General features: G+C 38.9%; 1 protein-coding gene and 1 long non-coding RNA gene across 5 annotated transcripts in view; one reads left to right on the top strand and one right to left on the bottom strand.

Annotated features, from left to right (window-relative positions):
- The first annotated feature begins 13,871 nt into the window (after nt 1-13,871).
- Itgb8 (integrin subunit beta 8) lies at nt 13,872-106,691 on the top strand. Of its 4 annotated transcripts, XM_048437583.3 has the most exons (14): nt 14,214-15,001; nt 50,235-50,320; nt 56,789-56,963; nt 68,452-68,698; nt 70,112-70,277; nt 70,679-70,837; nt 79,392-79,487; nt 87,702-87,791; nt 91,242-91,376; nt 93,612-94,014; nt 96,441-96,666; nt 97,725-97,831; nt 101,198-101,361; nt 101,453-106,691. In XM_048437583.3, the coding sequence occupies exons 1-14, from the start codon at nt 14,875-14,877 to the stop codon at nt 101,573-101,575; spliced, it is 2,304 nt and encodes a 767-aa protein (XP_048293540.1). In that variant the 5' UTR covers nt 14,214-14,874; the 3' UTR covers nt 101,576-106,691. The 4 variants fall into 4 exon arrangements, with proteins under 4 accessions (XP_085554186.1, XP_085554184.1, XP_085554183.1 ...); XM_085698060.2 differs by lacking the exons at nt 14,214-15,001; nt 56,789-56,963 and adding an exon at nt 13,872-14,179; XM_085698058.2 differs by lacking the exons at nt 56,789-56,963; nt 68,452-68,698 and adding an exon at nt 34,374-34,528 and having other exon boundaries at nt 14,211-15,001.
- Nucleotides 106,692-142,541: 35,850 nt separating this feature from the next.
- The window catches only part of LOC146892534 (uncharacterized), an 11,996-nt gene continuing 10,358 nt past the window's right edge, over nt 142,542-144,179 (bottom strand). The window contains exon 3 of the long non-coding RNA XR_015004379.2: nt 142,542-142,853. This is a non-coding gene — a long non-coding RNA (uncharacterized LOC146892534). The remainder of the gene's footprint in view (nt 142,854-144,179) is intronic.

The following is a 144,179-nucleotide window of genomic DNA, read 5'->3' on the forward strand; positions in this document are numbered from 1 at the left end:
GCTTGGGCTATGATTACTATGACTAAACACTATGAACAAAAGCAAATTGGGAAGGAAAGGATTTATTTGGCTTACACTTCCATATCCATACTCCATCACTGAAAGAAGTAAGGACAGGAACTCAAGATGAGCAAGAACCTGGAAACAGAAGTTGACGCAAAGGTCAGGTAGGGGTGCTGTTTACAGGCTTGCTTGTTTAAGATTAGCCAGCACCATAAGTAAAGCAAAAGTTTGTAGCATAAACAATAAAAACACAGACAGATATAGGGGTTCAACCTGAAGATCAGAAAAACAAAGTAGTCAAGTCACTAGAGAGCTCTTATCTCCATGAAATCTTCAAACTGGAAGAGAGCCAGTTCCTGTCTCATCCAGCTTTAAATTCCTCTCTAAGGCTGGGATTAAAGACATGCACCACCACCATGCAACCTCTAGTATGACTGCTGGGATGAAAGGTGTGTGCCACCACTGCCTGGCCTGTATGGCTGACTAGTGTGGCTCTTTGTGTTCTGGTCTTCAAGTAAGCTTGTATTTGTATTAATTAAAATACAAATGAAATATCACTACAAAGGTTATGAACATGCAATAATTCTCCTAAGATTTCTATATCAACACATATTATTTTAAATCAAAACAACTTAATAAGTTAAATGTGAAAGGCATACCAATAGGAGTTCAGACTTTGTAGAAATCATATTACAAATAAAGGCAGGCATGGCTGGGGATGTAGTACAGTGGCAAAACATCTCTCTCTCTCTCTCTCTCTCTCTCTCTCTCTCTCTCTCTCTCTCACACACACACACACACACACACACACACACACACACACACACCACACACAATTTTTGACCAGCAAGTGAAACAAAAAAGAGAAAGGGGAAAAACATGTGTGGCTAAGCATGATGCTTACAAAAAGGCAAGTGAAAGCAGCAGCAGAAACCCAGGATCCACGTCTGAGGAGGGCTGGGTGCATGAAATGAAATGGGAATGGAGCAGGGGAATTTCATAGAAAAGGGCATTGGGAATATGATTTGGGGCTAGAATGGCCAAGGTTTCAATGCTAATGCTAAATGTCCCTTTCATGGCCTGAGAAAGAGACAGGAATCTGATGTCAAATGAATTGCAGAAGAAGCAGAAGTGATTCAGATTTGTGTTTCAGAAGGAAAACTTTTAAGCACTGTGGAGAAGAGATGGCTGAAAATTCCCGAGAAGACTGACAAAGTCTTGCCTTAAGGGACTTCCTAAGACGTGCTACTAAACTGTATAGGAAAATAGTACAAAGAGATCACTTCTCTATGAGTTACATTAATTATGAATTAATAATATTTGGAGGCATCTAAAGGAATGACCAATCAAGAGAAATTGATGAAGAAAACAAGACATACTTCTGATAGCCTTTGATCTTTCTTATGAAGGAGAATGAAAATGCAAGCCAGACTTATCATAGATGATTCAGTTGTGATCATCTTCTGCAAAGAGCTAAGTACAAGGATTGGTCCTGAGAGCCACCGGTAGTTTGACAGCCTCTGCATACTCCGGCCCTCTCTACTGACGTTCATGACCATGTCTTCCCTGGCACCAATCTCTGAAACAATACATTCCTCATTTAGTGTGAATCCCTTGTCACTGCAAAGGGTGCCATGGGAAGTTTACATTTTAGATGATTCCTGCCCCCATGGAGCACCCTTAGGCTTTCCACCAAATGTCTCCATCACATTCTATTATAAATGAATTTATAAAAGCAAACATCCTGCAATTTAATGTACACTACACTTACAAAGATTTTTTTTTCCCTCAAAGGAGACCAAACTTAAGATTTTTCTCTAATGCTCAAGAGAAAAATGCACACCACTTATGAAGTTAGAGCTTGGGAAGTTAGAGCTGTGCTTGATCTAAGGGGCTCAATACTAGGTCAAACAAGCTTCCAATATTCTAGCAACTCAGACATTTGGAAAACAGAAAAAGCACAGACTTAACCACGGAGAGGGAGTAATGGTACTTAGGAGTACTTACATTGGAAGTAATAAATTTGGTACAGGCTGCAAAGAATGCTATTTCCCAGGAAACAGTAGGAAGCTCATAGTGAATTCAGGGAATGATAGACAGCACAGACTAACAAGCAAGGGAGCAGTGGTGTTTGGGATGGCTGATCACACAAATCCCAAGAGGTAGGCTAATGGATCTGACTTCAAAAGTCCTATCAATTTTTTTTACTGCAATTATTGGATTGTGCTTTGACTAATTTAAGTAAAGGGAAAAGCTGACTATGATTACATTTTTAAAAAGAGTCCTTTCTTTTTAAAACAGTTGGTGGCACCTGGAAGATCTTCCCTATAGGAGGACAGCTGACTGAAGACTAAGAGATACGGTTATCCAGCATCCACCTATAAAATGGAAAAACAAAACACAGATGTATCTGAAAACCTGTTCATCTCTTTGGCTACTGTAGCAAATAGAGGGTTCTAGTAACCCAAACACTTGTTTTCATCTTTTTGTTGTAATTGTGTTGTTTCATGCTGAAACACATGTATCTATAAATGAATACCTTATATTTTTGAATCTTTAGAAGTTTCACTACATATATATGGGGCTAGTGGTTCAAATATTTTGAAAATTTTATTAGATGTCACTGACTGCACAAAGATATAATTTAAAATTCTACCATTAGTTTTTTAAAATTTTAATCCTCAAATTTGAAGTCATTGGACATTTATTTGTTGCATAAAAGTCTCATCTCACATCTAGATTAAATATCATCTATCCTATTTACCAATTTAGCAACTGAGTCATCTTTTTCCCAAATCTGACTTAAATATATCTGAGAAGAAAGATTCGCTCTCACTAATGCTTCCATTTTCCATAGGGCCTATCACGTTACAGATAGTAAATGTTCAGTAGATACTCATATGTTTACTAAACGAATGCTGAAATTGAATATCCTGTGCCTAATTCACCAAGAATTTCCTCAGTATGTTAAAAGGTCACATTCTTCAAGGTGAAACATGAAGTAATATTGAAATTAGAGAAGGGGGCTGATGTTGGCCAAATGCCAAGCCTAAACATTCCATGTGAATCCAATTAGAATAATTGAAATTTTGTGATGCTTTCTCTCTCCAGAGGCTATGTGATCATGAGAAAATACTAAAAGAGAAACCTCTGGTTCAGGGCTCACTGACTTATTGAAGCTCAGAAGAGCCTGTTGCTGTGAAGTTACGCTGACTCCATCCAAATTCCATCGTGGCTCAGGAAGTGAACTACGTCAATGTGAAATGCCATCTTTATAGTAGCTGCAGATACTTCGTTTGGAAGACCCAGCCATGGCATTTAAAATACTACACATTTGAAACAATAGCATGTAATACTTATCAAACATTCATTTAGTTTCCTAAGTGCATACAAGTTTAAACACCTTATATTTGAATTAAAGGGTAACGTTATGAACACATGTGCCTTCAGGAACATAAGTGAATCTGTCCATCCTGTAGTTGTATATCATACTGGACAGGGACTGACTGAGGATTTCAGAATGACTTTCTCTGACAAAGGAGGCATGAAACTAGATTGTCATTGAAGATGTTTGGGTTTCAGGTTTCTATAGAGAGAAAAGTTTCCTGTGTCTGTGACTGTGAGTGAAGAAGTAAATGGACACCAGAAGAGAAAAGTTAAGCATTCAGCTAATCAATGACATTTGACACTGCTTTTTTTTTTTCACAAAAATATAAGTCTGGTAATAATTTTTACATATTTACATGCTATGAAATTAAAAACTTCTTAAAACCCTCTGAGTTTGATACATGATAAATTCTTTGTTCATGATTGCTCTTAATTTTAACCGTTGTCTTACTGAGTAGCTTCACATGTGGAATGTGGGTGAATACATGTGGGTGTGATTGTGTGTTCATGAACTATATTTTAGGTTCACACATAGAAAGAATGTCCATATACTCCTGCTCCCACACGTACACTGCCTCCCTGTCTACCACATGATGCCTGAAGCCCACAGTTTAAACTGAGATTTACTCTTGCTGCTCTACATCCTGTGGGTTGTGACGAGTGGGCCACGGCACTTATCCACCACTGTACAGGTGATGTAGAGCTCACTTCCACTGAAAGAAAAACTCTTTGCTGTTGCTGTCCATCCTTCTACACCAAACGGCCTCTGCCAGCCGCTGGTCGTCACACTGCCTCTGTAGATTTTCCTTCTGCAGAATGCCATGCAGTTGGAATCACACATCAGAGAGCTTTTGCAGACTGATTTCTTTCACATATCAAATACACTTAAGTTTCTTCATGTCTTTTGTGGTTTAATAATATACTTTGTTTTAATGTTGATAAGTATTCCATTGTCAGGATATAGTATACTTTACATCTATTAAGTGATTAGAAGACAACTTTTTAAAAGTGTATTGAATTTATTGTTAGACAACTCCATGAAAGTCAAGAGCTGACTGCTCTAACCCTCTGATCTTGTGTTTCCCTCTTGTCGTCTTTTCTACAAGTCATGTTTTGTTTGTTTCCATCTGTTTTTTTCTTTTCTTTTTGTCTTTTCTTTTCTTTGATTGAGACCGCCCCCCCCCCCTTTAACCAGTATCATCTGTGTGACCGTTGGTTTGGAATTATCCACTGGAGTCCTGTGGGATCTTCAATAGGTTCACAACTAAAGACAATGACTGTCCCCCAATCATCCAGAAAGGAGGGGTAGTACCCATGAGTCCCTCCCCAATACATGATTGATTGCTGATAGCTCAGGCTTGTGTAGGCGTACTGCAAGCAGCCACATATGTTATGAGCTCATTACTACACTGAGTGTATTATATCTAGAAGATAGCATTTCACAGCCTTTGAAGGAAATCCTGAATGCTTCCAAGTTTGGGAAATTATAATTAAAGGAGATGAAAATATCCATGTGCTGGTTCTTTGTAGACAAAGCTTTTACCTTATTTGGATAAATAGTAATGAATATAATTACTGCTTCATAAAAATGAACCAGTTTATATTTGGTTTATAAAAAAAATGCCAGATTGTCTTTAAGAAGTAGTCATGGAACTTTGGAATCTCAACAGCAATGAATGGTAGCAGCTCCTGCTGCTTCACATCCCCACCGGAATTTGGTGCTGTAAGGGTTAGGTATATTAGTCACCGTAATAGAAATGTCACAATGTATCATTTTCATTTGCAATTCTCGTAGTTATTGTAATGTCATCATTGAAAAAATGAATAAAATGAGGAATAGGGAAAATAAATGACCTGGCCATAACTTAAAGCTATTAAGAACAGGTTCAAATTAGACTTTTTATAGTCCAAGTTTCTTGTAATTATTTTTTCATGTGGTTGTTTTATAGATAGACAAGAATAAAATTAAAATTTTCATATTTAGGACATCAAAGGTTAGTCTCAATTAGACTCATCACTGAAGTTATTTTTGTTCCCTCTTGAGACAAGGAAATACCAGAGAGCAGTGGAGAAATGAGGGAGATGGCTACTGGTATGCATGAGTACTACAGTTTATTTTCAGGGGGGTTAGGGGAAATGCACTCAGTGTTATACTCAGTGTTGCTCAAACTGCTGTGATGTATGTTCCTTCTACTGTTTTGGAATTGCCCGAGAGACCCCTTTTCCTGGTTCAGGAAGAACATATAAAGACTGAAAGTTTTCAGAAACTTATATAGCAAATTAATGTTACAGTGACTTCCATTATTCTAATAATTTATCTTATTTTATTAACATTAACCTATGCTAGATTGAAAATTATTTTTGAAAACTATTCCAAAAATACTGTAGAACACAAGGTCTCAAATGATTCCAATCACGGAATGGGTAACTGGAGTATTTATACCTTGCTCCTCATCTGATCAGTTGCAGTTAAGGCAATATCTACTCACTGGCAATTCAAGCTATTCTGTTAGCCAGATCAGACAAGAGCCAACCTGACAGCACCTGCTATAGGCTTGAGTAAATACAGAATTTCCCAAAGTTTTGAGATTAATTCACATTTCTAGAATCCCCATAAAGATGAATTGGAGGCTAAGTAAGCATCAGTTTTCAGCATGCTAAAAATGAATAAGAGAAAGCTGGAATTACACTATGCACAGGTAAAATATTTTAAAACAACTTATATTTTAAATAGAGGAAGAAATGGCAAGAAATTCCTCTTTCCTTCTCCACTCCCAGTGTTCCAGGGCAATGACATATGATAGAAATTCTGAATCTTCAGCAAGCGGCCTACAGATGATGGTGTGATTACATACTGTGAAGTGCGGTGGTCTGAATGAAAATACCTCATATACTCATAGGGAGTGGCACTGTTAGGAGCTGTGGCCTTGCTGAGGAAAGTGTGTCACTGGGGGTGGGTTTTTGAGGTTTCAGATGCTCAACTCAGGATCAATGCCTCACTTTTTCTTCCTGCTGGCTTGAAATCCAGATGTCGAACTCTCAGCTGCCTCTTCAGCACCATGTCTTCCTGAATGCCATCATGCTCCACACGATGATGACCATGAACTAAACCTCTAAACTGTAACTAAGCCTACTTAAATGTTCTCCTTTATAAAAGTTTTCCTAGTCAAGGTGGCTTTTCATAGCAATAGAAACCCTAAGACACTAGGCCAATGTCTCCTTTGTTCTGTGGCCTTACTAATCGCTGGTCTCCCAGGCTAATGCTAATTCTGTGAGCTCCCAACTTTCTCAATTAAAAAAATAATAATGTATAACATTCACAATATGATTATATTACTTAAAGCCAAAAGTCATCACTGATACATGGTGGTCCAATAGATTAGAGCTCAGATTCACGCATGCCCAAGAATTCTCTTCAGGAAATGAAGCTGTTCTCTTTGCCTGTTTGGGTCTCAGCTTCTACATTTATACAAGAACAGCTGAGCAGTGTGCACTGTATGATGGTTCTGGAATAAAGAGATTTTCAAAATCGAAAGCATGTTGACCTACTCAAGTTTCTGGGAATTTCTCTAGAAATGGTTTATCTTTTAACTCAATGTTTTTCAAGCTTGATCATAGAATCCTGTTTCAAAAAATATTAGCAGATCATAGCATCAGTCAACCATCATCTGCCTTTGTAAGAGACACTGTTTCCATTCTATGCATTCATTTTGTTTATTATATCTTACAGACTTTGTTTCTAAGTATTGATGAAAACTTTGAGAACTTTCTCTTAAGCCATTATCAAGGGTCTACAGTTGTCATGAGCATATAAAAAACACTCTAAGAGCTTACTTGGACAGTTACTGGGCTGTTTACAAGGCCTACTAATTCAAAGTCTCCTGGAACAAAGAAAGAATCAGTGTTTGTCAATACTCAGTGATGATTATGTATCAGTCAGTCTTCAGTCCACCAAAGAGTCTAGAGAGTAGTACTTTCCAGTGGTGTATGTGCTTCATGAGAAGCAGCAGCTAGACATTGTCATCATAACAAGGTCCAATTTTCAGATCACTTTTCATCTCTTAGCTGTAGATGAGGGAAACTTCGAGACAATTTGTGAGCATGCACTGAAAAGCTACCAAGTAGCTCTAACTCAAATTGCAAAGACATAATACTGAAGTGTTAATATGGCTATAGATGCAAGTATGAGGTCAATCAGTTTTGAGTTGGCATCCTCAATAAAAGCCTCTCAGATGTGCCTGTCACTCCTACTACCCACGCAGGTTATTCTTTCTCACCATAAACTGCATTTGCCAAGAAACTAATGATAAAGGAGTAGGGTAGGAGCTTACGTCATCTAATTTTATGACTTATTAACTAATGATTCAAAGGGTGGAATGAAGAGTTAGAATGCTATTTTAGACTATCTGAATTTCATTTGCTCTCATTACCACAAGTGATGAAAAAATAGCTGTCAGAAATTCCAAAGTGAGAATGAGGGACATGATAGAAAACAGGAATTAGTAATCGTTTTGAACAGTTTTCTCTGTTACAATTCTTCAGGTAACATAATGGAGATAATACTTATTTCTTTATAGTATCATGTCCATTTTTTACAAGAGATTATAAGTTGCATGGCCAGTGTGACATTTATTGAATACAAGTAAACTTTGCTCCTAAGTCACTTGTTAACTATATTAGAAGAAAACCAAAGATGAGCTGCAGAATTTCAGGAATAGCTAATTATATGTTCATAGCCAAAGATGTTCAGATAATGTCCTCACAAATAACCTGTAGGCTCACAGTCTAATAGTTAGCATATTATCTTATTCTTCTTTAGCAACAAGACTTACAGCCTCTTCCCAGCTGGGAAGTGGAGGCAAGCAATGCTGTGCTTATATTCAGTAACTCTGTAAAAACTGTCATTGTGGAGTTTGGGGTGTATAAAACGGGTGGAGCCTGTGTAATGTACATACTTGTGTGGTGGTTGTGAATTGACAACTCGACACAACCTAGATTCAACTGAAAAGGGAGCCATAGTGAGGAATTGTCTAGATTGGGTGTGCCTATGGCTGTGCCTATGAGGAATTTTCTTAATAGTTCATTGATGTGGGAAAACACACCCTGGATGTGGGCAGCACCAGATCATGTGCTAGCCTGGGCTGAATGAAAACAGGGTGCACTGAATACTTAATCCTGTCCTGGATTTCTTCAAGGGTCTGTCATCTTGAGTCCTATTGAAATAAAAGACTGTCACCTGGAATTGAGAGCTTAACAGACACTTTCTTAAGGGGATTTGTGAGAATATTTTTATCACAGCTACAGAAAAGAGTTGAGACAACTTGTTAGTGTGGGTGTATGTACATGTACCTTGGTGTGTGCATGCCTGTGGACAGCGGATGGAGGTTGACATTGGATGCTTTTCTTAATTTCTTTAAAAAAAAAGAGAGAAAGAACGAAGGAAAGAAAGAAGGAAAGAAAGAAAGAAAGAAAGAAAGAAAGAAAGAAAGAAAGAAAGAAAGAAAAAAAACCAAGTTCTCTCATTGAATCTGGAACTTATTGATTTAGTTAAAATGGATGGCCAATGAACTCTGGGGATCTGACTGCCCGCCCCTCCTGAGGCTGCGGGGAATCCAAACTCAGGACCTCACATTGTGTGACATGGATTTTACCTACTATACATTCTACCCCAAACCCTGGCATTTATGGCCATGGATTTCATGGCCAAAAATGGTTTTCTTTTGAATGACTTTCAAACTTTCCCAAACATGTTTCATTGTTTTCATTTTTCCACACAGTTGATTTGAGTTCATATTTAAAGTATATCAACACCTAACAAGATGAAGCTATATACCTCAGCAATTTCACAGCGTTAAATTCCCTCTTATTGTATAAGTTTCTGGCACATTTAATACTGTAACTGCTGTTACTGTTATTCCATTGGGACACTTTAAGAACTAACCACGCCCATCCCAGCCACTTTTGGACCCTACCCACGCTGCCATCGTCTCTCTCTCTCTCTCTCTCTCTCTCTCTCTCTCTCTCTCTCTCGCCCATCCCAGCCACTTTTGGACCCTACCCACGCTGCCATCGTCTCTCTCTCTCTCTCTCTCTCTCTCTCTCTCTCTCTCTCTCGCCCATCCCAGCCACTTTTGGACCCTCCCCCCGCCGCCATTCTCTCTCTCTCTCTCTCTCTCTCTCTCTCTCTCTCTCTCGTGTGTGTGTATGTGTGTGTGTGTGGGTGCGTGTGCGCGTGTGTGTATGTGTGTGTGTGTCTTTGTTTTATGTTTTTCTATATCTCCCTTTTTTAAGTAATAAATGTCTAGCTTTATGTATAGCCTTATGTCCATTTACTCTGCTGTTCACCGCATCCAGCCGCCTCCCCCCCCCCCCGCATGGCCCTTCCACTTGCAGCTGCTCTGCAAGCTGCCTGGGACATTATATCATCATATTCTTTTAAAAAGAACAATATTTTGGTGCCGCGGACTCGAGAGATTCACCCGCCAAAGGTCAAAGTTCCAGTTTCACCTTTCGTCTGGGACCCTGACCACCAACTTCCGGGATTGAATCGGACCGAGGACTTCTCAACCCCGCCAACTGCCTGGACCACATTCCTACAAACAACACCGGGTTCTAATTGTAAGTTTCCTCACTCCAGCCAGCTTATCTGAGCCTTTTTAACCCGGGGTTGACCGGTCCTCCCAGTTTCTGGACTCAGGGGGTACTTCTCCACCCCGTCGCTGGCATCCATTACGGCTTGTGTCCTCTGTTAAACCCGTGCATTCCCGCACCTGGGGACCTGGGGTTTCCAGGCTTCTTCCTCTTTATTTCAGCCTTTTCTTCCTTCCAACCTTTCTCTCCGACGTAATTGGCTGATCTGGTTCAGCCTATACCCCCCACATGTGGATGAAGGACGCTCTCCCAACATGGGTGGTCGATTATTTGCATCTCACCTAAACGGGGAGCCGTTCCCCATAGGCTCGAGATGCCACGGTTTTTTGCGGGTTTTTCACCGTCTTGACCTGGGAAAGCAAGTCGTACCAGCCTAAATATGCCTTAAATTGCCTTAAATTGCGGGTTTTTCACAATTCAGACTCTGCATAACAATTCCCACGGTCTTTCCATTCAAGCCACAACACGTGGCCGCCGCCATGTTCATTGGGATCAGGTGACTTTATCACTAGATTCACTGAGAGCCAGATCACGCGACCAAGCTTTCTCATTCTTATGTATGTCCTGCCTTTCCTCTCCCTCTCTTCGGTGTTCTCATTAACTCTGATTACAGGTGTTTTGCATAGTGACATGCTTTCTGATAGGGTCCATCAGAAACATACACTTTGCCTAATTCCTGTTCTCTGTGTATAATGATTGTTCATTTCATCTCGTTTCAGACTACAAAATCATAAACTGGTATGGACTTTTAAGCTGTTTTTTTTTTTACCATTGTCAGTTCTGCCACTAATCTTAATGTTACAAACAGTTTTTTTTCTTTCTGTCTGTCTTTTTACAAATTTGGATCTTACTTATTAAGAGTCAATACAGTCAAACTCAAACCCAATCTTCCAGACAGATTCTATACTACAACTATACCTAATAATCAGCCCTCAACTGCTCAGAGATCTGGGGAATGCGATATTTAAATGTTTAATTATTTAAAAAACTTTTCATAACCAAAAGAGACAGGTTGGCTCCTAACAAGCACTCTGTTTCCTCCGAGAAGACAAAAGACAGACGGTCACGTCACTGACCACCGTCCATTTGCAGTTTGCTTCGACTGCCAAGCGCTGACCATTGGGCAAAAACTGCCTATCACCTAAACTAAAGACCTCCAAACGTGGACAAGATCACTGGAATCGATAGCCTAGCTGCCCAGGGTCAAGGTAGGCCTGTCTTCCTAAAGATTTCTTGGTCCACAGGGTCTTCAAAAGCCTGGCAGGCTCTACATTAAACAACAAAGGTCAAATGCAACCTTCAGCGACCAGGGAGGACCAAAGAGTAGCTCTGGGTGCCAACCAAGTAAGTTCTCTGTCATTTTTTAATCAGTAACTCAAGTAAAATCTTATCCTTCTCAAAGATCTCTGACAGTCTGATAGCTGAGAGGTTTTGCCAGGTTGTCTCCCCAAATAAAAATATTTTTCATTATAATTTCTGTTTTTACAAACCCAAGGAGTTCTTAATACAATATATATGTCTAAAACTTCTGTTTTTCTTATGAGTTCCAGGGAGCCAAATTAAAAAACCCACCGTAAACAGGTCAGATACAAACCCCTCAATTCCCTGGTCCTAAAATTTTTTTCTCAATTTAACTTTGTCCTCTGTTCTGCCAACACCCGAACCAGGTCCAAGGGACACCAGAAATTTCCATGCCACAGACACCTGTCCTGTCGGGAGCAGAGACCAATTATGCCAGGATGTGACCAACACCCAGCTTCTCTCGGATCTCCCTCACCCCCACAACCCCCAAAGACGACGCCCACAAATCAGCTGGAAGCAGTCTTGAGAATTCGCCGCCCCAATTCCTTCAACCTGTAATGTCTAACCTTCTACTTTTTATTATAAAAAGGATCTGGGAATGTTATTCCATTGGGACACTTTAAGAACTAACCACGCCCATCCCAGCCACTTTTGACCCTCCCCCCGCCGCCATCTTCTCTCGCTCTCTGGTGCATGTGTGTGGGCGCGCGCGTGGGTGCATGTGTGTATGTATGTGTGTCTTTGTTTTATGTTTGTCTATATCTCCCTTTTAAGTAATAAATGTCTAGCTTTATATATAGCCTTATGTCCATTTACTTTGCCGTTCATGGCGCCTGGCTCTGCCGCTTGCCCAGGGACCCTGTACTGCTCTGGCGGCAGCTTCTGCCTGGCTTGCAGGCCGTCCGGGACATCATATCATCATATCATCATATCATCATATCATCATTATCTTTTAAAAAGAACAAAAGTTACTATTCAGTATCATCAGTTAGATGCAAAAGCATGTGACTATCAGTAACATTACAATGCAGTTTGAACACACACGATTGGAACTAATTAATTTTCTTTGTTGGAACATTGCATTGTCTCAAGAGTTGCTGCTTTGAGTAGGTTTGTCACATAATCTCAATAAAATAAACACAGTCCCTAGCTTAGTATCTAACCATATCTTGACCATGCTAGGTTTGTGTTCTGCCCTATCTCAGTCACTTTGTAGATAGACACTTCATATACCTTTCAAATCGTCTAAGAAGAAATTTGAAAACTCAAATGAGAGTTTGAAAATAAAATGAGGCTACAGTGTGTTTCATTTGCTAAGAGAACAATAGTGGCTTAGATTTGTGTTGACAGACGTCAGTCATTGAGGTTTGGGTTTCCCTTTAGTTTCTCAAATTAACCCCTTAACAGATCTAGGACATTTTCTAGCTAGGCTCCTGGCTTTGTTGCCAGCCCAACGTGCAGTCCACACCTGAAGAAATGGGAGTTTTCGATGCTGTGGTTTATTAACCAGGTACTTTCCATTCACTGTTAACAATTAGAAAACAGAAAGAAGACATTTTCAAGAAGTGAGGAGCCTCCTACTTGTTTTCTTTACTCCAAATAGGAAGACGGAAACAATTAAATAAGGAGGGAAACCCCCTATAGTTCACCTTGATCTGGCTGGATAGCTTGAGGCCTGTAAGAGGTGGGGCTTTGTATGCCACTCTAAAGGTCAAAGTTCAAGACGCTGAAATTACTTCTGCCCCAGGGGAAACTGAGAGCCACCATCGCCCAGTATCAAACAGGAAAAGATGCTCTTTCTCATCACCTCTTTTAGCTTCTCACTTATTCCTTTGCTGCCATCTGTAACTTCCTGGTTCCCTTTACTGGGAAGGTGATGTTTAAGGTCAAATGATCCACCATGAAACGTAACCCAAAGGCCAAACAGCTAAATGACCCTGGGAAAAAGCTAAGCAGTCCCTTTCAGGGCCGAGGGTCCACAAAAAGGAACTGTGAATCATCTCTGCCACTAGAGTAGGTCTTGTCTAATTCTCCAAGGGGTGGGAGATCCCTAATTGATTTGGGATCAGACACAAAGCGAGCTCTTAAGGCTGAGGGGAACGTGGGCAGTGCACCTCCAAGAGCAGAGTACTAGATGCGGGGAGAGGCCCCTGAACTCCGCTTTGTATGCAGCAGCTGCAGGCCAGTGAGTGCTGCTGAACAAATAAGTATGCAGCGCGAGAATGAAACGTTGGGGTTCACAGCTGCCAATCGGACTGAGCAAAGTCTCTCACTGCACCATTATGCCAGCGTTGGGGTTTAGAATTCAGGGCAATGAAGGAAAAGAGGACTCGGCGTGCTAATCCTGTTGTGCCGCTACGCACCAGGAATTCCTTAGAATGATGGGAATGGCAGTTATCAGATTCGAGGGGGAGAAAAAGAGCTGGAGTGAGCAAAACAAAGAGCGAGTGTGGGCCGCAGTGACTTCATGCCTCACCAATGTCCCGCCCACGCTACGGAGCTGGAGCTGTTGCTGCTGCTGCCCTGGGCCGCTGCGGCGCTTGCTGGCTACCAGAGCACTGAACACTGTAGCGTGGGGCGGTTTCCTAGCAACTCTCAGCTCTGAGCACACTCAGTCACCCGAATTCTTGGAGCCCCCCTCACGGGGGACCCACAGAACTAGAGCACCCCATCCCTGCTCATAGCCTGCCTCGCCTCCCTCTCTTTCTCTCCGGGTACAGCCCAGAGAGCATCAGCTGTTCTGGGCGGCCAGACGCCTGAGCCGCCTCAGCCTCAAAGGACAAGGGTACACAACTCCCTCCGAGCAAGGCGAAGTGGAACCTTTCCTCCCAGCCGGGTAGGCAGTGGCTCGGTGCCTGCGGGCACAGACCGGGGCTCCTAAGGCACTCGCGGAGCCATTCCCCCAGCTGCTGGCACCCGAGCCTCCTCTCCCGCCAATCGGGACGCTGACGCCCTTGGCTTGCTAAGCTTAAGTGGAGTTGGCCTCCCTGCCCACCTGTGGAAGAAGCTCGTACCAACAGATGCGCCAGCAACTCCCCCCACCCCCTTGGCCTTCTAGCCGTCCCCTCCCACTAATGCAGCATCACCCTGTGAATTACATTAGGGTGGTTTTCCCCCCAGCCTCGGGCTTTGTTTGGGTTTGATTGTGTTTGGCTCTTTGCTAAGCTGATTTATGCAGCAGAGCCCCATCCGCTGGAGAGAAACAAAAGGTCTTTTCTTTGTCCGGAGCCGACTGCGGAGCCCTTACTCGCTTCGCGCCGCGGGCCATCGGCTGTCCTAGGAGGTGCTTTTGGTTGAGACCCGCGGAGCCCGCTGTACGGAGATGGGAGGGCCGCAGGGGCCCTGAGGTGCCGAGAGCTGCTCAGGCCCGCGGACCTGTACCGCCTACTCAGAGCCCCTGGGTAGGTCAGACCGGCCTGCGGAAAGAGTCCTAGGGATTCTGGGCCCGCGGGCCCTAAGGTGCGCCCCCAAGTCGGGAGCGCGCGTCAGGAAGCGGCCAGGCTGCCGGCGCGGGGCGGGCTGCTTTGCATTATGTGCGGCTCGGCCCTTGCTTTTCTGACTGCAGCACTGCTCTGCCTGCACAACTGCCAGCGAGGTCCTGTCTTGGTTCTCCGGGCGGCCTGGCTGTTTTCACTTGTTATCGGACTGGACCAAAGTGGTAAGTTATTTTGCTTTGTTTTCGTCCCTTCTTCCAACGTCTCGGGCTGGCATTGAGAGCTTCTAGCCTGGACATCTCTGACAGGTAAGGGATGGCGGATGTTGGTCCTCCTCAGTCCTGAGTCTTAAGGAGGACAGGTGTGAGGCAAAGTCCTCCATAGACAAGCCAGGTGTCAAACATTTCCATCCTGGAGTGACTGCAATACTCCACGGTACTGGAAAATAGTTCTTGAATTAAAATTTGGGAAAGAGACGGTTGTACTTACAGAAGCCAATCTGGGGTTCCAATATTTCCTGAGACTATCACTGTATAGACTGTGTTCCCCTCTCTTCACTGGGGGCAGGAGGCAACATTCCCTAATTACATCCGAATCAAGGCTGTGGCTAAGATGATTAATAATAGGATGGAGTCTTCCATGTATTGGTCTATGAAAGAACATACAAGTTTCTTCTACCATAAAAATTCAACCTGAATGAATGAAATGCCCTTGAGAAGTATCCATTCATGCTTTAAGCCACTGGAAGGGTGGGAGAACAGTGTTCTTGATGATCTTTTGTGGCTAATTGATCCCTCCCTAAGTTCAGTCTCTGAGACTGATAGGTCACCTCTCTATAAACTTTACTGTAAAACAGATAAAGTTAACTAAGTACCTTTCCTAAGTCACAAAGGATAGTTCTCATCAAATACCGCGTTAGAAGGAGTTTGGGACTTCAGCTTGGCGGCACTGTATTCTTAGTGAGCCGTGAAACAAAATGAACAATAATAGCAATTACCAGTCTACAGGTCAAACAGTAACATAGAAGTCAAATATTTATTTTTACAAATGGAGTCACTATTGCCACACTTTAAATTTTCTTTTCACTTTTCTTGTCACTAATCCCTTAAATTTTACTAAAAACTATACTACTGAAAACAGTTTTAATGAATAGCCACAATTCTGTTGTAAAACTAAATTTTATACCTGCACTTTGAATTGATGTGCTGGCATTCTGCCGGAAGTTAATTAAAGGTAAAGCTTATGTGTAAAAGTTTATAATGGAAAAATCCAGATAACTTCTTTGAATTATTGCCTATATAGTTGAGCAACACTTGTTTTCGGTAAGATTTGCCTAGTTATCTGAAACAGGGTTAATTAGAGTCAATTTTTATCTTGTGGTTATTTTGAGATTTATTGATTTCAAAATAAGTGAAACTTAATGCAAAGGAAAGAGTCACACTCATTATCAAGTGTCTTTTGAGTGGAACATGTACTTGCCACAGCAGATTTTCCACTGGTCATAATAGCATCAGATGTCAGTAAGTAGTAAAGTCTTCTCTAACTAGAGTTGGTAAACATTCACACTAGCAAAATGACCGAAACTTGTGCCAATAGAATATATTTTGTTCCAAAGAAAGTCTTACCTTTAACATTAGCTAATAATAACTTTAAAAGTTCATTGTACTTGTAAAGATAAATCAGGTTCCTGTATAATAGCAAGATATTTCCATCCAGTGACTATTATTGATCTGAAGCAAGTATTATAAATGGGCTGCCTTGCACCTGCTGACCTGAAAAATGAATGCTTATCTGAAATCAAAACAAGGCATCCGTTTCCCAGTCTCTGTCAATATACAAGGTTTCGGATATATACTGACTTGCATAGTAGTTAAAAACATGAAAAAAATTTAAATTACAGTCAGTGCCTTTCAGCAAATTAGAGATCAGTATAAACATCTGTACTTTGTGATACATCTACAAGTCTTAAATTACAGGTCTCTATTGTACAAATTAAATGCTTAAAGCAGAATAGAAATTTAAGTATCAGTTACAAAAGAAATCTTTTCCCCATGTCCAGTAGTTTACACCAAGAAAATGTTGAGGGCAATAAAGTCATACTTAGAAGACCGAAAACTACATAAGAAGCACTTTCATCACTTTGGCTTTAATTTTTAAAGGACAATTTATACAAATGCATTAGACTTTTAGTAATGTGAGCAGAGGGAACTGAGGGTGAGTGAATACAGTAGGTGGGGCATGTTATGAATGAGACGCAAACATTTCTTACTTAGGAGATATTACTCCAGTTTCTTTTAAGTTTCCTCACAGAAACTAATGAGAATTGAAGACAGAGTTATCAACACCAACACTAAAAAGCTGGTTACTAATGGTTTTCTGCTAGATACAAAAATTAGTTAATATTTGAATAGTTATCACAGCAATACTATATTTCTACATTTGATCATTTTAAAAGATTAAAAATAATCTGTTACTCAATTACATAGCAATAGAAAAATGGCACATTTCGAAAGTCATAACTTCTTTATCAAGCGGTAACTATTATTGTGATGAGATTTCTCTTCCGTTTCTTGAGCTATCAAGTGCTTTTTCTTTTTCATTACAATCAACCAACAGAATGAGCATGGCTTTGTGAGAGCAGTGTGACTTTCCCTCAAACAGATGAACCATATCAAATATTCTCGCAATTTCCCCACCCCCAGTGTGTGTATGTGTGTGTGTGTGTGTATGTGTGTGTGTACATGCACTCATATATGCACAGATGCACAGCCATGTTTTTGCATGTGTGTGGGGTGCACATATGCATAGGTATGAATGCATGTGGGCGCGCATCCATGTGGAAGCCAGTTATTGATGTTGGAAACATCCTAAGTAGCTATCTCACCTTAGATATTGAAGCAGAACTTCTCAAACCAAGAATTCACTGATATGGCTGGTCTTGTTAGCCATCTTGTTTCTGGGGTTTTTGTCTCCGTCTTCTGAGATAGGAATTACAAGCAGGTCAACATGCCAACTGGACATTTGTATGTGGACTTCTCAGAACCTAAAAGTTTGTAATGCAAGCATGATAACCACTGATTCTTCTCATTAGTCCCTAAAATGCTTTAGCTAATTTGGAACAAAAAGCTATATATGGGAACCAAGGCTTCATTTGGAAAAAGTCCAGTCTTCTATCTCACTTCCATAAAATGTGTTCATATTAATTCTATCTTTAGGCAACAGAGATACTTTGGGGTCTATTTGAAAGTCATCTCTAATTGTCTTATGTGTAAAAACAGGTAGCTGATATGATTTCAAAAATATCCTTTCTGTTGAAAGAGTTGCCATGCTTGTTTTCACTAAAGCCTCTTCTCACCATACTGAGCCTTTGTGGGAAGGCTGTATGCATCATGTTGTGGTTCTGCTAAGCTAAGATCTGGGAGCTGCCCAGGGTTGTTGGAGGTTGTTTGTTTGTTCCTGGTCACTCAGACCTGAAATACTCACACAGAAACTATATTATTTGCAATACTGTTTGGCCAATAGCTTATGCATATTTTTAGCTAGCTCTTATATCATAAACTAACCCATCTCCATTAATCTGTATATCACCACAAGGTTGTAGTCTACCAGCAAAATTTCAGAAAGCTAGTATTCAGCAGACTTTTGCATGAAGCAGGAAATTTGAAGATCTGTTCAGTCTTGTAATGGCAAAGTCCATCAGTTGTTTTCTTCTGTGTTCTGCAGAATGTCTGGCAGACTCTTTCATGAAGCAGGAACCCTGAAGGACAGTCTCAGCTTTAGGCGAGTTCAGCAGTCACTTTTCTGTGGGTCCTGCATGTCCAGTTCATACAGCATAACATCAAGAAGTTCATGCAGGAGCAGTTTCTTGCCCAATTGGCTAGCACACTCCCTAAGGAGAATCTTCGATGCCCATCTTCCTCTTGAAGTAGTTTGGTGCTGCCAGTAACAGATGTGTCTTTGTCATGAAAAGTACTAAGTTCTTAAAACATTTTAAATGCCATATTCTGAAGGTCTTTGAAGAATAACTATCCATTTGAAATACATTTCTGTACATCTAGAAAACCTAACTAACATACTAGAAGCTTGACTATTATAGATGACTATCTATTAACCTATATTTCTTAATTATACATTAGGTTTTTTACAGAAACTATTAATTACAACACTGCTTGGCCAATGTCTCTAGTGTATTCATAGCAAGTTCTTACACCTTAAATTAACCCATTTCTATTATTTTATATTTTACCAAGAGTCTTCTGGTTTACCAGCAAGGTTCTGGTGCATCTGTCTCTTGTGGCGGCTACACGTGCTACATGGCATATCCCTGACTCCGCCTACTCTCATATATATCTTTTCCAGCCTGGCTATATTCTGTTAAGCCTTTGGCCAAAAGCAGCTTTATTCATTACCCAATAAAAGAAACACATATACGGAAGGACTTCCCACACCAGTCCAGTTGTCAAATCTGATATCTAACCCTGCTAGGCCTATCATCAATTAAGAAGGTGATGCTGTCCACCCACATGTTAGCTTTTTAGACCTATGATCTCCTGGCTCAACCTCTTTCTCAATCTCTGATTCTGAGTCTTGCTTATTCTAGGAACTTCAAAAGCAGTAGTGGCTCCAGAATTCTGTTCTTATTTTGCTTAACAATACAGGGATCCCAAGTGAATTGATTCAGCTTTGGTATTTTATATTGTGTTTCTATGATGACAGCATCCAGATGTCTATTTCCAGTCTTGACCTCTTATTGGATCTCTGGAGGAGACAGCAACAACATCCAATTTGTCTAAAGACAAATTGATTCTTACATATTCAAATTTTCTCCCCTAAACTTGCTCCTTGTTCTCTTTATTCAGTCAGTGGTGAGCCAGATTCTTGGGAGTTCAGACTAACACTTAGTAGCATTCTTTATTGTCTGTTTTTATAATGGACTTTGCCATTACAAGACAGAACAGATCTTTGCCCAGTCCATTACAAACTCTATTGCATCACTATGGTTCATACCACCGTTCCTTGCCTAGACACTGGGAGTCCAGCACATCTTTTTCTCTTCACATGCATCACACCTCTGTTGCATAAATGCATGTCAGTCAGCTCCTGTCACTCCTCCACATGCAACTCTACATAGTTTTCATCTGTCTTGAATTAAAGGCCAGGTTTTAGTTTTACACTCTGTAAGAGCTGGCCATCTATCTGTTCTTCTCAGATTTGATTCTTGAAACACTGATCCTTACTGTTTGTAGAGGCACACAGCATGGTTCTAGTCCCTTGCTCTATGCTCCTACCTGAGCAGGATTAATACTTTTTCACCCCTATCTTCTCAGTGACTAGCAAACATCACTGTATCAGAGAGAGTGCCTCTGCGATTTCTATGGACCCTGTGTAATCCTGCATCCTCCATCTTTTACTTCTGTAGTCTTAGTACCCTGTGTTATTTATGCATCAGTTTGCTTGTTGTCCTTGTCTCTGTCCAGTCCACAACTAGATTACTTCGCATGATGGGAAGCATTTTTTTTTCTCACTGCAAATGAGTCAAAGTAATAAAGCAGAAATATGCTTTCTCTAGATTGAGTCTACAGTGAGTTCTTGTTTATTTCAAGGCAAGATTTCTCTTCATGTAACAAATAGACGTACTTCAAAGTCAAGTTCTAATATATTTAATAGAAAACAGTGACCTTCTTCCAGAGAAAAAGATTATTCAACATTTGTAAAAATGGGGGAAAAAGCTGTTCTAGGTTGTACAGTTTCATGTTTAGGGAAGGGGTACTGAATCACTCCCATAGCCTGACTTCTTGTTTTGGAGAACTGAAAAACCCATAGGCTACCTTCAGTAATAGAGTCATACGGAGAATCTTAAAAGTAAGAAAAACTGGCCAGGGAGCAGAATTTTTTTTTTAGAATACATTGCCAGCTGATCATTTTTAGATGTATTCTAAATTTGAAAGATTACTTACGTGTGACTATATATGTTTTCCAAGCTAATTATATCTGGGTGTTATACAGCCATGTCTATCCCACGTGCCCCACCTGGTGGGTAAGGTAGGGCACTGCTGTGTGTGCGGAGTAATCACAGCAAGAGGACTTCAGTCTTAGAATCATAGTGTCTTCAAAATACGCGTCCTCGGCAAGTTCCCAGTTATTCCCAGGTTACCTCACTGTAGAAAGGTTTTTTATGTGTGAAAGATTAAGGAAGAGAAAACAGGTGACTTATTTGGGAACACCCTACGGTAAAGTCAGTTTCCTTGTGGTCCCTTTGCTTTCCAGGGTGTTGCTAATGGTAAGAGTTGCTGTTGGGGGAAAGAAAAAAATGAGCATCTCAGGTCCAACAAAAGGATTTACAGGGAAAAATCTATGACGTGGTCAGATTATTGACTAACTCAGACCTGATCATGTTTCACACTGCTTACAGTGTGTTAGAGCTGCTGAAGTCACATGTCATTTCGTGTGCACAGACCGTGTCATGTCGTAGATGCACAGACGGTGTGTTAGCGCTGCTGAAGTCACATGTCATATATATTGATATCATTTTTTTACTCTATGCATATTCACTAACTTGGACATTCCATTGAAAATAATGATTTTCATTAACTCTTCACATCTGGCAAGATGGGTCTCTTAGAGCCTGGCATTTCAGTGTATGTGGGCTCAAGGCACATGTGCTTACTCTCTTCAGACAGCTTCAAAGCTGAGAGAGCCAGGGTCCTGTTCTGTGAACATGGAGTAGAACAGCGGCCTGCTGCTTCATTAGACTTGCCTTACAACTGAGGAAGAAAAGTCCAAGTACGTGTGTGCATCTGAGAGAGAGAGAGATGCTCATAGAGTACACTGCTGTCACACACATACATAACCTTTTCTTATTCTGTAACATTGAATTCTTTTAATTTTTTTCTAAAGATTCGCTTAATATATTCTGCAGTTTAACTTCTTGGGGAAAGTGTGAAAGGGAAGATATGTTAGGATTTTCAATTGATAACGATAATAGGACTTTTTTTGAAAAAAACATTTTGAATGAATGAGAAGACAAGGCAAAAGATAAGAGGTTAATACCAGATAAGATAAAAATAAAATGAAGATTGATATTGAAAAAATGATTAAATGACCATGTGGATCCCACATTTCTCAACATGGAGAATTTTACCCATGATGATCTTTGAAATATGGCCCCATCTTCCTCGGTAAGTAGAGCCAGCCTGGATGGGCCTTCACTACAAGGGTTCCTGAGCAGTCTCATTCTTTATGACCTTGGTAGACATTTTCTACTCAGAATCTACCATGATTTTCATTGCCTTTGGGCTCCTCAACTGGGTGGCATACAGATCTCCTCCAGAAGACCAACAGTCCAATGCCCCTTGCTTTGTTTATGTCCCATATCCAGCCCTACCCATAACCTCCTTGACAAGATACACTGCGCCTGCTGATTCTGTAACCAGGGCACAGCACACAGTAGGTCAAATAATTCATTTGGAATGAATCACATTGAATAATGTAAGAATACTGAGCAGTTCTGAGCTAAGGCTGTCACACAACTGATTCCTATTCAGTTCCAACCCTTACATGAAGCTACATGCAATAAGAGTTTCTTCTACAAGTGGGGATGTTTGTTGTACATTCCCAGTCCACCATAGAAAGCAGTCTCTGGGCCTTTGGAGCAGATCTCTACCAACATCAAAAGCCAAGACTCTGCATTCTTGACTCTTTACTTAAATTTGCTCTTCCTAATAATTTCTCTCTTCGAATGGTGAGTAAGATGAGTACAAAAGGAGTCTCGTCTACTTGACTGTTCTGCGGCCTTTTATTAATCACGCCACTGAGCTCTAGAGTTAAAGGTAAGAATAGCCAGGTGATAGTGGCGCGCGCCTTTAATCCCAGCACTCGGGAGGTAGAGGCAGGCAGATCTCTGTGAATTTGAGGCCAGTCTGATCTACAACAGCTAGTTCCAGGACAGGCTCCAAAGCTACAGAGAAACCCTGACTTAAAAAGAAAGATAAGAATAGTTAAGATTTATGAAGGATTTTTACAGGTCAGGAGGCCCCCTATGCATGTGATGTGAAAATGTACTATCCCCTTAAGGTTTCAGCTCTCTGCACTGGGGGGAGTTACTGGATAACGTCTGAAAGTTCTTTTAGCTGATAAGTAATGGAAACAGAATTTAGAGCTGATTTTGACTCAGCACTCTGAATTACCATCATAGACTGCCATGCACAGGGTAGCAGAGTTCCTCCCTGACCTTCTGAGACCTAATTCTATCCTCTTCTGGTTACTACCCAAGCAGGCATGGAGGGTGACCGTCTGTCTGTCAGTCACTTCTAGATTATTCCTAAAATTCTTGACCTAGTACCCCCAAGCTGCTTTCCGGGCCTTCTTTCTGTGAATTACTTCTTCTGTGCCAAGCAAAAGACAAACATAACCATATGTGACTACTGCCAGAGGAACCACACAGAACTTAAGACACATAGGCTGCAGTTTCCATGCAGATAAATGACTGCCTCTTTGTATTGCAGAATGATTCTAGGGCTGGGAGGAAAAAAGATGGATCCTGGACTGGAGGTTTAAGAACAGCATACACTGCCAAGTTTCCAACCAGAAGACAAAATTCCATCTTAACTTTGCGTCACTTTGATAAAACACCTTGGAGCAATAAACTGCAAGGAGGAAAGATACAATTTGCCTTTAGGCTCCAGAGGTTCGAGTTGGGAGTTGGCTGCCTTCAACTCTTTAGATAGCTGAGGCACCCTATCATAGCTGTGGAAATCTGCAGCGGAGGAGTGTGCTTACCTCATGGTTGCCATGTTGCAGGGTGAGAGGGGAAGAGAGGACATGTGAGGGGGGTGAGAAGGAATGAAAGAATGCCCTTGAGCAGGGACAAGAACAAATCTACTTTTCTGCAAGGGTGTGTGACCTACTTCCTTCAAGTACTTCAATGGATTAGTCCATTAATAAGATTAGAATCCTCATGAGCCAATCATTACTCAGACTCTCACCTCTGAATTGTTGCATTAAGGACCAAGCCTTTAACACGTGAGTCTTAAAAGAACATTTTAAATCCAAACCACAATGAACTTCTTTGATTTAATTATTTCTTATTCTAGTTTGCAAGTACTAAATACTTGACCGTGTTATGCCTATTTGTACTCTGGCCTCGGCCTTGAAAAGTCACAGCAGACTTGGCTAATGGTTTAAATGTTATTGGAGAATGGGCAGACGAGAATAGCAGCAGAGTAAAGTGCAGAAGGGCTCCTTCCCATCACAGGGCTTTTATGTTTTCCTATGTTCAGTAAACTTCAAGATGTGAACTGAGTTCTACCCTCTTGCAAATATTATGTGTGATTCATGAATATTCTTAAATGAGTTTTACATTTTATTTCCTGTTATTAATTTAAAACATCGAAAGATCTTTTCACTCACATGAATAAGCTAAATTATCCAGCTGCATATAGTTAATATCAATAAGGAAATGAATATGTAGTAAATGCTATACTACTTTTTTTTTAACATGGAATAGAGGAACTATTTTCCACTTCAAAAATCAGCATTGATGTCACCTTATTTTGATGCTCACTGACAGGACATCAGCAGAATTTACAGCCAAACAAAACTAGTGAAAGTAAACATGGCATCCAGTGGAATTTTGTACATTCGTTAAAGTGATCCACCTTTCAACAACAGCAAGAATAGTTCTTGCTAGGAAACTATGATAAAGACAGACATATTCAAATTATCTCACTGAGTTATTTTTAAAAGCCCCCAATTAACTTAAGAATTAAAATGAAAATTTTTGAAAGAAAATTACAAAATAAATTATAATGGTCTTATCAGGTTTATTTTTTATTTTTTTTGAATTTAAAGAAGTTTTTCACTTATTTCTTGTGGGTTTATATGCATATATCTGTAGTCACCTATTCCTGGGTGGGAGTGTGCAGGTCAGAGGACCACTTGAGCAAGTTCACTCTCCGCTTCTACCATGTGGGCCCCAAGTATTGGTTCAGGTTATCAGACTTTCCTGCCCCACGTATATATTCTCAAGATAACTTTAAACAATGTTTTATTTTGAAGGGTACATTTTGATGTATTTAAACTTCTCATTTTAGAACAGGATATAAGCTTTTAAGAAGTAGCCTTTCCTTTTTTTTGTATTTAAAGTTGTAATTTTATTCTATGAAATACAAGACCACATGATTTTAATGATTTGATATTAAAAGCTTTTGCTGGACAAGTAGACATAATTCACCTTGTGCTCTATATTGAAAATTTCCACACTTCCTGAGAGGGTTGTAAAAGATTTCTTTTTTTTTTCAAAGTTTATTAAATTATGAAAGTTTTCATTTCCGCCCCTCCTCCCAACACCCTCCCACTCCCGCCTCCCCCTCCTCCTCCCTCTTCATCCCTAAGAGCAGTCAGGGCTTCCATTCTGACCTTAGCAATGGGCCACTCGTCGTTACTGTAAGTAGTTTAGAAATGTTGCCTCTTTTTACATGGTGTTTCATTATTATTTTGTTTTGCTTGGGAAATATTACTGAATTTGTAAAAGAGTCTGCTGTCATTCTAAATAAGTATTGGTGCAGTATGAGTGGTCTAGAGTGTTGACAAATACATCCCATGCCAATTATGAACTATGAGGCAGAAGTAACTGGGGAGAAGTAGGTTAAACCAAAGGTCCTAGATGAGTATAAGCCTGGGAGTGTGAGGAGAAAGGACAATAATAAAGACAGAAGGATAGGACATTGGACACAGCTCAACCTGTATAGAAGATGTACACTGGAATATTTTCATGTTTTGAATAACTCTGGACACTTTAGATTTACAGTGGTATTTCAACATATGTTGATGCATATGATCGATGTTTATGTGCCTAGTTCTAAGGTCCTTACCTTGGAATTAAATGACAAATATCTTTTCAGAAGGATCATTTTGCCTGAAATTGGAGAGGACTGTATATTCTGTATCACTCTTCAGTAACTCCGGCAGGTGTTTCTTGCAGAATGAGCAATTACCTCTATCCTATGGGGAGTGGGGTGGGGTTGAATATTTAGAGATTTTAAAGGAAAGTAATTAAAACAAAAACTCTAGTTTCTCTAAAAGAGGGTCCAAAGAATGTACCTTGCAGAGTGCCAAGCTAGGGATGCCTTTCTCAAGTGACTGCTAGAGAGAAGCCAGGAAGCTAGGTTGGCTTTGCCTAGTCATGTAAGGTATTCATTGTTTGCTGCAGGACAAAGAATAGAAGAAAGCAGTAGGATGGGCAAGGATTGCTGTAGAACTGGCTGTTCTAGTTAGAAACAAAGAAATCACTGTAGCAAACTTTATCGTTGGCAGAGAAAAGATGGAGCCAGTCTCTCTTAGTACAAGGCATAACTCCATGGCCTTTCTCTGCTATCTTTTTGTACATTTAGTTTGAATTTTTGTAATGAATTTAAATCAAGACTATAATTTGAAAAAGAAAACCCTGTAAAAATGATGACCACTCAAGGAAAGCTTCATCTGGAAGGTTAACACTAAAAACAACAAAGTAGCCCAACAAACACTCAAGATAGACTTCAGCTCCCGGAGTCCTGAGTTTGGTTTTTACAAGTCACTTCACAGGCGTGTTAGCACTTATCTTTAGTCCCAGCACTCAGAAAGCAGAGGCAGGAGTGTGTCATTGAATTCAGGGCTAGTTAGGTCTATATAGCAAGCTCAAGGTTGGCCAAGCCTAAACAGTGAGTCCTTGTCTCATAAAACGCTAGAACACCAACCAAACAAACAACAAATAGGTTCCTTTCAATGGACATTTCAATCCCAGCCAGCCCTAACGACAGTCCTGATGTAAGGTCTAATATCTATGGTCACAATACCAGACCTCTGAGTTGGTAATAGAAATATAAGGATTAAATATTGTTACCATTATTAGTTGTATATATGATGTTTTGTGAAGAACTAAGACCACACAGGATTTAGTGCCATCTGATGAAACTGCAAAGTTGTTGGAGAAGATGGAGGTTGTATATGCTTTGCTGAAATCAGGGTAGGATATCTGGAGAATAAATTCTAACATTTCCTGGCTAAGTTCCCAAATGGCAATATACCAGTTCAAGACTGGACCAGTTCAAGGCCTCCTGGAGGCCAGCACAACACTAATACCAGAGTTCACTGCTCTTTGAGACCAGATTATCTGTGACAGACTTTGTGAGACAGGGTAATGTATGAACATCATGGAAAAAGCCCACACCAGGGCTTTGGAGGGAAATTCTGCATCCCAGAGATGAGTTTGGCGTTGAAGAATAAATAGATAAGTGCTGCTGCTGACTGAACAGGGTGGGTTGTCTGGCCAGAGCTATCCCTGGACTTCACATTCTTCCTCACAGACAGACAGCTTAACTATTGTCTAGATGCCACAAACTGTTTGCCTTTTACACTAAAAATTTATAATTCTTTTAGGCATAACTTTCTTTTCAACACAATTACCCTGTGCAGAACACAGGCATCCTTGATCCTTTGTGATTACTAGGTATTTATGTGCTATGTTAAGGAACGTTTAGCAACAATTTACAGCGGATTATATAAAGCTGCTATAATCTCGAAGAGCCTATAGACCATCAGTCTGTGTGAGAATCTTTATTAAAGATTGTTATTGGCAAACAGGGAATGGAATGTCCTGAAAAAATTACAAGAAATACAGAAGTATTTCATTTTTTAGATGCCTTCCTCTAGCCAAATGTCACTCTTATACATGGCTGTCCTAGTAAGAGTCTGGGTCACAATAATTTCATCATAGATAGTGCATACTCACTTTCATAGCGCTTTGACGATGTTGATAAGTAATCCAGAATCGTGCAAATGAGTCGGGCATAGAATTCCAGGTTCCTGGATACTGCCGACAACTTTCACAGGTGATGAAGCATCAACACTGGGAGACTGGCAAGAAATCCAAAATCGAGGAGAGTTTATCAGTCATATGCAAACTCATGTCATAAGAGGCCTTTACTGAATTGTTTATCTGAATTGTTTTCATATCAAAGTAAAATGTCATAAAGTTCAAGATGTCTCTGATTGACCATGATGAAAAGATTAAATGGCTTTAGGCATTGTCAATATAAGTGTGGAAATATAGAATCAATTTTAATTGATTTTTATTGAACTCTACATTTTTCTCTGCTCCTGTCCCTGCCTCTCCCCTCCCCTTCAACACTCCCCCAAGGTCCCCATGCTCCCAATTTACTCAGTAGACCTTGTCTTTTTTTTTACTACCCTTGTAGATTAGATCTATGTATGTCTCTCTTAGGGTCCTCATTGTTGTCTAGGTTCTCTGGGATTGTGATTTGTGGGCTGGTTTTCTGTGCTTTATGTTTGAAAAAATACCTATGAGTGAGTACATTTGATAATTGTCTTTCTGGGTCTGGGTTATTTCACTCAAAATGTTGTTTTCTGCTGTGTAGTACTCCATTGTGTAAATGTACCACATTTTCTTTATCCATTCTTTGGTCGAGGGGCATTTAGGTTGTTCCCAGGTTCTGCCTAGGACAAACAAAACTGCTATGAACATAGTTGAGCACATGTCCTTGTGGCACAATGAAGCATCCTTTGGATATATACCCAAAAGTGGTATTACTGGGTCTTGAGGAAGGTCAATTCTTAATTTTTTGAGAAGTCACCACACTGTCATCGAAAGGGGCTGTAACAGCTTGCATTCCCACCAGCAATGCAGGAGTGTTCTCTTTACCCCACAACCTCTCCAGCATAAGTTGTCATCAGTGTTTTTGATCTTAGCTATTCTTACAGGTGTGTAAGATGGTATCTCAGAGTTGTTTTTATTTGCATTTCTCTGATGACTAAGGATGTTGAACATTTCCTTAAGTGTCTTTCAGCCATTTTAGATTCATCCTTTGAGAGTTCTCTGTTAGGTCTGTACTCATTTTTTAATTGAATTATTTGTTCTTTTGATGACCAATTTCTTGAATTCTTTGTATATTTTGGAGATCAGACCTCTGTCTGATGTGGGGTTAGTGAAGATCTCTTCCAATTCTGTAGGCTGTTGTTTTGTCTTGTTGTCCGTGACCTTTGCTTTACAGAAGCTTTTCAGTTTCAGGAGGTCCCATTTATTAATTGTTTCTCTCAGTGTCTGTGCTGCTGGGGTTATTTTTAGAAAGTGGTCTCCTGTGCCAATGCATTCAAGTGTACTTTCCACTTTCTCTTCTATAAGGTTTAATGTGACTGGCTTTATGCTGAGGTCTTTGATCCATTTGGACTTGAGTTTTGTGCATGGTGATAGATATGGGTCTATTTTCATTCTTCTACATGTTGATATCCAGTTATGCCAGCACCATTTGTTAAATATACTTTCTTTTTTCCATTTGATAGTTTTTGCTTCCTTGTCAAAAATCAGGAGTTTGAAGGTGTGTGGATTAATATTGGAGAATATAGAATCTTATAAACTCCAAGTTTCCATTTTGTGTGTCATTTATTTGGTAATAAAGCAGAGTCTTCCAGACCAAAAAAAGTTAAAAAAAAAAAGAAAACAGTTTTATCTGCATGAACATATGAGTCTGAATAAATGGGGAGACAATCTTGTCATAGTGAGCAGGTAACTGCTATATTGCCCACTCAAACATGCGTTTGTTGTAGTGTTACAATAAGTTTGGAACCTTTAACAGAAGCATTTGATCTGAACCCTAAAAGAGGCCAGTTGGTGTTCAAAAACGACAAGACCTGAGGTTTGAGGGGAAGGAACTGTGGGACTCAGCAATCAGAGATTAAATGTGAGGTTTTGGATATGGGGAATCATTTCATATCTCTGAACAGGCTGCTTCTGTTGTGTTATCAATCCTGGCCCAGCTCTAGCAATAGGGTGTGATTTTTCACAGGCAGCTTGTAGTTGGAAACCAGACAGTTTGCATGTGCAATCAGGCAGTAAAAAGAGCTCAGGAACTTCCTCAAGGAAGTGTGCTTTGTCCCTCGCTGTCTCCATTTGAAGTGACAGGGTCCTGTTATCTGATGCCACTGCACCCTGCCTGGTGTTTTTGTGATATGCTTGTAAACGCTCTGTTTTATATGATGCCGTAAACTTTACACAGCAAGTACTATAGCTTTAAAATACCCCCTCCCACCCCATAGCAGGTATTATTAGAAAATTCATAGATGAAGAAATGCATCAATGCCATTACTACTCCAAAATCCTCAACTGGACTCTTCTCCCTCTATACCCTAATGATATGATGGTCTTCTTTGAGCTAAATCCCTAACCACTTCATTCCAAGGATCCAGCTTTGACTATTACTAGCAGAGTTCTTATGAGGTGAAGAAGAAGTAAATTGATTCCATGTAAAAGGTGTTTTAATAAAATTCCAAGGTTGTTCATATCCTGACTCCTTTTTAAACTATTTAAGATGTATGTATATGCTTTCCCTCTTGGCAAGGGTCTCATTTAAATATTCTTTGTTAAGAGGAGAAAACCTTACAGTTATCATTTTATCTGATTCACGAACTCACAGTTAGAGCTGAGTCATAAATCATCACTTACCCAGGAAGTGTATGGGCCCTTGATCTGGCTGCTGCAGATTTCCCCTTCAGACACAGTGACAGCACTTGAATATTTAAGTGAAGACATAAGGCAACGGTATGGAGTTACAGAAGACTCCTTTCCCTCTTGATACCTTGCAGTTGAAGACAGAATACAGGGCAAATGTATTCTGATAGGAGTCAGAGCCTCAGTGTCTTTATAAATATCAAGGCTTGACTTTAGTGACTCCTCTTCACTGAGCGTTAGAGTGAGCAGCTCTGGTTAATGGAAGAAATCACAGATTTTCATTTCTCAGTACACATGTGTACAGCATGTATGTCCCAGACTATCATGAAATAAGTCATCGGAGAGCACCATGCATCCAGATTGAGTATGCTGTACCCCAAGAGCATAGTTTCTTTCACTGTGTTTAAACTGTGAAACATGTGTGTAAAATGGAAAACATGAGGATTAACTAAGCAAATGAGTAGCCTTAGTTAGGGATCTGAAAGAGCTCAAGTTCAGGGATGGCTCCTGGAGGCAAGTATTAGAATACGTGTGCTCGAAACTAGTGCGGAACACAACAGACAAGACAGGCTAAACTTCTCCAAGGTGGATATACTGAGTTCCTGGGAGGACTGAGGAAGAGGAATCAGATGGGGAAAAGCTACATGAATGGCACAGAAATAAACACAAGTCAAAGAAGTGAGGGGGGAGAGAGAAGACACGCAGGGCATTTTGATCAATGAAGAAAAGATGCCCATTTATCCCCTCACTCCTCAAATATGTACTGTTTAGAGAGTGCCTGGTCTTTCTCTAAACCCTGAGTAGATGGCAGAGAACCGAATGAACAAAATTACCAGTCCCATCAGAGATTACATTCATATGGCGAGAGAAAAATATTAGGCAAAAGAAAGGAATGGAGGGATAGAGCCCAGTGGGTAAAGTGTTCCAGTGCAAGTTTCAGCACCTGAATTCCATCCTCCAGCATCAATATAAAAGTCAAGCATGGTGGCATGCACCTGTAGCCCAGTGGTGGAAGGACAAAGACAGGCAGATCCTGAGCATCTGTCAACCAGTTGCTGAAATGGTGAGGTCTAGGTTGTGAAAGGTTATTTCGTACCAAGGTGGAGACCGACAGAGGAGGACATCAGGCATCGATCTCTTGCCTGTACCCCTGCACACAGGGATACAGGTACAGAAAAACACATACAAAGCAATCTCTCTCTCTCTCTCTCTCTCTCTCTCTCTCTTTCAAACACACACACACACACACACACACACACACACACACATTCTTTTCCTTATGAGTTCATAATTTTGATAGCAGAAAACAGAATAAACAATAAATGACTGTGTTCTGAAAAGCTCCAGTGATTCACCTACCTTGGGTGGTGAGGAAATGGAGGAGGAAACGACAGGCACACAGACACAGAAAAGCTGGGATCCGGTGAGCTTGTCTATCTGGTGGAAATGCCATCACGGTAGACGCACCATAGGCTATTTATATACAGTTGAAGGGGAGGCAGGATTATTGCATATAGCTGAACAAGAAGCAAGGTTATTACATATTACATTCAGTTTTTTTAAGAAGGAGGCCAGGTAATTAATACAGCTGGAGAAGGAGGCAGGTTTGGCTAATCTTGGTAGGTGCACTCTGTGTAGGGGGGAATAGACTTCAGGTCATAAACATTCAAGAGGGCAAAGCTATGGTGCTTTTCTGCACATCCTGACAACATTCACACTCAAACCTAAAAAAGGCTTTGCCATCTCTCTGAGCCTCACCAGGGAATCTTTACCACCCCCGTAGGGCTTAGGCATTTGTCCTCAACATGACTTGCCCACATCATACGTTCACTCAGAACTTCACTCATTCAGTGTATATGTGTTTTATATATATATATATATATATATATATATATATATATATATATATATATATATATATATATAATTTTAGTAATTATCTAAAACATTGTATGTGCAATTGTGAAAAAGTAGAGAGGGGAGGCAGCTGGAAATTTCCATCTTGAGAGCACTAGCAGGGCCCATGGTAGTGAAGAAAGGTGACATTTGAACAAGAATTGGAAAGGCGGTGAAAACTGATTTGCTGAAGGACGGGGAACAGAGGACATAGCAGGCAGTGGGAGAGATAGGTAATAACTCAGTATAGCATTCAAGAACAGGTCGCTCATTGTCACCATCCAGAACAGAAAGACTAAGGATTAAAAGAAGGGAGGCTGTGCTCAGAGAAAATATGTGGCATCACGATGTCATGTCTACTAATGACATGCTCTGATACTATGACCATAGGAGAGAGTGGCAAAATTAGGGCAGTGCCTGAAATAAGTGGTGAAAAGAACAGGCAGCCTGAGTATGCTGGCTTTGCAGAGATGGCCATTGCATATTAAATGGAAGGTATGTCTGACAGCCTGATCCATTGGTTGTAATCAAGCAGTCACAGCTTTCTAGAGATGAGATGGAAATTCAACCTGGAGTCAGTAAATGGCATTCACTACTGAAAGACCTCTGGTTATTAGGGTCAAAGAGAGTGAGGCCCTTAGGGAGAACTCTGAAAATGACAATGAGGAAGGCTCGCTGTTCATCTCCAGGTTATCCATGAGGTCTAGGAGAGGAAATCATTACCCCTCATAAGTCAGAAGTGGAAGCACAGCCCTTGGAGAAGCACTCAGTGAGCACTGGAAGAGACTGAGATACAAGCAACTCTTCTGTAATACACAAGGACTGAATGGGAGCCAGCAGGGATGTGAATGCTGGGAGGAGGAAGATGAAGTGAGGACAGATCCCACAGAGTGAGGGGTGGATGGAGGGAAACTTGACAGTTTGAGCATCATCTTACAGTGATTGGTTTAATCAAGGAAAAGTGAGATTACCCTTGAGGAACTCAAGGTAAATCACCCTGTACTTGATTCTGTGGGTACTGTGGGGAAAGGGGATGGGGGTTCAGGGCTTGCTTGCATTTGATTGCTGTAGAAGAAAAGGAAGAGGACCAAGGAAGTCTGTTCTCACTTGAGTATGTGAGGCTTACTCTACCTCCTCTCCTGCCTGGTGGTAGATGGGCTTCTTTGTGAGCCTAGAATACTCTTGAGTGCATTCTCGGCCTAGAGTCTTTTGTCAGCAGGAGGTGACTGAGCCGATTGTTTGACAGGCTTTGCTAGTGAAAGTATCAAAGGAAGTTTTTCCAATTGGACTAAGAGCAACTCCTTCCTGGAGTGTGTTTGCTAGTGTAATATATAAATTATAGACCCAGACATAATATGTAAATATCTGAATAAAAAACACAAGTAGCAGATAATATGCAGAAAAACAGCCCTGCATAGTGTACGAATTATAATACAATTATGGAAACATTCATTAGTGAAGGGGTTACCTATGCCTGAAAAGAAGACAGAGGGTACTTTGGTGACAGAGACACGAGATAAGTAACATGGGTCTAAATTGGAAGCTGAAGGACTGGCTGGATTGTACAGATGGAAGGGCACAGGCTTAGCCACGTAGGTGGGAGAAATACTGACCTAGGACCTAAGGGGAGAAGTGAGAGAAGAGGCTATAGAATTAGCAATAGAATTTAAATTTAAATTTAAAAAAATTTATTGTATAGTATCAATACTTGGGTGCTTCCAAAATATAAATATTTCAATCAAATCTTGGATGTGTCAGTGTTAAAAGGCAAGACCTTGGGAAGATGACTAACTAGGTTATAAAAGCATTGTGGTCCTCAAGAAAGAAGCCATATGTAACTATCAGAAAGGGACCACACAGCCTGTTAGTACTTCATTGCCCCAGCATCTTCCAAAACAGTTTGCAATCAATTTCGCTGCTAACAATTTACTAAGTCTAAGGTATTTCACTCTACCAAGTTAAATACGTCTTAGAAGGAAGGAATTTATATAAGATTAGAGGGGTTGTTTATTTTGACTTTTGAAATTTTTTGTTCATGAGATAGTAATATGATCACACTGTATCAAGAAGTGAAGCTGGAAGAGACAGTCTGTTGACGTTTTACACATATGTACATGTCTATACGTATGCATGTTTGTTGAGGTTAGAGGTCAGCACTGAGAATTTTCCTCAATTAGTTACCACTTTAATTTTTGAGGCAGGAGCTCTCACCGACCCTGGAGTTACCGATCCGACAAGACGTGCTGTGCAGGAAGCCTTAGGGATCCTCCTGTTTCTGCTTCCTTCCAGCGGGGTCACAGATGCACTGGAGCGTGCCTGGCCTTTTACTACGGTGCTGAGAACCCAAAGAACTGAGGTAGTCATTTTTGCATGACAAATACTTTACTGACTGACTGAGCCAGCCCAGAAACTGTAAAATGGCTCTTAAAACTGTGACACTGTAAATCCCTACTAAGGATGCCAAGTACCTGGGATACTTATAATTTGCTGCTGAAAATGGAAAATGCCACAGCCATTTGCAATGCGGATTGTTTGTATCTCACATAGTGACATTTATGCTTACCATCTGCCCTATGGCCCTACTCCTAGGCCCTTAAATAAGTGACATAGGAACACAACTGTGTACATAGAGCTGTAGATGAATGTTAATAGCACTTTTATAGTCACCTCAGATAGAGATCCCTCAAATACAATTAGCCAAAAGTGCATAAACAAACCTTAGAGCGTCCAGAAAGTAGGATTCTGTAACTCAGAAATAGAAAAAGAAGTAGCATATAGAGGCAAACATGCACACACACATACATACATGCCTGGCTTTTCATGTGGGTTCTGGGAATCTGCAGGTTTCTTTGTGGCCAATCAAAAAATCAACTGAGCATCTCCCCCATCCTTGTTTAATAACTTTTAGTGGCAAGAAGACTACAAGAAAGTTATGACAGAGTAAATGGCAGAGAGCCTAAAGCAGGATGAGATCAGAGGGAAAGGTGAGATGGAGGCTAAATGCTAAGAACTCTGAAGTTAGAGCAGAGTCCTGGGGAATGGTAGGCTCTTGGGAACTGGGTTTAAAGATTTAAACTGAAATAAATAGGAAAATAAGGATATTAACGGAAACTCATTTGGCTGAGAAGAGGAACACTTGTGGATTTTGACGATGTGTCAAGGAATCTACTTAGATGTCCGGCAGATTGTTGGAAATCCAGAAGAGAAGCTTAGGAAAGAAATTGGAAATTAAGGAAAAGCATTTGTGTCTATGTTTGAGGAGGGGAATCTGAAAGTTTTATTAGCTCATGGAGGCTCCAGGTGTGGAGCCTACTGAGAAAATAGCCAGACATAAAAAGAGAAGTTGTCAGAAGGTAGTAGAGTAATGCTCGTTGTTGAAGGCACAGGACAATTCATCATCACTGAATATCAGTTGTTAAATGTAATTAGGAAATAGCTATTTGCCTTTGAATGAACCATTCACTGAGCAGAGGAGGTATTTTGTATGGGGGAGCTTGTCCTACAGGAAGACAATAAAGACAAGATGGGGGCAGGGAAGGCAGACCACCCCATGTTCTCCACCATATAAAGGTGGGGGCAGGGAAGGCAGGCCACCCCCATGTTCTCCCCCATATAAAGGTGGGGGCAGGGAAGGCAGGCCACCCCCATGTTCTCCCCCATATAAAGGTGGGGGCAGGGAAGGCAGGCCACCCCCATGTTCTCCCCCATATAAAGGTGGGGGCAGGGAAGGCAGGCCACCCCCATGTTCTCCCCCATATAAAGGTTAAGATACAGTCACATCTTGGTGGGAAGACTTAGAAAAAAAAGTGTAGGTTTAAGAAGAAAGAATCACAAATGGCAAGTTTTAAAAAAAGCTCCAATGAAAATTAACTAGTCATGAACAAAAACCAGATGCAGGAGCAAGGTACAAGAGCAAGAACTGTGAAGGGACTGCCTAACAACTCATAACTATCACCAGCAGCTATGAAGCAGCTCCAGACACTAAGAATCAAGCTGGTGCTTGATTCCTCACATGCTGGTGTTGGCCTGTTCTGTTCACTTTCAACTCCATGCTTTAGCATCCTTGGCTTAGCGGGCAGCTTTCTGTTCCATCTTCTGGCTTGTCTTGAATGTTTCCTTTATTCAACTTCTCTTTGGTTTTAAAATATACCAATCAAATGGACCTAAGAAACCAGCGGGTGTAGCTATCTTAATATCTAACAAAATAGACTTCAAGCTAAAATCAGTCAAAAGAGACAGCAAAGGTCATTTCATATTAGTCACAGGAAAAATCCATCAAGAGGAAATTTCAATATTGAATCTAAGAACCATTCCATGTTTACTGGGCAGTGTTGTTAGAACCTAAGAGGGTTCCCACCATATCACAGTCAGCATCTTCAGGGAAGTTCTAATGGCTCTGTCTATGGTGGCAGGGCAAGGCCTGTAAGTACTTGAGCAAAGTGATGAACATACTGTCAAATTTAGAATGTATTTCTGTAATGATGACAGTGGAACCTGGCACAGTTTAGTACTTGTATGATGATGGCAATGGGGCCTAGCGCAGTCTTGTATGTATGTAATGATGAACCTGGGGCCTGCTGCAGTCTGCTATGACAGAACTGGTCCTTAGGAAGGATTGATGAGAAGTGTTGGGAGGTGGTGCTGGGACAGAATCCTGCAAGAATATAGAGAGAGCAAGAATAATATTAAAACTCTGTTGGGAAACTTTTCCAGGGAATGATGAACTCTGGGAAAACTGAATTAAAATGAAGGGAAAGTAACTTGATTATTAGGAGACATGTAAAAAATACAGAGCAAAAATTTCAAAGAATTTCAAAGCAAAGAATTACAGCAGCTCATAACTTAGCATTAATATTAACTTGTCTGAATATACCAACTCCATCATAATATGCATATATTTTAAATTGTGGCCAATGAAATTGGATAAATACTGATTTTTAAAAGTTTAAGGCAATTTAGTTATTATAGAAGAATATATGTCTACATGTCTACTTCATCTGATTGTAACTCAGGATTTCCTGTTGTATGGCCCTGTAAATAAAATGAACTTTAGAAAAGACACAAATACATCTGGAACTATCATTAGTGTTGAGTGTAGAAAAGAATTTAATATAGAGAACAGAATATAAAATATATTATTAACATTGAGTTCAAACTGCATTAGTATACTAGGAGTAGTAACAATATTAATTAATAACGAACTTCTAGACTGTTATCAATGTCCTGCCTATTTGTTAACAGCTTGAGGTGCTGATGTAGTGATCTGAATGAGAATTGTTCTTATAAGCTCACATATTTAAATTCTTGGTCCCCAGTTAGTGGAACTGTTTAGGAAGGAACTGTTTAGGAAAGGTTACTTTAATGGAATGTATCTTAGGGTTTCTATTGCTGTGAAGAGAGAGGAAAACATTTAACTGGGACTGGATCAGTTTCAGAGGGTTAGTCCACTGTCTTCATGGTGGTCTGCAGGCAGACATGATACTGGAGAAGGATTTGAGATTGCTGCATCTTCATCCATAGGAAAAAGGAGATGAGCTGTGTCACTGGGCATAGCTTGAGCGCAGGAGATCTCCACGGTGAAACACTTACTCTAACAAGTCCACAGCTCCTAATATTACCAACCCTTATGTGTCAAGCATTCAAACACATGAGTCTATGGGATCATGGACTTTTGGAATAGGTGTATCACTCAGGGTGGGCTTTCGGGCTTCAAAATCTCACACCAGGCTGACCATAGATTAACCCTTTAAAACTGTAAACAAGTTCCAAGTTAAATGCTATGAAAAGTTCCTTGGTCATCGTGTCTCTTCAGCATTAAAACTATATTTTTTCACCAATCTCAATTGATATGAAGGGCATTAGAATAATTTACCTCTTAATCTGAACTGAAGAAGGTATACAAATTAACCAAATGCCGTATAGGCTTAAAAAACACCTGAGTTGGTCACCAAGGAAGATGAAGCCAAAAATGTTTATAAAGTGCCATTAGCTTACTTTTTAAAAGCTATATCATGTAATTTCATGTTTTTCTGTATACTGCTAGGAGAAAAAATACTTTTTACTCTGCACTGGTTGTTCTCTTCACAAATATTATTCTAATTTACAATGTTAACTGTAAATTTTATTGATAGAGAGCACAGATTCTGACAGCCCTGTGCAGGCAGTGCTGTGCCGACATGCAGAGCCCTCCCACTATCTGCCAGGGCTGCTGCTGCCTTCCAGGAATATTAAAACAGGAAACTCAATGTGAATGCTCATCCAACATTATGTGCAGGTGTTGTAGCTAAAACATGAGGATTTTGTTGACTTTCAAATAAATCTTGCTTGTTATAAACTGTGTCTTTAACAGCCCCATATGCTGAGAGACCTGTGTAGCTAGATGCACGGTCTTCATCGCTTGTGTCCTATTAACTCATAGCCTGTGACGTGGGAAATAGCAAACCTCATCTGCCGACAAGCATAACCACAGCGGAGTGCAGTAACAGCTGCGGTCAGAGGAGGAATGGCGGCAGAAGACCAACCCTGGTCTCTTCCCTGGTCCAGATTTGGCTACCAGGGTAGAACTGGAAGTTAGCAAGTGAAAGGCCACTGTGAACAGCCTAATTAGTAAGCTGCTCAGAGACTCTTCGGGCAAGAGGCCGGGGAAACAGTTGAAAAGAGGATCCTACCCTCCCCTGCACTGAGCACTGGCCAGCAGACCTGATTCCTGCCTCTGCAGGAGGCTCAGGCCAAAACTTTCAAGCTAAACCTCAAAGTTACCTTGGGCATAGAAAGAAAATGAATCTTGCAAAAGGCTGAAACATTTAGGGGGTTCTTTGACATTGTGAATACTAAACACTGCTGTGGAATGTAACGTCCTTACATTTAGAGTGGAATAAAGAGAACCAACCTTAGGGCCGGTGACAGGAGAAGTGGGGATAGATTGCTTGTACTTAAGTCATGACTTGGGTTCACGGGGTTACTCAGTCACCACTTAAGGACTAACATTAATAACTTTAATACCCAGGAGCTTTCAGTGCTAGCTTTCAGTGCTACATCAGGTAAATTGTCTTTCTGTTGTTCTCAGCTACATGTGGGACAGTCTTCACCAGAAGTGCTCTGTACTCACCACTGTCCACAATGCCTGTCCCCAGGCAGACTAGCTAGATGACTTTGGGTAGGCACTTAGTTTCTCTAGACTTGAGTTTACCATCCAAAACAGAGGGACAATAGTGCTGCCCTCAAAGGATTTTTATGCTAGCAATGAGACTCAGTACAGGGCCCAACATGGGGTAATTGCGGGATGAGTCATTAATGTTTAAGTTCCCATAATTGCATCTGATGACAAATATAGATTTGAGATTTCAAGTGGCAGTATCCAGAACTATGAAATGCAGTATGAAGAAAGCCAATTTCTAACTGGGCTTCATCCACTTTGGCTTTTAATCATGTGCTTGTTAATTTTACCTAAAACTAAATTCCTAGATGAGAAAGGGAGGCATGACTACATTAGCATGAGGACCTGAGCTCAGATCCTAAGAATTCACATAAAGTCACATGTGGGAATGCGTGTCCATTATCTCGCTGTGCTGGTGGTGAGATGGGAGGCAGAGGCAGGGAAATGCCCAGAGTTCACTAGCATTTAGCCTCAGTATTAGCTGTGGTGAACAAGAGATCTTTAAACAACCATGCAGGTAGGAGTCATCATACACAGAGGCAGACAAACACAAAGGTTTACAGAAAGGAAACTGAATTCCTTACCATTTAGGTGTTGCCTTGTGGTTTCAGTCATGTGTGCACCTGCAATAGACTCCAGTCAAAGCTCCATGCAGACAAGTCATCCCTCACCACAGGGCATTTTTCTTTTGCCTCTTTAACCAAGTCATTTTTTCTGGCATGAAAAACAGTATGTTTGGCATTTTGGTTGTTGTTTGTTTTGTTTTATTTTTAAGTAGGAGAATGGAAATTCCTACGTGCTGAGAATTGAAAAGGAAAATAGGAAGAACCCCTGGACTCATTTGATCCAACATGTTAAGTTCAAAACTTGTAGGGTGGAAAGTTGGTGCATATCTGGCTTTTCTAGAAAGGGAGTGTGCCTCATAAACAGGATAGCTGGAATGTATGGAAAGGTTCCAGTGAAAACAAGACACAAAGCACATGCCTTTCCAAGTCAGACAAATACAGCCTTAACTAGAATTTACCTCAGAGGGGCCTCTGGAACCTTCCTTGAGTCCTGAGCTGTTGATGGCTTTGGAAGTTCGGGAGTTTTGGTGGAAAGGAGATGAGTGGCTTTGACCCCACCTCTCCTGAGTTCATCTCACTTTCCTACCAGGTGAGTGTCCGAAGACAAACTGACTTGTCAGAGGAACAAAAAAATCGGATCCTTTCTGAGCTACTCTTGCTGTTTGTTGAGTGACAACTTGGCCTACTCAAGAAATTTCATGGTCTACGGATAAACAGGAATAGCAATCATTAAGCAAACAAATATTTGTTTTGTGTGCTCATCTGCTTCACACATCAAAAGATATATATCAAGGTGTACATGGAATGTGACCTAAACATAATCTACTTTTAATCTGATTTCTGCATTTTACCTGGCCTTCAATCCCTGCTCCAGACCAACCCATGAAAGGAGGGGCATGTTGTAATCTGCTGGCCTGGTCTGTTACCTGGATACCCTGTTCTTTTAAGAGACAAGCTCTGCCCACTCCCAACCTCTCCCCCCACCACTTCCACTAAGGCAAGTCCATCTTCCTCCTCCTCTCCAGACCTCTCTCCCTCCCTCTCCCCTTCTCTGTCCGCCTTTTTTCAGGAGAGGCAGCTGCTACCTCTCTCTCTTCTCCCTGCCTTTTCCCCTGCTTTCCCCTTCTCCCCTTTCCCTTTTCCTTTCCCTTCCGTAACCCAGTAAATAAACTCTATACCCAAACTCTCTCTCTGCATGGCATATCTGTCTCCCTCCCCTCCCCTAGGCCTCAGGCTACACGCCAGGGGACCCACTGAAATCTCGGGTGACCCATTGCCACTGCTCCTGGGACTGGTCCCCTACTACCTCTTTATAAGTGATTTAGGAAAGGTCCTTTATCATTGACAGCTGGGTGGGGAAATAGATATTCACACATCTTCCAACTACCATCTAATTGTTTTGTTATTGTTACTTCAGAGTACTCACCACTAAAACAGCATTTAAGACCAGTGGTTTTCAATCATCCTAATGCTACAACCTTTAATACAGTTCCTCATGCTGTGGTGACCCCCCAACCATAAAATTATTTTTATTGCTACTTAATACCTATAATTTTGTTACTGAGTCATGTGTCAGCCATCAGAAATATGTGTTGAAAACTGCTAATAAAGACTGATCTTGACCTTCAGCCTCCCTGGGAAGTTCCAGATTATACCAATGACATAACTATAATTGTAATTAATTATACCAATGCCTTGTTCAATGTAAAAAGTGACTGAAGATAGAGCATAAATTACAGTCACCCAATGGGTGTACCAGTTAGAGTCTTTCAAACTGATTATTATGTATTAAAATAAATTATAATGAAAATTTCTGCTATGTGATCCTCCCCTCTGAACAGGCCTTTTGTGACCATCAATTTCAACACAAATGAAGGTTACTTGTAGCTATGTATTAGCTCTTCTTGTAAACTGGCATTCAGACTTATGCCATCCTAGCCCAATGCAACTGCCTCACTCTGCACTGCCCCAGAGAGAGCAGGATCAATGACGAGAATGCACAATGTCACTGCAACATTTGGGAACCTGCCCAGAGGTGAAATGGCCTTCGTCACTTTGCTTGTCTAATATCATCACTTGAAATATTTTCTAAATAACGAGGATGCTGAGTCTTGTCACTGAAACATAAGGTAACATACGCCCCAAAGCTCCACTCGAACACTCCTAAATAATTTCTGAGGGATTAGTCCAATGTAGAAAAGGAATAGTGATCAAAGAACACAAATGGATTTAGTGGAGTTTTCATCTGATGAGAGGAAGTTAAAAAGTGCAATTTTAGTTGAATCATCTCATCATAGAGTCAGAGTTCTTTGGAAACAAATTTAATTTTCAAAATAAATTATATTTTAAATGACTTTCAAAATAAAAGTTGTATTTTCAAAATAAATAATATCACTAAGATATGTTTGTTTTCATGAATTTGGAGATTTGGGCTTTATCCAAATGTGGACCTAGAAGCAAACACAGTTTTGCTGCCTTTTAAAATAAATACATTTGGGAAAATGAGGGATATTTTAAAATGTAAACATTCAAGAGCTATTATAAACTCTAGGAATTAAATTTCCAAATTAAGCTTAACATAGAATTCTGTTTCTTCATTACTCATTTACTGAGTGTGACCCAGGTACTAGACTCCTATACTAGGGATATAAAGAAAAGACATTTTAGGCATGCAAGAGAGCTCAGAGGGTCAGAGCACTTGCCACAGCCCGAGTCTGGTCACTGGAAAGCACGGAAAAACCATAGTAGGAGAGAACCAACTCCATGGAGTTGTCCTCACACCTCCAATGCTCACCATGACATGTGCAGCCACGTACACACAGAACACATGCGAACACAAAATACTAATATAATAAATTAATTAGTCTTTAAAAAGAAACAAAATATGTTTAAAGGGTTTAGTCATCTTCTCCAAGGGAAAGCAAACAAAATATGGGGGAAAATCTTTTCAATGTGGTGCAAACTGGGGTGTGGTTTCAGGGTTGAGGAGTCTAGTAGTGACCTTGACAATAGGCAACAGTCAAAAGTTAATTGCAGGGCCTAAAGTTTCTCAGGAGGGAATAACTGGAGACCCTTGCTTAACTAAATTCCTGACCTTGGGGAAAGGGCTTGCGGGAAGCATTTGCACTAAGGTTTCTTAGTCTTACTATAGGACCTGTTCCCAGAACCCTGAAAGGGAAGGTCATGACTTCATACTCTTTTCCCATGATACCAAACAATTCTGATAGTTTTGTATTGATTAACTGAACCCTTAAAGGCCTCAGTCTCTGCATCAGAATCATAGGCATTTCATCCTTGTGTCTGTTATGTTCAGATCCACGAAATCTCCCAAAAACCAATGAGGAGACCAAGTCCCGTATGTAAAAGTAAAAGCAAGAGCGTTTATTCTATACAAGTTTGCAAATTCGGTCTTTCCACATGTCCAATGTATCAGAATAATCAGAGAGCCCAGAGCTCAGTTAGAGTTGGGTTTCTATAGTAGTAAATATGGGGGTGAGGGATTTGTAAGGTTCAGAACCCCTGATTGGCTGACGTTTGTCTAGGGGTGTCCTGGTGATTGTGTGCTATCTATAATGGTTGGAACGTTAGACTTTTCCTTTGAATGAATGGTTTGTTCTTGAGTGGTACTCGGGTAATCTCAGTTTGTGGTTCTTCCTGCAACCAGGTATTGCTTCAGGGTAAACTGCTGAGACTCAGGATGGCAGAGTCCTACACTGGCAGGTGATAATAGTTGGAAGTAAAGGACTTCCTTTGGGTGGTCTGTTTCTATTTAGCTTATCATGGCTGGCTCCTATAGTGTCAGTAAATCGTTCCTGTTCTTGGTGTAATTAGGCGGAATTACACAGTGAATTTCCTGGTTCCCATGGTGTCAGGGATTTGTTTTTCACCCAAAGAATTAATTATTTTGTTGAAGGAGGCAACTGTTATATACACTTTTATCCTCTACTAATAGCCCACCCGCACAAGATTTCCCCGAGGGAAAGGCATTAATACTGAGGATCATTAGAAACGAAATGAAAAGGTGCTGGAAAAGTGTGGTCTGCAATGTTGAAATGCTAGAACGTTCAGACATCAATGGTAACCATGTGGTTCATGCCACATCTCCTCCTCTTGACCCACAGGCCCTCTTCCACTGCATACTACACAAAATAAACAAATACGTTAATGGAAAACAAACAAAAACTTGTACTTGAGGTTTTTTCTCTTTCCCTTACTATTTTTTTTTAAACTTTCAGATAAAAATTTGTTAGCTAAACTAGCTGTGTTAGTATAGTAGTGGGAGGGCTCCTAAAAGCAATGAATTAGGTTTATCTATTCTCATCCTCAGATGCAGCTCCGGGTGTCACATACAGACAGACAGACACAAACGCATGGGCCCTTTCACTCCTAATCTAAGACAAGTTGCCTCTTCTGGTCTGAAGATGTTGGTGGACACTTAAGACATCATATCAATGTGACAGAAAGAAACAAACAGGACGGGCAAGGGACAGAAAACTTCTTGAAAATCTTTCACGAAAGAACCATTAAGCAACTTTGGGATAATTCTCTGTCATCAGAACGATTCATTCAGTCACCATGATTGCAAGAGAGGCTGGGAAATTCCAGTTCCTCTCAAAATTCTCTAAAAATCCTGGGGATAGTAATTAAATAGGAAGAAGCAGGTCGCTTGCCTCAGGACTCAAACGGTTTATCAGGAACTGGGGTAGATCACTGTGGACGCTGGTGGCACAAACGGTTTATCAGGAACTGGGGTAGATCACTGTGGACGCTGGTGGCACAAATGGTTTATCAGGAACTGGGGTAGATCACTGTGGACGCTGGTGGCACTCCACCTAGACTTCCTTCATCAGGCTTCTCTTTGAGTCCTGTTGTTTAAGGTTCAGTAGCTGCCCTCTTCTCCGAAGAATAGCTCTCCTTCCAAGGAGCCATGTTTCAGTGTCATGGTCAAGCCATTGCAACCCTACTGTACCCTACACTGGCCTGCCTACAATCTCTGCCTCTCTAATCTGAGTTTAAAGTTAGGTCTTGCTTCAATGTGGGACAAGATTGTGATGCCATTTGTGCTCTGAGATCTACTACTGTGCCTTCCCTGACTTTCTTTCTATAAAACAAAATCATTTGCTAGGAATTGCCATATTTCTTCTCTTCAACTACTACTAAGAATTAAATATTCTCATACCACTTTCTCCTCTTCTAAAACCCCTCCACAGTTCCCAACCTCCAGAAGCAAACCAAGAAGGCAAACATGTATGCAACTTGCATTCTCAGTAAATGTATGGTGGTATGTGATTTTCTACACACACACACACACACACACACACACACACACACACACACCCCATATGCACACACCAGCCAAAGAAGCAGATGAATTCTTTAGACAACACTCTAAAGGGTTTCCCTAAAAACATACTCATCTTTGTTGCTTTGAGTTGAATGCTTATTTACCACAAGTTTGAAAGAAATTAAATAGTGTGGCTGAGGATGACACGAGGAATCTGCTAGCTGATACTATTTACTATATCTGTTAGGGACTAGTAGCTTTTGATTCTAATGAATGAACTATCAGTACATGTATATATATATGTGTGTGTGTGTGTATGTATGTATGTATGTATGTATCTGGTTTGACTGTTATCAAACTACAATGTCTACTTTACTTTTAATTAAGGAAATAGTTTAATGCAATTATTCAAGCATAGTTTGATTTGTTTAATAAATAAAAGAAGGAAAGGGGGAAAATCTACTTTCTTACAAATCTTTATATCTAGGAGAATCAAATGTTCCTAACTATCAGGGTCTGCATATAGTGCCTGTAGATCCTATTTTATAAGCCATCTAATAACAACAGATATCATGTAAATCACATCAAAATATTGTTTCACAGTTCTCACAGCAAGAAAGGAACACTGGAAGTCTTGTTCTGAGCTTCACTAAGCCTGATCATTTGATTTGGGTAAAGCTTTAAGTCTAAATACCAAAACATTTTTGTCTTCGTTGGTTGGGAAGGGTGTGTGGTGTGGTGTGCTTATTCTATCTTGTTTGGTGTTCTTGTCATCTGTTTGAGTTTCCTAACTTCTACTGACTAAATAGTCACAAAATAATTAGTAAGTGACAGCATCTAAACAGAGAGGCCTGAGCCGAGTGTCATGAACGTGTAATTTTCTGGTCTGTCCTCTGTAACTGATAGATCCTTATTATTCTATCTATGGAGAGTCACAGACATCATCTTACTTGGACCACAGTAAAAACATGAATGGAATGACTATGTTCTCAGAAAGCTTCTGTAATTTGGTCCCCAGTTGTGCCTGGCTTTTGCTCACAGTACTGGATTAGTACATGTTAAAGATTTTTAACTTCCTTGTTCTTCATAATCACTTCAAACAACTAAGCTGAGTGCATTGACTTTTCATCTACTTATATTTCTATATTAGCTACAGTTTGAATTTTTGTCTTTTAACTCGAGACTTTCGTGTTAAGGATAGACAGCAAGGTACATTTACTACAGATTTAAACACACACCATCATCCTATTTGGTAATCTAGAACTAAACACATAAATGCACCTACATATAAAAGTGTATGTGTACACATGTCACTATGGATATCTCCATATGATTAGTAATGTCAATTAGTATAACAGTATCACAGGTGCCCTATTATGTGCATACTATATTTGCATGCTTTTCCCTACAGTATCATTGTAGAAACAGGTGTCTATGGGTTAGGTACTCATTAGAGGGGGGAAATGAAGTCACAGAGGCTTTAGGCACATGTTAGTAAGTAGAAGCTGCCTGGAAATATTTTTTCTTTCCCTTTTTTTTTCTTTTTAGTTTATTTATTTATTTATTTATTTATTTATTTATTTATTTAGACAGGGTTTCTCTGTAGCTTTGGAGCCTGTTCTGGAACTAGCTCTTGTAGACCAGGCTGGCCTCGAACTCACAGAGATCTGCCTGCCTCTGCCTCCCGAGGGCTGGCATTAAAGGCATATGCCACCATGGCCCAGCTAAGAGTACTTGTTATGATCAACACAAATTATCTTCCCTAAGAATGCAAGCCTAGAATATAAAGAGTAGTGTGTGTAATGCAACAGCAGTAGACAAAAGACTGAGCAGGTAGACAGTGCAATCACTGATGGTGAAGGAACTACTCAAGCCCTCACTCTAATGAGGTGTCAGGGCAGGGCCCTGGGTTGCTAGGAAACCACCTCATTCTTGCATTAGGAATAAGAAAATCAGTGAGCCAAGCAGATGGAGAGGCTGATGACAGATGCCAGAATCTACAAACAGCACTTGTGCAATGATGTGTGTGCCTTGTAAGGGTTTCTCCTCTCACAAAAATGTGTGTGTGTCAGATAGAGAGAGAATTTATGTTATGTTAAAAGTTCTTACACTAATTGTCCATTCAGTGACAAGAACTGCCATAATTAACATGTTATTGAAATGTTAGGCATTTTTCTAACTTGTATAATTTTCAACAAAGAATACTCTCTTAAAATTCAATCTGTCAAAGCATATCTGTGAAGTGTAACCATGACACTATCCAGAAATAAAGTTTGACAAACAGTTGGAGTTGAGTTCCTCACCATCTCCCAGGTCTGCAGAACCATCAGTCCTATCTCCTCTAAATCCATTTCTGGGCTCTATCATTGTCTGTAGTTATGGAGAGTCTGAGCAATGCCAGCCCTGGAATCTGTGATGCATTGACAAGACCAAGGTCCCCATCCATCTTTACTACATCTTTAGGTTTTTGAAGTTGGAGAATAGAGGTTGGCCCTGGAAATTTTTGTTTTAATAAGAGAATGCTAAGAAAACCTTGCAGCTTTTCATGGCCACTCATTTAGATAATCTAGTACATGGGCTGGAAGATGGCTGCTACTTTAAGGCCAGTTTGGGCTATACAGTTCCAGGCAAGACAAAAAAGGAAATAAAAAAAATTGCTTTTAAATTTGCTCTGCTTCCTACATGCTGTGGAAGTAAGAGCCTATTATAAGCTTTAACCTGGGGAAACTTAGGTTCAGATTGGACAACCGTTAGAGAAAAGAATCAGAGCCCTAGGCTCTGCTTCTGTCCTCCCAGGGTTCTGCAATCTTGACTGGAAATACCAAGTTCTACCTGTTGAATCCGAGGTCCCTTCATGTCTAATCTGAAATAGATGTCCCTCCATGTTCCAGTAAGGTTAAAGCCAGCACTGGTAAAGGTCAAGTCAGGTCTGTATCTTACTTATTTCTTATTGATATAACAGTATATCTGATATTAAATAATTTATAAGAAGTTTGTTTCCCTTAGCTCTGGGGACTGGCAAATCTACCATAAAGGTGCAGACATTTTATGCCCAGTGAGAGTCCACTACCTTCACATGACAGAGATGGAAAAGGCAAAAGGAAGCAACAAAGAGAAATCTCTTTTATAAGGGCTATTTTCCCACCCACAGGGAGGAAGCTCAGTCATAGTCATGCCCTCAAGGCCCCACCTTGAGCACTGCATTGGAGATGAATGCATACACTCAGACCACAGGAGTTTGCCAGGATGCCTGATTTCTAGACCCAGTTTGGTTTTCTTTCTGGAAATAAAACTGAAAAGGTCACTCTGCCTTCTGAATATTTTAAGAGTAAGCAGGTTTTTTTTCCCTCTGCATTTTGCAGACTAAGCCAGATGGATGACTTGGAACAGGGAGTCTCCATATTTAGATGGCCAAGCTGGCTGGCTTGTAGTGAAGGGAGCCCAAAACATAAGTTATTTTTAGTTTTTGGAATTCTAGACTAAATCTGGGAAGATCAGTAAAGAATTCTTGGAATATCTCTCTCTCTCTCTCTCTCTCTCACACACACACACACACACACACACACACTGCTCTAAAGCCAAAGATGAAGGGTAGGAGGAACCACAGAGAGTAAATAATAGACCATGAAAGACAGTGTTAGGGAAGTGTGTATGAGGGGGGGTACACATCAGCCTGAGACTCCGCTATAGTTAGTGCCTCTCTACTGCAGTTGCCACCCTCGCTCTGCCCACTCCAACACCTGTGCAATGACACACTCAAGTCAGAATTGTTTCATCCTGGATTCCAGAACGTTTAGGAAACTTGAAAGAGAAAAGAAAAACTGCAGTGAAAATTTGATGGGCCATGTAACAGAGTTTTCCTGTAAACTCTTATGTGCATGAGTGATTATGTCCATTGGTATACACATTTTAATGCTGAATGCACTTTTAAGGAGAGAAATACAGATTTAAAGAAGTGAACTAAGATAAAGAGAGTACCAGAGAACACAGCTTCTATGGAGCAATGATTAAAGAGACCCACACTTGCTGCTTTCCAGTGCTCTAAAGTAGAGAGATGTTTACCACATTATAACAATTTGGTGGACTCTCCTGTGTTTGTTACACAATTTGCATATTCTCTCCACCCTGGAATATAAGTGACTTGTAGCCTTCATGCCCACCCCTTTCCCTGTGTGCCTATGAGTAAGGCAGGAGGTACGTGATTTTCAGTGCCTGGAGGCCATCGCAGAATAAAGGCTAAGCACAAGAAAAATAATGATACGGTCTCATTCTTTATTATATTAGAGTTTATGTGCCTATGTTTACAATAATGAACATTGTTATCCTTAAGAACTGAGTACATGCAGAAAGGAAGGCACAGCTGTGTATTCAGATAGGGCCCAACACAGTAATCAATGATCTTCACATGATCCAGTTTAAAAAATCACATTGAATCAGCTAAAGGGACTCTCTCACTTTAACCACTGTGTGTCTACTGGTCATGCCACGGTATATAGAACTGTATTACACAACATAATCCATATCAGCGTAATCAGACCTTCTAAAGGGACTCACTAATTTTAACCACTCTGTGTCTAACGTACTGAATCATGCCACGGTGTCTAGAACTGTATTACACAAAATAATCAATCACAATGAAATCAGTTTGTCCACTGGAACAACTTTAAAGGCCCAGCAAGATTACTTCTCAGAAATTTCCCTCACTGTGACTCAGCATGGCTTCACATGGTGATATGCTAATTTTTACAGGAAGACCATCAGAAGGAAAAGCACCTGCTTGGTTCAGAGATTTTGAACTATGACTTCAGTAGCCTAAAACTTTAATGGGCTCCTGGCAGTGTAGCACAACCTACAATAAAGCTAAAGCCCCAGATGTGACCACGGTCACATTTCTACCCCCCTTTCTCCTGATTTTAGAAAATTAAATGCTAGCTATTCAGGTACCTGTTAACGGCAATGAACAGGTTAAATCTTCCTATAGAAACCATAAATTATCTGATGCCATCTGTTTTGAACAAAAGATGACCTTATTTCACTTTTCCAACTTGAATTTCAGAACACAATAGATGTGGCTCTTCAAACGTGGTCTCCTGTGCCAGGTGCCTCCAGCTGGGTCCAGAATGCGGATGGTGTGTTCAAGAGGTGTGCCTTTTCAGTTGGTTTTTGTTTGTTTGTTGTTCCTGCTACTTTAGAGTTTTTCTCTTCCTTACTTTCCTCTCCAGCCTGGCTTCATTCCCCCAATATTCTGTCATTTAAAGACGCATCAAGAAGAAAGATAACCAGAATAACAGGAAAGTTTTATTCGGTTTTCTGTGGAAAAGCAGCTTAACTGGTTGACTATAAAATCAAGCATAACATTTTTATTAGAAAAGTGTGGTAATTTTGACGTGAAGTGAAAACCATTTCATGTTTTCCATCTGTTCGTAAAAGAAGTTGGCAAATACCCATATAACTTTTTATAGTACAGTAGACTTTGATCTAGGATTCTTGCTGCAACTCACAGCACAAAGTTACATACTCAAGTTTGGTTGCTTTCTTAATACTTGCTTATAATCGAAAAAACAGAATGATTACTTGGTCCTTTTTACTTGTTTTTATATGAAATACTAAAGGTTTAGTGATTTCCTAACATTGTATGGCAATTTTTTTTTTTTATGGAAAATGTGGCACCTTTATTCTTACACTGAAACTGTTCCTAAAGTATTTTGTTTATTTAAATCCTGGAGAATGGAGAATAATTCAATGTTTTGTTAAAAGTCAATGATTTTCATTTTATGTGGAGAAACAAATTCCAACAAAATTCATAGTAAAAACAATAATGACTTCTTGTTTTGCTCTAAAGTTGTTTTTTTGAAGTTTTTAAAAGCAATAATCTTAACTCAGGGGTACCTACATATAATGTTTTCCCAAGGTGTCATCTGCTAAATTGGAATCTCTTTGTGAAATTGTCTGGGTAGTTTTGTAGTTACTTAGGCAACTCCTAGGAACTGCAACCAACAAGCCTTCAGAGACTTCTGTCTGACATGGACATGAATCTCTAGTTTTACTTCCTCTAATGTAGCTCAACAATTAAACTCCCACCATACTGTTACCCTATCTTCTTCCTCCCCCTCGTCATGCATGAAGTAGGAGGACAACAACAGTAGGAAAGTAGCAAGGCTGATGACTATCGCTCTCTGCTAAGAACAAATCAGGACACAAGCACAGAAAGGACTCAAGTACAAGAGCCATGATATGAAATTACGCTTTCTGCTGACAGTTTCATGTTCTCCTGGGTGTTCTGGGCCAACATGGGAAAAATCAGATGTCACTGATTAACAAAGAAGTACTTTGTCACAGCCCAAGTCAGACAATGACACAAAAAAGAGTCCAGACTTTTCTAGTTGAGGCTCTATCATCTAAAGACTAGACAGACTTCTTGTCATTCTCTGAACGATCCTTTCCTCACTCATCTCTACAGCCTTGAATGTGGAGCTGACTGTAGGGTTCTTTCTCAGGAATGTTTTGTGGCCTGGTATTTCTGATTCTAAGCCAGTAATCCATTCTAGGGCCCTGCCCTTTGTGCCAAGCCAACTTTAGCTGCTGAGAGCTTCAGTTTGAGCTGTTGGGAGAAGCTTTCAGAAATATGCTTCAAAGCCCAGTTGTCAGTCAAGTGTGACATTGGGTCCTAGAGACCACTCTTCCTCACAGCTGTGATTGGCACAAAAGTGGAGAAAAATGGCAACTCTGAAAATACCCATATGTCTGGTCACAACAACAGGGGTTTAGGGGTATGCCATGGGATGAGAATTCAGAAGGAAGAAAGTCACTGCAGAGGAGGTACTGAAGGGACAGAGAAAACCTGTGTCAACTGCTGAACTTGTAAACAGGGACCTTGGGGAAATACTGAAAATTTGCAAGGTTATTCTTGTCTACAAACTGCAGTGTAAGGTAGTATGTATAGACTACAAAGATCAGGCTCTGCAGAGACACCATGTTGCATTTAAACCTAGTTCCACAGTTTCTAACTAAAAACTGTAACCTCTGTGCACTGTGCAAACAACTAAGTAAACTATGCTGCTTCATCCCTTTAAATCACTTCCAGACCTCTACAATGGCTGATTTGGTCCACTCCACACTTTAACCAGTGTATACTGAAGTAATATATTATGTGATCTTTTACTCTTTTGGCTTTTGAGGCGGGGGGAGCTCGCCATCCTGTTTCCATGTAAATCACAGATGGGGGCTTATTCTTAGTTTTAAATGCCTTAGCTTGACTTGTTACTAGCCAGCCAACTTTTCTTAAGTCAACCCATGCACCTTTTCCCTCTGAGCTTTTATGTTTCCTAACTTGGGTATACCCTTAGAAACTTCTGTATATCGTCTTCATGGCTCGCTGTGTAGCTGGTAGCTGGTAGCTGGCCCCTGACATCCGTACTTTTTCCTTGGTCTCTTGCTCCTCTTTCTCCTTGTCTCTCCTTCCGTCTATCCTCTCTTCTTGCCAGCCCCATCTATCCTTGCTCCTGTCCTGCTATTGGCCATTCAGCTCTTCATTAGGACGAGCAGATGTTTTAGACAGGCACAGTAGCACAACTTCACAGAGTTAAACTAAGGCAGCATAAACAAAAGTCACACACCTGGAAGTAATATTCCCCAACCCTACTTAGAATATTGCTTGAGATATAGGAGTGGTGACTAGGGATGCTTTGCTTATATTTAAGGAGGTGGAACTGCCTGGGGAGACGGCTCAATGAGGGAAGTGTTTGCTGCACAAGTACACGACCTCATTTTAGGACCCCCATGACCCATATTAAAGTCAGGTGTAGTGGCATGCATATGGAACCCATACTAAAAGGTGAAGACTTGCTGGCAATATAGTTTAGCTAAAATGGCAGACATCAGATTCGTAAAAAGGACCATATCTCAAAAACTAAGGTGGAGAGGCAATGGGAAAAGACATCTAAACCTCATCTTTCCACATGTACTTGCGTGGGCAAGCAAAGCTGTATAAACATGCACACACAAAAATAATAATAAAATGAGAAAAAAAATAACAGTCTCTGAGGGTACAGTCTTTGCCATTGTCCGTATCACTAAGAGAAGGAACAGGCAATCCCTGTAGGCTGGCCCTATATCATCAAGAGGTAAGATCGCCCATCGCGTAGACACAGATACAGGTGGTGACCCTGATTTCTCAGTCAGAAACAATGGAGGGAAAGAGAAAGAAAAGAGGTATTTCCTTATCATGATTGGAAAGAAAAATAGCTTAACAAACCTGGCTTGTATAATTTTCAAAGCTGGTCAAAATACCACTTTCTGCAAGGCTCTGGGAACACTCCAGGAGGGAAAAGATGCAAGAGTTGGAAGGGAAGCCTGCGGAATGCTGCACAGGCCACCTGCACTGGGCCTACGTAAGACTGGTCTTGTCAACAGTTGGTTATGGATGGGGCCCTTCCCTTCCTACCAAAATATTAGCAACTGAAAGATCCAATCTGGGAAGTGTAGTCATTGTCTTTAGTTGTGAACTGAATGGTGAGCCCCCTAGGCTTTAGCAGATAATTCAAACCCCTGTTCACAAAGACAGCCCTGAGTAAACAGTAGATGACAAAATAAAGCAAAACAGACTTGACTGTGGGAATAAGCTTCATTGGCAAGAGAAGGCATTACTGGTTGAGGGAAATAAAGGGAGAACAATGGTAATCAGAAAATAGTATATGCATGTATGAAATTGTCAAAATATTAATAAAAATCCTGTCTCAAAAATCATGAATGTAGACTATGAAAAAAACTATTGAAAGAATGTAGACACTATATACTCAATATTCTTGCATTTTTAATGGCATTTTAATCTGTCATTCCATAATTGTGTTCCCTTCCTTCCATGCTTAATAAAACTATTAGAAAGACAATTGAGATAGAAAGGACTTTATTAATATTACCTAGTTAACACTTATGTTTCTAGTTAACATCATTAAGAGCCACATTGTTTTAACAATTGTCTTCTGCCTTGGCTGACACAGCCAACATAGTGTCACATTGTGGACCTGACTTAAAAGTGTAGTTGTCATAGAACAGAATGTGAAGGGCACTTGCTGTCCAAAAGGAGATGATAAGACCCTTCCATTTATAAACAGATTGCTGGTTTTGGAAGACCAAAGGACTCAGATGTTACTAGGGGGAATCTACTTTGTTCCTATGCCCAGAATATTCTGCTCATGCACAGTTGGTAAAAGGCAGTGACTGCAGCCTGAGACTCTCATTGTCAACAGATCTTGGCCACAGAAATGTGGAGTCTGATTTCCCCAGTATTTTTCTTGAAGAAAAGGTAAAACATAGGGGTTAGAAGAAATCAAAATGACATAATCTGCCAAGAAATTAAAAGGGTGTGGATTCAAATTGCTTTTCTTTCAAATGGAAAGTAAGCCACAATGGGCAAGAGCCTTTCTTCTCATTTCAAACCTAATTGGCCAATTGGCAATGCTTTTCTTACTTAGTGCTTATAGTGAGCTAAAACATCCTTTCTGATTCAGACATTGCAAAATAATTGAGACGATTTTGCTTTTTTAGCAAAACTATTTGACATTTAAAGGTCACACAGCATATAGCTTGATGTATACTTATAGGAAAATAGCCACCCTTTCTTTTTCCATTCTGTACACCAGATTTCAGAAACTCTAGTAGGCTGAGCAGGCAGATTGGAGGTGTTTATACTCTATTTCCATCACATAATCTGAAATCTTGTAAATTTTATATCTGCAAAACACATATGGCTCTTCACATGTCATGTGAGCTGGGAATGTGACAAGTACCAAGCCTCATGTCCTCTCCCTGCCCCCTGGATGGTAGAGGCAGAATTCTCACTAACCGCAAGCACACATGTGATGACAGTGACTAGGTACCTTTTTCTGAAGGTCTCCAGGCAGTTTATTAACGACATCTGGCTGAGAGTTGTATGTGTTACCAGCTGATATGATAAATTTAGATATCAGCAAAGGCTCTGACTTTTAAACTTCTGGTTAAAATCCAGGTGAAGGTCAAATGCAAGGCATTTTTAAATGTCTGTTTCCAAGATACCACTTAGCAAACTCCTGGAAAGTTCAATTAGAAAAAAAGGCACATTACCTTTTTTCCTTTTCATTGTGTTAGGATCACCGATCAGAGGCATACATTAATTAGGGATAAACTGTGAAGACCACACAGGTTCTGCAGCACATTCTCCTTGCCTTGTTCTATTTCCATCCTCTAAAAATTTGACATTGTGATATACAAACCACGTGAAAACAAACAAAATGTCACATTTGTCCTGCTGACTTCAATTTTCCAAGTTTTGCTTTAAATTGACAAAGAACAAAATTGTTTTGAATGTTTTATATTGCCCGCATTGATTCTACCTAATCATTCCCTGATGCTGGCAATCTCCTTCTTCATAATTAATGACCTCACCCTCAGTATGCCATTTAAACTTTATAATTTGCTTTCTCATAAACTAAGACATTCTCTTGTCCCTAAGATTTACTCCCAAAACATTTATATTTTTCTGCTTAGTGTCTGAATTCACCCATGATCTGTTGATTTCAGTAGTGAAGCCTCTAGCTGCCTTGATCTGTATTCTGAACACTTTGAAAACTGTTATCCTGCGCTCAGCTGCCTTTCACCAAATGATTAATTGAGTAGAGATCAGAGTCCCCGAATCATATGAATTAAAGGCAAAATGACTGAATGCTGAACCAAAATAGCCATGCCAGGAAGATTGCTAAGCAAATATTTAACTCACAAGCAACTATTTCAAATAATCTACACAATACTGTTCATATTAAAGTGTTTCCAGACTTTTAATGCAATACCTGATCATGTGAAAAATAGAAGTATCATTTTTTTTGCTCTCAGCCAGAACAAATTAACTTTTAATTATATTCCATTAATCCTAAGCATATGGGATGACTCTTAAACAACTAGCTACCTTTTTCTGCTGAATGGGAAGGGTTTAGTTTCAGACTCAAAGTCAGAATAGTCTGAACTGGAGTCTTCTAACACTGTCACCACAAGCATCTTCCTTGGTTTCTCCAGTTCTTCACAGGCTGATTTGTATATGGGAAGTTGCTGAGGCCGTTGGCCTGAGAGCTAGAATTACAGCTCCTTCCTATTTGAGCTGTCAGCACTGTCAGGCGTGTGATTTTGAGGAGTTGCTCTCATCTCCTGAGCACAACAGCACAACACACGGGAGACATGCCAGCTGTGGTCCTTGAAACATGAGGCATGACATGTGGAAACAATAAATTGTCTCCTTTGATGAATTCTTTCTTAGGTCTGCCTTTCCAAAATCAGATGTTTAGAAAGAATAAAACTATTGTAATATTACAGTGTTCAGTCAACAACAATTAAAGTGCTTGATTAACCTACTCCACATTATTAAATTGTTTTCTTATTTTGTAAATGAAATGTAGAAGTGAACCTTTCATTCCTGACCAATTTGCCCTTACCTTTACTAGGAGAATGCTGGTAAGTTATGCAGTGACCTAGTTTGTTCTACACAGGAAATATCTCCTTGTGATATTTATAATGTACAGGTTTCGTAAGTTGTTACTGTGATGATTTGCTAAAAACATTAGTGATTTCCCTTTCTTTAAACAGGACTTTGTTTCAGGTGGATTAAGAAGTGAACGTTGTGATACTGTTTCCAATTTGATAAGCAAAGGCTGTCCAGTTGATTCGGTAGAATCCCTGGCTGTGCGTGTGACTACACCAAGTGAGAAGGAAATTAATACCCAAGTGACACCAGGAAAAGTCTCAATCCGGCTGTACCCAGGTTTGGTGGCTTTCAAAGGAACCTGTGATGACCTTTAATTTGCAGTGACAGCTCATAATGACTTGCTCACAGTTATATTATAGTTGAAATCTTAGTGAGTTCAGATCAAGGGGCGATGGTTCTAGTTCCTGTCATGTTTGTAGCTAAACTGTGTGGCCTGGGCCACACTTTAAGCCTTACTACTACCTGGTATCTGCAGAGGAAGATACTGCAGAAGAGCTGAGCCTGCTTAGAAACCCTGGAGCTTTAGTCTGTTTAGCTGCCACCACACAATGCCTTGCATTTGGTGACACCACACAAATGACAAAATTGTCTTTTCTCACAGTTCCAGAAAGGCTAAAATGTCAAAGGTCAGCGAAGTTCAAAAACAAAGTTTAGGCAGATCTGGTTTCTAGTGAGGGGTCTCCAGTCTTCTATATATCCACTTCCTGCTGAGTCCTCCTGTGGTATGGCTGAAGGGGAAGTCATAGGAATCGGGATGTTATGGATGGCAACTCTCCCGTATCTTAGAGGACCGCTAATCCTATTATGAAGCACCCCCCATGTTGTCATTTAAACACATTACACTCCAAGCCCCCTCTCCAAATACGATTCAGTTTACAACACTTCATAAATAAGTGTTATTTTTAAAGTCCATAAAAATATATTAAGAAATCAACCACAGAAAATAACAGAAAATAAAAATTGTTTCATGATAGTTGAGCACAATGCATAAAATTTGGAATTAAGTCAAATGATGTAATCAAAATTCTAGCTACAAAACTAATAGCAACAGTAGCAAAATACATCTAATATATAGGTTGTAACTTAAATTGTTCTTTGTGAAAAAGAATGAATAAAATGGAGTGAGCATCTGAACAAAACAAGCAATCATAAAATAAAAAAGGAATTAATAAATTTAAAATAATAAAATTAATAGACTAAAGCGTCAAAATAAAAATGTAAATACATATTTAAGTATGAATTGATTCTGTGTAAAGCTCATTAAGAATAATAAATTGTTACTAAATCTAATCAAGAAATGAAGACAAAATAAAATAGGTTAATTGGATAAGAAACACTTATTAAGTATTTAGGTAGAAATACATGGTAAGAAGTGTTTTTTGTTCATTCAGACTTTCAAGGAACACATTATATCTGTGCTGTATAAACTCTTAGAAAGATTTACAGCAGCTGCAAGCTACCTAGCTGGGAGTCACTATCACCTCACTGTCAAAGCCTAAACAAAAGCTGTATCTATTCAAATTAGACCACATCTACAAAGAACCACTGTGTCTAGACAAACAAAAGAATATGATGTTCCCACACAAGATGTTACTGTGACAATTACAAGTCTCCATTAACACTGTTAAATTAAAGATATTCAGCAAAGTTGAGAAAATCCCAATTATGTTCAAATGCAGTTTCTCTAAACAAAGCTGCTAACTTCATTTGCTAGGTGACTCAGTTTTCTGTTGTCATGACAGAACACCTCAGAGAAGTAAAGGTTTGTTTTGGTCCATGATATCAGTTTCCACTCGGGATCCCTGGGCCCCAGAGACTTAATGGCAGGAAGATGAGTCCTGTTTAGTTCATGATGGTCAGGGGCAAAGAAAAAGAGACAGGGGTCCCAGTATCTTCCCAAAGGCACACCTCCAATGACTAACTTCATCCAGCTAGGCTCTACTTCTTTCTTAAATGTTCTACCAACAGCCTTGGAGGCTGGATCAGACATTTAACATATGGGACCCTTGCAAACATACAAGTTTCAAATTGTGTTAAAGAAAGAAATTTTGTTTAAATATTTAATGTGTAGTCATTCCCAGATGCTTCATAAGAAGAATTTGAGGTTCATTTAGATTTACGTGAGTCAAGTTTCCTGTCGTATTCATCTTAATGTCTTTAGGGCTTTAATTAAAATTTTTATTGCATTTGTATGTGTGTGTGTGTGTATGTGTGTGCGCGCACGTGCACGTGTGTGAGTGTGTGTTTACAAGCATCCATCATTCAGCTCATGACGGGAGATCAAGGCACAATTTGTGGGAATCAGTTCTTTCTTTCCATTATGTGAATCCCAGGGATATAATTTAGGTCATCAGTAGGAGGCACCTTTATAGGTTGAGCCTTCTCATTGGCCCAGTCTTCAGTGTTTTCAGTTTAGTCCATGAGCTATCTGCTTTTGCCCTTTCCCCAACCAGTAGTAGGATGCTTGAACATCTTTTATAAGCTTACTGTTACTAACCATCCTTAACTCAAGGTTTTGGGCGTAATTTGCTTTTCCACGCAAATAAGGCAATGACCCTATTTTTATGATTAAATACTAATTTACAGCAGGTTATTCTGTTTTATATATTATTTATCACTAATAAATATGACTATATCCTTTATAATCCCTGCTCTTTAGGAAATATTTTCAGTGTAAGTACCTATAAATTGTACCTTTCTGTTTATGTGTTCATGTAATTCATATATGTCAATAATTACAGTTTTCCCCTTTTGTAGCTATATTAACGATTTAGGTCTTCTGAAATTATAAGCAGACACCAGAGGCTTCAGAGAAGAAAAACAGTCCTTACCCTAAGGTTATTTAGAATCCAGTGAAAATAATGATAATTACTAACATATACGTATTTATTATGTGCCAAATATGGAACTAAGTATTCTGTGTAAAGATATCTCATAGTAGTTTTTAGAATTTAAAAGAAGATATATATGTCATGTCTGAGACCTCATAATTATATGGTAAACATTAAAATGATGGTATGATTTAGTTGTTAGGGAAACAAGACATGGAAGCTCAGTCTTGTCCAAAGAGGAGTAGCTTAGTGAAGAGTGTATTAAAGCAATAATTACATGAAGAAAGGAAGGTTAGTTTACTGCAGGCAAAAGGAACATAAACAGAGCATGGAAATGTGTGTTTGCAGAGTACTTCTGGAGACGTACAAACAGTTTTGTCTTGTTAGACATTAAGCTGCAGATGGAATCAAGATGATGAGATGCTTCAACCTGCCACTCGATTAGCTCCTTGAGTACATTAAGCAGGCAGTGACATATACAACTTTGAGTTTTAAAAAGACAACATCTCCTTTGGACATATACCCAAAAGTGGTATTGCTGAGTCTTAAGGAAGGTTGTTTCCTAATTTTCTGAGAAATCGCCACACTGACATCCAAAGGGGCTGCACCAGCTTGCATTCCCACCAGCAATGCAGGAGTGTTCCTTTTACCCCACAGCCTCTCCAGCGTAAGTTGTCATTAGTGTTTCTAATCTTGGCCATTCTAGGATGCTCAATCATGCCACAAGGACATGTGGTCAACTATGTTCATAGCAGTTTTGTTTGTCATAGCCAGAACCTGGAAACAACATAAATGCCCCTCGACCAAAGAATGAATAAAGAAAATGTGGTACATTTACACAATGGAGTCCTACACAGCAGAAAAAAATAACGATATCTTGAATTTTGCAGGAAAATAGATGGAGCTAGAAAACATTATTTTGAGTGAGGTAACCCAGACACAGAAAGATAATTATCACATGTACTCATTCATAGGTGGTTTTTAAACATAAATCAAAGAAAAACAGCCCACAAATCACAGTCCCAGAGAACCTAGACAACAATGAGAACCCTAAGAGAGACTTACATAGATCTAATCTACATGAGAAGTAGAAAAAGACAAGATCTCCTGAGTAAATTGGGAGCATGGGGACCTTGTGGGAGGGTTAAAGAGGGTAGGGGAGAGGCAGGGAGGGGAGCAGAGAAAAATGTAGAGCTCAATAAAAATCAATAAAATAAAAACCAATTAAAAATCAATAAAAATCTATTAAAAATCAATAAAATAAAAATCAATAAATCAATAAAAAAGAAATTTAAAAAAGACAGGGTCCATGGTATAGTGACTATGGAAAAGCAGCACAGCAAAGGACCATGACATGAGAAAACAAAATACAGGCAAAAGCCAAGAAATAGAGGGAAGAGTCAGAAAGAGTTGAGTTGAGGCCAACCTGAGCTACAGAGTGAGCTGTATGTTAAAAAGAAAAGCAGGTAGAAAAGGAGATAAGACAGGAGGGAAGGGGAGAGATTCATAAAGAAAAGAAAATACCAAGGAGGAAATGTTATGGTCAGCCCCAGATTGCAATCAGTTATAACCATTTTCCACAATTGGCCTTGACTATCAACTATGTTTAGTGGTTTGACTGTTTAATGTGGGAGGAGAATCTGACGATATTTTAAGGATACTTACATAAACACTCACCCCAGGATATTCTTCATATTCACCTGCCCTTCACAAAAAGAAGCTGATGAAGACAAGCAAGAGTATGTACCATGGCCACAGGGACTTGAACAAAATAGAGCATAGTCAGAAAATCACTTCTCAATGTCTAAGATTTTTTGTGTGTGTGAGACTGGTAAAGAAAGATCCCAGCAACATAATCAGTCATTGTCTTTTATCCTCAACACTCAAAGCAGAGTGACTTTAGTGTCTATGGTCAACTACAAAGTCCACCCCCAGTGACGTACCTTCTCCAGCAAGGCCATACCATTAATCCTTCCCTGAAGCTGCAGGGTGATTGGTAAAGAAAAGTCCCCAGATTATCTTGATACAAAATATACAACTTTAATAAACAGAAGTAAGACTTACAACAGCTTACACCAGAATCCAAACGATCCGTCCAGATGCAGGAGCCAGGCGAAAAGAGAGCTAGCAGAGCGCGCTTGCTAGGTTTATAGGCAGGCTTTTGCCTGAGGGCAGCATGCCCCCAAAACAGAATGTGATTGGCTGAACTTCCCTATCATCTCCCCCTTTTATCTAAAATAAGACAGAACCAAACCAAATACAACTATATACAATAGAAGCAAATAATAAATATAGTTACAAACAACAAACAATGTTAAGCAAGAAACCTATAACAAAAGTTCTGCTAAACATTCTATCTCAGGGAGTCTAAATAATGTAGATGGTAACTACAACTATCTAATCTTCAACTCCATCAAAGATCTGAGAAGGAAAATAATTTTACTCAAGCAGCCCGGAAGTACAAGCGGAAAACTTCCAAAATGTGCAACGAATGGAAAAGACAACTGAATACCTCGGCAATCACCCAAAGTCTCATATGCAATGTTGAGTCAACCAACTTTGGCTAAGGCCTGATGTAACTGACATGCCATTTTTCAAAGCAAGAAACCTTTTAGGACTCTCTCACCCTGTCTTGACAAGATAAGACAATCCTGCTTTTATCCATTTATAGATATTCTGTAATTCTGTCAGTGGTTGAGGTATGGGTTTTTTCTTTGCCCAAAGGCCAATTCTGCCAGGAAGAAGACAAGCTCCATGTGGAGTGTCTTTGGTGCTCAACGTTCTCTCTGGAGTAGAGCGGTGATGCCAGGAGCGATTGTGTCTCACTACTATAGAACTATGAGTTAGATTAAAGGTCATTTTCCACAGCTCTTTGAAGAGGTTGAAGATTATACTATCTATACTAAGTGTGAACTCTATGCACCTAAATAACTTGATTAGCCTAAATATAAATATAATAAACATATATGACTATTGATTTCTATCTATCTAACTTGAAGACTAAGAGAATGAACAAATGTGCAATGAGTGAAGACAATGACCTCCAAAAGTAAACAATGTACATAAATATCTTAATCAGATGTAGGAATGTAAATATATGTATATATATTAATACAAATAGAGGTAGAAACATACTCACATACAACATTCAATATATCAATGTACAAAAATCAACACCGATACAATTTTCTAAAACCAATAACTCACAAATACCAATATATTATTATTCCAATCAAATTACATAAATATCTTAATCAAAGGTATGTAAATATATGTATATATATCAATACAAATAGAGGTAGAAACATACTCACATACAATATTCAATATATCAATGTATAAAAAACAAATAATAACTCACAAATACCAATATATTATTATCCCATCACCAATCAATCCCCCTTTTTTTTGATAAACACCCCTGAGTTTATAAAATACCTCCCCCATTCCCTCATCCCTATATCAATTATAACCAATCCCTAAATGATGTCCCTAAACCTAAGAGCAAATTCTACTGGGAGAGGGGATGTCGTCCTCTAAAATTGCTTCCAGCTGTCACAGGAGCGACATTTCTCTTAGGGGGGGTCCTGTGAAAATAATTGATGGTAAAATTCTCATAGCCAATCACTTCCCAAACTGTTCTACTGACTAGACATATACAGACATATGAGCTATGGGGTTTATTCTCATTCAAACGACTTTACCCCTGAAAAGATAATATTATTTAGATGAAATTGCCTTGCAAATCATTTTGTCACTAATTAGAAATGTGTGTTGCCATACACAAGAGTTCCACACTAACCCAGAATAGAGAATAACAAAAGTTTATTTATGAGGTGGTAGACTCATAGAAAGAATAGTGATCCACAGTCCTTTTGCATGTGCAGGGAACTGGAACTCAATCCAGCAGCAAAGGGGGCCTGTGTACACCTTTTGTCTGCATTTGTAGTACATGAGACCACACCCAAAATGGGCCAGTATATTACAGGCTATTAACTGTAGGAGTTCCCACAGCACCACACCCTTTTGTCTACATAAGAGTTCTAGGCCTAATACAAAACTATGTACAGTAAGAACAAATATCAAGTTTAAAATTTATAATTACAACCATAATTTATAATTACAACCATCATGAACAATATCAAGCAAGAAGCATACGCTAAATGTTTCAATAGTTATCCTATCCTAAGGAGTCTAAATCTTATATTAAAAATGGCTTGACTAAGTCATGAGAGGAAAGTAACTATGACCATCTAGTCTTCAATCCTATCAGAGACCTAAGAAAGGAAATAATATTACTTGAGTACAAAGGAAGTACAATCAAGCAACTTTCAAAAGGTGCAAGAAATGACAGAGACAACTGACTACCTGAGCAGTCACTGAAAGTCTCATTTACAACTTTGGCTAAGGCCTAGAGTAACCGACAGACCATTTTTCAAAGGCAGGAAAATTTTCAAAACCATCTTCTCCTGTATTGCCAAGGTTTGGAAGTTTTTTTAAACCTATATCCTGCTTGTCCATTCTGAACATCATGCGTTTTTGTTAGTGGTCAAGCCAGGGGCAGTTCTTTGCCTAAAGAACTGTTTTGCCAAGAAGAAAACAGGCTTCAAGTGGAGTGTCTTTGGTCCCAACATTCTCTTGGGAATGGATCAGTGCTGCCAGGGGTAATTGTATCTCACTTCAACATAACCCTAAGTTATTTAAATGCCATATTCTACATTTCTTTGAAGTGATTGAAGATTACCTATCTATGCAAAATACAGTTGCTATGCATCTAAAGAACCTTATTAGTCTACCTATAAGCATTACAAACATGGATGACTATTGACCTGTAAGTTTTAATACCTATATAGCTTAAATACCAAGGTTTCATATTAAAATATTAAACAATCTTTAAACAAATATGCAGCAAATGAGGACAATGACCTCAAAATATAAACAATGTATGAGTATCTTGATCAGATACTTCTGGAAAGCAGCTAATGCTCCTACCATGTTTAATGCTCTTAGCCTTGTTTTTGACTTAGGAGGCTCTTTTTTATAGGTGGAAAAATCAAGAGTGGTAAGCTCTCACTTTCCTTCCTTAGCCGCTACTGTCAGTAAAGCCTCTGGCTAGAGCCGGCAATTCCTTGATGAACCTGGTGTTGCTACTTCATCCTGGAGTTCCCTGGTCCACCGGTCCAGTTCTGCTGTTACTCTGATAGCTCCTTTGATAGCAACTTGGGAAGCAAGACAAGCCTAAGTACACCAAGCTAGGCTGTGGCCACTCTTTAATTAAATAAGACATTTTGAAATCTTATTATTTGGATATCCTAAAGTTTCCAGGTCATCTTGTTAGAGAAGCACTTATAATTTCACAAAGGACATAGTCTGGGCTGAGTGTGAATAATGGACTTAAGAGTGACTTTGGCAACATTTAATTATAGAATGGTTTGATCAGCTAATATATACCATTTATGTAGAGCATATGAATGTAGCATATCTATCTCATCATAGCTCATCTCACATAGTTCCTCTAACATCAATACATTGTTGCTTGTGCTAACAACCAGGTCTTAAGCCATGTATCTCTTTATATTTCTCTCTGAGCCAGCTTAACCAAGCCCTTTTAAATGTCATCTGGTTATTGGTTTGTGTTGACTATTTTCTAATATAAACAAAATGGAGGTTCTAGCGAGGGACACAGTGTTCACATAGCGATGAGACAGTGTCTCTACTGTCTTTACCTATGGAATATTACAAAACATATATCTAATTCTTTTCTCCCACATATATAATTATCTAATCCAAAGACAACCTGAGAGTACATTATTGATAATGTCTCAAACTCACAGGCAAAAAAGGCATGAAAAATCAAACTTGATTCCATCTTAACAAGCAAAGTGAGATTTGGAATCAGCCAGTCTAGGGCTATCTACCCTGAACTGGCAAAACCTCACTGGAAATTCAGGGATCTTGAAACATAAAAATAACTATTACTGTTCTCTTGTGCAATGACTGAAATGCCCAAGTATGGAAATATTTATCTTTAAACAACAACTTGTGCTATTGAGGTCTTAGCCCATGTTGAGGACTCAACCATGTACCTGTGCTAAGGCCAGCATCTAGGTAATCCAGTATCCTGCCATAGTAGATTCCACGGCTTTCTCATCACCTCTCTTCTGCTGAGGGAGTAAAAGTTTTTGCTGGCTAGGCTCTGAAAAAGTGTTGTCAGCACAGGTCCCCTGTGTGGCTGACATTTGTCTGGAGTGCCTTCAGTACTTTTGGCACCCAAAGATGCCTTTGCAGATGCTGCAAAACCTGTGTCTTTCACTGAGGTCAGCACCTGACACTTTTGCTGAGTTGCTTGCACAATCTGCTAAATAGCTGCTACATCTAGCATCATCTGTAAAAACACAGTCATTCAATGTCAAATGGAGTCACCATAAACAGCAATGATTCACCAAGATCAAAATATCATGTGACTAATGCATAGGACCTTTAGCAATATGCCCAAATCAATTGTTAAAAAAAGCACAACTACACAATTTATATATTTCTTAACTGTTGATCCATGTGTCAAGCCCTTCTATATGAAGCACACTCTCTAACTCCTCTCTTTTTCTCTCTTATATGGCCCTGTGTACTACTTTTTCCTACATTTAATTCCACACTTAAATTACTGTTGATACTTTTCAGTACAGAGCCAAAAGATGAACAGAGTAAATGCTCTCTGGAGGCAGTCCAGCTCCTAAAGAGGAGCAGATAATGGGTTAGGCTGGGTATTGCTTAGCCCCACTTTTCCTTCCAAACTTCTGGGATGCAGAACACAGAGCATTTCACTCACAGGGCTCCCTACTCAGGCAGGAAATTGGAAATGGACACCTTTCCTTTTCAATATTTGTTCTTATCTGCAAGTAAAGCATTTTGATAGATAGATAGATAGATAGATAGATAGATAGATAGATAGATAGATAGCTCAGCTTGAATAACATTGGAATTGTAAAAGAATTTAAAGGAAAATAAGGAGTAATTCACTGATTAGGTAAATATTTTAATAAGTATATCATCCTACTGACTATGTGGATATATAAATTGTAATGAATTTTTATAAAATATTTCCCAATTGAAATGTTCCCCATGGATGAAGAGTTAATGATCTGAAACCATTTGATTTATTTTAAATGGAGAAACTTATAAATTTCCCAGGATATCTTAAATGCAGTCTTAGAATCTGAAGGGTCTAGGTGAATGACCCAGGTTCTATACCATAATGTGGTCAAGAACTAAATAACCTGAACTGTAGACAATAAAGGTGCCTTTGGGAAACTCTTTGTTATGGGGGTGACTGTCTCTTCCAATACCATTATTTTGCTCAAGGCCAAAACCTGGCCTCTGTTATTTTATACATTTATACTTTTACTGAATCCCTCCATGTGTTGAACTAATGATCTGCACACCTTCAACATAGCATGGTTCTCTGTTCTAACCAACTGTCACCCCCACTAACCAAAAGGAAGGAGTTTATCAGCTGATTTACAATGTGCACACATTATCTCAAAGAGATTCATGTACTGTCAACTACCAAGGGATTCACATCTTGATAAAGGTATCATACCTCAGAAGAGCAAATTAACATCTCCATTTAATAAAATGTCATTTTTTAAAGACATCTTTCACATTTGCCTCAGACCATTCCCTGAACACAGTCACCTGAACCTTTTTTTCACATAGAGTGATACTTATTGTTTTGCATTGTGCTTTTCTATCTCTGAGAGTGATGGACAATTCATGTTATATAAGTGATTCTTCCTACATTTGTATTGAGCTGGACTATTTTTTTGTTTGTATATTGTCTCTAGAATTAACAGAAATGCATTGTTATAGCTTAGCTCTGAACTGTCTCTCATGGGTCCTGTGTTTGAACACTTGGTCCCCAACTTCTGACATTGTTTTGGAAGGATATGGCTAGGGGAGTTGTTCACAGTGATAAGCTTTTGAGAGCTGGATACAACCTTGTTTCATGCTGTAGCACTCTGCTTCCGGATCTGTAGATGGTAAAGAGGGCCTGCTTTTGTTACAAGGAGCAGGGCCCTTTGTTTGACCTGGCCACCTGGCTAGCTTACACCCGAAATAATCACACAGGAACTGTATTCATTAAATTACTGCCTGGCCCACTATCTCTAGCCTATTATTGGTTAACTCTAGCATCTTGATTTAACCCGTTTCTACCAATCTTTGAAACACCACAAGATTGTGGCTTATTGGGAAAGATTCTAACCAGTGTCAGTCTCAGGCAAGAGCTTCATGGTGTCTGCCTGTCTGTCCTTCTTCTCAGCATTCAGTTTTGTCTACTCTGCCTATCTAATTTCTGCCCTATCAAAATGCCAAGGTAGTGTCTTTATTCAACCAATGAAAGCAACACATAGACAGAAGAGCCTCCTACACCACTGATCTACAAAGATGAGAAAAAGTGAGTCATCAAGCTACTGCCACCCCAACTACCATGCCGTCCCCTCAAGATAATGGGCTGTATCCTTTGATCTGTGAGCCCAGAATTCTATTTTGCTTAAGTTGAGTCTATTCAGTACTGGATCACAGAAGTAAGATAAGTAACTTGATAATGTGTAAACTTAGGATAACTGTGCTGCAAACTGAAGTATCATTGCAAGTCACCAAGATGGCTCAGTGGCTACAGGGGTTTGTCACACCTGACCATCCTAGAGTTCAATCTCTGGGGTCCACAGAAGAAAAGCACAGAACTGATTCTGATTTCTGCAAGTCATCATCTGACCTCAACACATATGTTGTCATAAGTGTGCTCATACACACACACACACACACACACACACATATGCATACATTCACATGCCAAATGCAATTGAAAATGTCACTTATTGACATCTAAGATGTGTAAATAAAGACTATATGATGTTTTTCTTTCTTTGAATTAGGAGCCGAAGCTAATTTTATGTTAAAAGTTCGTCCTCTGAAGAAATATCCTGTGGATCTTTATTACCTGGTTGATGTGTCAGCATCAATGCACAATAACATAGAAAAATTGAATTCCGTTGGAAATGATTTATCTAGAAAAATGACATTTTTCTCCCGTGACTTCCGTCTTGGTTTTGGCTCCTATGTGGATAAAACTGTCTCACCTTACATTAGCATCCACCCAGAGAGGATCCACAATCAGTGCAGGTAGCCGATGTTTCATGTGGAGGATACTGAAAGAATCTTTTGTCTAAAAATCTCATGTTGATTGTTCTTATAGACTTAACCATGTTTCAAAATATTGTCTTATTAAATAAAAGTTTTAAGTATTTGAGGAGGATCTTGTTCCTCTATAGAAATGTTTGTAGCTTTGGTGTTTAGTTATATTCCTTCAAATATTGTTTATTTACTTTTTATCAAGGAAAAAAACTCCTTTTCTATTATTAGTAACCCTGTATGAATTTCCAACAATGAGGCTGACCTTCATATAAATACCTCTGGAAATTAGATATGCCTCTTTTGTAATTGCTCCAAATTTATTGAATTTGGGTTTGACACATTTTAGAGTATCACTGCAATGCTACACTGACACCTTACTGTATTGGAATGGTATATATTTATGTTGTTAATCATACAACCAACTTCCTCAACGACCAGGGATCAACAAATAAGAATTTGTTTCTAAAGAGTACTTGCCTCCTCAAGGAAAGAAAACTGACTTTAAGTATGCAAGTTTTCATTTAGTGTCACCTGATAAGTTTTCAGAGAAATAACTTTGTAAATCACTTGTTCCATAACTCATTTTCTTTAAAGATATTCTCTGCTTCTATAAACAGTTCAACTCATTTCACTCTTATGTTCCAACAGAAGTGGTTACTATTAATGACACAAATTAGGATTGCTTTATCTTTTACAAGACTTTTAGAAATCTTCTAATTGCTATTTATCATTCATTGTGGTTTTCTGAGGTCAGGTGTTACTTTGTTTCTCAGACTGACCCTGAAATCATGAATCCTACTGCCTCTGCCTCCTGAGTACTTGGGTTACCTTATGCCCAGTTTAAACAATCTTGAAGGAGAGCTTGCCTGAGGACTGGGACTCTTTCTGAGATACAGGAGGGTTTATCAAAGTCATTCTCGTGCACTTTACTGCTCACTAATAGTTCCACAACAAGCATCATTTTCAAAATTAGTGTGGTATCTTTTTAGAAATAAAAAAGTAATATGCTATTTCACCTGAATCAACAAACTATCTCCCTGGATGTGTTTCTCATCTGCTCCAGGGCCAACTGTGACAGGAAATTACTACAAATCCTTAAGTTCCTTTCAAAATTTAGGGTTTATTAGCATACTGAAGAGCTTCATTGTCCTGTAATCATGAAACATATGAATCTTCTTTATTTTTGAACATCAAACTTACAGTTCTATTTTCTGCTCACAAACATGTTTCACCAACATTGACCTCCTTAACCTTAAAAATTTTTATGTTGTAAAAATTTCTCTACACCTCCAAGAAAATCCCCTTCCTTTTATATAGCAACATAATCTGACTGTGAGTAGCACTTTGAGAAATTTAAGGAAGCACAGAAAACTAAATTTTGCGCCTTTTTCCCCCACACAGTGACTACAATTTAGATTGTATGCCTCCCCATGGATACATCCATGTGCTGTCCCTGACAGAAAACATCACTGAATTTGAAAAAGCAGTCCACAGACAAAAGATCTCTGGAAACATAGATACTCCTGAAGGAGGTTTCGATGCCATGCTTCAAGCTGCTGTCTGTGAGGTAAGAAGCTGTGCATGCTGAAATGTAGCAGAAGCTGTAAGAGTTTTAAGTTCTTGTTGGTTCATGAAGTAGAAACAGCATGGACAAATACATTTTTTAAATCTCATTTCCCATCACTATTAGGATTCATTTTGGTATATACTGGGGTAGAGGGGGACAAGCAGGAGATGCTCTTTGCTTCTACAAACCTCAAGAAAAAGCCAGAAAGAGTCTTTTATCCCATTCCCACCATGTTATCTGGTTTATTCTTCCTCTAGTGAGGGAGAAAAAGGTAAACAAATACATGGGCATGCTATTTTAGAGACAGTACATCAATCAAGCCTTACCAATGTTTGTCAGCTGGCAAGACCACAGTGAGATCCATGTCATTGTACAAGGTCTAATTATATGTTTATTTTAAGAGTCATATTGGATGGCGAAAAGAAGCTAAAAGATTGCTGCTGGTGATGACAGACCAGACATCACATCTTGCTCTTGATAGCAAATTGGCAGGCATAGTGGTGCCAAATGACGGGAACTGCCATCTGAAAAACAATGTCTACGTCAAATCGACAACTATGGTAATGTAGCAACAGCTTCTTCCCAGCTATGTTGACTCCTTGGGCTAAAATCCAAATTTAAATTGCTAATTCAGACATTCTAGTTCCAGGAAGTTACCTGATATAGATATAGAACCAAAATGGACTAGGATATAGAACCAGGATGGGCCAAGATATAGAACCAAGACAGACCAGAAATCAACACCTATGGAACAGTACAGTACAATTACTGCTCGAGAAAGTTGATGGCTAAAAAACATTTCCATTGCCTAGTAGCTCATTCTTTGACAGGCTACTAGGAATGGTAGAATTTTTTAATTCAGGTGATACAAGAGCTTATTTTCATGTGATTCAAAGACCTTGAAAAGAAAGAAAAACATGGCTTTGTTTTGTAAAAATAAGATAGTTCTTTAAGGTTGGTATCTATAAATAGAAAAAGAAGTGTTAAAAATGGAATTGGTCTAAGGAATCTTCAGAATACAGTACTAAATAAGCTAAACAAAGGTCATGGGGAAAGAGTAAAACAGGCAGGCTTTGTGTACTCACCCCTCTCATCCCTCTGCAGCACACCTTTGTGTAGGACTGCTCCTTAGGCCAAGCCTGTTGGGATTGTTTCTTAGAGGTTAGCATCATATTTGAATCATGTATTTAAGTACAAATTGTTATTACCACATCTTCCAAGGCATTAGCTAATTGTAGATATTTTAAAAAGTGAACAACAAAGTATCATCTGTGTCTGATGTTGACAGCTATTTGCTTTCAAATATTTTGAACAAAACTGGGAAATTTCTCATTGGCTAGTACCACATAAATTAGTCATGGTGCTTGAAAGTCCAGCATTCATGAGGTGGGGACAAGAGGATCAGAAACTCAATATACAGAAAGTTCAAGACCAACCTGCGCACATCAGACTCTGTTTCAAATAATATAATAAAATAATAAACTATAATAAATAAATTCAATCCTTAGCACATTTGAAATTCAGGATTTGAAATAACTCCAGAGTGTCTTTCTCTTTGCTAATCCTATCCCATGCAACTATATTCACTCCTAGCTACTCATTTCTTATCTAGCTTTCTTTCTACTTGGCTTCATTTAATCTAGGGGAGAGGTCTAATGTGCTCCTTGGAAATGGAAGAGGAGACAGGAGGAGCTACTATATTTTGAGACAGAGGGACGTTTTTTAAGGGAAAAATGAGAATGGTATGATTCCCAAGTCCTGTTATTCTTTTGAAGTCCTGCCAAGTAACTGACATCATCTCTTCATCAGTAAATTTGAAAGGATGTTGTGGCTCATCCAGTGATGAATCTTTGAGCAAAATAAAATGCTATCACTAAATTATACCTAGGTTATATTTTTAAAAACTTGTAGGAATAAGTTATAATTTTGGGTATAACTTTTGTAGAATTTTAAGCCCCAATTGAGTTATTGTGATATGGGGAAACAGGCAATGCATCATGCCCTTCTTTTGTATTCCTGACCATTATTCCAGCTGTGTAAAGGAATGACTTTTAAACATGTCATTCCTGTGATTTATTAGGTATATCAAAGAGACGTGCATTTGATAATAATTCATTGACTGAAAACCTTTGCAAACACTTTGCACACAGCATGAAATTTGTCATTACAGCAAGTCTGTACAATAGTAACCATTATTAAGTTAAATCTGTGTGGGTTAAGTCTTCATGGCTGAAAGCTACTAAAGTAAAGGACTGTGGATTTGGGACCCACTGCATTTCAATTTGTATTCATGACCACCTTGTCAATGTATTTCAACCAAAAAGTAAAGAAATATGAAAATGGTTTTCTTGGTGTTTTCAGTTCTAACTTTTACACTGTGGTCTTTACCTACAGAATAAAATTAGATACCTTCATTTTGTCTGAATTATAAAAGAAGATTTAGATAATTTCTCTCTAGGTTGTTGACACTGATAGTACACTATTAAGTAAATCTACTTTCTAATGTTTTTTCCCATTACACTAAATGCCATAATAAAATCTGAGTACTAACCTAGTGTTTCAGTCTGCTCAACAATAATGTTAACTTAAAGTATGGCATTCTCTCCAAAAGGACAGAGGTTCATATATTGTTGATGATGGAAAAGATACATTAATACTTAAGGCATAGAAGTCCATTCTGTTTCCCCACCCAGCTTTTCCAAATTACTCAACCTCATTCAGAGCCTTCTCAATCATTCCACCCTTTGCAAGGGCCAAACATATACAAAGATCTCCCAGCAAAATGAAAGGATACCAAGGAGCACACATGTGGAGACACTGAGTCAACCTGGCCAATGGGCAGTTCAGATGCTGGCGTAACTCTCAGCCCTGAACACACAAATACAAATAAATTCACTAGTGTCTCCAGTGCACATTTGGTGTTCCACGCTCCTCACAGCTTGCATGCACCCCGTCATTAGCTAGTGATTCTTCACTTTCACCTGCCTCCTCAGAACTTTCTACCACTGGTTCCAGCTGCCATTCCTCTTGCTGAACAGGCAGCGGGAGAGAGTAGTTGCTGACTGGGTCAGAATATTAGATAGCTGATGTAGAACGGCTGATGGCCATTCACATTTACTGCAGACTTATGCTTCTCTTCCTAGAAATATATTCAACTCTCTTGTTCGTCCTCACACTCAGCTTTGCTGAACACGTACTACACTTTTAGTCTGCTATCTGTGAAGCTTTCTGCTGGCCAGGAAGTACATTTAAGGTTGTTTTATAATGGCCAAAGAGGAAAGCAAGGGTAAGAACATACTTGGTTATTTGAATTCATAGCTTAGTTACATGAGTTATTAGGATTTTATGAATTACTGATGTTGAAGATGATGTATGCTGTGAATATGTTATACTGCCATTGGTTAATCAAAAAGCTTCTTTCTTTCAATGGCTTAACAGAATATAGCCAGGCTGGAAGAGACAGACGCATCAGAACCTTGCCAGTAAGTCACAGACACATGGTGATAAATAGATTAATAGAAATGGGTTAATTTAAGATACAAGAGCTTGCTAGAAATATACTAGAGTAATTGGCCAAGCAGTGTTGTAATTAATACAGTTTCTGTGTGACTATTTTGTGTCACGGCAGCTGGGAATGAACACACAGCCTCCAACAACAAATCACTACATTTGCTTCAGTGCTCTTTTTTTAATTGAAATAGATTTTCTCTAGCAATTTCAAAGTTGAAAAGATATTTATCAACATAAGACAATTCCATTTAAGCACTGACTTGTAATCTTTCAGTAAAGATATTTGTTAATTATTTTTTCTGCTCTTGATTAAGAAATGGACTCTTCAATATCAGACGGTGTTAAGCATCCTTTCACTTATCATTGTGTGTCCTGAACGCACTCATAAAAATACTTATTCTTTAGTACTCTTAAATACTTCTAGACGGCTGGAAGCCTGTATGTAGTTTTAACAAATATTGTTGCATCTTGGGTTTTTTTTTTTAATTAACAAAACACTTGGTAGCAGTTGGCTATACTCTTTGCTTTAACTGAAAGCATGCTGAGAATATATCTGCAGTTATTTTATGAAATCTAATTTGAATGTTCTACATGTTCTCAGAAGAGTAGCCAGGAAATAATCTCTGCAAATAATACCTAACTGAACTAACTCTTAATTGAAAACAAATGCCATATGCAGAAGCCACCTATCCCAGGATCACAGGAACCTGGTTCTGTTTCTGTAGAACCTCTGGAAAGGAATTCAACTAATGTCTAAAAATTCAGCTCAAGAACATTTCAATTTCATTTACAATTTTATGAAACAAATTATATTGCTTAAATTAAATATTTGGGTTAAAACATTTAAGCAGGAACACATATACTTCCATTCTCTTTGAAAAATTTACAAAGATTGTGAGTCCTTGCCCTTCTCCACCAAGTAGAACTTAGTGACTACAGTCTACACCATCTGGGGCAGAGGAGACAGATTCAAGCGCCCCAGGAGCCAGGGAAACAGAGTTAGTGAGTGAGGCAGATCCACCAAAGCACAGGGAGAGCATGCCTACAGTTGACTAATAGCAGTCTTTTACTTAAAATGTCTTTTACTAAGTAGTCCTTTTGTGCATGACCCTTTACTTTTTGGAAGCACAACCTTACAGCCCAGAACTAGGGTAAACTTGGGTAAATAAGGTCACAGTCAGAAGTTGAACATAATCCCATCCCACTCCAAGGAAGATCCTACAGTAGATGCCAGTCAGTGAGACATCAAGGCCTAGGCGACTTCTCACATTGGCATGGGCTTAGTAATTACAGGATCCTGAAGAAAACCTTTTTATTCAGTAGTCCATTTATGTGAAAGGGTATCAATGTAATTCTCAGAAATATTAACTAGTGTTTCTATATGCCTGAATCACATAGAAACAGGACCCCAGATAGCTTAAAACTGTGTCCTGGTCACATAGTGTGCTAATCACCATCCACTCTCTATGACATCTATCTGAGATGATCTGCTTGTAAAGAGGTAGGATTTAATTTGAATCACAGTTTGGAAGGTTGTGGTCCATGAAGCTTTGTTCCCACTGCATTGGGACCATGGAGGTAAAGCTGCTTACTTTGCAGCCAGGGAGCAAAAGAGGGAAAGAGGCCAGAAGCCAAGAGTCTCCTCCCAGGGCATGCTCCAGTGACCTGAAGACTTTGAACCCCACCAGTCAATTGTTCCACTGTCACCTCCTAGATTCATGGTGCGTGGACCAGGCTTCCACCGTGTGGGCTGCGGAGGTCCATTGAAGGGCCACACTGAGTGCAGAGTTGGGAGATGTAGCCCCAGCATCAATTGCTTGTCCAGGATTCTTTTTGGGATATTTCACTTTTAAGAGGACATTTCCATGCCAAAGACATTTTAGCTATCATGGCAGGGGAAAGAGGTGGATACTAAAGGGTATCATGACTACCCTTTAGTGGGTAGTCAAACACTATGTTCACATCTTCTATTGCATAAAACACTCTGTATAGGATCCTATGTACAATATACATACAATATACAATATCCTATGTATATTGCATAGGATACCCTGTACAGACACTCTCAAAACAATCTTATATCCAGACCTAAATGTTGGCAGCCCCAGTGCTGCCCAACCTGCCCTAGGCCATTATTAGGATTTACCAAGTTCTTCAAAGCCAGGCTGTTGAGACAGAAGCAGATAAACATGTCTTTCAAGTTTTTATCCAAGTACATTTTCACTATCACCCTGTTTCTGCTTCATTCCTCTCAAACATAAGCTCACTAAAAAGTAAACTTTTCAATATCTTATTACAGTTCTAAATACAACAAACTCGAATTTATCATAACCTTTTAATTTTACTTAGAAGAAAAAACTCTTTAGCAGTTTCTTTGTCCCCCTGGATGTGCATATTTTTATAATTCAGCTGTACTTCCTGAATAGTAATCTTTGACTGAAAGTGTTCCCATCTACCTCTCTTCTCTCCTGACTTTTATAAATCACTTCCCACAAACTGAATCACTTAGTGGTGCTCCTGGTATGTTCCTTCCCTTCTCCCCTTTGCCTCTGAACTACACCTTATCTCCATTAATTATTTTCAGAGTTTAGAGAAGCAATATAATAATGGGTTAGTTGGAAGGAGGAGGGATATGTGCTAGAGCTGAGGAGTCATGACATCACCAAGACAGGGTATCTGGCTAGAGCGGGAATGCATTCTCCTGCTAGCAGGAAAAAGAATATAGAAGATAAAATGCTCAAAAGATAGTGTGCTTCATGGAGGAGAGGTGAGAAAGCTTCAGAAAGGGCCATTATTCCACAGCCACTTGTCAAGAGTGGTTTATTTAAACATGTACTAGAAAGTTATAATTTTAAAAAATCTGCCTCAAGGTACTTGGGATTTTTCTTTTAAAATGTATTTCTCTCTAGAGGCAAAAAAATGTTTTTTTAACATAGGTGCCCGATGAAAGTTCTCAGTGATTGTCTGACCAGCCAGAGTGAATGCTCTAGACTTGAATTTTGTCTAATTTTGGCTAATATGACATCCTCTTTGTAGACGAGAAAAGGAATTCAAAGGCTCCTAAAGCTGCTCATATCTTCAACTGTTCTGTAAATACTGATTGTGTGCGAATTAAGTGTGGACTGGTTAAAAACATATGGGCTATTTTTTTCCTATTTTAAATGAAATGTTTTAAAAGTAAGAAGAGTGAGTGCTTGGCAAGCTGTTACTATTTTTGTCAAAGAAAAATATTTTAAAAGTAACTGTTGCTATTAAAATAATATTCCCAATGTATCTGGGTTTTCTTTACTTCTTACTTACTCCCTGTAACTTAACTGGTGTTACACAAACTGCCACAAATCTATTTTAAGGTCATGTATTTTATTTAAGGAACAAGAATTGGGATTTGGCTTGAAGAATTTACACTTAGGGAATATTTTTTATTACTTCAAAATTACATTCCTAAAAATTGCTCTGGGCAGAATGTTTTACATGCAAACTCATGTATTAATACTTTTCAGGTGTTTTCATGAATTGGGCTCATATCACATTTAATGCAACTAATAAATACAAATCAGACAAAGTTTTTCTCTGCTGTCTCCTTCAGGTTGAGCCCAGGACCTCATATGCATATGCTTTAACCCTGAGCACACCTACTGCCTAGTAGAATTTTTAGAAACAAGGCTGTATCTGTCCAGATGCATAAATTTAAAATGCAGGCTGCAGAACATTGGCTGTAAATAAGACTACTTAATTCAGGTTTATTACTTAATTCGCGTGGTTTTCATATTACAGAAACGTTAACTAAGTTAGATTAGCATTTTTGTATACAACTTTGTATGGTGCAACTTTGTATGGTGGTTTGAAGGAAAATGGCCTGCGAAAGGAATGGCACTATTAGGAGGTGTGGCCTTGTAGTAGGTGTGGTTTTGGTGGAAGAAGTATGTCACTTTGGAAATGGGCTTTGAGTTCTCACATGGGCTCAGACTATGCCCAGTGTGACAGCCCACTTCCGTTTGCCAGCAAGTCAAGATGTAGGACACTCAGCTACTTCTACAGCACCAGAGTCTGCCTGCATGTCACCATGATAATGGACTAAACCTTTGAAAATGTAAGTCACCCCAATTGAATGCTTTTCCTTTAAAAGAGTTGCTGTGGTCATGGTGCCTCTTCACAGAAATAGAAACCCTAATTAAGACACCTGGTAAACTATAGAACAACTTGATTTTGACCTGCATGAAGCTAGGTAGGCTCCAGTCATATAACCCTTTTACTCCTACAATTAGACACCAATGAATAGTCAGAGGCCCCAACAAATAAAGTCTGACATCATCCCTCTGGGGATGTGTAATTATAATTCTGTTGCTTAAAACCATCAATTTAACTCCTAGATGAACATTTATGGAAAAAAAGTAACTCCAGCACTGTGCCTTACTTTGTAACAGTGAATAGCTGCTTTTGTAGCGGTAAACCAGGAGAATGAGGTGGGAGGGCATTGCTGAGAATTGAAGCCAGGATCCTTTGTGCTCCAGGCGAGAACCCGACCACTGCATTGCATTCTCATCCTTGCATTAAACTATATTTCCTTTCTTAACTCATCCATACCTTTCTGAGTTTCTCTCTCTCTCTCTCTCTCTCTCTCTCTCTCTCTCTCTCTCTCTCTCTCTCTCTCTTTGGTTTTTCTCTGTAGCTTTGGAGCCTTTCCTGGAACTCACTCTTGTAGACCAGGCTGGCCTCGACCTCACAGAGATCTGTCTGCCTCTGCCTCCCAAATGCTGGGATTAAAGGAGTGCGCCACCACTGCCCAGCATCCCTAGATTTCTAAAAACCACCACACACAAAAGAGCTATATTTAGCTTTTCACATTCTATTTACAAAGATAAAATGGCTCTTAGTATATTGTACAACCAAAAAAAAGTATAACAATAAATTAAAAAGTCATTAGTATTAATTGTACATAAGAAGTAAAAGTAGAAATCCTGGAGTGCCATTAGCTTTGAATTCATATAGAATACATCTTTCTAATTTAATGTATTGTTGTTATCTTTTTAATTAACCAGCAACTGTAGAAGGTAGGTTTCATGCATATGTTAGAGGATAGAACCAAGAGCTTCTGTTATCCAAGTGAAAGCCACAGGGTTTTCAACATCTAAAGAGCTTATATATTCTATGTCACAAGTCAAATCTAATGTTCACATGCACACACATACATACACAAATGTGTGCATACATGGATCTGTATAAAGAAATATATATTTTATTGTTTTGCACCTCAGATTTCACTGTTACTTGCATGTCTCTTCTTACAGTATTGTACTCTTTCAGCTACATCATTTTCATTTCAACATTAACTTAACAAGGTTCTGATTCTCAATTTATTGTGTGAATTTGACCATCTTTACTTTTCTTAAGTTGTAGATTTTGATGGAGCTTTGCTTGCAAAACACCCTGACTTCATGAATATTGGTGTTGCGTTTGCAAAGAGTTTAAATGTTCCTTGACTGACATAAGCAAGAACATGTGCTGTTGTTATTCTAAGTCCCTTGCTTTCTCTGTACTGAAAGTCTGGAGATGTGTGAGGCTTTGTTGCTGAACTTCACTCCCTTGTTTCATTGTCCATTACAGGAACATCCGTCACTAGGCCAACTTTCTGAAAAGTTAATAGCCAACAACATAAATGTCATTTTTGCAGTTCAAGGAAAGCAGTTTCATTGGTACAAGGTATGTTCATGCCTGCAACATCAAAGTTAAAATGCTTGGGTTGGTGGTTGTAGTGAGACAGTTTTCAGAAGCAGGGATGGAGGTTCTGGAATTCTGATAATTCTGATACACTCTGTAAATTTAATAATGTCTCAAGGTAAACTTTATAATATCTTAGCGTTCAGGGGCAAATTCCATCTAAGTCTGTGACACTCTAGGACCATGACATGTGGGCACTGAAAGCTGTATATAAACTATACTCGATACACAAGGACATGGCCAAACAATAAGCTGGTACTGAAAGTAACAATAATGAAAACCTCCATCAGTTGAGAAATATTTCATTCTCCAACTCCTTCCATTTCATGGCTGAATTCCTGTTTGTACCATGGCTCATGGCCACATCTTTAAAATAGGCTAAGACTACAGGACACCAACTGTCTGCTTTTTATATTTTTTTTTGGAGAACTTCATACATAATCACTGTATTTATATCATTTCTTCCTCCTCCCTTTCCCTCTTCAACTCCCCATATGCCCCCAACTCCTCCTCAAATTAATAACATCTTATTGTTGCTAAATATATACACGTATATGAATATATACTTATTAAATATATATATACAAAATAGATGCCTATATACAGAATACACACACACACACACACACACACACATATATATATATGTATGTATATTCTGTTTTAGCATTACTTTTATGTACAAGTGTTCAGGTCTGACATGGGATTAGATTATTTACTAAAGCCTGTCAGGGACTCATCCCTAGAGAAAAATGATTCTTCTTCTTTCTGTAGGCTTTGATTGCCTTGTAACTTTTCATCTAAGGGTGAGGACTAGTGAAAATGCTTCCATCCATGCTGTTATGTTTGCTGGTGTCATCATTATACAGATCTTGTTGAGGCAATCAGACAGTTGAGATTTCATGGGTGAAGCTGGACAGTCATGCCAAACATGATCGAAACAGGCATCCTGTTCTCCCTTCCTTGTAATCTCTTTGTTCCTTCTTCCATGACCTTTCAGAGGAGCCATGGGTGTAGGAATTGTATTTAGATGTACTGATTTTTCAACAGCACCTAGCTTTGGTCTATATGATGAAGCAAAGAATCAGGAGAAGCCATGGAAGTGGCTAAGCTAGCCAACAGCTTGTACATAACAATTATCTCTGTGATTCCCAGAACCCTTCAGTGTATGTGAGACTCATAAGCAAAGCAAACATTGTACAGCAATAGTATCTGGAGTGCCATGTAGCTTCCAAAAGATAAATGGGCTGTACTTGTAGCACTACTTTTCTTTCACAGTCTTCTTACGGCTCTTCCAGGACACTCTGTTACTTGTTTCCATGAGACCATTATACCTCACTCAGTTGTCCTCTCCTCACTCAGTCTTCATCTCCTTTACAAGTTTTGCTTTTTCCTTCTGTTCTCTATTTTAAACCACTTGCAGTGCCCCATTTGCTTTGCGTTTATTTACCTATTTATTTATTTTCAACCTTTGAGTGGCCACATTTTCTTTTGACTTAAAAAAAAATGCTGAAACTCATTTCCATCTTCCACAAAGCTTGTGTTTCCTTCACTAGTTAACCTCATTCCTAATGACAATGCCATTGCCTGATAATGCAACTTTATGTGTATTGCTAGTTCTCTTTGAAATTTATGATGAGACTTTAATTCCTTGATTCCCCAAATGTATATACACACCATGGAATCATCTTTTAACATAATAGCAAATCAAAATTCACAAGAGTTCGTTTTGACCCAAACTCAATGGTGCAAACCACAAACAGCTTCTGTTTGCTGAGTCCCTATCAACTTTCAGACTTGGAGCGTAGAGACAGCCATTCCTGCAGTTCTCTTAGCTACACTGAACAAGCACGGCATTGTGAACATGTTCATTTCAAGAAGAGCAAACATTTAGCGAGGTTAAAAACTTGCCTGGTTTTCTAATGAGTCAAATCCTGGGCTTTTAACCTTTAACAGCTGACCTTTAATTTCTATGCAGTCTTTTGTGATTTTTTGCCTCATGTATCTCTACTGTTTATTGTTTCATCATGTGTTCCTGGTTACTGTCATCAGGGTTTCCCTCTCTTTGTAAATATGCCATTGACTGATAAAATACAAAATCAATTTCTGATCAACTGAATTGTGTGCAAAGTGAGAACCACTGTGCTCTCCAAGCCTGACGAGCTCTGTGCAGAGTTCCAAGTACCCCTACTGTTGGTATTCTGACAGGTGCCAGGTTTTAATTAATTATTCTATGAAGAAACACATAACAATCCTATCTCCCACTCCCTACACCTTCCCCCCAACCCCACCCCCATCCACTCCTCAGAGAGGGGTAAGGCTTCCATGGGAAGTCAACAAAGTCTAACACATTGCTTTGAGGCAGGACCAAGGCCCTCCACACTTAAGGTATCTCTCCAGGGACAATGGGTTTCAAAAAGTAGGTATAAGCAGTTAGGAATAAATCCTGGTATCAATGTCAGTGGCCCCAATGTCTGCACCAACCATACACCAGTCACCACATTCCAAGGGACTAGCTTGATCCTATGCTGTTTCCCCCTTGTTGGGCCTGAGTGGGTGAGCTTCCATTAACACCCATAAGCTGTTTCAATGGAAATTCCCATCATGGTCCTGACCCCTTTGCTCATATTATCACTCTTCTCTGTCTTCAACTGGACTTTGGGAGCTCAGCCCAATGTTCTTCTGTGGATCTCTGCATCTGCTCCCATCAGTTGCTGGATGAAGGTTCTGTGATGACAATTAAGGTAGTCATCAATCTGTCTACAGGGCAAGGCCAGTTCAGGCACCCTCTCCACAATTGCTTAGGGTTCATCCTTGTGGATTTCTGGGAATTTCTCTAGTGCCAGGTTTCTTGCTAGCCCCATAATGGATCCCTCAGTCAAGTTATCTCTTTCCTCCTTCTCCCTCTCTGTCCTTCCCCCATCTCAACCATCCTGTTCCGTTAAGTTATCTCCCCTCCTCTTCTTCTTTCTTCCGCCTTTCCTTCTGCCCTCCTTTATACCTTGACCTCCAGAATTCTAATTTTCTCAGGAGATCTTGTCTATTTCCCCTTCACATGGGGGAATCGATGTACGTTTCTCTTGGGGTTCTCCATGTTACCTAGCTTCTCTGGGGTTGTGGACTATAGGTTTGTTACCCTTTGCTTTACATCTGATATTCACTTATGAGTGAGTACGTACCATGTTCTCCTTTCTGGGTCTGGGTGACCTCACTCAGTATGTTTTTCTCTACTTCCATACATTCACATGGAAATTTCAAGATGTCATTTTTTTTTTACCACTGAGTAGTCCTCTATTGCATAAATGTTCTACATTTTCTTTATCCATTCTTTGGTTGAGGGGCATCTAGGTTGTTTCCAGGTTCTGGCTCTTACGAATAATGCTGTTATGAACATAGTTGAGCAAATGTCCTTGTAGAATGATTGAGGATCATTTGCGGATATGCCCAAGAGTGGTATTGCTTGGTTTGAGGTAGGTTGATTCCCAGTTTTTCTGAGAAACCTCCATACTGATTTCCAAGTGGCTATACAAGTTTACACTCCCACCAGCAATGGAGGAGTGTTCCCCTTACTCTACATCTTCTCCAGAATAAGCTATCCTTGGTTTTAGTCTTAGCCATTGTGACTGGTATAGAATGGTATTCCAGAGTCATTTTAATTTGCATTTCCCTGATGGCCAAGGATGTTGTATATTTCCTTAAGTGTCTTTTTTGACACTTTTTGTCTTTTTTGACAAGAATTTGAGATTCTTGTGCTGAGAATTCTCTGTTTAGATCTGTACCCCATTTTTGTTTGGATTATTTGTATTTTGATGTCTAGTTTCCTGAGTTCATTACATATTTTGGAGATCAGTCATCTATTTGAGGTGGGGTTAATGAAGATCTTTTTCCATTCTGTAGGCTGCTGTTTTGTTTACTGTGTCTTTTGCTTTACAGAAGTCTCTCAGTTTCAAGAGGTCCCATTTATTTATTATTGCTCTCAGTGTCTGTGCTACTGGAGTTATCTTTAGGAAGTAGTCTGCTGTGCCTATACACTGAAGGTTAATTCCCACAGTTTTTTTCTATGAGGTTAATTGTGGCTGGATTTATATTGAGTCTTTGATACATTTGTACTTGAGATTTGTGCATGTGGACAGGTATGGATCTATTTTCATCCTTCTACATGCTGACATCCAGTTGTGCCAGCATCAGTTTTTGAAGATACTTTCTTTTTTCCATTGCATAATTTTAGTTTCTTTGTCAAAAATCAGGTTTCCATAGATGTGTGGATTAATATCTGGGTCTTCTGTTTGATTCCATTGGTCCACCTGTTTGTTCTTATGCCAATACCAAGCAGTTTTCATTACTGTAACTCTATAGAGCTTGATGTCAGGGATGGTAATGCTTCCAGAAGTCCCTTTTTGTACAGAATCATTTTAGGTATCCTGGATTTTCTGTTTCTCCACATGAAGTTGAGTATTGTTATTTTGAGCTCTGTGAAGAATTGTGTTGGGATTTTGATGAGGATTGTATTGAATATGTAGATTGCATTTGGTAGGACTGCCATTTTATTATGTTGATCCTACCTACCCAAGAGCATAGGAGATCTTTCTATTTTATGATATCTTCTTCAGTTTTTTTTTTCCCAAAGACCTAAAGTTCTTGTCATACAGGTCTTTTGGTGTGGGAAGTCCTACTGTATATATGTTGCTTTTGTTGGTTAATGAATAAAGTTGCTTTCAGCTAATGGCTTAGCAGAGTAAAGCCAGGCAGAACAGAGATATAGAGAAAGAGTAGGTGGAGTCGGGGAGATACCATGGAGTTGGAGAGACGCCGTGTAGATGTCGTTGAAGGAAACAGACACCTGGGAACTTTACCGGTAAACCACAAGCCTCATGGTAAAATATAAAATAATGGAAGTGCGTTAATTTAATGTATAAGAGCTAGCTAGCAATATGCTTAAGCTATTGGCCAAGCAGTATTTAAATTATTGTTTCTGTGCAATTATTTCATGTCTGGACAGTCAGGAACAAATGAACAGGCTCCGACTACAGTCTTTCACTCCTTTGGCTAGTGCTACACCAAGATATTTTATGTTATTTGATGCTATTGTTAATGGTGATGTTTCTCTGATTTCTTTTTCATCCAGTTTATCATTTGTATATAGGAGGGCTATTGATGTTTTTTAGTTGAATTTGTATTCTGCACATTACTGAAGGTGTGTTTATCTTCCCTGGTAGGAGTTCCCTGATAGAACTTTTAGGGTCACTTATGTATAACATCATATCATCTGAAAATAGTCAAAGTTTGACTTTTCCTTTCTGATTTGTATCCTTTGAGTCTCCTTTTGTAATCTTATTGTTCTAGCTAGAACTTCGAGTACTATGTGGAATAGATATGAAGAGAATGGACAGCCTTGTCTTGTTCCTGATTTTAGTGGAATCACTTTAAGCTTCTCTCCATTTATTTGGGTGTTGAATGTCAGTTTGCTGTAGCTTGCTTTTGTTATGCTTAGATATGTTCCTTGTATCTATGATCACTCCAAGACCTTTATCATGAAGGGGTATTGAATTTTGTCGAATGCTTTTTCAGCATCCAGTGAGATGATCATGTTTTCCTTTTCTTTCAGTTTATTTATATGGTGAATTACATGGATAGATTTTCACATGTAGAATCATCCTTGCATCTCTAGCATGAAGTTGTGGTTTCTTATTGTCTGCAACAATCTGTCCAGGACCTTCTGGCTTTCAGGGTTTCCATTGAGAAAGTGGGTATAATTCTATTAAGTCTGCCTTTATGTATTACTTGGCCTTTTTCCTTTGTAGCTCTTAATATTTTTTATTCTGTATGTTTAATGTTTTGATTATTATATGGCAAATGGACTTTTTTTGTTCCATCTATTTGGTGTTCTGTAAGCTTCTTGTACCTTCCTAGGCATATCCTTCTTTAGGTTGGGAATGTTTCTTCTATGATTTTGTTGAATATATTTTCTGTTCCTTTGAGCTGGTGTTCTTCTCCTTCCTCTATTCATATTATTATTAGGTTTGGTCTTTCCATGGTGTCCCAGATTTCCTTGATGTTCTGTGTTAACAATTTGTTGGATTTAATCTATTCTTTGACAGACGAATCTATTTCTTCTACGGTATCTTCAATGTCTGAGATTGTCTCTTTCGTCTCGTGTATTCTATAGTTCCTGTTTGCTTACCCAAATTTTTCATTTTCAGAATTCCCTCAGTTTGTGTTTTTTTATTGCCTTTATTTCAGTTTTCAAGTCTTGAACTATTTGAACTGTTTGCTTCACCTGTTTGATTGAATTTTCTTGGGTTTCTTTAAGGGATTTACCGAATTCTTCCAACTTTTTGTTTGTCTTTTTTTCCATTTCTTTAAGGGAATTTTTAATTTCCTTTTTATGGGTCTCTATCGTGTTCATAAAGTTATATTTAACTTCATTTTCTTCTGAATTTTCTGGGTTAGAATGATCAGGTTTTCTTGTTGTATGGCTACTGGGTTCTGGTGTTATTGTGTTGCTCTTTAGATTGTTGAATGAATTCTTGCATTGGTATTTACCCATCTCTTCCTCCAATTGGTGCAAGTAGTGCCTGTGCCTCTTGATCCAATCTTTGCAGTCAGTATCTGTGTCTCAGGGAGTCACTGGGGTCTCCAGGGATGGGTGGTTATGGGAGTAGTGTGGAATTCTCTGGTCAATGGCAGGAGAGCTGATCACTCACCTCTTGGCTAGTTCTGTGCAGTTACAGAATGTGCATCAGAGTTCCTCTGAGGTTAGGGGGTGAAGTGTAACTTGTAGCTTACAGGGTCCAATCAATGTGTGGGGGGGTGCTTGGAGCAGCCTACCTGTTTATTTGGGTTAAATGGCACTGGCAAATGTATCCTAGGCCCATTCTCTACCTGTCTACCTAGACAATCCACTGAAACCACAGGCATATCAAAGATATTCTCTAAGGCAGAACATTCTGTTGAAATCATCTTTTGCTTTCAACAGCTAAGTCTCTCAGGACAAAGAAAAGCATTTGACCTCATCTATCTCTCTAGCTCCATTCCCTAAACTGTTTCCTGCCTTGTACTTGTCTTTTCAGCAATGCTTTTAACTGTGTGTATACATACGCTCGTCAGGCTGTACCCTTCCTGGGTGCGTGGTTCTTACTCTCTTTCCATCCCATAGAATTCATTCTCCCTCCTTCCTTAGCTCTCACTTATCCTTTGGACAAAGCTTTAAAGTCACTTTCTCAGGGAAATGGTCCATGACAATATTCCTCAGATTGAAATGCTGGCTAAGGTGTCTCCTCACAGCACCTGGGCACATCTCCATTCTGTCACGTGTATGGTGCCCTGAGAAACTGCTCCCTAAGGACTGAAACTGTCTCCGAACAGTTATCATAGTGTTCAGTGAGAGTTCTTGGCTGGGACATTAAAATTACTAGATGGTATATTTCCCCATGACTTAAGATTACAAATCCATTCTGTCTAAGCCTGGCTGGCACACATAACTTGGTGATGCTTATAAGTAGAAAAAAGAATAAGAAAAGTGAACTCTGATGCTTTCATATTCTGCTTCCTCATCATAACTCTGCACGGTAGACTAGGAAGCTGTTGCTCATTCTCATATCCTCTCAAGAGACACCCAGAGTTTTATTCATCAGCTCCATGAATCTCACACTTTAACTATGACCTTCCATCTGGCCCAGTTTGTCCCAAAGTGTCATTCCACAGAAGAGTATTTATATTAAATATGTTCCTATGTCACATGGGAACAGAGTTTAGAAACTAAAAGAGAACTGGGAATACCAATTACAAATATTAAATTTATTTGCAAATTGCAGTTCTAGAGTAAATCATTTACAAGTGTACATTTTGAATATCTAAGAGGAGAAAGCAACCACAGAGCTTAATCAACTTCTTTGCCCACAGAGCTCTCTTTATATTAAAAATAGTTTAGGAAACGCTGAGCTAACTTTAATTGGGTTTGAGGCCATGTAATTCAGGACATATAGCAAATACTCACTTACACACAGGACCACACACACTGACATTTCTAAGTTCTCTGAACTGGCAACTCTCTTAGCTTGCTTGTGGTTTTTGTCATTTTTTTTCATTCACATAATGACTTGCCTTTCAGAGAGCTACAAAATGTTTAATGTCTTGATTGTTCCCTGTTCCCATGCTACTATCATATCATGTACCTGTGACTCACATGTTTGACAGGACCTTCTTCCCCTTTTGCCTGGTGCCATTGCTGGAGAGATAGAATCCAAAGCTGCAAATCTCAACAATTTAGTAGTAGAAGCCTACAAGGTATGTATGTACCGCCCATACAGTGTTCTCCAAGTCAACTTTTACTACCATTTTTGTGACAAGGTACAAAGCAATACTGCTGCATCTTGCAAGGAGTGACAGAAAGAAGGTTAGAGTGGGAATTTAGAGCTGGGGTTATCCCTAAATGGACCACAAACTAGCAATGGTGTCTGATGCTTGGAAGAGCCAGTTCTTTCTCTGGGCCTCACTTATCCCAAGGACAGGTGAACCAAGATTGGTTCAGCCATCTAAGTTTACTTCCAAACTGAAAGTTCAGTGAGTCACCAGCTTGTCACAAAAATTTAGATAGTTTCCTACATCATAAATTTATCAACAAAATCAAACAAAAACCATGATGTTATTTAAAAAACAATATTTAGGGGTAAATGGACTCTCTAAGATATAGAAATCACTGAGAAGGCTTTGGAACGGTCTCCCTGACCAGTAATTGTAGTGTTCAGTCAGTTATCATTGTCATTGAAACAGGCAAGAGTTCCTTTTGTAGTTGTCCTTTTGGGTCATTAACTGTATTCTGTCATTAGTCCTGGGAAAAGAGATACATGAAGTTTTAAGGAAACATCTGGTCCCTCAAACTGGATAATTTCTCATTAGAAAGCTCTATAAAACTGCTACTACTAACTTTTCTTTTCATGTCCATCACTTTCTATACATGACTTCACTTAATCCACACATCTGACCTATCAGGCAGCAGTTAGTAGTCCCATTGTATATTCGTAGGAACAAAAAAATAAGCAAATTAACCATGGTGCACACAGCCAATAAGCAGAGGTATCAGGATGAAATTCTAGGTGTTAATCCTTTTCTCAACTGCTTCCAGATGTGTGATATGGTTTGTTTATCTTTCTTTCTTTGATTTTTTTTAAACAGGGTATCAAAATCTATGGTTTATTCTTCCATGGATTTTTGGGCCAGTTATAAAGTCTTACTTTTCTAGATTTTCTGCCAGCCTGCTTGCCTGCCATGGAGAATTAAAGTGTCAAGAGAGCTGTGAAAATCGCTCTGGCTGCTTTGCTAATTATCTTCAGGCAGCACCTACTTGCAACTTGGGTTTAAAGCAGGGAGGCAGAGGCAGGAAGCAGACTCAGGACAGAATGAAGAAACTGTTTAAACATATTCATCTTTAGAGAAAGAAATCTTGCTAGGTTTGTTTTTGCAGAGTACTTCTTTACTGTCTGAAACTGCACAGAATGAAATGAACATAGATATCTTGAATTACATTTCTCACTATCATATAAAAAATGTTAGATCTTAGGGCTGAAGAGATAGCTTAGTGGTTAAGAACACTTGCTTCTCTTCCAAAAGATAAAGGTTCAGTTACCAGCACCCACATGGTAGATCACAATAGTTTCTAACTACAGTTCCAGGAGATCCATCATTACCCCTTTCTGGCCTCCATCAGCACTGCACACACTTACATACATGCAGGCAAAACATTCTTACACATTTCTTAAAATGTTAGATCCAAGGAATTTTGTATTAAGAAAAGCAAAACATATCCATACATCACTCCTATTAGTAGTTTGTTCTTAAGAAGTCATCCAAATAAAAAGGGAGCTTATGCAATCAGTCCTTTCAGTTACTACAGTGTATCTCCATTATATTATCCCAACATACATAAGCTGGTTTCTTTTCTGTTTCTTTGTTTGGTAAGCCTTGGGCTCCTAATTCTGCTGCCTCAGCCTCCTCCTGAGTCCCTAAGGTTATAAGCACATACCACCACATCTAACTTTTTTAAACCTTTGTGTCAGACTTAGGAAAAGTGAGACAGAAAACTAGGAGTGAGATATTGTCTCAAGCAGTAAAAGCAAACAGCACTGTTTGACCTTACATTCTTTGCCTTGTGCAGATATGTGACTACCTTATCCCACTGTGCTGCTGTATAACCTTGCTGTGGAAGAATGTTAGTGAACTTAACAAAAACTGACTTTGATTAAGCTATTCTACTTAAGAGTCTATTATTTTTAGTGCGTATATCTTCATAATTCTTTTAGAATTTTGTGTTCAAAGCTAAAGAGAAACAATTCACAATTCATTGAAATATTAGGGATCAGAAAATAAAGCATCTCTCCCAACACCTCTTAGCTATAAAACAGCATTTTGTAGGCTTCTACAAGACCTTTTAGAGAAGAATGATGAAGTTTAACATTTCAACAGAACCTTGATTTCCAAAGCACAAGGATGGAAAAATATTGTAGAAATTTGTCTTCATATGATACTTCAAAGACATTGGCTCAAGTGGTTTGAGATCTTATAGGAGCAGAAAGCATGGCATGGGAGGCATGTCTTGACCCGACAGTCAATACATATCCACATTATTTCACACCATTGAAAGCTTCTTCTAGTTTGCCAGAATTCTCTGGATATGCAGATCTTGGCAAGAGAAAATTGTGCATGTTTGTGTGTATGTGTCTGAAGTAGTCTTGTCTACACAAATAATCATGAACTTGAGAAAAACAAAACAAGGTTATGTTATCAGAATTCCATGATCAGAGATACTGTTGAAGAAGTAAACTTCCTTCACTAAAGAATTAGAAGTCATTGGAAGCTTTTTCCTTCACATGCTACAACCCACTCTCCTTTCATAGCTGCATATTTCACATTTCGGTTATTCTTGTTTACAAGTATAAATTCAGGATTTTTGCATCTACCAGGCTCAGATTTATGTGACCAAATGCATATACATCTAAATGATATATTTAAAGTAGCTGTATCCTTTGGAACTGAAAGATTGTGATGAAAGAAGTTAGTGTGTGCCCAATACATGACATCATGCAGTGGATGTTTTCTGACTGAGCCTATGAATGATGGTCTAAATACATGCATGGTTTTATACCTCCTGAGAAGTCCTGCTTTAGAATTAAGACTTGGAGAAAAGCATTATGGATCAAGAACATGGAGATTTGGTAAAACCCTAAGCCCTTCTTCAAGAACCTTGTATGACAGTGTTTCACTAGAGACTCCTGTTCATAGCCACAGTTTAGAAATGCTACCTCCACAAAACTATATGTTTCGACTTTATATTTATAAAACATTAGCTTATTTTTGTCAAAATCATGTTTCCTGTTGTAAATTGTTAAAATTCACTTATGAGAATGTTTCTTTAAATTTCATCATTATATATCAGCAGTATGATTTTGAAAGATTATCATTGCAACATTTGATAAGAGAAATATTTCTAAAGTAATTAAAATGTATAATCATAGACATGTGGAAAATGAAGCCATTTCAACAAGCTGATCTTTCAATATTTCCTACATGTTTTAAGTATATTTGGGTTATTAAATGGAACAATTATTTTATTCAGTTTTTCAGAGATAGGCTTTGATTAAGTTAAATATTAAATCTTGAATGACATAATATGCATTAGTCTGCTTTGTTGCTTTACTATTAACTACTGCTATATGTAATTAAAAACTAATATTTCTGCAGAAACTCATTTCAGAAGTAAAAGTGCAAATGGAAAACCAGGTACATGGTGTCTATTTTAACATCACTGCCATCTGTCCGGATGGAACCACAAAGCCAGGTGCAATTGGATGTGGAAATGTGACAAGCAATGATGAAGTATGTGGTGTGTGTGTTTTTTTTTTTGTTTAAGAAAAATTGTTTGGTGTGTTTTCTCATGAAAAAGATCAAACTACTATAAAAAATGCTACTAACTACAAGAGTCTTGTTTGAACTTTAAAGTAGTCTTCTTGTCTCTTGTCAAAGTTTCTTCTTAATGTAATTGACTATTCTCTCAAATGTCCAAGTTAACATAAGTATGTATTGTGATAAGTACTTATTAAATATTAGCAGCAATACGTTTTGTGGCACAATTGGTCTAATGAGAAAATCACATCTACTAGATACTTCTAGCAAGCAGTATCTGTAGTTAAAGTGACAAAGTGTTTTTAATTTCAAATTTGCTCATTCTCAGAGTATGAAATTGAAAGTAGTCATAGGAAAGAATGGGAAAGTTGACAAAAGCGAAGAATTCCAAAATCTTTTATTTTTCAAGAATAACATAAAAGAAATTTGTTAAAAGCAGTCAAATCGGAACGATGACACCATTTACCCAATAACTAGGAAGGGTGTGGGATGCCAAGGGAGAACTCTAGTTTCCGCACTGTCAAGAGGCGCAAATGATAAGTGCACAGCAGAGCACAGCAGGTAGAGCGGACTCTGAGGGGTCCTGGGGTTAGGGTGTCAGCTCTCCAGCATCATTTACTTCCGCTGCCTCTGAATGACCTAAGTGAGAAAATTTTAAATTTTTCTTACTTCTCACTCTGAGGTTCTGTAATTTTATTACTTTAATTACATCCTGTGTTGGGAAGAAGGAATTTTCAAAGTCCTAAAGATCTAAGATTAAGTCAAAGAGAGCACATTTTCCTTTTCAGTCAGAATAAATTTTTCCTCATGGGAACATTATAAGCTGTGGGTAGTGTGATTGTGCCATAAGCCGTGTATCTTTAATTAATTATTTCAAGCTTCTAATTCTGTAGTTTCCTCTATATTTATCACTTGGATATTGTTCAAAAGACATCATATACTATTTTGCATAATACACATTTGATTTCTGCTAGAGAAAAGCTTTTTGTAGCAATGTAACACTAAGTTAACTGCTGAAAACAAATCCAAGACTCTTGAATTTACAACTTTCTTTCTTTCTTACATGGCCTTCTTGCTTTGAATATATCCTCTTCAACTAAGCTGTATAAACAGTTCGACTCCCAGAAGCAGTTTATTCTACTAGTCATAATAGCAGTGACCACATCATTTTACACATCTGTAAATCCTTAAAATTCTTAGAGGTAGAGACAATCTGAGTACAAAGCGACACCAACCGCACTGATTTTGATGTGATAAATCCAATGTAAATGTCTTGCACAGAAAAGCCTAAGTGTAGGCCTTTTATTTCCCGCTATATAATTTCCAATTGAAAAAGCCTAGAATACTTTATTTTAATTTTGGAATTTAATTGTGGCAATAAATTTCAGTTCAATACACATACACACACACACACATATGTATAACTGTGTATAAACTTTCTGATTTGCCAAAGCACCTGAAAAAATGTAGATATGAAATCAATCATGTTATGGAAAAACAAGGAATTGGAGAACAAGGAAGAAAACCATCAGAAAAATAAACTGTAGTTCTAGGAGAAAAAAATTCTTAATTCTTGCCAGTACATTGTTAGTTCTGGAATGACTTCCGCAGGGGACAACAAAGTGAATCTGTTGTGAGATCTTGAAATTGGAGAAAAAGTCTTAAGCCTCTTTCTCCTGAGTCACATCAGAGACAGCATTGTATTCTCCTTCATGGACAATCTGTATATGCTAAAGAGCAACTCCGGGCCTTTACTTTGGCCTTTAGAAAATAGAATATAAATAGATAATATTGCCCATATGAATACCTCACGGTTCTGAGCCAGAAGAGCAGAGACATGTTACTTTCACTCACTGGCTCCTAATACCAAATGTTTACTAACTCAAAATTCCCAATTCAGAAAATAAACCATAGTTTCACCAGTTTTCTGTGAAACTACTTATCTAAGGGGCACAGACAGCTGAGGACAAGTGGGCATATGGTGATTTACAGGCCATTTAGCAGTCATTGCTTCCTTTAATTCTAATTGATCAGTGAAGTAAAAATGAAATTAAAAGTTGGTTCTGCACCTACATGTGAAAGAGATTGAATGTGTGATTTGTAAATATTGTATCTCTAAGATATTTATTGTTGATTCAATTATTACTGAATATAGTATTCTCAGTATCTAAGGATGTAAATATATTTATTTTTTCCTTTGAAATTTAGGTTCTTTTCAATGTAACAGTTGTGATGAAAATATGTGATGTCACAGGAGGAAAAAGCTATGCGATAATTAAAGCTATCGGTTTCAATGAGAGCACTACAGTCCACATACACAGAAGCTGCAGCTGCCAGTGTCAGGACTGCCAGGGGTGCAGAGGACGGTGTGCCGAGGCAGCCCTGGATCCCAAGTGTCCACAGTGTGATGACAGCAGATGTCGTCAGGACGAAGACCAGCTTCCTTCTGAAACGTGCAGGTTGCAGGAGGACCAACCTGTCTGTAGTGGCCGAGGAGTCTGTGTCTGTGGGAAATGTTTATGTGACAAAACCAAGCTTGGAAGAGTGTATGGCAGATACTGTGAAAAGGACGACTTTTCCTGTCCATATCACCATGGCAACGTGTGTGCTGGTGAGTTCATCCACACAGGCAGTTGGAATTAATTACAACTATGTTGCCATATACATGCGTGTGTATCTTTAAATCTGATGTGATGAAATGTTGTCACTCAACCCTAAATTAAAGTTCAAAACCTTATAGTCTATGAAATTAGGTCAAGGCAAGATCATATTTATATTTTTAGTCTGAGTACTGCAACTATTTTTTAAAATCAAAAGCTAAAATTAAATGCGAATTTCATGTGTCCCTTGATCTTGGAAAGATTTACGCCAGCAAAGGAAGTTACGGGTGAAGGCTGACACATTTTCTAGAAGAATGGGGGTATTCTTCTCTAAAGGTCTGACTCATTCCGACAAGTGATACCCCTTCTGCTTGCTCAGAGGGTTTTATTTCTGTCAGGATGAGGGGAAGTGAGCTGTAAAAATATATTTCTATTCACTGGAAAATCCTTAAAGCATCACTGTTTGTGATTTTGTAAGTTTGCAGCCACTCCAACCTTGCCAGTTGAGTTTTGGAGAGCCACCATCAATGGAGTGAGCAAAGGGTGCACTCTTCAGAAAGCACTTGATTGCTCAGTAATCCAAGAGTATCCTCTGGCCACACACAGACCAGCTTTTGCAATGAAATACGATAAGATAAAAATATCAAGATTATTTTTTGGCTAATTCAGTTCACTGCCACCTACTGGTAAAAGTCCACAAAAACCTATGCAGCATTTGAAAATTAAAATAAAATATATTTTAAAATAAACTACCTGTTATTTTAATTCCTTGATTGTTTCTCTGTGAAAAGGTAAGTTTACTTATCATAAAATCCCTCTTTTCTATGTGCATGTTAGTAAGGAAATATGTGTTAAATTATTGGAAAATAAAAATCAAAACCTATAAAATTTAATTCTCTTTTCTTGTATAGGCAGAAACCTTGTAAAGTACAGAAACACACTATCACAACCTGTCTTTTTGTTCTATTATATACACAATATACTCTGTACTCTAGACATTTCTTCAGCTGTGACTAGAACAGTGGATAGCAAGGACGATAGCTTCAGAATAAACCAGCAGTTGTCCATTATATTTTGTAGGGAAAAGAAATATTTTACAGCAATGAAGAGAATGAAGTTTCTAGCATCAGTCAACAGAACTGTTTCTCTAAGCAATTTCATATACAATGAGAACCTGAGGTTCTACTGTATAATCTCAAACATCGATGTTTTGACCCTGTCTATATGATTGTGATCACACAACTCACACACACAGAGGCAACTGAAAATCTGCTTTGAAGTGCTTGTGTGAACACAAGCTACAAGGCTCACATGCATTTTCTCTACCACATTCCCTTGGGGATGAAAACTCATGTTCACAGGTCAGCTGGCTAGGATTCAGCATACTAGCTATATCGGGGAACGAGATATAGTGGGCATTCGTTTGCCTGGCCTTCATTTGTTTTACACTTAGCAAATTGAGCTGATCCAGCAGTAGGCTTTAGGAACAATTAGCCTGTGAGGTATTCAGCAATAAGAGAAGGAAGAGAGAAAAGAGAAAAGAAGGCAGAAAATAGAGGGAAGAAAGAGAGCACAAGGAGATAAAATGGGAGAAAAGGAAGGGTGTTTATAGTTAAGATTTACTATAGATTTATAGTAACATAAGCTTGAGAAATCCTATATAAAACAGATGTCCCACCTTTTCAGACTTCTATTTCACATTAACATAGTAAATTTGGACACTTTCTATAGTCTAAAATCCACTTAATAATGTGTAGCCAAGATTTTCTCAAGAAATTAATTGTTTGCATAAATACTCCCAGCAACCCCTCCCCACACACACTCACACACATACACACACACACTCACACACACACACACACACATCCCTTTTTCTTTCTCATTGTATCACCTAGTAACAGCTCATAGCACAGATTAAGCCTGTCCTTCTAATCCCCGACATTCTGTTCTGAGGATAAGGGAGATTATTTCGGCTTCTCGGAAGACCTATCTTTAACCACACCTGAACCACAGAAGCAGTAACATGGCTGCCCTGTCATTCTGCAAAGCTTTCCTGTGGCCGAGTAACCGTGGTGAGGGTAACCTGGAATCCACTGACCAAATACTTACTTGCTGATTTCAAGTCAACTTTTATGGCTTCATTATATTTATGTACTTTTAATTTAAAATTTGAAAGCATAATGGCATTTAAGAAATTTGGCAGCCACCAAAGTAGGGGCTTTCTTCATATATGTTAGCATAATATATTGATAGAAGAAAATTATCTCCAATAGAACAACTCTGAAAACAGACACTCCTAAATATTGGCACTGCTTTTTCAAAACAAGTAGAAAGTGGTGCTGTTTCCATTCATAGGACTATTAAGTGTTCCCGTGGAAATGTAGGGAGCTTACATAGTGAGCCTGCTGACCCTGATCCTGCTGTGTCTCTGTTGTAGGGAATGGGGAGTGTGAAGGTGGCAGGTGCCACTGCTTCAGTGGCTGGGAAGGAGATCGGTGCCAGTGTCCAGCAGCCTTAGCACAGCGCTGTATCAATTCCAAGGGCCAAGTTTGCAGCGGAAGAGGCACCTGTGTGTGTGGCAGGTGTGAGTGCACTGATCCCAGGAGCATCGGCCGCCTCTGCGAGCACTGCCCAACCTGCCATCCGTCCTGCAATGAAAACTGGTATGTTCTGTCTCCACCATGAACAAAGCAGTCTTGCTGAAAGCTGTTTTCATTCTTGTTCTGCCTTTTTAAATCTTAGTTGCTGGATCCTCAGTTACTATCATTCTAAAACGATGATGATGATTAAAAAAATTGAGTGGGACATTCTAAGAATTAGGATACTGAAGTTCCTATCTTTGGCTAGTAAGTTGCTTTGGAAAAATTAGAAAAAATCTACATAAACTACTTTGTTTGGTTTTTAAAGATAGTTTTCTGAAAATAGAGGCTGCCAGCTAGCCTACTAATTGCTATTTAGCTGTGTGATGTACAATAAGCTGTTAAAACTCTGTGTCTCTGGTTAAAAATGGGGGATTTTAAATGTGGGATTTAGGATCTGGGTACCCCGGAAACCAACGAGTCTCCACTTACAAGATATAAGACTAATAACAACACCTTTGTGGAAGAATTGAAGTTGCGGCGAAGCACTCAGGCTGCACAAATGGAAAGCCCTGTGTTACATGACAGTGACGCTATGAACATATTTTTCAATGGCAACCTGAGAACTGCTGGAAAAAAAAAGCACCTGTGTAAATGTCACTGTGTCTACGGTTTGCTTGTTCAGGTTTTTAAAACATGTACTTTCTCAGATCAGTAATGCAAATAAGAATTTTAGAAATAAGCACAGTAATTTATTTAAATCATTAAGAAATATAATGTTTCATTATAATGGAGTTTATTCATTTGCTACTGGGTATTTAATGCAGGTCTCACATATGTTGGGCAATTACTCTACTAAGCAACATGTCCTGTCTTTTTTCTTTCTTAACTTTTGAGACAGTGTTTCCCCTGGCTCTTCTTGGATTTACTCTACAGCTCAAGCAGCCCTAGAACACATAATCTTCCTGCCTCAGCCTTTCGTGAAGCTGGGATTCCTGGGCCACCAGGCCTTGCTCGTGGGATTAGTTCCATTGGACCTAACTCAAATGTGCCCATTAGTTGCTGTTTTGTTGTTTTATTTTTCATAGAAGTATCAGTGTGTTGCCTTTTTGAAGCAGTAACCCTTTCGCCTTCCTGCACAGGAGCTGTATGCAGTGTCTCCACCCTCACAATCTGTCTCAGGCTCTGCTTGATCAATGTAAAACCTCCTGTGCTGTCAGGGAACAGCGTCGTGTGGACCAAGCGTCAGGTAAGTGTGTGGAGGTTGCTGGGGCTGAAGGGTCAGCCGAGCATGATTTCCTTCCTCAAGGAAGGAGCACTGACTTCTTACTATTCCCTTATAAACACTTTAAAAGCAACTTTTACCACTCTGCCCCAGATACGTTTTAAAAAGTGTACCTCTTTGTATACACAATATTTCCTTGAGTTGGTGCTCCATTTTTTAATCTCCCATAGATAGAATAGCAAAGTGGCCGGAGTCACCTCTCATCCTCACAGCTCTCTTCCTGTGCCACCTGCCTCCACCAAGGAGCAGGTAAATTACCCAGACCGACTTCCAGAAGCCAAAGCATAGGTGCCCCGTGGAGAATAATTTCTCTAGGAGATCAGGAGCCATGATTTTTCTTCATAACCTACATTTGCTGCTGACCCTGCTGACCCTTCTCGTATCTATCAACACTTTATTCTCCTGTTTCAAGTCAAACCCTAAGATCTGAAGTGATAATCTGCTGTTGCAACATACCTAACTTCCAAAGGTTATGTGGCTGGACGTGTAGAGTCTGTTGGGAGACCACTTGCCTGGCATGGGTAAAACCCAATGTCCAAGGCCCAGTACCACATAAAACTGGGCATCATGGCACATAACAGAACTTGGAATGTGGTGCCCAAAGGATCATAAGTTCAAGGTTAGCTTCAGATACATAGGGAAATCAAAGAGAGCCTGGGCCACATGATACCTGCCTGTTACACTTAAAAGAATAAGAAAAATGAAAGGAAAAAAGATAAAACTTGAAGGTGAATGATTCTAAATCTGACAAAATAGAATGTGTTTTAGGCTCAAGACCTTAGCCTAAAGCATAATAAGTGAAGAAACATCAGCCCATTTGTAAAACAACTTCCCTGAGACAATACCTCATCTGTAAAGCAGAGGGTAAGAACTGCATTGAAAATTAAGTGACACTAAGTAAGCAATGAACATAAAAGAAGTACCTCAAGTCAGGGACTGAAGAGATGGCTCGGAGGTTAAGAGCACTCGCTGGTCTTTCAGAGATCCTGAGTTCAATTCCCAGCATAGTGACTCACAGTCATTGATAGTGAGATCTGATGCCTTCTTCTGGCATGCAAGCACACATGGAAGTAGAATGTTATATACATAATAAAAAATAAATCTTTAAATAAAGTAAGAGTGATATATAAATGGGAAAAAGTTATGTTCAAAAACTGCTTTGAAAAAAGTTTATTTGGGTACTCCCCTGCCAAGAAAAACAAAAACAAAAAACAAAAAAACAAAAAAACCCCCACAAAAACCAAAAAAAAAAACCCACCAAAGTCCCTTTTGCACAGGTCCAAGGTGTAGATAGAAGTTATAGTTACAGTCAGGTCTTTAGAAACCAACCTATTGCATCCACTATTTCAAGAAATGAAAAGCCAGCCTTCAGAGGAACAGCAGAGTAGCAAATCCTGCACATCTGAGTTTCTTATATTTCATTCCTGTCATGCTGATCTTAGCCCACGGTGAATTTGAAAAGAGTCCCATGTGCTACCAATTAAGGCTGCAGCAATCTCACCAGAAAGCCTAGTGCCTTCTAATAAAAAAGGACCCTACATGTCATTAATTATGTTAAGTAAACACTACTCTGACTTAAGGATTATTGCACACAGTATTTCTTTAAATCTCTTTAGAAAAAGGCCCAGCCTGACCTCAGCTATGAAAAGCATGACCAAGGTCAAATGTTGGACCATCCATAACAACATGGGGAAGATGCATGCAGATTTGAACCCTTAAAGGGTCCTCTGGCTAACACATTAGTAATATTTCTGAAATGGATCAGTAGCCACAGGGCTTCCTTTACAACTATGGTGCAAGGAGAGGAAAAGGGCATTTGTTAGGCACCTCAATTACATGTAATCACACTCAATCACACTTACAAGGTCTCCTCTTGGTCTCGTGGCTAAGCTCCCACCAGGCAAAACCCAGGAGTGGGATCAAGCCACGTGTCCCTCTGAGGATGGGTTTAGCCGATAGGGTAGACTAGGTCAACTAAGCAGCATTAGTCTGTCAGGACATAAGCCATGAGGGTCACTAACCTCAAGGGAGTTATAGAAGATCAAATAGCACCACCTTTGTACACACATTGTGTATTCTGTCCCCATGACATCGTTAACAAGGAAACATTATGCTCCACTGACTTCTGTGGTTTCCATTCCAATACGTAGGAGTGGGTGTGTCTTTGACCTCCTCAAGGTCTCTTGTCACTAATTGTAAGCAATGGTCTTTATTAAGTCCACCTAGTTAGAAAAGACCTCTTGTCCCCATTACTGAATCTTTGCCTTGTTCAGGAGGCATACTGAGTAAACATTGGACATTCAGGCCAGAATCAGCAATACTTGGATGCTAGCTGTTCTGCTTATGGCCTTGGCACATCCTCTCCCTAGAGGCTTTTTCAGAGGCAACTGCTACATTCAGACCCCATCCCTGAAGCCTGCCGAATGGCTGGAGAAACATATGCTTCAGTCCAGGAAGTGATTTTATGAATCTGGGGCAGCTTGTGAGCTCTGTGGAATACCCATTATTGCGAAACCATGTTCCTCAGAGATGAGAGTAAACTTCGGGTAAGCATAGAGCCTGCAACTTTTCCAAGGACAGTTTGCCAGAGATCTGGTGCTAAAACAGAGGTCGAGCATGTTCCCTCTCCTAGTTCAGCTTTTCTTTAGCTAGTGATTATTTGTTCTTGGAGGAACACTTAATGAATTTGTGCAGGCAACCAGACTAGACTATTTAACTAGCAAAGAGTGAGACACGGTATTTGTGTGTTATCCGAGATTTGACACTCCCACTTCTCGGACTCATGATGTGTAATAGCACTGAAATCTTACACCAGGATTTAGAGGAAATATTTACTCGCCTATTAGAGACGTACTGAGTCTAGCTGCTGCAGATGTTTACTTTATTTTCCATTATGCTGAACAACAAAGTTGGGGAAAGCATAAAAAGAGAAACACACGCTAAATGCTTAGGGCTGCTCAATATTTTTTTAATTATGTTTTCCACATGGTGTTGAGCGTTACACACTGCTACAGTCCGTCTGTGACTATTGTTGAGAGACAAAGTCTCTTACGTGCAGGTAAGAGATTTGTGCATAGCAAACTACAAATAATATATACATATATATGTGTGTATGTATGTATGTATGTATGTATCTTTAACTGTAGATATTCTCCAAGAGGAGTTTACGTTTTTGAATAGGCACTAGTGCCAGCCTCCTGGTTTGAAAATACAGATTTGTAAGTAACATTGTTTCTGTTATAGGAATGTAAGCATCATTTATTTGACAGGAAACTTTGGTTTACTTTTCTAAATTTTTTTTAACCCATCAATTTGTTGTCTTTCTTGCAGAATGTTTACCTGGCCCAAGCTACCTGCGAATATTTTTCATCATATTCATAGTCACATTCTTGATTGGGTTGCTTAAGGTCCTCATCATCAGGCAGGTGGTTCTGCAATGGAATAGTAACAGGATAAAGTCTTCCTCGGATTACAGGCTGTCTGCTTCCACAAAGGTTGGTGAATTCAGAGAATAGCTGTCAGAATGCAGCTTCCTCTTCTAACACTCAGCTTCTTCATTAACACTGACATTTCTTTTCCACCAAGGATAAACTGATTCTGCAAAGTGTTTGCACAAGAGCTGTAACCTACCGCCGAGAGAAGCCTGAGGAGATAAAAATGGATATCAGCAGACTGGATGCTCATGAGGCTTTCCGGTGCGGCTTCTAAAGGGAGAGTTGAAAAGCAGTGACAATCAAAACAACGCTGCTGGAAACTGGATGATTTTTCACACAACTGCTCCGAAAAAGTACAATATGAAACGTCACAGGAGGAGACAAGTTATTGAAGAGTGTGCCATGAAGACTGGCAAGTGTCTTCACAACCATGTGGCTCACCCAGCTGCTGAACTTTTCAGAGAACGATGTGTCTTACTACTGTTGGATACTAGTGTAGCACTTTACTGTAACATATAACTTATTTAGATCAGCATAGAATGTAGGTCATCTGGAAAGCACTGATTACACTTTACAGGTACCTGCCATCCCTGTACTTCCCAGACACAGTGCTGGGAAACAGGTTGGAATGATGTTGCTACCACAGTGCAGTGATTCTTATACATAACCTGCTGATGGAAAAGATCCAGGAGTCACTGAAAGCAGTCAGTCACACCATTTGGCATTGCCTAGATGTGCACCACCAGCTGAATAGTGGTTAGTATTTCACTGCAGTTGGAGGTGGACAGACAAAACCTTAACCCTAAGGGTGTTGTTTTTAAAACTGTGGTTTGGTGCATGTGCATTTCTGTTTTCTTCTCTTTTGCAAAATGGATATTGACTCTAACATTTTCTCTTTTTTACATTTATATTCTGTTTTTGCTTCCTTCTGGAATAAGTTTATAATGTCATAGACGACTGGATTACATAAGTGCTAAGTTACTACTGTCATAGAAATCTATATGAAAATGTCACTTTATTAGAACTGGTTTTTAAAGCTGAATGTTAATAAGGGTCACTGTACAGTGTCATCTAAGCCCACAGCTTCTTTGTCAGAAGATACAGAACTTTGTATTTTCTTACCTGTCAAACTGGAGGTGCCATTTCCCTCTCTCACTGGTCTCACAGGAACCTGCAGTCCACACAGTGTCTACAGAACAGCCTCAAGTCCACTGCCCTCTTTTCTGAGTATGATCTCTTGATTTTCACTCCAGTTGGATATCAACATTCTCCAAATGGAAACCTCGACTGTTTCTGTCCTCCTGTGCCATCTGAGGGCATTCTCTGGGTCATCCCACCCTACTCATGAGATCCACAACAGCATGAAATTGGAAAAGGGTGGGTGATATCTTGGAAATAAGCTAATCCCGCCCCCTTTTGTTAGTCAAGAAACTGAGGCTCGGAAAATTTAAATGATTTCACAAAAACACAAAGCAATGAAGTGGCAGTGTTAGAGATCTGCCTTGCAATTGCATAATAGCACACTACCTCTTGAATCTGCAAAATACCCATGGGAAAAGTTAAAATTTGATTTATTGGTGTCCTGAGTATATTTCCATGACACTAATTCTAAGCAAAGTAGAAAAGAGTACTTTAAATGGATTTGTGTAGAAGCAGCTTCTTGTTTTTCTCATTAGCCACCTTCTGATAAGGCTTTGGTGTCCTTCCCTACACACAATGGCTCTAAGATCAAACCTCCAGAGCTGTTCATGGCTTAGTTTAAACCTTCTTGTAGAGGCTTGGTACTTAAATTCTAACTATCCTATTTGTAATGCGTATTTTACCTGTGACAACAGAAGAATCTAAAGAAATGTCTCTCCCAGATTTGCTGCTTCCCAGCACTTGAGAGTTTTAGATATTTGCATTTTGATGAAGACTAATTTCCATTAGATATTGCACTCTAGGGCCTGGAAAGCTTTTAAGTTATTCTCAGCCAGCAAACATGACAAGTCCTTTGGAAGTGTAGTGGTGATGCTGCTGACTCGAACTGTCTCTTCTTTCTCCATGGGGGATGGGCATCATCAAAACACTGCATACTGTGACTGTGTGTCAGGAAACTGTGGTCACTGAAAGCTGGTGTGAAAAGCACACTTTGCTGCTCATGACATACAGTATCCGTTTATAAATATATAAATTACTGGATGCTTTGCAGTCCCCCCCCCCAACAATGGAAGATATCCACTAATTAAATGCTGACAACTTAAAAGTGAGCAGTGTTTGTGAACGATAGATTATCCAGGATGAATGGGAAGAAGAGTATATATAAAGGGAATCCTTGAAAAGCAAGGATTTGTACTCTTTTAGCCCTTCACTAGTTTGCACTAATTTTAAGAGCAAGGTTGTTGCCACAGGAAACGCAAACTTCCTTGCCCGGAATTCAGTGCCAGATGATAATATGTACTTAACACATGGGATGTCTTGTGGTTTCTCTTTCTCTTATTTTGTGTTAACTTAAGAGCTAATTCTTAAAGATTGTAGGGCTCATATTTTACTTGAATAATTGATGTTCTTCTGTTTAATAGTTTGTGAAAGGAGAATTAATATTTTATTAGAAAGAATTAATTAACAGGTAAGGGAAAACAGTATTCTTAGATTAAATAATTTATGTACTTATAGACTATTTTCTAATGCAATATAACTGCAAGAGTGTTTTGAGCATTGTTGACAGTAAATGCAGTTAATTGAATTTTAAATTGTTAGAAAAATTAATAACTTGAATAATTTTTCTTTTGGCATGGCAGCATTTATTCAGAAATGTTCCATACATCCACTCCATATGCAAGTTGTTCTTCCGAGATTTTTTATACTGCAGTATACATTTATTTATAGACACTTGATACAATTTTAAAATATTTTCTACTATTTATTAAGCCATAGAATTCTCTAAAAGACTTAAAAATTCACTGAAAATTCAGTTATGTCCCCAATGTTCAATTTATCTTAGTTTATAAAAAGAACTAAAAATACATGTCTCTAGAGGCAAATCTTTCAAAACTAAAAAAATTAAAATTGTTTATACATTAAATGCAAAACATTAACAAAGAATAAATTTCAAATATTTTAATATTTGCATACTTTCCATTGAATATATTCTTGTATATATCAACAGACATCCATGAGACACTGAAATCATTTAATATTGTTAGATTATGAATACATTTCTCCATAGAATATTCTTCTGGTACTTGGTAGAATAGATTATACCCAATGGATTTTCGTTACTTTCCTGGCTCCTGTTTGTCCCATTCACAGTTCTCTAGAAATTGGCCATAAGCTTCAAGCTATTATGTTCAATTGTAAAAAATAACTATTTAATAATATGACTAAGTTCCCATTTCCAAAGATCTATGAATTTAAACACTCATTTGGACAAAGACAGCCCCACTGAAAACAATGAATATAAAATTTTCACAACTAGTAATTGATAGTTTTATAAAGGTAGCTAGCAACTCACTAGGAAGTTCAACAATATGAATATTGTATTCTCTTTGTCTACTCTTAATACTTAGTTTACAGTTATCCTTATGTCCATAAAAATCATTTCATTTCATGTGATAAAAACATCTTCAAAGGAATATAGAACTAATCAATATTTTTTCAAATCCTTCTTTTTTTCAAAATCCATAATCCCTGCATGGCAAATTAGTTATGATAACTGATTAAACATATCTAGTGTGTATGTTGCTGATTCTAGGACACACACTTTTTCAATTTAGAGTCTCCAAAATTGTGATGTCTTTTGAAATTATCATCTACAATGCAGTGTTTGAAGTTGTGTAGGAATAAGCACTACACTACTTCAACTTAATTAAATATTCATAAGTACACAGTCATTCCTTTCCTTATACATGCTTATGAATTCATTTGTGATAACATGTAAAGCCAGTTTTCAATACAACTGAACCACATACCACTCAACACTGACATAACTGGCTATCAGCTTTGGATCCTTGCATCTCCAAGTTACAAAAGCTCTTTCAGGTCCCATTTATGTGTTGTGATAATAGCAGTGATCCAGGCAAACCTAAGTTAACTATAAAAGTACAGAGGCTTCTCATGCTTCGTATAAGGATCTTCAGTCTTTCCACTTTTTTGAAGGAATTGTTTGAAATGATCATCTCACTTTGAAATAAGTTAACTGGAAAAAAAGATTATATGAAAATATTATAGTTAGATTTAATGGCAACTGCATGCTTGATGTCAGCTGCAAGAGAAGAAATGATGCAGCCAGTCGGTCTGCGGAAAAGATTTCCTCTCAGGTCCCCGAACTTGCTTATTTTTCCTTATCCCTCTGTTCTTTCTCTGTTTTTTTCGCCTCTAATAGCTTGCCTTTCCAGCTCATGTGATAACTGTTACAAAACTGTATAGGTAAAATATAGTACTTATGAGAAACAATTGTTCAACTCTCTGGGCAGCTTTTAATCAAATATGTGAGAGTAATAACACTACTCTGTGTCTACCTGGAGTACCCTCCTCCTGCATAAAATGTATCGTTGTATGCTGACACTTTCAACCAGGTGTCTGTTCTTCACAACCATTTTTAGTACAATTCTCAAACACAATGCCATAAAAGTGAAGAACACTGCAATCATCAAGGATGGGATCATGTGATTCGTGTAAAGAACTTTAACTGACTTTACACAGACAAATGTGATTTTATAGCAAGTCTGCACAATGACAACTATGGTGCATAGATTTTGTTTAAAATATTGAATAAAATTATTTTCATTCTAAATTATAAGAAAGTATAAATTTGCACATTAATATAGAAATTCATTTTGTGTATATTTAACATACCTTTAAAGCTATTTTACATGTACTAGCTACTTTATTAAGGTTTGTAAATCTCTGCAAAAATGATTAGACATTTTTAAATTATCAATAACATAATCTTACTTTGTTTCACTTACCAAATACTGCCTTTGGAAAAAGATATTTAATATAGACTGTATTTTTAAATCAAAATATTTGACTATAAAATAGCTCAAAGATCAAAAAAGAAAAACAAATTCTTCATGAGCACATTTTGTACTGTTTCTGGCTTTCAATTATATGAAAGGTGAAATTGCCTTAAATGATACAGAAGATTGATAAATATGACAATTTCACATACTATACTATGAATCTCTTCGTATAACTGGTTGACTACTAACTTCTCTTTTATGTATTTATTAAAAGCTGACACTGTAGATTGTTGTGAGATGTTTATTTTTCTAACAGAGCTTATAAGAGTTGTGACAAGGCATTGAATTGATAAACCAATCTGTTTAAATATAGCTATTAATCAACATGAAATTTTAAGTTTTAAAATAAAACTTCAAGGCTCTAATAAAAATATAAAGTATATTGTACTTCATTTTCCATACGCTTCACAACCCTCTAACCCTTGGGAAACAATACCGACAGAAGAGAAAATGTGGCAAGAGTCACATACTGTCACTGACAAAGGACATGGAATAATTTTTAAAAGCTACTATTTTTAGGCTATGAAAAAGAGCTGTTACATCCTAAACTTTTCTTGCCCCTTTAGGTGGTGACTAATTATGGCAACAGAAAAAATATCCTAATGACAGAGTATTAAAAAAAAATTAGTGCATTTTAAAACTGACATTTTCTGCCTTTAAGAGATTTCTACCATCAGATAAAGAACATGTTGATACAAACATTATTAATATTCAATTGTCCATTCCAGAATGTCACCACTAATGAATGGATATTTGTTAAAAAGGTTTTAGAGGCTTCTTTCATTTAACCTAAGGGAAAGAATAAAATAGAAAGGTGGAGGATATACTAAACACTGAATAAGACAGACTTTATCTTTAAGGAGCTTTGCTGATTTGAAGAGGTTGTATAATGTGCCTTTAGATAGAAGACACACTGGAAAGTTCATAGGAAAGTTACTAGAAAGTCGATCTCACAGGACTTCATTTTGAAAACTCACCCCAGGTGTTTTTAAACTACACCCAGTCTTTGAGGATCAGAGTTCTTCTACCATGTTCTAATCAGGGAATCTTCCTACTGAGTTTCCATAGAGTACACTACAATTTCCAGACTCCTTTGCAGCCAAAAGGAGATACAGTGGAAGGAAAGAGGATGTGTTCAAATCTGGCTTCACTTTCTCTTTTCCCCTTTCCATTGTCTGAGACAACTAGAGAAATTGCGATAGCGTAGTAAACTCTGTCCTGAGACCCATTAGATTGCTTCCTCTTCACTGAATAGTGCTCACCTCATAACTGGTTCCACCCATGTAAACAGTGTAGTTGTACCATTTGACACAGCAAATAGATAACCTGCATTCTACTAATTCTGACTTATTATATAATTATCTCAATGAATATTCAAAAACAAATACCTTTTTCCCTAATTGTTCAAAGAAGGACGGAAAATGAGTTGCAGAGAGGTTGATGAACTAACAAAAATGTATCAAACCAATAAATGGCCAGGCCAGTGTCCATCATATTCAGGTCTACTTTTCTTTTCACAAATGACCAACTGTTGTGTGAGCCCGCTTGTTTGTTTCTGATTGCTCAGCCCCAAAATAATCACACAGAAACCATATTATTTGCAATACTGTGTTGCCAATAGCTTAAACTTATTTCTGGCTAACTCATATCTTAAATTAACCCATGTTCATTAATCTGTGTATTGCCATGAGGCTGTGGCTTACTGGGTAAAGTCCCGGTGTCTGTCTCCAGAGGGGCTACATGGCTTCTCACTGACTCTGCCTTCTTTCTCCTAGCATTCAATTTAGTTTTCCCCACCTAGTTCTACTCTACCCTATCACAGATTATTTATTAACCAATGATATTCACAACAAACAGAAGGGAATCCCACATCAACCAAACACATGTATTTTGAGGATAATTAAACCAATTCAGTTACCAGAGTCTACCCTGTCTCCATGCCCCAGAAGACATGTGCAGTGAAGAAAGCAGAGGAGCTGATGCATGTGCAAAAATGCTACATGGAAGTGAATGGCAACTGAAATGCTCTGTACGTTAAGATGCCTCAGGTAAGGGAGGACAGAAGACCCGTAGAAATTAGCATTGGCCTCACAGGAAAAGTATGTGTGGCCATGGAAAAGGGAGCATCAAGGGGGTCCTAGGAAATTTTAAAGCATGACCACAAGGAAGAGAGAGTGATAACTGCATTCAGAGATGGCAAAGGACAATGGAAGGCAGTAACCTACAAGTCTTAGGCTATAAAGAACCTGGGAGTCAAGGACAGGCATGCCATCCTATGAGTATTCCAGTGGTCTTACTGGAAGAAACATGGTTGGAATATAACTCCATAAACTCTACTTATAAACTTTAATTTTATACTCTTAAATACTAAATGCAAATAATTTTCAGTACTATAAAGTATTTAGTGAATTCCCTTTGCCATTAAATTCAAATGATATTTAATACTAATGTTTAATAAAGCATACAATATAAAAAAATTCAAATTCTGCTCTTTCTCCCTCCCACAAGATCTCCCCAGAGCTGCTCCCTGGCACTCTGAGCCTGGACTGTGGGCTCAGCCGGGCAGGGGCAGTTCCTGTGCTCTGAGAGCCTGCCTGACAGGCAGGCCCTGAATCACCTCAGTCACATTCCTGGCCAGCAAGAGACAGTGATCTTCTAGCAGACATCCATTGGAGGAGGGGTGAGTTGCTCCTGGCCTGAGGACTTCGGCTAGGAGGAATTCAGACTTTCCCCACCCCCCTCAACTTTCTGGTTGCCCTGCAGTGGTGGCTATACCCTGCTGAGCTCTCCCAAATCCCATCCCAGCCCTCATCCAGGTACACCTCCCTCTCTTTCTCCCCTTCCCCTGGGGCCACAAGATCTCCCCACAGCTGCTCCCTTGCGTGCTGGGACGGGGCTGTGAGTGCAACACGGCATGAGGGAGTGCCTGTGTTTCAATAGCCTGCCTGAAGAAAGGTAGACATTCTGTCAGTGAAGTCCCTGCTCAACAAGGGAACCTGACCTGGTACCAGAAGATCCGATTTAGAGCAGTTGAAGGAAAAGATGGGCAGACGCCAAGGCAAGAACTCCTCCAACAATCTAAAAAACAACATGAAATCACCAGATCCCAACGACCCTACAATAGAAGGACTTGAACCTCTTAATTCAGAAGAATTGGAAAAAAATGCCATGATGAAAGCAATAGAGTCCCTTAAACAGGATATGAATAATTTCCTTAAAGAACTGGATGAGAAGTACAACAAAAGGATTGAAGAAATGAGTAAAGAAATGGATGAGAAATATAACAAAAAGTTTGAAGAAATGAGTAAGTCCGTGAATGATACACTGGGAAACCAAGAAAAAACAATCAAACAGGTAATGGAAACAGTTCAAGAATTGAAAACTGAAATGGAGGCAATGAAGAAAACACAAAACGAGGGCCGGCTGGATATGGAAAATCTAGGTAAATGAACAGAGACTACAGAATCAAGCATAACCAATAGGATACAAGAGATGGAAGAACGAATCTCAGAGTCTGAAGATACCATAGAGAAAATAAATGCTCAGATCAAAGAAATCAGCAAATCCAACAAATTCTCATCACAAAACATTCAAGAAATCTGGGACACAATAAAAAAACCAAATCTAAGAATAAGAGGGATTGAAGAAGGAGAAGAACTGCAGATCAAAGGCCCAGAAAATATATTCAACAAAATTATAGAAGAAAACTTTCCCAACTTAAAGAATGATAGTCCTATGATGGTTCAAGAAGCATACAGAACACCGAATAGACTTGATCAAAAAAAAAAAAAAACATCCCCTCGCCATATAATAATCAAAACACAAAACATACAGATTAAAGAAAGAATATTAAGAGCTGCAAAGGAAAAAGGTCAAGTAACTTATAAAGGTAAACTGATCAGACTTACACCAGACTTCTCTATGGAAACCATGAAAGCCAGAAGGTCCTGGATAGAGGTACTGCAGAAACTAAGAGACCATGGATGCAAACACAGACTACTATACCCAGCCAAGCTGTCATTCACTGTCAATGGAGAAATCAAAATATTCCAGGATAAGAACAAATTTAAACAATTCGTAGCCACAAACCCAGCCTTACAGAAAGTAATAGAAGGAAAATCGCAACCCAAGGAATCCAACATTCCCAACACTGCCTACAATAACTCAGACATCTAGCGACCCTTCACGAGCTTAACTCAAAGAAGGGACACATACAAACTCTATTAAACAAAGAAATAAAAAACCATAATAACCGGAGTCAACGACTGGTCATTAATATCACTTAATATTAATGGACTCAATTCACCTATAAAAAGGCACAGACTAAGAGATTGGATACGAAAACAGGATCCAACATTCTGCTGTTTACAAGAAACACACCTCAACCACAAAGACAGACATCTACTCAGAGTAAAGGGTTGGGAAAAGGTTTTTCAAGCAAACGGACCTAAGAAACAAGCAGGTGTAGCCATTCTAATTTCCAACAAAATTGACTTCAAACTAAAATCAATCAGAAGAGATGGAGATGGACATTTTATACTCATAACAGGAACAATTCACCAGGAGGAAGTCTCAATCCTGAATATCTATGCCCCTAATATAAAGCCTCCTACTTATGTAAAAGAAAGACTTCTAGAACTCAAGGCAGTCATCAATCCACAGACACTAATACTAGGAGACTTCAACACTCCTCTCTCACCAATGGACAGGTCAATCAGACAGAAACCCAGCAGAGAATTAAGACAATTATTAGAGGTACTGAATCAAAGGGACTTAACAGACATCTATAGAACATTCCACCCAAATAGGAAAGAATATACCTTCTTCTCTGCAGCTCATGGAACCTTCTTGAAAATTGAACACATACTCGGTAACAAAGCAAACTTCCACAGATACAAAAAAATATTAGTAACCACCTGTGTCTTATCAGACCACCATGGATTAAAGTTAGAATTCAACAACAGTGCTACCCCCAGGATGCCAACAAATTCATAAAAGTTGAACAGTCAACTACTGAATCACCCCTGGGTCAAGGAAGAAATAAAGAAAGAAATTAAAGGCTCCCTTGAATTTAATGAAAATAAAGACACAACATACTCAAACCTATGGGACACTATGAAAGCAGTGCTAAGAGGAAAGTTCATAGCACTAAGTGCCCAATTAAAGAAAACGGAGAAAGCACACATTGGAGACTTAACAGCACACTTGAAAGCTCTAGAAAAAAAAGAAGCTGATACACTCAGGAGGTCTAGAAGACTGGAAATAATCAAACTGAGGGCTGAAATCAACAAAATAGAAACACAGAAAACAATCCAAAGAATCAATGAAACAAAAAGCTGGTTCTTGGAGAAAATCAACAAGATCGACAATCGCCTATCCAAATTAATCAAACTGCAGAGAGAGAACTTGCAAATTAATAAGGTCAGAAATGAAAAGAGGGACATAACCACAGACATAGAGGAAATTCAGAGAATCATTAGATCTTACTACGAAAATTTATATGCCACAAAGTTGAAAAATGTAAAAAAAAATGGACATTTTTTTAGATAAGTTCCATATACCAAAGTTGAACCAAGACCAGCTGAACAATCTAAATAGACCTGTCAGTCGTGAAGAATTAGAAGCTGTTATCAAAAATCTCCCTACCAAAAAAAGTCCTGGACCAGATGGATTCAATGCAGAATTCTACCAGAACTTCCAGGAAGAGGTAATACCTATACTCCTTAATGTATTTCACAATATAGAAACAGAAGCGCCATTGCCAAACTCTTTTTGTGAAGCTACAGTTACCCTGATACCAAAATCACACAAAGACACAACCAAGAAAGAGAATTACAGACCAATCTCACTCATGAACATTGACGCAAAAATACTCAATAAAATACTGGCAAACCGAATCCAAGAATACATTAGAAAAATCATCCATTATGATCAAGTGGGCTTCATCCCAGAGATGCAGGGTTGGTTCAACATACGCAATTCTATCAATGTAATCCATCATATAAATAAACTGAAAGAAAAAAACCATATGATCATTTCATTGGATGCTGAGAAAGCATTTGACAAAATTCAACACCCCTTTATGATAAGGCTGTTGGAGAGATTGGTTTTACGAAGATCATACCTGAATATAATAAAAGCAATATATAGCAAACCGACAGCTACCATCCAATTGAACGGAGAGAAACTCAAAGCCATTCCACTAAAATCAGAAACACAACAAGACTGTCCACTCTCTCCATACCTCTTCAATATAGTGCTTGAAGTTCTAGCAATAGCAATAAGACAACATAAGGAAATCAAGGGCATTCGAATTGGAAAGGATGAAGTGAAACTTTCGTTTTTGCAGACGATATGATAGTGTACATAAGCGACCCCAAAAACTCTACCAAAGAACTCCTACAGTTGATAAACACCTTTAGTAATGTGGCAGGATACACGATCAACTCCAAAAAATCGGTTGCCCTCCTATACACAAAGGACAAAGAAGCAGAGAGGGAAATCAGAGAAACATCACCTTTCATGATAGCCACAAATAGCATAAAATATCTTGGGGTAACTCTAACCAAGCAAGTGAAAGACCTATTTGACAAGAACTTTAAGTCCTTGAAGAAAGAAATTGAGGAAGATACCAGAAAATGGAAAGACCTCCCCTGCTCTTGGATTGGGAGAATCAACATAGTAAAAATGGCAATTCTACCAAAAGCAATCTATAGATTCAATGCAATTCCCATCAAAATCCCACCAAACTTCTTCACAGACCTTGAGAGAACAATAATCAAGTTTATATGGCAAAACAAAAAAACCCAGGATGGCCAAAACAACCTTATACAATAAAGGAACTTCTGGAGGCATTACCATCCCTGACTTCAAACTCTATTACAGAGCAACACTGTTGAAAACAGCTTGGTATTGGCATAACAACAGAGAAGTCGACCTATGGAATCGAATAGAAGACCTGGATATTAACCCACAAACTTATGAACACCTGATTTTTGACAAGGGAGCTAAAGGTATACAATGGAAGAAGGATAGCATCTTTAACAAATGGTGTTGGCATAACTGGATGTCAACCTGTAGAAAAATGAAAATAGATCCATATCTATCACCATGCACAAAACTCAGGTCCAAATGGATTAAAGACATCAACATTAATCCGACCACTTTGAACCTGATAGAAGAGAAAGTGGGAAGTAGTCTACAAGATATAGGCACAGGAGACCACTTCCTAAGCAGAACCCCAGGAGTGCAGACAATAAGAGAAACAATGAATAAATGGGACCTACTGAAACTGAGAAGCTTCTGTAAAGCAAAGGACACTGTCAGTAAGACAAAAAGGCTACCTTCCGACTGGGAGAAGATCTTCACCAACCCCTCATCAGACAAAGGTCTGATCTCCAAAATATACAAAGAACTCAAGAAACTAGACAGTAAAACCCTAATTAACCCAATTAAAAAATGGGGTACTGATCTGAACAGAGAATTCACAACAGATGAATTTCGAATGGCCAAAAGGCACTTAAGGTCATGCTCAACCTCCTTAGCGATCAGGGAAATGAAAATCAAAACAACTTTGAGATATCATCTTACACCTGTCAGAATAGCCAAACTCAAAAACACCACTGATAGCCTATGCTGGAGAGGATGTGGAATGAGGGGAACACTCATCCATTGTTGGTGGGAATGCAAATTTGTGCAGCCACTGTGGAAATCAGTGTGGTGGTTTCTCAGGAAACTGGGATTCAACCTCCCTCAGGACCCAGCAATTCCACTCTTGGGAATATACCCTAGAGATTCCCTAACATACTGCAAAAGCATTTGTTCAACTATGTTCATAGCAGCACTATTGTACAAATGTGCTATAGCACAAATGTAATAGCCAGAACCTGGAAGCAGCCTAGGTGCCCCTCAATAGAAGAATGGTTAAAAAAGGTATGGAACATATACACATTAGAGTTTTACTCAGGGGTAAAAAACAATGACATCTTGAATTTTGCATGCAAATGGATGGAAATAGAAAACGCTTTACTGAGTGAGGTAAGCCAAACCCAAAAAGAGGAACACGGTATGTATTCACTCATAAGTGGATTCTAACCATAATTAAAGGTCTTTGAGCCTGTTATTCATGATCCTAGAGAAGCTAAATAAGAAGATGAACCTGATGAAGATTATTTAGCTATCTGCCAGGAGGTAGGAAATAGACAAGAGTCCCAGGTAACCTCGGGTGCATGGGGGGGGGAGGGTTGTTGGAAGGGGAGACGGTTAGAAAGAAGGGAGTAGGGGAGGAATGGGCAAAGCTCGGTGGACCGGGATGTGGGGGAGGGAGGAAGGATGTATATGGGATCAGGGAAGAATATAGTTCAACTAAGGGAGTCATTTTTGGGATTACAGGAGACTTGATTATATATGGGATCCCAGGTCCAAGGAGAGATCCCCAGATTGTTCTCTGGACAGAGGAGAGGGTGCCTGAACCGGCCTTGGCCTATAACCATACTGATGAATATTTTGCTTATCACCATAGATCCTTCATCTGGAGATGGATGACGATACAGACGGAGACCCACATTGGAGCACCGGACTGAGCCCTCAAGGTCCAAATGAGGAGCAGAAGGACAAAGAAAATGAAAAAAGAAATAAGGACTGCGAGGGATGCTATCACCCACTGATACAAGGGGACGGATCTAATGAGACCTTACCAACGCCAGTTGGACTGGGCCTGAACGAGCACGTGATCCAACCAGATTCTCTGAGTGTGGCTAGCCCGGAGTCTTTATGAAAAGCCATTGACAATGACACTGGGACTTGTTTCCTCTGCATATACTGGATTTTGGGGATCCAGTCTGTTTGGATTCTCACCTTCCTGGACCTGGAGGGAGGGGGAGGAGCTTGAACTTCCCACAGGGCAGGAAACCCTGTCTGCCCTTAGGGACGAAGAGGGAGGAGGAGAGGGATTGGGGGGAGTGGGAGGGTGTTGGGAGGTGGGGCGGAAATGGAAACTTTTATAATTTAATAAAATTACTTTAAAAAAAATTCAAATTCTGACCTTTGAGTGGCACTCACTTTCACATAAAAGCATATTTATAATTTTTGTTTTCTATATGATTGATAATTACTATTATGATGCAAGCATGGAAATAAATTCTCCAAACCAACCACCCAGTTCATTATTGCCCCCCTCTTTTCAGAAAAATTCACATCTGTAGCTAAGAAACACAGGATAAATACTAAGTGCTTACTGTTCTTCCTGGGGTTTTGTATATTAAGAAACACATTTTTCTTAAAAAAATATATCAAATATTTTGTGTGTAAAGATTTAAAACGAAATTTGGGGTAGTTTTTCCTGGTGTGTGTATGTGTGTACACATGCATGTATGAAGACCAGAGGATAACTTCAGTTGTCTTATGTGTCATCCACCTTTTGAGACAGGGCCTTGCACTGGCCTGGAACCCTCCAAATAAGCTAGGTAGGCAAGCCTCCAGGAATTCCTATGTCCACCTCCCCAGTGCATGGAACCACACCAACATTTCCTTAAGTTGCATTCTGGATTTGAATTCAGATCCTCATGTTTGCAGGACTGACCTGTACTACTCCGAGCCTAAAATGTTGCTTAAGAGATAAACTGTGTTCTATTTATGTTTGCCATAATCATGTTAATCGAGGAAAGAATAAACAGAATAAGATAGCAAATATCGAGCATTGTTAACCTCAGATTTCAAGGGAAAACAGTTTTTTTAAATAGAAAAAACTTGTCCATTTTTAACAAAAATGAAAAGCAAGAGAGAAACATTCACATTGGGAAGGTTTGAGTGAATTGAGATATGATCTAATGGTGGTCATTTCAATCTACGACAAAGTACAGTCCATGAAAAAGAGCACAGATTTTTTCCATGAGAAAGTAAAGATCCAAATAAAAGTACAAAGAGAGGGACTATTGGCTTTTGCCTAGAGAATCTCAAGGCAGTTTGGGAACTGACTTGATGTAAATGATAAAAGTTATTCCAAGAGAATTCTAATGCCAGGCTCAATAGTTACTCCTGACATCTGTCCAAACTGGATCAGACTCCCAGACTGGTTTCCCAAGCCACATTATTCTTGCCAGCCCTTGACTTGTAGACTAAATTCTCACATTATCAAAATATTTGGCCAGACTGAACTAAACCAGGGAATTTTAAAACCATGTCAATGATCATACTTTCAATGATTCATAAAATAAATCTAACTGAAAGAGCAGCAATATGTGTTTTAGCGTGAATATTGTGGCCATATTTATAGGCCATTATGCATTGCATTAGAAAAGCAAATGGCACCTGTGTTCTGCTCTGTATCCCCTGCAGCACACTGAAGTTCATGCACTAGGGCCCAATGCCATTCAGACTTCTGGTCTTAGTCAGACAAGTTCTCAGACCAGACTGGTCTTCTTTACTAGGTTTTTAAAAAATATTACATGCTATAATATTGTTATGATTATAAAATTCACTGTAAACACCATTATAATAATGAGAATAATGCACTTAAAAACTCCTAATTTGTCAATGTTTTTTGATATTAAATGTATTGTTGTCTCCGAGCCCCTGACTTTCACAGATGAGCCCTTGAGCCAGTGGTAGCCATCACTAAGAAACCCTTCTGACAAGGCAAATTTTTGATATCTAGCTGTCTCAGTCAGTGTTCTATTGCTGTGAAGAGACTCCATAAGCATGGCTACTCTTTTAAATGAAAACATTTAACTGGAACTGGCAAACAGTTCCAGAGGTTTAGTCTGTTATAGTCACAGTGGGAACCACAGAGCCACACAGAAAGACATGGTGCTGGAGAGACAAACACAAAGTCCATCTCAGTGGCACACTTCCACTTTAACAAAGCCACACCTACTCCAACAAGGCCACATTTCCTAATCCCTCTCAAGTAGAGTCATTCTTTAATAACCAAGCATTCACATATATGAGCTTATGGGTACCATTCTTACTTAAACCACCACACTAGCCCAAATTTTCTACATTAAAAACTCTAGAAATGGGGCCAAGAAATGTGCAGTCAGAAGCTCTCTACATGGTTCCAATGACTGACAACATTTAAAACTCACTCAATAAGACTGAGAATTGGCAGCAGCAGACAATAAGGTATGACAGTTTTATCTGATTTTAGTGAGAGCACAGTTTTGCTACAAGCATGTGCTCAAATTTGTTTTTATTCTGTGATATTTTCTCTTATTTTGGTAATATTTCTACTTTATAACAGGCTTAATAGAGAAAAGTTCTCCAGGGGAAATGAGTAATATCGGAAGGAGGAGGAGAGTTTTGAGTGGATTGGAGGTATAGATGGAAAAAGTATAAATGTTCCCAACTTAACCTTCAGTAACACTCTAGCTCCAGGACAGAAATATAGGTACCTACTTAGCTAGGTATTTACTGGTATTTCATGTATCCATTTCTCTAACATACTAAATGGAATTGGGTTCTAGCATAACTGAGGGTATGTATTGCTTTAGAGAAAAAAAAACTATCTTCTCTTACAAGTGTTTACCAACTGTCTAGATTTGGAAGGACCCTCATGTTAGTCAGGAATCTAAGTGAGCCTACTAGAAGAGGAACAGAGAACATTATTGGGGAAAGAATAGGAGCCTCGCAGTATCATTCTCTGTATTATGATTAAAAGTCACAGATTGTTACACATTAGGTACTATCTTAGTCAGTGTTCTATTGCTGTACAGAGACACCATGATCATGGAAACTCTTATATAGGAAAACATTTAATTGGGAACAGATTACAAGTTTAGAGGTTTAGTCCATTATCATCATGGCAGGAAGCATGCTGGCACACAGGCAGACATGGTGTTGAAGAGGTAGCTACATCTGGATCTGCAAACAGAAGCAAGAAAGAGACACTGGGCATAGCTTGGGCCCTTGAAACTTCAAAGTCCACTGCCAGTGACACACTTCCTCTAATAAGGCCAAAGCACTCCAACAAGGCTACATATCTTTATCCTGTCAAATAATGCTACTCCCTATGAGTTTATAGGAGCTATTTTCTATTCAAACTACCACATCACACTCCCTTGCCCCCTAAGGCTTGTAGCCATATCATAATGCAAAATTGCATTCAGTATAACTTTAAAAGTCTTCATAGTCTATAAAGAGTCTCAGCAGTATTTAAAAGTCCAAAGTTCAAAGTCTCTTCTTTACCCATTTATTTATTTATTTTACAAATTAATTTCTATTGCTCTGTGGATAAAATAGTATATATCACTACCAACATCAAGCCCCATATGGATCATCAGTAGATTCCTATCATTTAGAATTAAGAGGGTATAAATCGCGGCCTGAGGCAAGGAGCTCCACTTTGGGCTGGAGCCAGATTGAGGCAACAAATTCCACAGGAATGGGACTGAACCAGCTACCTAGGGTGGAGTGGGCCTGAGAAAGCAAGCTCTATGGGAGCGTGAGCAAATCCAGTCGCGGGACATTGGTAGACCAGGACTGAGCCAGCAACCTTGTCCAGAGCAGACCTGAGACATGGAACTCAATCAGAACAGGTACAGGGGAGTAACTGCTGAGCAAGTCAGCCAGAGTCAGAGACTGTTGGGGGATCAGTTGTGAATCTGGGACCTTCAAGGAAATAGACCTAAGCCAGGACACCTGTGGGTCTGGGCGTGAGTCTAGGACCTCTGAAGAATTAGCCCTGAACCAAGACCTCTGCCAGTCTGGGTATGAATCTGGAACCTCCGAGGGAGTAGGCAAGAACCAGAGATCTTTGTGGGTCCAGGCATGAGTCTGGAACCTCAGAGGGAATAAGCCTAAGCCAGGACAACTGTGGGTTCAGGCGTTGGTCTGGGACCTCAAAGGGAATAGGCAGGAACCAGAAATCTCTGCTGGTCTGAGCGTGAGTCTGGAACCATTAAGGCAGTTAGCCTGAGCCAGGCACTCCACAGGTTTGGGCACACCCAAGCCTGGGAACTCCAAGGGAGTAGACAAGAGCCAGAGACCTTTGCAGGACCAACTCCCAGCCAGGCACTTCTGCAGGAAAGGATCCAGACCAAGATACACAGAAACAGGTCAAAACTGGTAACTTAGACCAAAGTAGGACTGAGACAGCAAACTCCAAGGAAGTGGAGCAAAGATCAGGAGCGCTGAGCGATCTCCAGGAAAATGGAGTGACCAACAGGGTAACTTAAACCATGGCACTGATTGTATCACGAGAAACAACCACCTGAGCTTTGGATACACTGGCACCTAGAAGATTAATCAACAGAATCACAGACAGCCCCAACCACACCTCTTAGAGGAAAAGATGAGTAGAAAAGGTAAGAACATGCAACACCACAAAGAGCAACACGACATCAGTAAAACCTAAAGACCCTACAACAGCAAGACTTGAACAACCAAATAGAGACGAAGCATGAAACAAAATGACCTAAAAAATGACTTCAGGAGAATGTTTGAAACTCTTAAAGAGGAAATGAGAAATTCCCTCAAAGAAATGGAGGAAAAGACAAACAAAAAATTGAAAGACATCAGCAAATCCCTTAAAGAAAACCAAGAAAAAAACCAATCAAATATATGAGAGAAACTATTCAAGACTTGAAAATTGAAATAGAGACAATAAAGAAAACATAAGGCGAGTAAATTATAGAAACAGAAATTATGAGAAAACAATCAGGAACCACAAACACAAGTATGAACAGCAGAATATAAAAGCAGGAAGAGAGAATCTCAAGCACTGAAGACACAATAGAGGAAATAGACTCATCAATCAAAGAAAACATTAAATCTAACAAAGCTTAACCCAAAATATGCAGGAAATATGAGACATGATGAAAAGACCAAACCTAAAAATAATAGGTATAGAAGAAAGAAAAAAAGTTCAACTCAAAAGCACAGAAAATATATTTAACAAAATTATAGTAGAAAACTTTACCAACCTAAAGAAAGATATACCTATGAAGATACAAGAAGCTTACAGAATACCAAATAAACTGGATTCAAAAAAAAGTTCTCTCACCACATAATAATCAAAACACTAAACATACAAAGTAAAGAAAGAATATTAAGAGCTGCAAAAGAAAAAGACCAAGTACATATAAAGGTAGACCTATCAGAAATATACCTGACTTCTCATTGGAGACAAATGATCAACCGTTATATAGACATTAAGAGACCTTGGATGCCAACCCAGACTACTAAACCCAGAAAAACTATCAATTATCATAGAAGAACAAAACAAGATATTCCATGAAAAAACAAAATTAAGCAATACTGTGAGGCCCTGTCCTCCCTGTTCCTTGAGGCCAAAACACAGGATGCAAGTAATGTTTACACTAACCAGCTAAGCTTCCTGCTAAGTTTCGTCCTTGCTTCTGCTACAGCCTGGTACATTAGCCTGAGGGATCTATTTTACTTTAAAATGGTAATTTCTCAACCTGCCTGAAAGAAGCTCAGGCGCCAAGGCCCATCTAACCTGTCTGATACTGCCTTGTACCCTCGACCACCTACCTGGAGAGAAGCTCCCACAAGCGTCAATTTCCCCAGCCTTCTCTGGGTGGGAGGAGTTTTCCTTTACTGGGGCCAAAAGTATTTAACCCTGGATTAAGTTGAATAAATTGGGCATTCTCTTCTTGAGGATGACTTGAACTCTGTATCTGTGTGTGTGCGTCTTGTGTTTTAAACCCTAGGACAATATGAAACTCGTGGGAGGTGGGTGGCGTGGAAGGACGACCCCTACACAATACCTAGCCACAAACCCAGGTCTACACAAAATACTAGAAAGAAAACTCCAACCCAAGGAAGTTGGCTACACCAACAAAAACACAGACCATCAGTTGATGGTCTCATAGCATCAAATCCCAAAGAAGGGAGAAATGCACAAATTAACATCACCAACAAAGAAAACTAAATTAACAGGAGGTAGCAATTAATGATCATTAATATCCCTTAATATAAATGGACTCAACTCAGCTATAAAAAAAACAGAGGTTAACAGGATGGATATGAAAACAGAATTCATCCTTCTTTGGCATACAACAAACACACCTCAACCTCAAAGACAGATATCATCTCAGAGTAAGGGTTGGGAAAAAATGTTCCAATCAAATGGACCTAAGAAACAAGTCTGTGTAGCTATCCTAATATCTAACAAAATAGACTTCAGACTAAAATCAATCAATAGAGACATAAAAGGACATTTCATACTAGTTACAGTAAAAATCCATCAAAAAGAAATTTCAATATTGAACATCTATGTCCCAAATACAAGGGCACCCTCATATGTAAAAGAAATACTTCTAAAGCTTAAATCATACATTAAATCCCCCCCACTAATAATGGGAGACTTCAACACTCCACTCTCACCAGTGAACAGTTCAATAGGACTAAAAATGAACAGATAAATAAGAGAACTGACAGATGTTATGACTCAAATGGACTTAACAGACATATATAGAATATTCCATCCAAAAAAGAAAAGAATATACCTTCTTCTCAGCACCTCATGGAACACTCTCAAAAATTTACCACATACTCGGTAACAAGACAAACCTCAAAAAAAAATGAAATAACCTCATGTATCTTATCAGATCATCGTGGTTTAAAACTAGAAGTTAACACAGAAATACTAATTCCAGAAAGCCCACAAACACATGGAAATTAAACATTCCTTAGCTGGATAATCAGTGGGTCAAGGAAGAAATAAAGGGAGAAGTTGAAGACTTCCTAAAATTCAGTGAAAATGACCAAACATCCTATCTAAATTTATGGTACACAATAAAAGCAGTATTAAGAGGAAAGTTCATAGCACTAAATTCCTACATAAAGAAGTGGAAAGATCCTACACTAGTGAATGAACAGAACATTTGAAAACTTTAGAACAAAAAAAGCAAGCTCAACCAAGAGAATTAGATAGCGGGAAATAATCAAATTGAGAGATGAAATCAACAAAATAGAAACAAAGAAAACAATACAAAGAATCAATGAGACAAAAAGTTGGTTCTCTGAGAAAATCAACAAAATAGACAAACCTTCATCCAAACTAATCAAATGGCAGAGAGAGAATATCCAAATTAACAAAATCAGAAATGAAAAAGGGGACATAACAACAGACATGAAGGAAATACAGAGAATCATCTGGTCACATTTTGAAAACCTATAATCCACAAAATTGAAAAACGTAAAGGAAATGGACAACTTTCTGGATAAATATCACTTACCTAAATTAAATCAAGACCAGATAAGCAAATTAAACAGATCTACAACTGCTGAAGAAAGAGAAATAGTCATCAAAAGTCTCCCAAACAAACAAACAAACAAAAAGCCCAGGACCAGATGTTTTCAGGTCAGAATTCTACGAGATTTTCAAAGAAGAACTAATACCAATACTCCTAAAATTATTCCACACAATAGAAACAGGAGGAACATTGCCAAAATCTTTATGAGGCTACAATGTACACTCTCTATATATCTATTCAATATTGTTATTGAGGTCCTAGATATAGCAATTATATACTGAAAGGAGATCAAGCGAATTCAAATCAGAAAAGAAGTCAAACTCTCACTGTTTGATGATGATATGATAGTTTACATAAGCAACCCCAAAAATTCTACCAAGGGACTTCTACAACTCATAAACACTTTCAGTAATGTAGCAGGATACAAGATTAACTCAAAAAAATCTGTAGTCGTCCTGTACATGTAGTAGTAGATGATAAAACTACTGGGAAAGAAATCAGAGAAACATCACCTACACAATAACCACAAATAGCATAAAATATCTTAGAGTAACTCTAAACAAACAAGTAGAATACAAGAACTTTAAATCTTTAAAGAAAGAAATTGAAGAAGACACCAGAAAATGGAAAGATTTCCCATGTTCTTGAGTAGGTAGAATTAACATAATAAAAATGGCAATCTTACCAAAAGCAATCTACAGATTCAGGGCAATGCCCATCAAAATCCCAGCAGAATTCTTCACAGACCTTGAAAGAAATGTACTCAACTTCATAAGGAAAAGCAAAAACAAAACAAAACAAAATAAAAACATACAAACAAAAAACCAGGATAACCAAAACAATTCTGTACAATAAAAGAACTTCTGGAGGTATCACAATACCTAACTTCAAACTCTACTACAGAGCTATGGTACTGAAAACATCCTGGTATTGGCATAAGAACAGACAGGAGGACCAATGGAACCAAATTGAAGACCCAGATATTAATCCACACTCCTTCAATCACTTGACTTTTTACAAAGAAGCAAAAAATATCAAATGAAAAAAAAAGCATATTTAACAAATGGTGCTGGCATAACTGGATATCAACATGTAGAAGAATGAAAATAGACCCGTATCTATTACCATGCACAAAATTCAAATTGAAATGGATCAAAGACCTCAAACATAAAGCCAGTCACAGTAAACCTCATAGAAGAGAAAGTGGGAAGTACACTTGAATACATTGACACAGAAGACCACTTCCTAAATATGACCCCAGCAGCACAGACACTGAGAGAAATAATTAATGGGACTTCCTGAATCTGAAAAGCTTCTGTAAAACAAAGGACACAACAGTCAACAAGACGAAATGACAGCCTACAGAATGGAAAAAGATCTTCACTAACCCCACATTAGACAGAGGTCTGATCTCCAAAATATACAAAAAAAATTCAAGAAATTGGTCATCAAAAGAACAAATAATCCAATAAATAAAATGGAGTACAGACCTAAGCAGAGAACTCCCAACAGAGGAATCTAAAATGGCTGAAAAACATTTAAGGAAATGTTCAACATCCTTAGTCATCAGAGAAATGCAAAGCAAAACAACTCTGAGATTCCATCTTACACACCTGTAAGAATAGCCACGACCAAAAACACTGATGACAACTTATGCTGGAGAGGTTGTGGGGTAAAGGGAACACTGCTGCACTGCTGGTGGGAGTGCAAGCTGATATAACCCCTTTGGATGTCAGTGTGGCGATTTCTCAGAAAATTAGGAAACAACCTTCCTCAAGACCCAGTAATACCACTTTGGGGTACATATCCAAAGGATGCTCAATGGTGCCACAAGGACATGTGCTCAACTATGTTCATAGCAGCATTGTTTGTCATAGCCAGAACCTGGAAACAACCTAAATGTCCCTTGACCAAAGAATGGATAAGGAAAATGTGGTACATTTACACAATGGAGTACTACACAGCAGAAAAAAAAATCTTGAAATTTGCAGGCAAATGGATGGAACTAGAAAACATGATTTTGAGTGAAGTAACCCAGACACAGAAAGACAATTATGACATGTACTCACTCATAGGTGGTTTTTAAACTTAAAGCACAGAAAACCAGTCCACAAATCACAATTCCAGAGAACTTACATGGAATTTAATTTACCTAATTTACCTAATCTACCTAATTTACATGGGTAGTAGAAAAAAAGATATCCTGAGAAAATTGGGAGCATGGGGACCTTGGGGGAGGGTGGAAGGGAGGGAGAGGCAGGGATTGGAGCAGAAAAAAATGTAGAGCTCAATAAAAAAAGAGTGTCTAAATCATAATATTTAGGATTAAGATTCATACAGAAGAAGTCTTAGTCATAGATTAGTTCTAATGACATTTAAAGCTATTATACTCTAATTCTGTCTCCACCCATGCAAACAAAATGGGACAAAGTTGAGCATGTTCTTCCTAACTCTGCTATGCTCACTGTACAGCTTTCTATATAATGTGAAATAAAAATAAGAACCTTCTTAATAATAATTTGGACATGACTCACAGCTCTCTATTACCTGACCAAAAATAATGGAAATTTTTAATAAAATTATCCTCTGCACTTCATTAGAATTTTTATTTTTGCATATTTCAATTTAGATTACTTTGCACACAAAAATATTTGCTTTGATTTACAAATTTATTTTTCAAATACCAGATGTTTCTCACTTGATAAACAGATTTACATTCTGTTTATTTGACTAAGTATTTTAATAATTTAAGACAACTTCAATGCTTTCAATATTTAAAATAAATACCATGCTATGTCTTTGGGTAAACTGTAAAAAGACAAGTCAACAAACTGAGAGATGGTATTGCTTTGTTCTCCAACGACACGAATTTCATCGGGAAAAATGATGTGGAACTCTGAGTCACCAGATGACTAGAATAACACCCTACACGCCCTCCTTTCTATTTTCTCCGTTAATGAAAGATAAAGATGCCACTTACAGTTCTTCCTATCTCTTATTCACTTAGTAAGACAGATCATACATTTCTGCCTCTCTATTTTGGTAAAGGGAACAATGATGGCTTAATTAGTAATTTGAAAAGGAGAGCATAATAGAAGAAACCCACATACTTCCAAAGAATTGCAGGAAATATAATGGGTTCTTAAAAGCGATGGTGACTAAAGGTGGCTTCAAGTGTTAGATATTGGTGTGGGTGGCTCAAGAACAGGGGAGAAAAACACGGAGAAAAACAACTCAAGTGAAATCATCATCACTTATTAACAATCCCACCACCACACAGACACATGCATACATGCTAACATGCACACAAATGTATACATACACATGCACACTGAGATACATGAATACATAGACACATACTAACACACATGCACACACAGGCAAATGCATGCATACACTCTCTGTATAGGTAAGCTATCATATTAGTCTTATGACAGCTTCCCAGAGCATCTTCTGAATTTTTTTAAAAAAAAGTTTATATCATTAATTTATCACAGTGTGCAGAAGTGAAATTTTCCAATGATTGAGTTTTGAGAAATATCTGCACTCAGGACAGCACCATCCCAACTCATACTCAGAACATTTCTGGTCTAAAGGAAATCCTGCCCCAGTCAATCTGTGCCCTCCCGTGACAGTTATACATACGATAACTGGTCAGGGTTACAGCACCCATATCTCTGGCCAAAGATTATGGTGCATACATCTTTAAGTTTGCTTTAAGGTGAGAATTTTGTTTGGATCTGGGGACTTTTAGTAAAACAAATTGTTCTCCTTAATGTAAATGAGCCTCATCCAGTGAGCTGAAGGCCTGACCAGGTCAAAAGTGTGACTTCATAAAGGCCCAAAGTGATCTTACTATGCTGCCTTCTGCAGGGTTCATCCTGTTTCTGCCAACAACTGCCATTGGACTTTGGCTACATGTTTCTTCCTATCAGATTTTTGACTTGTCAGACTTCCATATTAGCGGCATTTTAAGTAACCAGCTTTCAAAAAGCACATACTATAGGTTAGTTCTGTTTCTCCAAAGAACCCGCCCCTCCCATTCTACAAACTCTGGTTCATCTAACCTAACACTGCCAAATAGCTTTCTTATTATACTTTCCCTTAAAACAGTATCATCTCTCCTCATATGTAAATGTGTCTCAAGAAAGACACCGGAATACTGAATTTGTTGTGATAGTGAAATTCTTTGCTTTCTTTAAACTCAGGTTTATGAGAGTACTCTACAGAAAAAACCTACTAACTTAGGGGTCTGATTAAAGAGATCTTAGTAAAACATTTTTATGGTAGAAGACTCTTTAATACAAACAATATGAAAACATCTCCAGCAGCTCCAAGGGGTTCTGAAGGCCTTTGTAGTCAGTCCTTCCTTCCTACTGATCTCAGTCCCCAACAACCACCAATGATCCTTTAGTCTCTTTTCCAGAATGTAATAAGTGTGGAATTGTGTCTTGTATTGTGTGCAGACTATTATTTTAAAATGTGTTACATTTGTTTATGCTCTGGAAGATTTGTTTAACGATGTAAAGATGTATTACTTTTGTTTATGCTTACTTCTTTACCTCAATGAAGTCAGACTCTTTGCCTGTCTGAAGCACCCGATGGTCTTTATTTATTAGAGCTGAACAGTTAGGCAGGAGCAATGGTAGACAGAGTATAGACAGAAGGAGCAAAAATAACGAGCAGCAAGAGAAAGGGAGGACATCAGGGGCAGTCACCCAGCTCCACAGCCAGCCACAGAGAAAGAAGTGAAGAAAGGCATTCAGAAATAGACAAAGTAAAAGCCCAGAGGCAAAATAGAGATGGGATAATTTAAGATAAGAAAAGCTGGCTAGAAACAAGCCAAGCTAAGGCCGGGCATTCATAGTGATAATAAGCCTCCGTGTGTGACGTATTTGGGAACTGGGTGGAGGACCCCTGAAGAGCAGAGGAACAAAGGCCCCTCAAAAAAATCCTTTCGATTTCTTGAATTTTTGAATTTGAATCCTTTCGATTTTTTGAGTGAGACAGCAACATTTTGGCTTTGTAGCATGGGCTGGAGTAGAAGAAAGTACAGCAACCCCGTGTGGCCCTTTCCGTTGGCTTTCTCATCCAGCATAATGATTTTGAAATTTAACTGTGATCATATGTATACACAGCTCATTTTAATTCATAAGTTGCCAAATCCCACCTTACAGTACACCAGTATGATTTTCCACTTGTACTGATATCTTGTTTAATTTTGTTCCTCTTTTAAAAAATGTTTTTCTTAGTGCAGGGGGAGGTTTCCAGGGTCTATGCATGGAGGAAAGAGGACAACTTGGAAAAGTTAGTTCTCCCTTCCAGCGTGTAGATCCTGGGGCTTAAACTCGGGTAGTCAGGCTTACTAGCCGAGTTATTCCACTGACCCTGCCTAATAATTCTGAAGTATTTCTGTCTAAGGTAATTAATTAAGAATGAAAGTGACATCCTCATTCACATACAGCTCTTTCTACAGAACTGTGTTTTTGTCTGTTTTGTTTAATTGCCTAGGAGTAGTGCAATAGGGCAAATGGTAAGTAAGCACAAACATTACTGTGTAAGACATGATCAAAGCATATGCAAATGGCTGTGCCCTAGATGGAGACAGGACATTCTGCTATGCTCTGTCTTAAGTCTCTATTGCTGTGAAGAGACACCATGACCACAGTAACTCTTAGAAAGGAAAATATTTAACTGGGGCTGGGACTGGCTTACAGTTCAGAGATTTAGTCCATTATCATCATGGTGGGAGGACATGGCGCTGGAGAGGTAGTTAAGAGCTGTACATGTGGATCAGAAAAAAAAAAACAGAGAGAGAGAGAGAGAGAGAGAGAGAGAGAGAGAGAGAGAAGGAACTAGGCCTGACTTTTGAAGCCCTAAAGACCCAGTGGTACTCTTCAATCAACAAAAAGGCCTCACGTCCCAATAGTGCCACTCCCTTTGAGCCTATGGGACAATTTTCATTCAAACCACTGTATACTCCAAAAACTTGAATGTTACATACTATTGTCTCCTCCGTTAAGAGTTAATGCAAACGGGCCTATCAATCTCCCATCTAGAAGCCCATCCCACAGGAACTATGATTTACCTGAAAACAGGCTAAGGAGAGGAAAATTAATATCTCCTTAAAGAGACAATGTGCTTACTTCTCCAAGCAGTCTCACTGTGCAATTGTTTGTGAATCTTCACTGCCAAGCATGACAGTTTTCTGAGTTCCAGCACAAAAGCGTAACTTTCATCTTCTTTCTGTGTTCTTGATTTTCTGTTTCATTTTTGTTGTTGCTTTGTTTTGGACATGTAAAGAAGCGTCGTCAGTCGAGACAGAGTTAAAGTCAACATGACACTCAAACGTCCATGAGTTGTCTCTATCGTCAATGAAGGCATCCGACTTCCACCACTAAGTTTTTAGCTGTAGGCTCTCCACAAAATCCCTATGGTGACTTGAGGAAATTCCTTTCTGTTCCTAATTTATTTAGCACTTCTTCAGGACAAATAAGCAATTTTATTAAATTTCTTTACTGAATGTAATCACAGGATTGTATTCTGATTCTATTTGGTACTTTGGATGTGGGTCTTGCATTGATTTTGTTTGTTTGCACTCTACACCCACCTGTTTTGAAACTTCTCCACAGCAGAATTTCACTTTCCATTTCCAGCCATATTTGGGAAGAGGTGCAGTAAAAATAAACGTGGTTCTGCACTCTTGCTCTGGCTGACGCCTGTCCTCTGAAGTGCGAGGCTGTTTGGCATTCTCGTCCAGGGAGCCACTCTCCTGTTCAGGTCCGGTTTTACTCACATCTCCTCTATGGAGTGTCTCATCTCCATAGGCCAATATTTTGGACATAAATGGTCTTCTAATCTACTTTTTAATTGCAAGAAGTCATCCTACAAAGGGAGAAATTGCCAGAGTATGGGTTAAAATAAATGCATAAATAAACCAGGAGTCCAAGAGGAGAGAACTAGGAAGGCAGGGCAAAATCTCTGCTGCCATAGCAGGCATTTTCTCCCAGCACAGTCGTATGGGGACAGCTCTCTGCAGCTCTGAGGAGATTCCAGTCACATTGTTTACGATCCGAGACGAGCCTGCTCCCATCCTTCCTGTCCAAGGGACAATTCTGGGACATTGTCACCTTTTTTTTATTCTTTCTGTTGAACTGCGAAGATTAAAAAAAAAAAAATCTCCTGTTCCAAATTCTTTTATAAAAATACATCAAAATGTTACAATTATTTATTAAAAATACTTTGCAGCATCTTGCATGGGACTATTTGCTAAGCATAAGCAAGATGAAAAATAAAATCTATTTATCTCTGAATTTTAGTTATTTACATTGTTACAAATACCTTTTTTTTTTCCTTCTGGTTTATTGAGACAGGGTTTCTCTGTGTTACAGTCCTAGCTGTCCTGGAACTAGCTCTGTAGAGCAGGTTGGCCTCAAACTCAAAGAGATCCTTTTGCCTCTGCCTCCCGAGTGCTGGGATTAAACGTGTACATGCGCCACCACTACCAGGCGTCCAAGCACTTTTATATTTGTGTTGGATCCACTCCTGTGTAACCTTCTGCTCCAAAGCCCATTTGCTCTGTCTACCCTTGAAAAAGTGCCATTCAGTTAAATACAAAATGTTTGGTATATATATATATATATATATATATATATATGTGTGTGTGTGTGTGTGTGTGTGTGTGTGTGTGTGTATTCAGCATTGTTTTATACAACCAATTTATTTTTAATCATGAAATTAAACCTACAATTTGCTAAAATCATTCTGCACATGTTTTCCTTATGCATGTTGAGAATATCCCCTTAAAACACAGCAAACTTGTTTCAATTAAAATTTAAAACTAAAAAGCACCATGGTCAGGCAAGCTCTAAGAATTTAAACAATACTCAAGCCTGAATAAGACAGTTGTGACATTGCAGGGTTCCCTTTGGCGGAGCTGTCAGTGCACGGGAGGTGTCTTGCCACCTACGCTTGTGGGCTTTTGCCTTAATAAAAGCCTCCAGATGATTACTAAATTACCTGGACATAGAACTTTAAATTTCTAGTAGCTCCTTTCCAAATATGTTTGTTGTGTGCATACACGTACTAGAGTGACTGCCTGGGACAGCAGAACTTGCCCAATGTTGGATCAGAACTATTTCAATCCTCCAATCAGCATCTTAATTCACAACAGTAAAACTTTGGTGATTTCCATGATCCAAGATGAAAAACAAAGAATAAAGTCGTATACTGTAACTAAGATTGGGGATTTTTCTCTCTTATTATAGAACTCAGCAAATTCAAATTCAGCTGGAATTTAACACCACTAAACACCAGAACCAAGTGTACAGCTTGAATAGAAACTGTCAGTTAGTTGCAGCAGGGGTTACAGGATAGGATACATTATAAATCCCAATTTTATATTACTTGCAATCAAAACTTTTGTTAGTTTTAATTCTACCTTGAGAGATTCTGTAGCCATCTGCCTGAAGGAAAACAAACCTGTGTATCCCCCTATCCTCGATCCTCTGAGTGTCCAAATTTTGGCATGTTTTCCTAGTTTAGCCTTGTCAACATTAAGTAAATAATTTATCAGTCCTGGGGAAACTATGGTAGTGGAAGAATAAACACTATTATACAGTTTACAATGGGATGCTTTTAAAGCCTACAGCTGTGTAGAGAGCTTCCTTCAGCGACCACTTACAAATAACCCCTAAGAACCAGTGAGAGCAATCCACAGCACTGGAGCCAATAGGCTATGTGGGAAAAGCCCTACGGAAAGGGTAGCCTTGCCACCTCTTGCTAGTCCCCTTGTTTAGCACAATCTCCATCACACACAGAAGACTAGACTCTGCATGGTCTTTGTTTCTATCCTCTTCTTTCGAGGTGTGTTGTTATATTATCTGAGAAGATTCTGTAGTGGCATCATCTGCATTTTAATAAATAAAGCTTGCCCGGGGATGGGGAAGGTAAAACAGCTGTACCGTGTACTATGGTACTATGCCCGTAGTGCAGCACCTGCACTATGAGACTGTTTGCGTTCCTGAGTCGGGCAAGGGCCTGGAGATTTAAACACACAAACACTCAGAGACAGAGACACGGGTCATCACTGAAACAAGAATGCCCACTTTATTGTGCTCAGGGTCAGCTTATATAGCGCTCTGGTCATGCCCCAGCTCTCGGGATCTTTCAGCTGCAGACTCATCAGAACCCATTCCCCTGCCATCAGGATCTCCTGCTCACAGCAGCTGCAGGCATAACAAGTTGTTTACTCTGGCAGGGAAGGGGGTCACAGGAAATTCAGGATCTGGGGATCTACAGTCCCCAACAAATAGCTACACTCTCAACCTTACCACTGTAACACACACACACACACACACACACCAGTTGCCATACAAACCAGGTGGTGCATACCTTTAATCCCAATCCTAGAGAGGATTACAAATTTGGAGAAGACAGCTCTCAGACTCAGCCTCATTCTGAAATTTCTGAAGGTAGGATCATCATTTTCAGATTGAGATCGGTAGGATTGCTTTGCTTTTCGGATCTTCAGGTTGAACCCCAATTTATCTCTCTGAGTTTTTATTAATTGTGCATCAGAATTCAGTTCTCAACATAAAAACAGGGAGAACAAAGAGACTTGAAAACACTCACGATAAACTTCAAGTATATATAGTAAGGATGAAAGTGTCTTGTGAGACACAGGAGAAACCGCGTTAAACACAGATGCAAGTCAGTGGCCTGTGGGATATGTCAAACATAAGTTCTAAGCACAGATGGGGATGGTCAGTGCACATGTTAATGAGACATGAGATACTAAGGAAAATATTTCTGAGAAACAGCATTTGGGAGATAATAGATTGCTCCCACCTATATATTACATTCATAGATAGAATCCAAAGCTTCTCAGTAAGATAGCAGGCAGATTGCAGCCTGATCCTGTGTTTCTTCCAAAATCCCCAAATTTATCGTACTGATGCCTTCCATATTTTTGTGTCACTTGGCCACCCTCAGTTCTATCTTCATAATCATACAGGCAAGGGGAACAGGTAAAAGGCAGAGAAAGAAGTAAGACATAGAAACATGTGTGGGAGGATTCCCATAGTGTGCTCCTTCTCACCCCACATTCTGTCTTGATCCATCCTCTGGATTCGTCATAATCTCACTGGTTTCCATTGGCTCAGTGCACTTGTAAGATTGTGGTTTACTCTCTGCATTGCACTGCTCTTGTGGCTCTGTGCTTTAGGGGTAGCTCATCTAGTTGTACACTTGGAGGATACCTTTACATCAAGGTCATTTCTGCGTGTTATCCCTATACATCCCAAGTGTCAGCTCAGCCTTGCTGCCATTGTAGAGGCAGAAAAATAACATGGGATAGTCCTACACATCCCAGATACCACTACTGAATGTCACACTGTTTTAGTTAGGGTTTCTATTGCTGTGAAGAGACACTATGATCATGGCAACTGTTATAAAGGAAAACATTTAATTGTGGTGGCTTACTTACAGTTCAGAGGTTTAGCCCTTTATTGCCATGGCAAGAAGCAAGAGAGTAGCAAGCAGATGTGCTAGAGAAGGGACTGAGAGCTCATACATCTTGATTCACAGGCAACAGGAAGTGATCTGACTGTCACACTCAGCAAAGGTTGAGAATATGAGACCTCAAAGTCCACCTCCAAGTGACACACTTCCTTCAGCAAGGCCACACCTACTCCAACAAAGTCACAGCTCCTAATAATTATATTCTCTTTGGGAGGCATTTTCTTTCACACTAGTACACACACTTGGGACCTCTCATTCACTCAGAACCTAAGCCACAAACTACCGCTCACATATGAGGCTTCTTTTTATAAGGAGGTCAGTTTTCTCACACAATCTCTCATGTTTTAAAGCTCTTTGGTTGTGAACCTTCCATTTTACTATCTTGCTTATGCATGACTATTTAGCCACCTTTTTTGGTTTGATTTACAGTTATGAAACTATTAATGGAATTACATTGTAATGAAGTAATACAACAAAAATGCCAAATTACCTTTGGTCTATATTTTAGTCAATGTCACTTGTTGGATATAAGACGTTTATCAGAAGGAAATGCATGAATTCAACAAAGGAAAGCCATAGTAAGCAAGTGAATCAGGAATACTTAATTTTCTAAGTAAACCACAAATGTGAAAAATATTTTCCTCTGTTAGGAAAGAAAATCACAACCACATGCAGACTCATTTTGCAGTTTGTTGTTTGTTTTTCTGTTGTTCATATTTAAGACATGAACACTAGACATATAGCAACAGTTTTCAACCCGTTGGTTGCACAGGTCTAACAACCCTTTCACAGGGGTCACATATCAGATATACTGTATATCAGATATTTACATTATTATTCATAACAGTAGCAAAAATTGCAGCTACAAAGTAGCAATAAAAATTCACAGTTGGGGTCACAACAGCATGAGAAACATTATTAGAGGGTCACAGCATTAGGCTGAGAACCACTGGCTTAAAGGAAGTAAATGCTCTGCTGATCTGAAAAATAAATGGAGCTGCATAGTGATATGGAACTCCCCTCTGTATGCTATGAAGATGTTTGATCACCACTGGTAACTAAAGAATCTGCTTTGGCCCATGGCAGGGCAAAAAGAATTAGGTGGGAAACTAAACTGAAGGTAGGGAGAAAAAAGGCAGAGTCAGAGAGATGCCATGTAGCTGCCAAAGGAGAATGACGCCAGAATCTTATGAGTAGGCCACATCCACGTGGTGATACACAGATTAATAAGAAAGGAGTTAATTTAAGATGCAAGAGCTAGCTAGAAATACACCTAAGTCATTGGCCAAACAGTGTTGTAATTAATATAATTTTGTGTGATTATTCGGATCTGGGAAGCTGGAAACCAATGTGCAGTCTCTGCTTACAGCACAGAGTTCCTGCTGTGTACACAAATTAAAAAGTGGATAATAAACTTGCAGTGGATTCCAAAAGGATTTCCTCTTTACTGATAGCCTACTACTTTATCATAAATAATCTACTCTGTTAGTCCACGCACCAGTCACTCAGATGCCTTCCCCATAAACATCATTTATTTGTAGTTGATAATACACAAATCAGATAAAGCAGGATGACTCAATTCAGCGACCAAAGTTCACTTGTACACTATTACTAAGTCTAGTAAAGCATAAAAATGAAGTCATCATTTTTTATCAAAATCATGTTAACATTTTATTATTAACATAAAGTGATCATAAAAGTTCAAATGCTTTTGATACTTAGTCATGCAAAGTAATTTTCAAAATATATATTTGGTGCTCACTGGAACTCCTTGGGAATAAATAAAACAGTACTAATGGTGTGATAACAAAATCCCGTAGTCTCTCTGTGCATCTATTTTCTCATCACATAGAAATTAAAATAAGATATACATTTTATATAGTAATTGAAATATTCAACATTACAGTTGTATAGGAGATACCTCGACTAAATGCCTGGCACTTAATCATTTGTCTCTCTTCACTTGGACCTTATTCAAGATTTCTTTAATGTTTTTCTACGACATGTCCAACCTTTGGAGAGTAATGATGTTGAGAGCATTGGTTGTTTTTACGAAGAAATCAGCACCCACATGGTGGTTTACAACCATCAATAACTCCAGTTCCACAGAATCTTGTGCCCTCTTCTAACATCCCTGGGTACTTTGCATGCGCATGTTGCATATTCAGTTATGCAGGTGAAACACTCACACACATAAAATAAAATAAGTAAATCTAAAACAAAAATAATAATGTTAAAAGCACCCACCACCTGCAGTAACTAGACTAACTTAGAATTTGAAATAACAATATCTTAAATTATATTTTATGATACTTTTCTGCATCTCAGGCATTCTGCAAGGTACTTTACCTATATAGTCTTATTTAATACTTTAAATAACGTCATAAATATATATATCATATAACAGATAAGAAATGAAGACTTATCATGAATAATTGATTTTCCCTAAAAAAATCTAAAGAATAAAGTCAGATCATAATTTAATGAGTTCATGAAGTTTGTCTGAAAGTTAGAAGTATTGTTCTTTGTATACTTATGTCAAAATGTTTAAAAACATTTTTGCTCCTTATAATTAACTTTTGATTTTCTTATATTAACAACAACACTAAGATTTTATAGCAAAGAACCATAACTGGGACCCCTGCCTGCTAGGAACTCTGGTATCATCGTGAACCTGACTCTTCACAATATTCATCAAAGAGGTAGAGACTTCAGAAGCAACTCCTATCAAAAAGAAGCACGACAGGAGCTGCCTGCTGTAGCAGATGGACTTCGCAGTGTGCCCTCAAGAATAATCGTGACTGAATTGCTGGGTTATGGGTGTCTGTGGAATAAGTAAAATCGTTGTGTATGTTGTGTATGTAATGCCAACACTTGCTGGAATGGTCTCTGCTGGTCCCTCCAGGATCGCCTCTCCGAGATGTCCCTCTTTCAGTGTACCCTCACACAATTGTGGCATTTCAATCATGGTGGTTAAGATAAATCTCTTCATTTTTCCTCACAATGTGCTTAATTGTCTTCATTCTTCAAGGTGAAATTCAGAGTTGTACAACAAGTGTAAAGTCCTACTGCAGAACTGGAAAGGTGGTTCAGTATACAAAACAGTATTGTTGTGCAAGGGTAGGATCCTGAGTTCAGATCCCCAAAACCCAGGTTATACAAAGAAAGGCAGATTCTGGAGGCTTACTGGGCAACCACAATGGGGAGCGATCCTAGCTCAAAACTAAAACAAACAGAACAGTAAAGGACAATATCTGCCTGTCCTCCACATGTGCATGAGTAGATCAGCTCATCTGCAATTATAGATCTTCATTATATAACAGGCAAGTCTGCATGTGTGTGTGTGTGTCCATACACACACGAACACACACACACACACACACACACACCACACACACAGTCCAATTGGCAATATATCAGGATTTTAAAAAATGATTTAGCAACAGCTGATCTCTGAAGATGTGAAAGTGTCCCCTGCAAGAGTTCCTGCTCAATGCTTCCTTTATGCTTTCTCAGCGCACTGCTGAAATCTGATCCATAGGAGATCCAAAGCATTATTCTTTAGGCAGAAAATGGAAATTCATAAACTATAAAGCTGAAGAAGCCAAGTGAGCACCATGTTTTTCTCTGTAGCATGATTAATAAAAACTCAGGGAGTGAAACAGGGGTCCAACCTGAAGGTCTGAAAAACAAAGCAGCCTGTCACTGGCTCTTACCTCAACTTCAGTCCGATCCTGCTTCCAGGAATCTCAGAATGAGCCTGAACCAGAAAGCCATTTCCTCCCGTTTTATAATCCTCTCTAGTTCTGGGATTAAACGTGTGCTTTGCCTGGTTTCTATGGCAAACTGGTATGACTACTGGGATTAAAGGTATGTGTTACTGCTGCCTGGCCAGTTTTATTTATTAAATAAAAATGAAATGCCACTACATCTCTTCTTCTCCCTTCTCCCTTTTCTCCCTGCCCCTCTCCTCTCTTTCTAAAAGAGGTCTCACAGTATAGTTCAGGTTATACTGTGAGCTGTCGTTTTGGCTTTTCAACAAAACTATATATACTGGATGAGAAGACAGAATTGAATAAGCCATTCTGTGACCAGGAGCTTGACCTAATACTCTTAGCCTATCTTCTATCTAGCTATAATATGGATTTAAGAAACTAATTAATCTTTATAATTTATTATGACCAATTTAGATTTTTAGAAGTCTAACCATGTTCATATTCTCTTGTGCTGACTATAATATAATTGAATTATCTTTGGAAAATATGCTTATCCCTTCAACTTTCATAAAATCCTATTATTACGCATTTATTCCTTAGAACCAAGCTATTTGAGGGCAGGGGCAGATGATAAGTGCATACTTGATTCTATTGGACATTCTTAGCTTATCAATGAGAATTCACACATCATTTTTTGAAAGATATTCAATTAAGATACAACATGAAAAGGAAAAGCAAGACTAAGAAAGAACAGGCTCAGGCTTCTCCCTGGTCTCTGAAGCCAGGACAGAAACAAAACTGCTTAGCTTGCTGGGGAACTGCCAAAACATAGTATCCTCTGTGAGTCGTAGAAATGCAGCAAGGCCCTGATCTCAAGCGATCTTTCCATTTATCTAGTTGGCTACTGCTCACACTGCGTGCGATGACAAGCCAGAATGAAGGAAAACATTCTTTAACCAGGAACTTGGCTCAGTACTCACTTTTCTTGAACTGCCCAGAGTTCCATACATGGGATATGAATAGTAGAAGATTCTGGACTTCATTGTTGAATAAATGGATTATGAAGCCCTTCCATGCTTCTGAAGCTTAGCACTCACTCTCACGCAGGCACAAATATTCTCCGTTGTCTCTGTCCTATGAGAATCATGTATGAAATATTTTTTCTAAACATGCTAGAACTCAGCAGAACATGGTGACTCTGGGTAAAAAACAACAGCTTTATAAGTGTAAATGTCAGTCAGGAAGAAACTCTGTCTGCAGACACAATTTTATATCTTACAAAACACAGTGATGAAATAAAGCACAGAAGAGAGAAACGGGGAAGATCAAAATGAAAGAAAGGGCAAGTGAAGAGAACTCTTGTGCAATTTTTAACTTAAGACTCTGGGATTATTTTTTGATTTTTTCAAAGTTAAAACTAAATGCAAACTTCATGAATAAATATTAGTATCTTAATAGTTGCTTTAAAATACTAATTTTTAAATATTTTTCAATGGAATGTAGATCTTGGGAAAGATAGCCACACAAAATAAGTCATAACTTGAAGCTTGCTAAACTACTACAACTTGAATTAATTTATACAATGATGCAAATTCTGAATTTAAATGGGAGCTTTCTGTATTTTCTTTAAAAGACAGCCTCTCTCTATCACATAAAGTCATCAATTACCTCCCATATCTTACACTAACCTTTCAATTCAAGCAATGCTTTGTAATGAAAGTTGATACTAGATACTTGAAACGCTCAAAAATAAAAAATCTCCAGAATGAACTTCAGTTACAAACAAAATAAGCATCGAACAATTCTTTGCCTTAAAGTTTTATTATATACAGAGTATTGTGTTCCAGAATAATTTCTGTAAATATAAATTATATGATTTAATATAATTTATATATATATATAAATTTTGTCATTTATAGAACTATTAAAATAACCTAAATTTATGTATGAAACATCTACATTCTTTTATTTACCTGTGTCTTATGGTGCCCTTTACGTAACAGAGATTGTTTTGGCTCCTTTTCACATACAAAAGAATTTGACTGGCCTTAGTCCCAGGTCACTGGGGTGATTTCTTGGAATTTCCAGAATGATCATATGCCTGTGTTATTGGTGGTGAATCCTGGCCTTAGCCCTGAGTTTATGCCCATGAGGTGACTCAGTGGTGTTCTTTGATAGCTTCTGCTAAGGAAATGATTGAGTGATTAAGTTTGGTGGTTTGGGGTGGGAGTGGGGAATCTCGTTACTCAGACAGAAAAACCAGGCATGTGATTAGAGTTGTGGCTTTGAGCTTGGAAAGAGCACAATTTCTAGGGTACAGGGACTAAACTTTGAGCTCTCAACTACACAAATAATAATTTATTCAGTCAAGCCTATGTGATGGGAGGTCATGCGACACGTCCGCACAGTCCAGCTTTAAGTTCTTTAAGTTCTCTGTTCAGCAGCAACCACGGCCACACACTTCTGAGCTGTAGGGAGCACCCTACTCGGAGTGCGAGGACTCCCAACACCGTGCCCCTCCCAACACCGTGCCCCTCCCAACACCGTGCCCTAGGCACCTCTCCTTTTAGCTGACATTAATGTACATCTTCTTACTATAATAAAACTACCATTATTAACAGAGTGCTCTCCTGAGTCATTTAAGACTCCTGAGTTTATAGCCAGCTGTTCAGAAGATGGAGTACCTGGGGGTCTCATGAACTTGTAGCTCATGTTTGAAATGAGAAAAGTGCATATACAGGGTTTTAGCACTAATTGAAGAAGTTCAGTCTACTTATATCAGAATCTATTGTGTTCCCCTCACCCCACTTCCAACTATGGAAAAGTTGACAGAAGAAACAGCTTTTACCTCAAAGGCATACAAGAGAAGGTAATTCTGGAGTCATTAATGGGTGCCCATGGCTTGGGATCACAGACTCGGTTTCCTCAAATACCATGTTTCAGTGAGGTAGTAATTTCATGAACATTTTATAGCAACCAAATAGAAAAGGTCATAAGGTCACACACTTCAAACACGTGAGTCATTCTATCAGGCAAATAGTTTCCTGCTCCTGCCACCATGCTCCCAACCATGATGGACTCTTATCCTGCTGCAATCAGAAACCTAGATAAACTCTTCCTTTTCCAAGTTGTGTCGGTCGTGGCATTTTATCACAGCAACAGAAAAGTAACTATTTGTAAGAGACTGTCTTTGCATTCATAATATAGAGTAACCAACAAGTTAGCAGACAGTATACTGAACCTCTAGAATTATTCCATCTCTTTCTTCTCTGTGCTAGAATTCACAGACACTACCCAGGTAAATGTGCTTGTTTTACTGGTCTCTGAAACCCACATTATAGCATTGTGGGTCTTCAGTGTGAGAAGTTGTTTGCACTAATTGAAAAGGCACAGGTCAAATATGCCTGTAGCTATGTAAGAGCTTTCTTATCAAGGGATTTAGTGTTCTCTAACAAAACCTTTCACTGCAGGAAAAGATAACTTGGCATTTGCCCTAACATTATCAAGGAAGCTTTTGTTTATGATTTTATTTTTTGAAATGAAATTTCAAATGAAGAGATAAGTTGCAGTGTCTTTGATATGAGATCAAGGAACTATTGATCAGAAATGTTAGCAAAACCTGTAATTCTCCAAGCTCATCCAAAACTCAATGTCACTCTTTGCCAAAAAGTGTTAACCTATCAGATTCACATAATGAACTGAACAAGTGAAGTATTCTCTTACCCAATTCTCATGGTACTTTTGTGCGTGGCAACTCTGGTTGTAAGAGTTGAAAAAATAAGGAACTGAAAAGGAGAGTCACTGACACTTTACCGGAGCAAATTACCACTGCACACTTCGTTTCTTACGAGATAAATGCCATGCCGAGAAGCAAATCATCATGAAGGTAATTTGCGACGACTGTCTCAGAAAGGGGCAATGTGGAAGACTGACTAATGTGTGAACCATCCGTCTCCTGAATTTCCCATTACCCAGCTAGCTTTGTTATTCTCGCTGCTTGTTCTTAGCAAGGGAGTGAATTCAAAGGAAAAGGCAACTTTTTGTGTGTCTGGATTTCTCTTTAAGCAGCAAGAATTGTCAGAAACAATTCCCCCCCCCACCTTCCCCACAGCAGTATCGGGAACATTTATCTCCTCCTAGTACAAGGAATTTCAGCACGCCCTAAGTAAATTTAAATCTCTGTGTTTAGTGGTGTATCTAAGACTATATTCCCATGTATTTGTTCTGTTTGTTGATGAAATCCTGCCTTCAGAAAAGAGGCTGAGGCACATTACAGTAAGAATATGTCAGTAAGATATTACAATGGGAAAAAAAAGAGCATCCAGAGAGATAAATATACAAATAGAAAATATATAAAGAATCTATGGATAAGTAAATCATGGAAGCCTTTCCATGGTCTTTTTAGCTTCAAGTAGAGTAAAGGGGGATATAATCACTCAAATTTTGTTCTTGTAGAAGCATGTCATATATCACATGCTCTAGGAAATGAGTTTATAGGCAGAGGTCATGATGGAAGGTTTCCTGTCGCAGTTTCTCAGGCTTAGCACCCCTGGTGGCATGGACAGTCAGATGGGCAAAGAGAAAAGTGAGGCAATGAGAACAGAAAACAGAGGTTTCTCTGTGAGTGGAGCTGAAGTTGAAAGTGGCTCTGCCAAGTTTCTTTAGTTGGATAACACAAAACTTTTTCCCATTTCCCCAGACTCAGGTTGGCCATTGTAAGCCATGAAAATGACTAGGCTGTACAACATCCTCAATAGTTAAATAGTGGCACATTTATTTTGGGAGTAACTAAGAGTTGTATAATTGGACTTAGGGTCAACTAGAAAGGTGGGAATCCATGGACGGTAATATGAACCAATTCAACTACTCATAGCTGTAGAGTAGGCCCTAGAAAAGAACCTATTACTGCCATTTTTCCTAATTGATGCTTTCTAACATTATTATAAATATTTATGTCCACAGATAAATATAGCTCACTAAAGGAACTCTTTTTTTCCCCAGCAACTGAGGCTACTACTGAGATCCACAACAGGTCAAAATGCAAAGAGCCCCTTGTCAGTTGGTACAAACAGAACATAACCCCTATATACCTAAGTCTCAGAGAGCATCATGGGAGAAGAGACAGAAAGATTATAAGAGCCAGAGGACAAAGACACCAGCTAGACACAGCAGGGTACTCGTTCATGACATCTTAACAAGATCTTGTCTAAATAAGACCTGCACAATAATACCAGTCGACAAGCCAGTGTGACTGGAAGGCATTTCACAAGACCTTATCCCTAGATTAAGAGTTCCTGACAATTAATGGCTTCTCTTAGATGGAGATAAAACTTTACTTTGGGAATGAGCCCAATAGCTTATCTAATCCCCAGCTGTACACATAAGTAACACTAAATGGAGTCAGCAGGTTGTATATATGTAAAAATAATAAATAAAGAAAAAGAGGTTTAGAATTTGAGAGGGACTAGGAAGAGCACCATAGGAGTTGGAGTTGGGAGAGGGACTCGTGAAAATGGTGTAAATATAGTACCATGTAAGGAATTCTCAAAACATAAAATATTTAATTAAATGAAGAAAGCTGTTATGTCAACATTGAAGGTACTTGGGAAGCCAGAGAGCTAGGAGAAAAGTTCATTAAGGATATGGTCTTTGTCTTAAAAATAGTAGTAAAATCTTTCAAATACCGTATTCAAAGGATGATGCTAGGCAAATATTGATGGTAAGGTCCATTTAGAGGCTATATTAGTGTTCTATGGTTACTGTTAAAAAACATCACACATGAATTGACTTAAAGCTTTTAAATTTATTATCTTATCATTCTCTTACACTGAGTATGTTGGTACCCATTTGCAATCCCAGTCTCAAAAAGAGGATCTTAGATCATGTGGTTCAGAAGTTCCTAAGGGTCTAAATTCCAGTTGCTAGCTGAGGCATTTCTCTCTTGTGCTTTCTGGAACATATTTTGGCTCATGTCCTCCAGCCATCTTCAAAGCCAGTGATGTATGGCCAAGTCTTATTCATGTTGTGTCATGCCAACACATCTGCGTGCCTCACCCACACAGGTCCACTGTTCAGTGAATTCAGGACATTCATTGCTGTGACAATCAAGAAAGCAAGGGAGAAAGGATTGATTTTAACTCACTTTTTTTTTTTTTTTTTTTTTTTTTAGTTTATGACCAAAACTCTCCATTGTTTGTGGCCATAATGAGGCAGAAAGTCAAAGTAGAAGCTCTTGATTTTCTCAACAGCCTTGTAATTCTGGATACCACACAAGAGTGATAGGAACGTTAGACATGCCTTCTGGGGTCTAACTAAGGAACTCCACATTAAACTTTAGAGAATTTTCATTGTAGAGAAAGTGTTTTGTACCTGATAGACCCAATCTGCTTTTATGTGGACTCTGTTTGACTAGAAATTTTCAAATCCCCTTTCAGCAGAAGATAAGATGAGAATTTGCCATAGCAGTAAAACAGCTTCCTGGTAATGAGGCTGTCTGCCATGAAAAACATCTCAGTGATTGAATACCTAACTTATTCCATAGCCATCAAATTAGGTATTGGATTAGTTTCCAATATGTCACTGTTTCTGATTTAAATATATTATTTGGTTAAAATTAAGAGATACATTAAGCATTCTAAGAACAAAAGGTAATGAACTAGTATTTTATTGAGTTTTACAAATTATAATTACTTCAATTTTAACTAGTATTATTTTTGTTGCTTTCCTATTTTTAAAGTCTACACTTAGGAAAAATATTCACACTGGAAAAGCAATAAATGGGCTGGGGCTATAGATCCATCTCAGAGTGCTTGCCTAGCACACGCAAAGCCGTGGATTCAATCCTGTACCTTAAGTAATGAGTTAAATTAAAGTCATAACTCTCAAGTTCTGAGGGCTTCAGCTGCTTGCCAAACTTGGCGATAGACTCAGGATGAAAGCAAACAAAGCCTTCACACCCATGCAGCTGTCTGCCTTGTATAGGTTTCTTATTTCTCTGGCAAGACTTTCTTGGGGAAGTAAGTCATTTGTGAAAAACTACATAGGCTAATTCTGAATTTTTCAAAATATTATGTAGAGCAAGCTAACCTGAATTAAAATATGACATTTGCACTACACAGTTGAAATGCAGGGGAGAAAGGAAGAAGTAAAAATGATTCAAAGACCACACTCATACATGAAATTCTCAAAAACTAAATCCTTAAATCTACCTCAAGACCCAGACATACCATTGGCCATATAACCAAAGGATAATTCTCCCATACAATAAGGACACTTGTTCAACTATGTTAATAGTGGCTTTATTCATAATAGCCAGAAACTAAAAACAGTTTAGATTTCCCTCAACCAAAGAATGGATAAAGAAAATGTGGTATGTTGACATGATGGAGTATTACTCAGCTGCTAAAAATGATGACATCATG

The sequence above is a fragment of the Myodes glareolus genome, chromosome 11 (assembly GCF_982192425.1).
Source record: "Myodes glareolus chromosome 11, mMyoGla1.1, whole genome shotgun sequence".
NCBI lineage: Eukaryota > Metazoa > Chordata > Mammalia > Rodentia > Cricetidae > Myodes > Myodes glareolus.

Coding starts and splice junctions, on each gene's coding strand:
- Itgb8 (XM_048437583.3), top strand. CDS start 14,875: ATGTGCGGCTCGGCCCTTGCTTTTCTGACTGCAGCACTGCTCTGCCTG. Junction 56,964..68,451: donor CTCAATCCGGCTGTACCCAG/GTTTGGTGGCTT, acceptor TCTTTGAATTAG/GAGCCGAAGCTAATTTTATG. Junction 94,015..96,440: donor CCATGGCAACGTGTGTGCTG/GTGAGTTCATCC, acceptor TCTCTGTTGTAG/GGAATGGGGAGTGTGAAGGT.